This window comes from Budorcas taxicolor, chromosome 18 (assembly GCF_023091745.1).
Source record: "Budorcas taxicolor isolate Tak-1 chromosome 18, Takin1.1, whole genome shotgun sequence".
Taxonomy (NCBI): domain Eukaryota; kingdom Metazoa; phylum Chordata; class Mammalia; order Artiodactyla; family Bovidae; genus Budorcas; species Budorcas taxicolor.
The window spans coordinates 57,499,862-57,621,794 of NC_068927.1; the positions used below are offsets into that span (position 1 = coordinate 57,499,862).

Here is a 121,933-nt window from a genome sequence, read left to right on the forward strand (position 1 = left end):
AGAGGGGAGACCAGGCACATGCTTCCGGTGGCCTCTTACTCTGTGGACAGTGCTGCCATGGACTGAGTTGTGTCCCCTCCAGTTCATATGTTGGAGCCCTAACCCCCACACATGACTGTAGTTGGAGAGGAAGACAAGGGAGCAAGGTTAGTGAAGTCATAAGGGTGGGATCCTTATACAATAGGATTAGTGTTCTCATAGGAGGAGGCACAGACAGGAGCATTCTCTCTGTCTCTCACTCTCTCTGTCTCTGCCACGTGAGGGGACAGTGAGGAGGCCGTCATCTCCCGGCCAGGAAGGAGGCCCTCACCAGGCGGACACCTTGATCTTGATCTTGGACTTCTGGCCTCCAGAACTGTGAGAAAGTACATTTCTGTGTTTTTTTTTTTTCCCCCACATTTATGTTGTATAAGCTGCCCAGAGTGTGGTATGCTGTGCACATACATATACAACATAAATGTGTGTGGGGGGGGGAAACACACAGAAATGTACTTTCTCGCAGTTCTGGAGGCCAGAAGTCCAAGATCAAGATCAAGGTGTCCGCCTGGCGAGGGCCTCCTTCCTGGCCGGGAGATGACGGCCTCCTCACTGTCCCCTCACGTGGCAGAGACAGAGAGAGTGAGAGACAGAGAGAATGCTCCTGTCTGTGTCTCCTCCTATGAGGACACTAATCCTATTGTATAAGGATCCCACCCTTATGTGTCTGACTCTTTGCGACCCCATGGACTGCAGCCCACCAGACTCCTCTGTCCATGGGGATTCTCCAGGCAAGATTACTGGAGTGGGCTGCCATGCCCTCCTCCAGGGCATCTTTCCAATCCAGGGATCAAACCCAGGTCTCCTGTATTGCAGGCAGATTCTTTACTGTCTGAGCCACCAGAGAAGCCCAAGAATACTGGCGTGGGTAGCTTATCCCTTCCCCAGGGGATCTTCCCGACCCAGAAATTGAACCAGGGTCTCCTGCATTGCAGGTGGATTCTTTACCAGCTGAGTGGTATGTTAGGGCAACTCAAAGCTGACCAACACACCCAGCGGCGACGTGTAACAACACAGATGGAGCACAGACCTTGGAGTCCAGTGTTTTTACTGGGGGCCTGTTATAGGTTTGTGTCCCCCCACCCCCAACAAAAGATGTTCAAGTCCCAACCCCCAGTCCCTGTGAATGGGACCTTATTTGGAAACAAGGTCTTTGCATGTGATCAAGTTAGGTGAAGTCATTGGGGGGGGGGGGGGGTCCTAATCCAATACGAGGGCTTCCCGGGTGGCAGTCCAGTGGTTAAGACATAGTGCTTCCACTGCAGGGGGCACAGGGTCAATGCCTGGTCAGGGGACTAAGATCCCACAAGCCATGCAGTGCGGCCAAATTAAAAAAAAAAAAAAACACCCCAAAATAGTTGTAAAATACCCATCACGTAAAATTTGCCATTTTCACCATTTTAAAGTATACAATTCCAGGACACAAAGTACATTCACGATGGTGTGCCACCCTCTCCACCATCCGGTCCCAGAACTTTTACATCTCTCCCAAAAGGAGACCTCACACCCATGAGCAGTCACACCCACAGCCCCAGGCAACCAGCAGTCTACTTTAAAACATAGGCCCCTTCCGAGTATGTGGCCCTGTGCATATATATATATGTTATAATAAATACTAATAATAAATTATAATGTATATATATTCATGTATTTATCTGGCTGAGCCAGCTCTTAGTGCTTTGATCTTCATTGCGGCATGTCAACTCTTAATTGCAGCATGTGGGATCTAGTTCCCCAAGCAGACTATGGATTGAAGCCCCTGCATTGGGAGCCCAGAGTCTTAGCCATTGGACCACCTCGGAAGTCCCTCTTCACAGTGTTTTTAATTTACTAGCTAATGTCCAATTCCTCAGGTTTGACTGGGAGTTGGGCGGGCGGGTGAGCAGTGTAGACTCTCACAGGCACTCAACACAGCATGTTCCAGACTCTCTCTAAGCCTGAGTAGGGGGATGGAGGCGGGAAGGGGGCTGAGAACCTGTCTCTTGATCTAGGCTGTCCCTGGATCAACCTGGTGTGATCCAAGCTTCTAGTTCCCCAGGTGCGTGCTCCTTATCTCAGGAGATTTCACTTACAGAACAAAAAGTCCAAGATCAAAACTATTAGCAATTTCAAGATGACCCCCTTAGAGCATCAAACCTCAGTTGGGAAGCCCTTCGGAGCATGGGGCCCTGTATAAATAGTTCACTTCCTACTGTGGAGCTGGAGGCCTTCTGTGGACACAGACATGTTCCCAGGACAGGCAGGGAGGTTGTGTCCTTTGGGGATCCTGGGTTTGGGGTCGCGCAAACAGTGAGGCAAGATTTGTGAGGTCTCGCCTTCCTCTGCCCTTAGCTCCTTCATGGAGTCAACATTTGCCTAGCAAATGAATGAATGACTGCATCCCTGCCTCTGGAGCCCCTCCCCACCCATTTCCCGTGAGAGCCCCAATGGCCTGAGGCTCACCCAGGGTGGCTGCATCCTGAATTAGAGCTGCCCAGCAACATCCAAGCATGAAAGGAGAAGTCAGAAGAGACGTTTATCAGACATTGGCAGCTCTGAGCTTCTTCTTTTGCTCATCTGTGGATGGTCACTCTCCCCTTCCTGTTGGAGCTTCCTTCACGGACAGACAGGCAGGTCCAGAAACTGGACTGCCCTGGGAACTCCTGGCCCCTTGGACATGGAGAGGCTGCTGCTGCTGCCCCTGCTGTGGGCGGGTGAGTGGGCCGTGGGGAGGGCGGGTCCTGGGCTGGGGGTGGGGCTGCAGCTGAGCCTCTGTGTTCCCCCAGGGTCCCTGGAGAAGGAATCACTATACCAGCTGCAAGTGCAGGGACCAGTGACAGTGCAGGAGGGTCTGTGCGTCTCCGTGCCCTGCAACGTCTCCTACCCCCCACTTGGCCGGGCCGAGTCCACACGCGTTTACGGGGCATGGTTCCGGAAAGGGGATAGACTCCAAGAGGATGTCCTTGTGGCCACAGACAACTCAGCCCGGGGTGGAAAGAAGAAGAGAAATATCCCATTCCACCTCCTTGGGGACCCCAGGGCCAACAACTGCTCCCTGGGCATCGCAGAGGCCCGCAAGAGGGACAGTGGAAACTATTATTTTCAGCTGACACGAGAAGCTGCGGAACACAATTACAAGAATAACCAGCTCACTGTGAACGTGATCGGTACGGAAGGGTCCCCGGGAGCCGAGGTCAGGGAGGGTGGGAAGGATGGACCCTGCCCCTCCATCTCTGAGGGTGGTGGGGGACAGTGGCCCACAGTCAGGTCAGGGTGGGCACACACAGGGGTCCCCCTCGGGGTCTGGCCTCTCCGTCTCTCCTCTCCAGCGCTAACATGGACCCCCGATGTCCACATCGAGGAGCCCCTGGAGTCTGGCTCCAGCAGCCACCTCAAATGCTCCCTGCCTGAGGCCTGTGACTGGGCCACGCCCCCCACCATCTCCTGGACCGGGGCTGCCCTCAGACCCCCGGGACTGGACTCCAAGGAGGCCTATAACTCCTCGGAGATCCTGCTCACCCCCCGCCCGCAGGATCACGGCTCAAGCCTCACCTGCCGGGTGACCTTCCGCAGGGCTTCTGTGAGCGCGGAGAGGACTGTCACGCTCAATGTGTCCTGTGAGCACTGGGCCAGGCCCGCAGGGTGACTGCAGGGCTGGGAACGGGCACTGGTGACCCCAGGCCAGGGGCTTGGGGGGCCCTGTTCTGCTTTGCTTCTGGTTCTGTGCCTCCCGGAAGTGTGGGGGGCCCTGGGAAGGGGGCTGGGGCAGGGGCAGCTCTGAATCCCTCCTCACCATGGCGTCTCTGTCCCCTAGATCCTCCCCAGAAGCTGACCATCAGCATCTCCAGAGGAATTGGCACAGGTAGGAAGGGAGGGCCATGGAGCATGGCAGGGATCACAGAGAAGGGAGAGCCGCCCCCTGCCCCCACCCCCCCGTTCATTCCGGATACACGTAGATGAACCTCAGAAACATCACCTTGAGGGGAAAAAGCTGGATGTTTACACACCACGTCCAGAAGACGCAAATCTATAGAGACAGTCGTGGTCGCATAGGGCTGGGGTAATGGAAGGACTGGGGGAGATGGCTGAGGGGTGCGGAGTGTTTTGGAGGGGGTCATGAAAATGTTCTAAAATTGACTGTGGTGATGGTTATCTGAGTGACTTTCAAGTGGTATGTAAATGGAGTTGTATGGTTTGTAAATTATATCTCTATAAAGCTGCTTAAAAAGCTACTAGTGGGATCTCTTGGCAACTTGAAAAAAATAAACAGGATAGAGAAATAGAGACAGGCTTCAGAGTCTGGGCTCAGCTCTCTGTGCCCCTCTGTCTCTCTGTGTCTCTGTCTCTCTCTGTCTCTGTGTGTGTGTCTCTCTCCAGAGCTGAAACACCTGGGGAACGGCTCATCTCTTCCTGTTCTGGAAGGAGACTCTCTGCGCCTGGCCTGCGACACCGACAGCAACCCCCCGGCCACACTGAGCTGGTCCCAGGGGAGCCGGACCCTGAGCCCCTCACATCCTTCAAGCCCTGGGGTCCTGTACCTGCCCCGAGTGGAGTCGGGCCACGAAGGCGAACTCACCTGCCGAGCTCAGCACCCTCGGGGCTCCCTGTGGATCTCTGTGCATCTCTCTGTGCAGAGTGAGGGGGGGTGGCGGGGGCGGGGCGGCGGGAGGAAAACCCCCCGGGGAGAGGACACTTGGGTGCAGGGAGGGGACAGACACCACTGACTCTCCTCCCTCCCTGCAGCACCCCCGCAGCTGCTGGGCCCCTCCTGCTCCCAGGAGGATGAGGGTCTGCGCTGCAGCTGCTCCTCTCGAGCCCGGCCAGCCCCCTCCCTGCGCTGGTGGCTGGGCGAGGGGCTGCTGGCTGGGGAGCTCAGCAACGCCTCCTTCGAGGTCGCCTCCAGCTCCAACGGGCCCTGGGCCAACAGTTCCCTGAGCCTCCGCGAGGGGCTCAGCTCCGGCCTCAGCCTCAGCTGTGAGGCTCTGAATGTCCACGGGGCCCGGAGCGGGTCTGTCCTGCTGCTGCCAGGTCAGGAGTCTGTTGCGGGGGGTGGGGGGGGGAGAGGCTTAGAAGGGACAGGAGTCATCCTGGAGAAGATGACGCTTGGTGGGGAGAGGGGCCTGAGCGGGAGGGTTGAGAGGCAGGGGTGGGGGCAGAGAACTGTTCTTTGGCTGGCTGGGGACTGAGGACAGGAGAGCTCAAACTCTACTGGAGGAGGGGGCACGTGGGTCCTGGGGCTTGGAGGGGAGTCACCCTAAATCTTTCTCGTCTGCAGGGAAGCCCAGGCTTGGAGGGGAATTTGTTCTGGGGGCCAACGGGGGAGCTGGCGCCGCTGGCCTGCTCAGCCTCTGCTCCTGCCTCATCTTCTTCAGGTGAGTGTCGTCTCTGGGGGCAGGGCGAGTGCAGGGTCGGGAAGGGGATGGCCTTGGAATCCCTGGAGGGCCCCCTCTGGAGGAATCTGGATGGTATGGCGCTTTGGAGAACTGGGTCATGGGTCAGGGAATCGGAGCAGGGTCTGTCCCCACCGTGCACCCCAGCCATCGGTGAAGGATGCCCGTTGTCGCTATGAAGATCATGAGACGAGGTGCGTGCCCTACCTCTTGGCCTTGGTCAGCCCTTCTAGCCCATCTCTCTCTTCAGTTTTCTTATCTCTTGGCTGCCCCACGCAGCATGTGGGATCTTAGTTCCCCGACCAGCAATCGAGCCTGCGGTGGGAAGTGCCAAGTCTTAACCATGGACACTGGCCTGCCAGGGGAAGTCCCAGCCCCTTCTAGCCTCAAGTGGGGATGGGGAGGGGGTTCGGAGGGGGGCAATAGCCGCCCTCCAAGCTCTGAGCCAGCTGGGCTGCTAAGAGGTCCTGGCTTCCCCTCTCAGAGTGAAGACCTGCAGGAAGGCAGCCCATGAGAAGGATGAACCCTGCACACTGGGTCCCACCTCCCAGGTGAGTGGTGAGCCCTCGGTCCCTCAGGATCCCAGCTGCCTGACTCCCCACCTGGCTGACTGCCATGGCCGCAGTCCTCGTGATGACTCAGGTGCGCATCACGACCCACACAGACTTTTCCTCTTGGGTCCCATCAGCATGGGGCTTCCCAGGTGGCTCAGCTGGTAAAGAATCTGCCTGCCACAGGACACATGGGTTCTATCCCTGGGTTGGGAAGATCCCCTGGAGGAGGAAATGGCAACCCACTCCAGTATTCTTGCCTGGGAAGTACCATGGACAGAGGAGCCTGGTGGGATACAGTCCATGAGGTCGCCAAGAGTCAGACATGACTTAGCAACTAAAACAACAACCCATCAACACAGCCACTCAGTCCAATGACCTGGGAGCCCCTCCCTTTTGCCCTCTGTCTCCTCTCTCAAGAGCCAAGGACCACTAATCCACCTTACTGATTGCATTTATTTCCAACCGGGCCCTCCTCCTTTCTCTCTGGACCCCAGACCCACGTTGCCCCCACTTCCTACCTCACCTCCCCAAGACAGGATGCTGCGAGGATCTCCCCAAAATAACTATGTACTACCAACAAAATCAAGTTCAGGGGTCCCTAAGATACCACCAGGCTAGTTCTGAGACAAACTTATCAGGCATGATATTTCGAGGGCTTAGAGGTTCCCTCCCAGGTGCTGGAGCAAAAGGTCAAATTTTCTTCAGGCAAGGCTAACTCTTTCCGGCATAAGATCTTTCAACTATAACACTCATAATGGGGGGCCTCCCTGGTGGTCCAGTGGTTAGGGCTCCACGCTCCCAATGCAGGGGGCCCGGGTTCCATTTCTGGTCGGGGAACTAGATCCCACATGCTGCAGCTAAGAGTTGGCATGCTGTAACTAAGACCAAGTGTAGCCAAATAAATAGATAAATATTAACAAAAAACAAGTAAAGAAAAAAGCTTATAATGCAGTTTGGTGATTGTGTTTGCCTGACTCTGTAATGAAGAGTGGTTCCTGAGGTCAGTCCAGGCCTGAGCAAATCCCTGACCTCTTCTAACATCCATCCCATTCCAGTCGTATTAGATAGTAATATAACTGACTACAGCTTGAATGTCTGCTTCCCCCACTGCAACCGTGAGATAGGGGGTGGCATCTTCTTTGTTCCTCACTGAATATCCAGCACCTGGCACCAGGAGAGCAGGTCCTTAAGGCAGTACTGGAGTCAGAAGGACCTAGCATAAATCTTGGCCCTACCAATGATTAAATGTCGGGCTTGGGGACATTCACTTGGCTTCAATTTCTCCACCTGATATGTGTGTAAGCACATCAGTCGTTCAGTCGTGTCTGACTCTTTGAGACCACATGGACTGCAGCCCACCAGGCTCCACTGTCCATGGGGACTCTCCAGGCTAGAGTACTGGAGTGAGTTGCCATGCCCTCCTCCAGGGGATCTTCCCAACCGAGGGATCAAACCCAGGTCTCCCTCATTATAGGCGGATTCTTTACCGTCTGAGCCACCAGGGCAGCCTGATATTATCTCCACCTGATAAATGAGGATAAGAGTGTCTCCCAAGCAGATTGTTGTGAGGAATCTAGAAGACTGGCAACTGATTACCAAGTGCCAGGCATTAATACTCTCAAGCAGTGAATGAATGAATGAATGGGGGCCCAGCCAATGTTCGCAATGAATAGATGAAAAGACTGAGCGTTCAGTTTCCAGGTTCACTTGTGGACCCTTCTTGCTCTCTTCCAGCTCTTTATCCCTTAAAAAAATTTCAATTATTTATTTTTATGTGGCTGTGTTGGGTCTCAGTTTTGGTGTGTGGATCTTTGATCTTCCATGGGGCATGTGGGATGTTTAGTGGAGGCTCGTGGGATCTTAGTTCCCTGATCAGGACCCCCTGCACTGAGTGGGCGGAGTCTTAGCCACCGGCCCATCAGGGAAGTCCCCAGACCCTGTTATCCTAATATGATGTCCTTCTTTCCCCTCCACGCAGGGTTACCAGGATGAGAGTCCTCCAGGCAGCCCCCTGGCCCACCTGCCCCTAGCCGTGGCCACCCCCCTCTCTGGGGAGGATCAGGAGCTTCATTACGCCTCCCTCAGTTTCCTAGAGCTGAGGCCCTGGGAGCCTCGGGACCAGGCCGCCACCAGCACCACCGAATATGCAGAGGTCAAGATCCTTAAATGATGATCCCACCACCCACAACCCTCTGCAACCTGTGGTTGGGGGACCCAGGGCTTCTCAGGGAAGAGAGACATCAGGGACGATGCCTGAGAGAACAGTTTTCCATGTACATGGGCTACCAGCTAGCATACGTGAGTCCCGCTGGTGGGGTGATGGGCAGAACTGGGCTCATGTTTCAGACCCGTTACCAAACACGCATGTGAGTTTGAGTGAGTCACCTTCTCCCTTCTCAGTCTCCCGCTCTGTAAAATGGACACCACAAACCTAACTCACAGGGAGCATCAAGGCAGTAATTAACATATAGTGTCCCACGGAGGTGAATATGCAAAGGGCATCTCACCCAAGCTTAAACCTCTTCCCAGGACAACCTGCTAGGATAAAGGTCTGGCATGCTGGGCCAAATGGGGACCACTCTGCAGGGCTATCTAGCTCCAGAGGTGCCTCCCCCCACCGCCAAGCCTGAGCAGAGGTTGTCATTAGGCAGGATCACATCTCTAGGCCCCACGTAGCCCGCCCCTCCCTTCCCTTCCACCGGGACTCACCCCTGGGGCACTTCCTGCGAACACACTGCAAACTGGTCTTTCTCTGAGCCTGCTTCCTGGAAACCCAACTTTTCTATTTTCTCAGACACAAAAATCATTCACTGATTATATGAAATAAATGACAAGGGATCTTTTTAATTCTGTGTCCTTGATATTTTGGTTCTTAAAGAGTTTCTTTTTTTTTCTTTTGCAGAATCTGCTTATAAAATTCCTTGCAGTTCCATACTGTGTGCATTTACATTGTAATATAGTTTTTATAAGGGTCATAGCCAACTGCTTTAGTTCTTTTTCCCATTGAGAATCCATTTAACTTTTTCCATTGCTTCCATTCATGAGGGAACACGCCCAACAGTAGAGTTACGAGCCAATATAGGAATATGTTTTAGCACAAAGTTAATAACTTCAGGCTGTAACTGCTCTACAAACTAGATGTGTTGAAGGACGTAATTCCATCTTTCATGGCACATTTTGCCTTGCCATTTTTCAGGATTATGTTGCATCTCTTGATCAGTGACCTTTAGAAATGGTGTCCAGACTTCCCTGGTGGTCCAGTGGTTAAAAATCTGCCTGCCAACACAGAGGATACAGGTTTGATCACTGCTCCGAGAACTAAGATCATTAACGCTGAGAACACCACCCTCCTCTTTCAGAAGTTGGGATGCACTGTCAAAACCTGGGCTCTGGAGACAGATAAAGGCTGCTTGAGAGACGGGGAGGAGACTGTCCGCCATCCACACTCTTGCCGCTCTGCCTGGATGTGGGCTTCTCCCGTTGTTTGAACAGGGCTGGTCCTGCTGGCTTGGCTTGCTCAGAGAGGGGAGGGGAGGACCAGGGTGGGGAGAGTAGCCGGACCTTGGTCAAGCGCACCGAGGGCAGGAGGGTGGTGGGGTTAGGGGGCAGGCGTTGACTGTGACCATCCCTCCTGCCTGATCTGGGATCCCCAAGGGTGGCTGACGTCCCTCTTCCCTTGTGGACTCGCGAACACAGAGGGGCTGCCAGTGGGAGATTTTCTGATGGGTTTTCTCTCTCACTGAGGAATACATCCTTCTGCAAAGGGTTATACACCCTTCCTTTCAGCCAGAGATGGTCATCAGTCCGCTCATTCTTCTTTCCTCTCCAGAGAAGGGGGAGAATCGAGGCTTCTCTGAGCAGTTTATCCCTGCTTCTAGCCTCTGATTCTTTCCATCCCAAAGCAGGGTACATAATTTAAAATATCCAAAGCGAAATTCAAGGAGGCATGTTTATCTCCTCCATTTTTTTTCTTTTTATTTTTAATTGAAGCTCCTCCTCCTTCTCAATCCCTCCCAGCCTAATTATTTGCACATGCTGCTGGCCAGCCTGCCTTTGAAATCTCTCCCCAGGCTCTCTCTTTCTCTGTCCTGTGGCCTCTTCCCTGGTCTCTCTGTGTCCAGGCTCCCCTCAAAGGTGCCCTCCAGTCTGGAGGACCCTCATTCTCCATCACAACCCGTGCTTTGTCTTCAGAGTGCCGATCACAGCCCGAAGTCGTGTCCTTCTGCTTGACTGTAGACTCCATCAGCTCAAGGACCTTGGCACGTAGGTCTGGTTCATCGGGATCCTCTGGGCAGCACGATGGGTGTCGTATAGCATGAACTCAAGACATGTCTGCTGAATGTTTGTTGAATAAGAGGAAGGGTGAATGTGTGGAAGAGAAGAAGGGCAAGTGGATGAGAGAATGAGCGGTAAATGAGTGGACGGATGAGAGGGTGAATGGATGGACGAACAAGCATATGGACGGGTGCGTGGAGAGATAGATGGATGGATGATGATGGATGAATAAGTGAAAGAATGGATGAATGAGTGTCTGCTCGAAAATATGGATAGATATATGGAAGAGTGGAGGGAACTCCCTGGTGGTCCAGTGGTTAAGAATCTGCCTTCCAACGCAGAGGACGTGGGTTCAATCCCTGATCAGGGAACTAAGATCCCACATGCTCTGGGGCAACTAAGCCCTCTCACAGCAACTAAGATCTGACACAGCCAAATAAATAAATACTAAAAAAAAAAAAAAAGAGAGAGAAAGAAAGAGTGGATGGTTGGATGAACGGTTGAGGAGATGGACGGATGGATGGATGGGGAAGAAAAATGAGCTAAATTTTTCCAAAAGGAACTTCTTTTGCAGATAGTCGACTCTCCAAGTTTTAATGAAACAATTTATTGCCAAAGCGTAGTGGTGCCAATGGCAGTGTCCCCACTGAGGGGACCAGCCCAACCCCCGTCTGTGAACTGGGGGTCTTCTCCGCCCAAAACCCCAGGGGCTGGCGGAAGACAACAGCTGAAGAGAGGGACAGTCGAAAGGCGGGAGTTCACAGTATCTGGGGCCTAACTTCTGGGTTCCCTGAGGCTGATCTAGACCGACGATGAGCAGTTTCACCTGAAGAAGTGGCAGGAATGCACATTCGAGGGATCTTTTGAGAAGCTTATCTGTGATCCTACAGCAGGCCTTGAGTCACATAGCTCCTTTTTTTTTTTTTCTCCTATTTCAAACTCCAGGTTGAAAGTTCTAGAAGACAATAGAAACGGCTGTCAGTGTCATTCATTCAAAGGGTACCCTTTAAGCCCCTACTGTGTGACAGCAGCTTTCCATCAGTACTTTCTAGGGATGGGCACCACCACCACAAACAAGAGGACCAAGGAGGCTTTGCTGGGCTTATAACCTGGAGGAGAGTTGTGGAGACAGGACAGATTAAACATGCGCTTCCCCCCAGGAGGGGACAAGTGGTGTGCAGAAAACAGGAGACGTGATAAGGGAGGTGGTCGGGAGGCATCTCACTGGGGCGATCTGGGGAGGCTTCAGGCTCTGATGGGCGGTGATGAGGAGGAGCCAGTCGTGGCAAAAACAAAGGGGACAATGGTCACAGGCCGTGGGGATGGCGCATGCCGAGGTCCTGAGGTGGGACTGACCTCTGCCTGGGCTGGAATCTGAGGGGAGGATGGGCAGTCAGGCCAAGGCAGAGGCAAGAGGATCCCCAAGTTACTCCAAGGTCCCCGGGCTTCTTAAGGAGCACCTCCTAAGTTCCTAACCGAGGACAAACGGGCTGCTGAGTGAGTGGTCCTCGGGGAGCGAGCAGACCGGAAACTATGGTCCTGAAAGGGGCCATTAGGTTTGCTTTTAAATTTCCACCATATATGGTGGGGAGGTATGTAAGGCAGGCCAGCATCGACGGGAAGGCCGGACGGCCCACTCGGTAAATATGGGTGGGGCATCTGCGAGCCAGGCCAGCGACGCGAGCGGGGAACACAGAGATAGAGAGACAGACTCGACCTGGTCCTCACGGAGCTCATCGCCAGCAGGTGACTATGACAAGTGCCCATGCTCCAGGGGATCCCGGACAGAGGATGGCGGCAGAGCCCTGGAGGAGGTGGACTAGAAGGGACTTAGCAACTGAGCGGAGGCGGAGAGAGGGGTGTGGGAGGAGCCAGAGGTCTCTCAGACAGCTGTGGGGGTGGGGACAGAGACTGGGATGGGGCGGGGGCGGGGCAAGCTGGGTGGAGGTCGTGCTTTCATATTTGGAGAGTGTCTGTGGTTAAGGTGGAGAGTGTGCTAGGTTTCTGAACAAACAAACAACCTGGCATTTCTGGAGCGCTCTGCACCTAGGAAGGGCGCAGAAACATCAAACGGCATCAGTGGAGACGGCAGTGGGAGCCAGGGACAGGGTCGAGACCCCCCGGTTCCTCCTGCTGGAACCCACCTAGGGTACCACCTGGAGGTCCAAGGGGTCATAGGCGGACGCCCGCAGGTCCTGCAGCAGGGCTTCCAGCTCGTTCCTCAGTGTGGAGTAGGGCGGCTTCTCCTCGTACTGGAGGGCCATCACCACCTTCAGATACTCCTGTAGGGTCTCTGCGGCCAAGACACGGGGGAGGCCTGAGGGGAGCAGCCCCGCAACCCAGAGCCTGGGGGGCTGTGCCCAGAGGGTCTCAGCCATGGTGCTCCTTTGCTCAGTGCTTCCTCTGTGCCCGGCACTGCTCCAGCCACTTAAGATTTTAGTTTTTTTAAAACATTAAACATAAGCACGGGAAAGTGGTACCAAGAGCAGCAGTGTGCCTGTCGCCTAGCATCACAGATAGGGATGGAATAGGACAGTGTAGGGAAACAAGAGCCAGCCGAGACAGCGGTGGTCAGGCTCTCTAGCCCAGCTCCCTCTCACTGCCGTCCCACGGTCCACTTGCTCTGGTCTACATTTTGTAAACAGAGACTCTGAGTGGTTATGGAACAGCTGAGATCGTTTATAGCACTGCGCAGGAGAATCATGCCTACAGAAGCACCGCCTGAAAAGCCCTTGCCACACAGTGGAGTGATGTCAACCACTAGAGAAGAATAAAGCCTGTCTGCCTTGCTGCTGTGAACAAAGCGTGTCTGCAGTTCCTCACATCTTCTTCCACCTTCTTCCTATCTGCTGCCTGGCTTGCAGGTGGCCTACTCTGGGCTCAACTATAGCAAGACAGATAGTTACTCAGGATGTTGTAGAAGCCCCAGTAGGGGACTATAGAGAGAGGAAACCTAGGCAACTTTTGGAGACCACTTTAAGTTGATGCTGCCTCAAGAAAGCTATTGGGGCTTCTCAGTGGCCAGGTGGTAAAAGAATCCCCCTGGCAATGCAGGAGGCATAGGAGATGTGAGTTCGATCCCTGGGTTAGGAAGATCCCCTGGAGGAGGAAATGGCAACCCACTCCAGTACTCTCGCCTGAGAAATCCCATGGACAGAGAAGCCTGGCGGGCTACAGTCCGTGGGGTCGCAAAGAGTCGGACACAACTGAACAGGCATACACACACACACACAGCCTGCTTAATTCTGGGGCAGAGTGCACTTGCCTGCTGGCTTGCACCTCTCACGAGCATCCTGTATTAATAAATCTACATCGTGCCTATCATTTTGCCTTTTGCTGAATTCCTTCTGAGCTGAGACAAAAAGAATCTGAGCCTCAGTAAGTCAAGGCATCAGGTGAGTGATTCCAATTAAAAGACAGTGGGGTCGAGTCTTAATCTGAGGTGCACGGATTTATCATCAGCTATCCACTCACACCAACCTTGTTTCATCAAAACCCCTACCGCTTCCCCCTCCTGTATTGTTTTAAAGCAAATCCCAGCTGATTATATGATTTTATCTCTAACTATTTGGTGTGTATCTCTGAAATGGGGGCCAACAAGCTTTTACTGTGAAGTGCCGGAGAGTAAATATTTTTGGCTCAGAACGCGGGGAACCTGTGAGGGGAGGACCAAACTTGGCTGTTCTCCCACCAAAGGCCCAAGGAGGGAGGCCGGGAGGCCAATGCACCAAGACTGCTTTACTGATGGACGCTGCAGCTTGAATCTCACAGGTTTCATGTGTCACGAAACGATGTTCTTTTGATGTTTTTTCAAAAGATACAAATGAAATCATAAACAAAACAGAAACAGATGTATAATTAGAAAGGCAGTTTGTCATATGAAATATGTATTCCTAATTATAACCCATTACTGACATACATATATATGACTATAAATATGTATCACCGAAGCTAGTATCTCATTAAGCATTTCCTTCTGCAAGGCATTCATACTTTTCCTGTCTTTTAAGTTTTGCTTATCTGTTTAATTTTGGCTGCCTTGGGTCTCCTTTGCTGTACCCTGGGTCTCCTTTGCTGTACCCAGGCCTTCTCTATTGCGGCAAGTGGGAGCCTGCTCTCTAGTTGTGGTGCCTGGCCGTCTCACTGCGGTTGGCTCCTCTTGTTGCGGAGCACAAGCTCTAGGGTGAGCTCAGCAGCTAGGGCTCCCAGGCTCTAGAACGCAGGCTCAGCAGTTGTGGCACATGGGCTTAGTTGCCCCTTGGCATCTGGAATCTTCTCAGCTCAGGGATTGAACCCATGTCTCCTGCACTGGCAGGTGGATTCTTAACTACTGGACCACCAGGGGAAGTCCTTTAATTGTTTTAAAAAAACCACCTGACCCTCCATCCCTGAGAGAATTGCTGTTGACATTGGCTGCACACCCTCTGCAATGCTTTCTTCTCAGATTTTCTTCTCTGATGAGATCTTTTAATAATGAAAATGGGATCTGACCATGTGTGGTTTACATACACGTATGTATGTAAGTATTCAGCTGCAAGGGGTCCTACAGTTGTGGCATGTGGGATCTTTGATCTTCGCTGCGGCATGCAGAATCTTTAGTTGCAGCATGTGAGATCCAGTTCCCTGACCAGGGATTGGACCCGGATCCTCTGCATTGGGAGCCCAGAGTCTTAACCACTGGACCACCAGGGAAGTCCCTGTCTTTTTCACTTTTAAAATCCCCATTAAATGGATTTCATGACTGACTAATCAGTCACAACTGCAGTTTCAGCTGACGTTAAGTGTATTTTACCACAATTTAAAAAATATCCATAAAATTCTATAAGTATTGACACAGAAAATCTCCAAGGAATCTTAGATGAAAAAGTAAGTCAGAGACAAATATAGGTGATATGACTCTATTAAAAAAAACCCACACATGATGTGTATGTGGTTACATGTGTGTGTGTGCACGCTGCTGTTGTTATTGTCCAGACACACTTCTGAATCTGGCGGCGGGGGGGATGATTTTTGTTTCTACGAGGGGCACAGATACACATGTGATTTGGAAAACTCGAGGGAAATAGAGGGGTGTGAGGACAGGCATCCCCCGGATGGGCCCGAGTCCTGGTCCCTCCGTGGCCCCCGCCTGCTCCCTCCCTTGGGACATACCTGAGGGGGTGATCCAGCGACTGCACTGTCCCACGAGGCCCTCCGGGTTGTCAAGAAACCTGATGGGACAGAGGCACGCGTGAAAGGCCTTTCAGGGAAGGACAGTCACCTTTTGAAACAGGATGTCTGGTAGATGTGCCCTAGTTTTCCTTCTTCTCATTAGCTGTGATCTAGAACAGGGGTCCCCAAACTTTGGGACCTAATGCCTGATGATCCAAGGTGGAGGTGATGTAGTAATCATAGAAATAAAATGCACAGTAAATGTAAGGTGCTTGAGTCATCCTGAAACCATCTTCCCACCCTCCACCAGTCTGTGAAGAACTGTCTTCCACGAAACCAGTCCCTGGTGCCTGAAAGGTTGGGGACCGCGACTCGAGAGAGTCATCGTGGACGCTGGATGAGTGAATTCTGAACGAGGTGTTTAGGGGAAGCACAGTGTTAAGTACTTGCAGGCTTCCAACTGCAATATTTTTACCAACTTATCAATACATCACTTGGTTTCACCTGTGTGTGCCTGTGTGCACGCTCAGTTGCTTCAGTCGTGTCCGGCTCTTTGTGACCCGATGGCCCATAGCCCACCAGGCTCCTCTGTCCATGAGATTCTCCAGGCAAGAATACTGGAGTGGGTTGCTATGCCCTCCTCCAGGGGATCTTCCCCACACAGTGATCAAACCCATGTCTCTTAAGTCTCCTGCATTGTCATGCGGGTTCTTTACCGCTAGAGTCACCTGGGATGCCCATTTGTATAAATATACATATATAAATACACATACCCCTCTTGGATCATGAAAGAAAAATGAAAAGTTGGGGGGGGATAAATTAGGAGGTTGGGATTAACATATATATACTGGTACATATAAAACAGATAACCAGTAAGGATCTACTGTATAACATAAGGAACTCAGTATTTTGTAATATACTACATGCAAAAAGAATCTTAAAAAGTACATACATGCATATATATATAAACATACCTGAATCACTGGCCTAGATCACCGGGTTGGCTCCCCACTGTCCACCGAGTCATGGGGTGCTGTCATCCCCTTTCCCTCCTCCACAGCCCAGAAGTCCCGAAAAGCCCCAGCCTCTTGCTTCCCAGCCCGTTCTGTTCTGCCCCCTCCCACGGCTCTGGGCCCAGCTCAGGCCTCACTTTCTCCCTGGCACCCAGCCTCCTCCCCAGCTTTCCATTCACCACCCCCCCACAGAGCCCCAGAGAGTCTCTCTATGCCCAGAGTGGACCCTGCCCCTCCCTGCTCACAGCAGTCCCAGGGTTTCCCAGTGCCCTGGTTCAGGGGGAACCTCTGGCACCAAAGCTACCAGCCCCTGTGGCCTTGTCTCCCTTTCTCCCGCCCGTCATGCTCCAGTCACACCAGACTCCTGCTAATCCCCTAACCAGCTCAGGCGTCCACGAACAGCTCCAGGCCTCTGCACCTGCCACTCCTCTGCCCTTGGCTACCTTTCTCTACCCTGATACCTGGTAAGTGGCCACTGTCCCTTCTGGACATGGCTCGAGGGCCTGTCACCTGGAAGCTTCCCCTGGACGCCCCCAGGCAGAGGAAATGGGTCCCTCCTGAGTGCCTGCACACAGGTCCATGGATGCCTTACAGCAACTGTCATACGGGTACAAGAAGGACCGGGTCTGACGCGTGTCTCTCGGGATATATGAGGTAAATGACTGAGCAACAGAGTGATGGCATAAAAGGGCTGTGCCAGCCTCAGGACCACGTAAATTGTGAGAGCACTTCCTCCACACAGGCTCTCACCATCGGAATCCGTGGGACCTCTCTGCCCAGCTGCAGGCTTAAGAGCAGAGACCAGTTCCAAGTGGAGTCTGTGCTTTCCTAGCTGGGGGCCTCGCATGCCAGAAAGCCTGGGGAATCAGACTGCCTCTCATCTCTCTCTGTTATTCATTCATTCTGTCATGAACTACAATTTACCAAAAAAAAAAGAATACATATTTGCTGAGTGAATGGAGAAAAAGCCACATACACCAGTAACATCTGAGAGGACAGTTGAAAAGTGAAAGTGTTAGTTGCTCAATCGTGTCTGACTCTTTGAGACCCCATGGACAGTAGCCCGACAGGCTCCTCTGTCCATGGGATTCACCAGGCAAGAGTACTGGAGTGGGTTGCCATGCCCTCCTCCAGGGGATCTTCCTGACCCAGGGATCGAACTCAAGTCTCCTGAGTTCCAGGTGGATTCTTTACCATCTGAGCCACCAGGGAAGAAAATGTACATATAGCAACATGCCCCCGTGTGGGCCCTTAGGTCAGCTGACAGGCTGGGCTGGGGGGGTCTAGAACGAGTCCCGCATCACCGCTGATATTTCCCTGAGGGGCATCTTCACGCTCCCGGCCCTCCCTCTGTGGCTGTGGTTGGGATCTGGGGCTCTGGAAGCAACTGTTACCTATTCTCTCAGGGTCTCCTCGTAAAAGCAGCTCATTCTCATCGCTAACACAGCAGAGTGCGTCAAGCAGCAGTTCACAGATTTCAGCCACACTAAACATGTTAGTGATTGGGCTGTGTCCTCCGACGACCTGTGTCACTAATCCTGAGACCCGTTGTTTGCACCTGGCTTCACTGCAGAAAACACGAAATTACTGGGAAACTAGAAAATAAGTGCAAAAAGAAAAGAAAACAGGGCAACGGGCTTGTGTTACGGCAGGTACTGAGGCTGCCTTCCAATGCAGAGGTTGCCTGCAGAAGCCTGGTTGCTGAGGGCTGCTCTCTCTTTTTCCCCCTTCTGCAGAGATGTTAGGGCGTATTAGCACCCAGGTGGGACCTCCTCACTCACCTTCTAGAGTCGCTTCACCTGTCACCATTGCCACGAGACCTGCCCTGGCCTTTAAATCTAAAAGAGCAGGCATGCCCACACCCTGCCAGTGCCACTGGTGGATGCCCAGGGCTCTGAGCTGACTGCCCCGCCCTCTGACCTCTGACATGCTTTGTGTTTCACTATCTGTTCATAGCCTCTCCCATTAGAATGTGAGTTCCCTGAGGGCAGGGGTGTCTGTCTTAGCTATTCTGTATCCCCAGGCCCTAGAAGAGCCTAGTGCAGGGAAGTGCTCAGTGAGTATCTGGTGAGTGGAGGGTGGCTGCATCCAAATGCCACTGATACGCTGCGATGAGCCTCTCAAACTTGGGAGGTACCAGCTTCCAGGTGAAAGGGCCTCCTCTGGAGTCAAAGGGCCTGGGAGCGCCTCTCATCAGCTGTGTGACCCAGGCCGATCACCTAAGATCTCCGTGCTTCAGATCAGGAGAGCACTTGCCTCAGAGTTGACACAGGGAAGCGGTGGGTGCTCTGCCCGGGGCAGGAAAGCATACAGCAATGTTAGCCGTGAACAGGTCGTTACGGGCAGGCCAATGTGACAGGTGTCCCTTCCTCGGAAGTGAACAAGCAGGAGACCCGATGCAGTGGGGGTGAGGGAAGGGCTCCCTGGGGAGTGACAACTAAGCTGAAACATGACGGAGGATGAGATCTGGGGTGGGGTACCACTGATACCAACGGAACACACACATACGGGTGAGTGTTCGATTGGCATAAATCAAACACAACGTAGTTTTCAAGGACACAGCTACATCTAAAATTACTTGAGGAGAAGCACTGAGCTTCTTTAGCCATGTAAAAAGTTAAAGAAATAAAGCATTAAGTGAAAGAAGGAGAATGAGATTTAGAATACAAGACCATTTATGCAAGTCAAACGCATTCATCACATGTTTAAGAAAAAAAATAAACTGTTGTTTAAGGACACAGATGTGCCTATACCTTATTTAAAAGCAATAGTCAGAAGCAGTAAACTCGACGCACATGTAACTGGGGTTAAACTGGAAGTGTTGAGTGAAGAAAGCCAGAAACGGGTGAGATTCGAGGCAGAGTAACATTTATGCAAGTCAGATACAGTGCCACAACCGTCATGCAATTTTAAGGATACAAGTACATTTAAGCAAGCATATCAGTAGGACACGTATATAGTCAGTATGTATGAGTGGGTACCCATGGTTGAGTAAAGGAAGATGGGATAATAAAGGGGGCAAAATGAGAGGCTCAACACGAACCATCAACACAGCATGCTCGGAACTGAGAAGACACACAGACTCGATGCTGTTCACTGGAGAGTTTTCTCTCTTTCCACTCTCCCAGGGCTTCTGCAGACAGCTCCTGAGACACTGCTGAAGTCTGAGTCTCTGTTTGAACTTCAAGTTTGCACATCAGATGTGATACCCCACCATCTCCTGAATGGCTCCTCTTGGGGTAGCTCTCCTGCCCCAAGCCTACACCACAGCTTGAATCCCGAGCTCTGGACCTGCAGAGCTGCCCTGAGTCTAGTTGTCCACTGTCCACATACTCAGCAGCACCTCCCTTTACAGCCAACAGCCCCTCTGTCCTTGGTGCTGAACCGCGCACCCACCCGCACCCTCCGTATCCCCACTGCCCTCTGTCCTTGGTGCTGAACCACACCACCCAAACACTTCCGGTTTTATCCCACTGTCCTTGGTGCTGAACATCTAAAACAGAACTAGCAAGATCTTCTTCACACGCAGAAGAGAGGGAAGTGTGGACACCAGAGGCCAGTGTTGCCAGATACCGAGGCAAAGCCCAGGCCTAACTGCTCAGGTTAACCATGTATCCCTGTGGGAGTGAATGAATCATGGCGTCCTGCACACCTTGAGCATTTTCTACAGGCCAGGCTCTGTGCTGAGTGCTGTGCACCCAACTCCCTCGAATCCTTCCACCTTGGGGTGGGCGCTAATAGGATCCCTGACACTGGAGGACACTGACACTTGTGGAAGTTAGGCTGCCCACCCAACAGCCTGCAGTGGTGGGGCCGGAGTCTAACCCCAGGCAGTGTGGCTCCAGAGCCCACGCTCTGGCCGGCTGGAATGGATGTAGAGCACATGCCTGAGAACTGCAGAGGCCAGAGGCTGCCTCCCCCTTTTCCGTCCCCTCTTGGGTTCTGAGCTTCTGCCCCACCTGCAGGGATGCTGGACCAGCACTGGGCTCTGCTGACCCCTAGACTCACTTCTGTTTCAGCTTCATGATCTCCTCGGTGTTGGGAAGGCAGTTTGTCCATGGCAGGGTCCCATAGAGCCACTTCAGCAAACAGTACCCCAGGGTCTGGAGATCACTGCGGCGGGAGGGCCCTGGGGAGGGAGGAAGGAACGTGGCCACTCAGGCAGACGTTCTGACACGCCCACCCTCATCATTTCTCTCACCAACTCAAGCATGTGCTCACACACGCAACCATCCAAACATACTGCCTCTCAACTGTTCACCCACTTTTCACTTGTCTATTCTCACTCTTTCACAAGGCAATTACTCATTCACTCCCTTGGTCATCTCTTCATCCCTGGTTTCACTAGCTCACTCCCTCACCTACTTGTCCTTCATTCATGAACCTATTTGTTCCGTGAATCCTCAGAGCCTTGGGTGACAAGCCCCTTCCCACATTTTTTTTTAGTATTTATTTAGCCGCACTGGGTTTTAACTGTGGCACGTGGGATCTTTGATCTTCATTGCTGCATGTGAACTCTTTAGTTGCAGCATCTGGGATCTAGTTCCCTGACCAGGGATGGAACCTGGGACCCCTGCATTGGGAGCATAGAGTCTTTGCTGCTGGACAACCAGGGAAGGCCTCCTTCCCATAGTCTTAAATTCCAGACAAGAGTTTGGTTGGGTCCTAGCCCTTGACAGTCCAGTGGAGAAATGTAACAAGGCATGAAGGTGCCTAGAAGGATGGCCACTGAAGTCAGCCTCACTTGGTAGACAAAGCAGACAGCGGGGTTTGGTTTTCTTTCACTTCCTGAATCACATGATTTAAACACTTCACATAAGCATTCAACAAACACTGCGAGCTGACTGTGTCGGACCCTCTACCACCGGGTGCTGGGGGCACAAGCACCATCCCGTCCCTGGGGGACTTAGCGTAATGGGAGGATGCAGGCAGGGACTTGGATGGCCATGGTTTCAGGGGGTTTTGGTGAGAGAGGCCAAGACCTCCTCAAGGCATCTCCTCAAAGTGTGCTCTTCTCTTCCCATGCACTTGCCCGGGATAATCTCACTCCTGTCCCTGGGCTTCAACTGACAACTTCTGAAATACCGCTGACATCTGGGTCTCCGTCTAGACCTCACTGGTGTGCTGCAGAGATGGATAGTCAATAGTTTACTACTGTGTATCAGCAGCCCCTCCTGGATGACATCGGGGCCCCTCTCGCCTTCTAAGTCCACACAGGTCCTGAACGTGACCCTGGGGACCTGCAGGGCTTCCTGGCAGTCCACTGCTTGCTGGCCTCAGTGCTGCCCCACAGCGCCTGAAGCGCGGGGACGCTGTCCATGGTTCTGACCCCCACCACGGCTCCCCACCTTAGTGTGACTCCTGCGTTTGGCCACCTGCTGTCCATGGCTGTGACAACTGGGAGCTGTCCTTGTCTGAGAAGCATGTCTCCAAGCTCCTGAACCCCTCCTCTGGCCTCTTACCACATCCCTTGTGCAGGTCCATGCTAATGAACTCCAGGTTCCCCTCATGTGGGCTCCTGCTGCCTTCGGTGTAGGCCACGTGTCTGCCACCTGGCGAATAGCGGAAGGTGAAGCCATAGCCTGCCAGAGTCACCTGTGTGCACGTGGGGAGAAGCCATACAGTTTGAAGATTAGGAATCTGTATTCTGGAGTCAGAGATTTCAATTGTGGGTGCAATTTGAAACAACCCAATGCCAAACAGTACAGGAGGATGTGGAAAGAACCCAAACCAGTCATTCCCATCACTGCTCAGTCCCAGTTCCCAGAAGTAACCACTAGTAGCTTCTCATATGCTCATTTTCTTTAAATAATCAGCAAACGCACGTGGATAAGGAGGACGCTCTAATTTTCCACAGAGGGATTGCACCGTACCTCCTGTTGGGCACACAGCTTTCTGTACTTTAACAGTGTATTAACTGCAGAGCCAGACAGACCAGACTCCAGTGCCAGCTTGGCCCATTAGTGCCCATACAGCTCTGGGGAAATTATGAAACTCTCTGTGCTTTGATTTCTCTATTGGTTAAATGAAGATAATCATAGTCCTTACCTTGCAGGGCTGTGAGGAGGCTTAACTGAGTTTAAAACACAAAGTGCTTAGCCACCAGACACACAGTTAGCCACACTGGCTTTCTAACGGCTACCTCTTATTCTGCTGAATGGAGAGGGGACACCTGTTGACTTTGTCCATGTGAGACCTAGATTTTTCTGGTCACAGTTTGTGATGGTTACTTTTATACATCAACCCGACTGGGCCACACGGTGCCTAGACATGTCACCAAAGGTTAATCTGGGTGTGTCTGTGAGGGTGTGACTGGAATGGATGGTAGACTGCCCTCTCTAGTGTGTGGGCCTCATCTCATCAGTTGAAGAACAGAACACAAAGGCTTAAGTGAAAGGGAATGCCCCTTGCCTGTCCACTTGAGCTGAACATCAGCATTTTCCTGCCTTTGGGTTTGAACAGAGATACCAACTCTTCTCAGGTCTCGAGTCTGCCAGCTTTCAGACTGGAACTCACACAGGTTTCTTCAGGCCTTTGGACTCTGACTAGAAGCACACCATTAGCTTTCCTGTTCTCCAGCTGCCAACTGCAGATCTAGGGACTCTGAGCTTTTTGAATTTGAGTCAAATTCTTATAGTGTGTCTCTCTCTCTGTATATATATATACACATACATATATATATGTATGTATAGACACACACACACACACACATTCTGTTGGTTCTTTCTTTTCTTTTTGGCCTCCTGCTATGTGGGATCTTAGTTGTCTGACCAGGGATCAAACCCATGACCCCTGTATTGGAAGCTCAGGGTCTTAACCACTGGACTAACAGAGAAGTTCTGGTTTTGCCTAATATGGTTCTAGGATTTTTCTCTCAGACCACCCCTCTCCAACTCTCAGTTTAAGTGACTGAGGTGAGGCTCACCCAATCCATCTCCACTGGGGTTGCTAAATGGAGGGGATTTAAGCCTCATTTGCTGGTGGTTATTTTGTCCCCATAGCAAAGAGGGACTGCCTGATAATGAGCAATGCAAACACAAGAAGAGCCCAGAGACGGAAGATCCAGTTTCCTAATGACAGGGTCTGAATTTTTAGAATCAGCCATGCCTGAAGCCAGTGAAGTCCTGGATTTTTTCACTCCAAGGAGCAATAAATTGTACCTTCCTTTTTTTAAACTAACCCTTTTTTTTTTTTGCTTAAGGCATGTTAAATTTGGTGTCTATCATTAGCAAGAGTAATTATGATTCACTTTAAATACTAATCAATGCGCCATCAGGAGTATATATTGAGGTTTTCCCATTTTACTGTCAGAATCAGTGCTGTCAGGAACACTTTGTATGTGTATCTTTTTCTTCCTTATTTTTGGCTGCATCAGGTCTTAGCTGCGGCACTCGGGATCCTCTTCGCAGTATGAGGGATCTTTCGTTTGGGGCTTCTCTCTTGTTGTGGTGCATGGGCTGAGTTGCCCTGAGGCATGTGTGATCTCTGCTCCCTGACCAGGGACTGAACCTGTGTCCCCTGCATTGGAAGGCGGATTCTTAACCACTGGACTACCAGGGAAGTCCCTGTAATATATCTTTGAAAACATGGAATGGATAAATTCCTCACAGAGGAACCAGCAGATCCAAAAACTTATGCAGTTAGCTCCATCAATCTTGCACAACCAAATGACCGTTGGCGGGCTCTGCTACCCAGGTCCGCTGCTACCTCCCACCCTGACAACTGGCAAGGGAGGGGCCCTCTTCTGTGCACTGACTACCTGTGGAAATGGTGACCAGTTAGTGTGAAATGGATGCTTAGCAAATGTTAGGTACTGTATTTGAACCAATAAACGTGAATCCTGCAAAACACAGAACAAAAATCCATATACATTTAAAATTTTGACTGCTATAAGAAATTACCTTCCAAAAAGTTCGCCCAAGTACACTTCCAATAAGTAAAGAATTGCTGTTTCCTCACACCCTTATCAGCAAGAGATTTTTTTTTTAAATTTTGTCTACCCGAAAGGTAAAAGTAGTAGTGTATTTTAATTTCCATAATTACTAGAATCTAATAATAATTGCGGGAGATTGAACATTTTTTCATACATTTAACTGACCTGTGGATTCCTTTCTCTATGAACTGCTTTTCCTACCCTTTGTCCATTTTTCTACTAAGTGGCTTATCTCTCCTCATTTACTCGAAGAAGCACTTTATACACGATGGATAGCAATTCTTTGTCTGCAATAAGCATTGTGAAATAAACACAGGTTTTAAGATAGGCGAGCCCGGGAGCCCAGAGAGCCCCCAGGGAGGGCAAGGATCTGGCAGTTACCTGGCACAGGTTCTCTGGATTCACAAAGATATTCTCAGCTGTCACGTTGCCATGAACGTATTCATTCTCGTGGAGGAACTCCAGGGCATCCAGCTAGGGGAGGAAAGCAAGCCTTTCTGTGAGAAGTGCTGATAACACAGAGGCTCTGATGCGAAGCCCTGGAAGGAAACCCCACTGTTGGGCCTGGGGTCACGAGGTCCTGCTTGTCATGGGGGTGGTAACATTGGTCGATTGCCTGTGTGTGTGCTCAGCTGCTTCGTCATTTCCAAGTCTTTCCACCCCATGGACCGTAGCCTCCTCTGTCCATGGGATTCTCCAGGCAAGAATACTGGAGTGGGTTGCCATGCCCTCCTCCAGGGCATCTTCCCAACTAGAGATCGAACCTGTGTCTCCTGAGTCTCCTGCATTGGCAGGCGGACTCTATGCCCACTGAGCCACCCGGGAAGCCCCAGTGATAGATTGGGCCTGACTAATTCTGAGTGAAGCATTTGGCTGCCTGCCGTGACAGCGCACCTAAGAATGTCTTAGAAGACATTAGGGTTCTGAAAAATTCAGTATTAAAGCTGATATCTCATTTTCCATCGATCTCTTGTATATACTGGGTTGGCCAAAAGTTTGTTTGTCCTCAAGCCGGTACAGGAAAACCTGTATTAACTTTTGGACCAACTCATTATTTCTTAGTTGACTGAAATCTCTGGAGGGGAAAAAGTTGGTTACTTACTGACCCTTGCAAACAACAAAAAAAAAAACCAACACTCATATATACCAAAGAGGTTTTCTCATTTGTCCAAAGAAGCAGAAATACATTTAGTTGAGCACTTCGTATTTTTATTTCTAGCCCTGACTTTTCCACTGAGCTCCAATTGCATATATTGAACCCCCAGGTGCTTGCCGCATCTTGACTGCAACCCCCTTGACTCCAAGGCTTAACTGCCTGCCCCATTCTGCTGCTTCCACAGACACTCCGTCCCCACAGCCCAGCTCCTCCTCAGGCCTGGTCCCCTCTCGTGCCCGCCTCACTCAGCCTCCACCGCACCCTCCCCAGCCGTCCCCACGTGGCCCACGGGGTCCTTCTATACCCAGAGCTGACGCTGCTCCTCCCCTGTCCTCAGTCCTCACGTGGGTTCCTGGTGCCCTTGGGACAGGAGTCCCGCCCCTCAGCTTGGTGTTCAAGGCCCTGGGTCCTCTGGTCACTGCTGAGCCTCCATACCAACCGCAGCTCCTGCCTTCCACCCTCGACACATCACATGGCCAACACTGCGTGTCGTACCTTGGGGACCCATCCCGCCAGCTGTTTGTTTATAGTTCTCATTTATTTTTATTTATCTTTGGCTGCCCTGGGTCTTCACTGCTGTGTGAGGGCTTTCACTGCTTGTGGCAGGCGAGGGATCCTGCTCGCTGCAGTGCCCAGGCTTCTCACTGCGGCGGCTTCTCTTGTTGCGGAGCACAGGCTCTAAGGCGCGGGCTCAGTAGCTGCGGTGCGCGGGCTTAGCTGCCCCGCACGGCATCTGGGATCTTCCCGGACCAGGATCAAAATGTCCCCTGCACCGGCAGATGGATTCTTCGCCACTGTGCTACCAGGGAAGTCACTATGTGTGCATTCGGCTCTTCCAGGTCTCACGTGTGGTAAACAGGATCTTCATTGTCGCATGCGGGGTCTTTAGTTGCGGCATGCGAACTCTTAGTTGCAATATGTGGGATCTAGTTCCTGGAGCAGGGATTGAACCCGGGGGTGGGCCCCCAGCATTGGGAGGGAGGAGCCTTAGCCACTTGACCACCAGGGAAGTCCCTCCTCCAGCAGTTTAAGTTAGGTCCTCTTCTCCGTCACAGCATGAGGACACTTCTATCCAGAGCACTTTTCAGTATTGGTGCAACCGTGGCTTAAACTCACCCTGTCCCAGCAGACATAGAAACCATGTCTGTGCTGGCCCGCACTGCACTCCCAGGCCCTGGGACGGTGTCTGACACTCAGCAGGGACAGGATAAATATTTCATGGAAGGATAGATGAGGAAGGAACGAATGACAGATGTCCTGTGCGCTCTCCCCCACACGAGCCTTTGCCTAAGCTACCTCCTTGGGCTGGAACGCTCTCCCCATGCATTTCCACTCCCACTCTACCCAGCCCCTTGCTATTCCCTGCTCTTGGCTCAGAAATAAACTCCACCAGGAAGCACAGCCAAACCCCTCAATTTAGGCTGGGACCCTTCCTCCAACTCCCACAGCCTCCTGAACATCCCTCATAGCAATACTTATCGCTCTGGTTCTACTGGTCTGGGGTTCAGCGGTGCCAGTCACCCTGCTTGCCCCAGTGCCCAGCAGAGGGAGATGCGGGCTGAATGTGTCAAACAGCAAACCGACTGATAAACTAGGACCCAGGGCACCATGCCCTGGATGGGAGCCTGAGATCCTCTAGTACCTACCAGCCGGCAGGCCATCTGGAACACACACCTCACCGACATCACGTGCTTCGGGAAGTCATCCAGGATTGACTGAAGGCTCCTCCCCAGGATGGGAAACACCAAGAACCTAGAAGACACGGGTGTCCCAGGAGGTGGGAGAGAGGACTGGGGTGGGGACAGAGTATAGTTTACCAAGGAGAGACTGTGGCTGGGGACTACCAGGTCCCAGTCTAGGGTAAGATGAAGGGTTGGATGGGTGGGGGATCGGTCTGGCTCAAAGCTGGGGGAGGAAGGCAGTGACTAACTGGCCAGTGGCTCCAGGGTCCCAGCCATGCCTGGGCATGAGACAGAGAGACAGGAAGCAGCCCGAAGCGAGTGCCAAGTGAAGTGACTCACCTGTACTTGTCCTGGTGAATGCCGAAACCAATGCAGGTGGGGATGGCCAGCTGGGGGATTGAGTACAGCTTCTTCCACTTGTTTACTGCGGGAGACAGGGGCCTGAGAGGTCAGGGCCCATCTGGCCCCACACCCACAGTGGACCACAGCCCATTCTGAGACTTGAAGCAGAATGCACCTGAGTCCCGGCCAGACCCTGGGTCTCCCTCCTGGTTGGAGACATTGCTTCTGTGGGTGGGTGAGGGCTAGGGGGGCAACGATGGGGGGGGGTGTGAACGTGGTTTTGAGAAAGCACTGACAAATCTGGAGTGAGTGGAAGGGGTAGAGTGACCATGTAACCCATGAAATCTCACTCAGAGAGCTAATGAGATCGGGAGAAGTCTATTAACTGGTCACTGAGTCACTAGATTTCTGACCACCTTTCAGGATCTCAGTTGGATGGCAGAGATGGAGCAGTGTGCTGATGAAAGTTTAATAACTGGTTGTTCAGGAAAACAATAGCCCTGATTTGTGTTTGTGGATTTCCGTGGTGTAAACGCTTCCCAGTACAGCCAATTACAAGCTACCAACGTGGTATCACCGAAGATGAAGAGCTGGGCAGAGAGGCAGTAGCGTGCCCTTATATGGTATTTCCACCACACGGATACAGTGAATGGAAGCAACCTCGAGAGTACAGATAATAGGGACTTCCCTGGTGGTCCAGTGGTTAGGGCTCCGAGCATTCACTGCCAGGGTCCGGTTCAATTCCCGGTCAGGGAACTAAGATCCCACATGCCACACAGTCTGGCCAAAAAAAAGCACAGATTATAGATGACAGGTAATGGAAAATGTAGACAAATAATAAGGAAGTGATAAACTTTGAGTGTGTATTACCCTTGCTCCTCTCTTTTTTACATGTTATTTATCTCTGGCTGGGCGGGATCGTGGTTGCTGTGAGGCCTTTCCTCTGGTTGTGGCGAGCTGGGGCTACTGTTTTATGTGGAGCACAGGCTCTACAGTGCGGACTTCAGTAGTTGCGGTTCCCGGGCTCCAGAGCGCAGGCTCAGCAGTGGCGGTGCATGGGCTTAGATGCTCTATAGCATGTGGGATCCTCCTGGGTCAGGGATCAAACCTGCATCTCCTGCATTGGCAGGCGGATTCTTTACCACTGAGTCACCAGGGAAGCCCACTCTTGTTCTCAATCTGACTGTAAATTGATATGATTGATTATTATTTATTTGGCTGCGCCAGGTCTTAGTTGCGGCCTGGGGATTCCGAGTTGAAGTGCAGCATTCAAACTCTTAGATGCGGCCTGCAGGATCTAGCTTCCTGACTAGGGACTGAACCTGGGTCCCGTCCACTGGGAGTGCAGTCTTAACCACTGGACCACCAGGGAAGTCTCTGGTACATTAGTTTATGACGGCTGTGTTTTAATAACTGGCTTACAGTATTTCTGAAAATGTAATACTCGGCTCTCAAGAGCTGGGACGATGAGCCAGCCTCAGGCCACGTCTGTTGTCTGTCCTCTGAGGCCCGAGGGGTGATGCGAGCAAACCTGGGCCTTGAATTTCATCCCCACCCTTCCCACACCTTCAGGGAGAAGCCAGTTGTTCTGACCAAGCTGGTACCTCCAAACTCACCCCACTTGCCCACTTCCCTGAGGAATACCTTGCAAAGGCTTGGCAGCCCGCTGGAAGAAGTTCTGTTCGTTGAACAAGCGCCCATCCTTGGCATCCTAGTGGGGGAGGGGAGGGGAAAAGGCTGTCATACTGGAATCTCATAGGCAAGGGCTCCCAGATCATCACTGGCCGTGGATCGTCTCAGGGGAATGCCAGCAACACCCTAGGTTGCTTCATGTGACCACGTATCAGAGACTTTGAGTTACTGCCTAGGTTCCTTTTCTTTTATGACAGGATCCACAAGTTTTCCCTAGATACAGGCCCTTCAGCTAAACACTACATTTTTCCAGTCTCCCTTGCAGTGAGGAATGGCCACATGACCAAGTTCTGGCCATTGGGGATGTGAGCAGAAGAGAGACGGGCAACTTTCAGGTTATGCTCTTAAAGGGCTAGGGCAGGTTCTCCCCTTTCTCTTCTCCTGTTCCAATTGGCTGGAATGCAGATGAGATGGTAGGAGCTGGAGCAGCCATTTCAGCCCATGAGATGATTATAGGTTGAAGGTCTTGCAGCAACAGGAGAGAAGGAAACTAACCCCTTGTTTATGGAACCACCATATCAGCCCTGGGCCACTGCCCCAGACTTTTAAGTGAAAGAGCAATAAAATATTATTTTTGTGTAAGCCATTATTAACATGGGGTCACTTTTCCCAAGCAGTCAACCCAAATACTTTGATTAAATACAACTAGTAAAGCTGGGTTCTTAAGAGCACAGGATCAAAGAGAGCTGGATTCAAACCCCAGCTCTGATATTCATTCATTCTTTCTATAAAGTACCTATTATGTGCCTAGTATTCTTTTGGGTATTGGTGATACAGCAGTGAACAAAGCAACCTGCCCACTGGTGCCCCTGGGCAAGTGACCAAGATTTTATTTTCTCACCTGTTAAATGGGGGAACACGGCGACTATCCTAAAGGTCTGATTATGAACCAGGGTCGGGCACAGAACAAGCTCTCAGCAAGCAGGTGCTATTACTCATCTGCAAGTCTGGCTCCGGAGCCCTCACTCGAAATCACTCACAGGGCCTCCATCTAGATCCTAGGGAGGGCATCTGAACTAGCTGTCCCAGTTTTTGGGTGCTTGTGCAGATCACACGGCCAGAAAACATCCGAGTCAGGTCTCGGGAACGGACCTGACTGCAGCCATGTCGGAGAGCCCAAGGCCAGAGGAAGATGTGCCCCGCCCAAGGCCCCTGAGCCCCTGCTGGCCCAGGCTGTGCTCTTTGGCCCGTCCAGCCCAGCCCAGCCCTCCCCTCCCCTCTCCTCCCCTCGGGGCTGCCCACCCGACCCGGGCCCACTCACTAGTTTAAGTGAGAATCTTTGTTTCTGGGGACTTGACTCGCTGCCAGTGGTGGAGTCAGACTCAGCTGTGGACGGACAAAATGAGGGAGGTTATCATCTGCAGGGAAGATGAGGGTCACTGTCCTCCGAGTAACGAGCAGCAGTTGTGGTTAACGAGTTCCCATGGGGTCAAGTGCATTCTCAACTTTCAAGACCTGAACCTTCTCATTTTCAAACAGCTTCTTTCTTTCTACCTCCTTCTGTCTCTAATACACAGCTGTGCACACTTGTGGGTTCCCCTAGCGAATCCCTGAGCCTGGGGGGTGATCCTGAAGCCCCTGACTCAGCCGCTGTATGCATGTGTCTGCATATACGGGTGTGGCTGAACCACACTGACTCCATCAGGGCCATCTTAGGCCCACTCTTCTGCCCGCTCCCCTTTCTTAGCCACTGAGCTTTTGCTTATGAGGAGTGTACCCAAACCAGCTGCATTACTCATTAACTTTAACTCTTTGCTTCCTCTGAAAACTGGAAGAAGGCCTTCTGCTGACACAGATGGTTCATGAGGAGTAATGGTCATGAGATCCCTGGGGGAGGAAGCCCCTGGTTCCTGTTGGCCTAGACGTACTTCTCCCTCAGTAGTCAGACTCTACCTTTAGCTTCGTCCCCTTTAATTCCCTCTGCACCCCTCTGGCAAAACAGAGTGCACTTGCAAATGCTTCCAGATTGCTGACCACCGAATCCTATCCATATGTAAGTTACTCGCGATGATCTTCATAACTGAACTTTATGTTCCTTGCGTTTTTTTGGCTGCATTCGGTCTCAGTTGCCACACTCTGACTCTCTAGTTGTGGTGTGTGGGCTCGGAAGTTGCGGGCTTAGCTGCCCCGTGGCACGTGGGTTCGTAGTTCCCAGACCAGGGATCGAACCCGCATCCTCGGCATTGGAAGGTGGCTATCTTAACCACTGGACCAATAGGGAAGTCCCTCCACTTTGTTTTTTGTCTTTTTTAAATCTCAAGGTTCCTTCTCAGGTCAGGGGATACTATTCATTATTCCTGTCTTTGACCACTATATAAGCTCCCTCCCCTTGGGGGAGGGCCCCTGCAGCAGCCTTCAGCCCCTCAGGGATCCCCTGAGCTCCAAGTCCCGGGGCGGCCCATATGCAAAGGCTGATGGCAGGGGATAGGAAGGCCCAGCGGTGGTGGCCTAGCACAGAACCATGCTGAAGGACCACTTCTGCTCCAAAGCCCAGAGCTCCAGCTGAGCCCCACCCGCCCCCCACCCCTTTCTCCGGCTGCCTCACCCACTTCCTTCCCTTAGCATCTTTAGGTGTCGATCTCCCCCTGGGGCACTTCCTCTAAACATTCTTCAAGCTCGGCCCTTTCCACTTAATGACAGACCCTGCAGTCTCCTGTCCTGGCACACATTGTTTGCTTTAAGGCTCCTGACAGCCCAGGGAAGGTCTGTGTGCTCAGTCGCCTCAGACTCTTCTGCGACCCCTTGGCAGACTGTGGCTGCCAGGCTCCTCTGTCCATGGGGTTTTTTAGGCAAGGATACTGGAGTGAGTTGCCATTTCCTCCTCCAGGGGATCTTTCTGACCCAGGGATCAAACCAGAGTCTTTCTACTACCATAAAATTATGCTGGTTGTTGTTAGCTATATTAAACATATATATAGGCTGCATTGGGTCTTAGTTTCAGTATGCAGGCTCAGCTGCTCTGCGGCATGTGTGATCTTAGTTCCAGGGGTAGAACCCACGTCCCATGCACCGGAACCGGTTTTAACCAGTGGACCACCAGGGAAGTTCTCACTCTTGTTTTTAAAAAAAGAAAGAAAAGGAAAATTTTGTCTGAGCCAAATCTGAGGATTACAAGCGGGGAAGAGCATCTCAGAAAGCTCTGAGAACTGTTCCGTGTTCCCACTTCACGGATGAGACCAGAGAGCTGAAGCTTAGAGAGGCCACGTGACACGGGAGGCTCTGTGCCAGGCAGATCTGGGTTCAAGCCCGGGCCCCCCGTCAACTCTGTGTGACTAGGTGTCACACAGGCTAACCCCCTCTGGGCCTCTCTGCTCCACGTCAGTAAAGCAGGAATACTGCAGCTCATCCCAGAGAGTGGATGGAATGGTTCAGAGGGCAGGAACAACAGTGGTACAAATGAGCAGGAATCACAGCCAACTTCATTTTTTTTTTTTCCTGGCTGTGCTGCATGGCTTGTGAGATTAGTTCTATGACCAGGGACTGAACCTGGGCCCTCAGCAGTGAGAATGCAGAGTCCTAACCACTGGACCGCCAGGGAATCCCTCAGTGGCACCTTCTTTTTTTTAACGTTTATTTTTTTTATTTGGCTGTGCCAGCTCTCAGCTGCAGCACGTGGGATCTAGTTCTCCGACCAGGGATTGAACCTGGGCACCCTGCATTGGGAGTCTTAGCCACTAGACCACCAAGAAAGTCCCAGCTTCACCCTTCATATGAGCCACTCAGTGACCCTCTTCCCAGCCTCAGAGCCTGGCACCTCTCTGGGCACACTGGGAGCACTCAATACGTGGCAGCTTTTAAAATATAATCAGCTGAGGGCCCACAGCTGGTAAGGGGCAGAGCGGCCTTGGCTGAGACACAGCTCATTCTGGAGTTTGTGAACTGAACGATCACCCAGGGTCCCAGCCAGCCCTCTGCGTCATCCTTTCTTTTTTCTCTTCTTCCCCACCTTCCTAGCCACCCAGCTGGTGTCATCTAAGACACTGAGATGAAGGGCAGGGAGGTGGTAAAGTGTCTGAGAAGCCACGCTTGCCCACAAGAAGCTCCGGCTGGAGCAGGGCAGGAACCAGGGCTTACTGAGCTCGGCCTTTAGGAGGGAAACTTAGGAAGGTGCTGGTTCTTGGGGGAAAGGGGGTCCTCCCCACCTGTGAGGAGGGGGCTGGGGGGAATCTTCGAGGGAAAACCAGAAAATGGCCAGGGCACCTCGTAGGCATAATAGCAGGATCTGTCTCACAGAGTCACCTCGAGGTCTGAGGGTAAGCACCACTCAGTCACCACTCGATGAAAGCGTTTATCCCACGTGCCCGACACTCAGAAGCAGGTCGGGCAGCTGGCAATTTAAATACAATTTCCTTGCATTTCTGTGCAGATTATAAAGGGCTTTTCTCCTCCACTCTTCTAACTCTCCCTCCTGCTGACAGCTGGAGAGCCAGCTGGGAAACTCTCATTACAGACAGGAGCCAGCAGAGACCCAGGAAGGGCAGTGGACGTGGCCGAGGCCCCTGGAGAGCCTGGATGTAAACCCCTGGTGCTCCAGATGCTGTGACCTGGGAGACCCCTGGTGCATGCAAACCCCATGGATGTATGGAAGGTCCCCACATGTGCCAAAGGCAGACAAGAGTGTGGCAGGCCGGCAGGTGGCAGCCTCTGACCGCCAAGAGACAGGTGACCTTGAACTTGGAGCAAGAATGCCATGCTGGCATCCATCATAACCACAGTAACTGAGAATTCCCTGGTGGTCCAGTGGCTAGGACTCAGTACTTCCACTGTGAGGGCCTGGATTAATCCCTGGTTGCAGAACTAAGATCTTGCAAGCCTCTCAGCGTGACCAAAAACCCCAATCCCCACCCCCCCAAAACAAAAACAAATAAACCAGAATGACAACAGGAAGCATTCATATGCTGTTTGCTGTTTGCGCATTGTTCTACTCATTTAACTCTCCAACGACAACCCTGTGAGGTCAGTATTAAAGCTCTCCATTTTGCAGGTGAGCCGGGTTGGGAATCCGCCTTCCAATGCAGGGGACGTGGGTTCGATACCTGGGTGGGGAACTGGGATTCCACATGCCGTGGGGCAACTATGCCCATGTGCCAGGACTAAGACCCCGATGCAGCCAAGTAAGTGAGTAAGTGAAAGTCGCTCAGTCGTGTCTTGACTCTTTGCGACCCCATGGACTGTAGCCCGCCAGGCTCCTTTGTCCGTGGAGTTCACCAGGCAAGAATACCAGAGTGGGCAGCCATTCCCTTCTCCAGGGGATCTGCCCGACCCAGGGATTAAACCCACGTCTCCTGCATCGCAGGCAGGCTCTTTACTGACTGAGCCACCAGGGAAGCCCAAGTAAATAAACAAATGTGTGTGTGCGTTTTTTTTAAAGAACAGTGATTCCACCTGAGGATTACTAGCTGACGGTCTCTCCGTCTTTGGAGGGTACTCTGGGACAGCCTGACTCAGTGGTTCTCAACAGTGGGCGATTCTGCCCCCTAGTGGGCATCTGGCAATGTCTGGGGACAGTTCCGGTTGTCATGATGGGGACAGGGGACTGGTGCTCCTGGTAGCTGATGGGTAAAGGCCGAGGATGCTGCTAAACACCCTATTGTGCACAGGACAATCCCCACAATGAATGCCAAGGGTGCCAAGGCTGAGAAACCCTGGCCTAATTTATAAGAGGGTAAAGTGAAGTCACTCAGTCGTGTCCGACTCTTTACGACCGCGTGGACTGTAGCCCGCTCAGGCTCCTCTGTCCATTGGGATTCTCCAGGCAAGAATACTGGAGTGGGTTGCCATTTCCTTCTCTAGGGGATCTTCCTAACCCAGGGATCGAACCTGGGTCTCCTGCATTCCAGGCAGACGCTTTATCCTCTGAGCCACCAGGGAAGCCTGCATACTTAAAACGAGCTCTAAGGGACCCCGGGGGGGAACCCATGGAAAAGAGAGGCAACCATTCCCCCCAGAGCAGCTGAAACTGAGGACCAGGGAGAGGCTCAGGCATGCTGCTGGGAGAAACACACGGGTGCGTTAAGGGGCGGCAAGTGGAGTTTCTAGAACCACACACTTTGTAGGTATGAGTAAATTAAGGGCCTTGTGCTGTGGGGCTGTCCCAGAGGATCCAGGGGGCCCAGTGTAATCAAGGGCTTTCCAGGTGACACTAGTGGGTGAAGACCCTGCTGGCCAATGCAGGAGATGTGGGTCCACTCCCTGGGTCGGGAAGGTCCCCTGCAGGAGGGCACGGCAACCCACTCCAGTGTCCTTGCCTGGAGAATCCCATGGACAGAGGAGCCTGGCGGGCTAGAGTCCATGGGGTCTCAGAGTTGGACACGACTGAAGCGACTTAGCACGCGCACACACAGTGTAATCACAAGGGCCCTTAGGAAGAGGGAGGCCGGGGGAGATCTGACCACAGAAGAGAAGAGGGCATGTGATGGCAGAAACAGAGGCTGGGGTGATGTGCTTTGAGGATGAAGGGGCCACAAGCCGAGGAACGCAGGCAGCCTCCAGGAGCTGAGCCCGCAAGGAAACAGATTCCCCCAGGAGCCTCTGGCAGGACCAGCCCTGCCCACATCTTTTTATTTTTTTGGCCACGCTGTGAGGCATGCAGGATCTTAGTTCCCCAACCAGAGACTGAACCTATGCCCCCTACAATGGAAGCATGGAGTCTTAACCCCAGGACCACCAGGGAAGTCCCTCTCCCCATGTTTCAACTTTAGCCCCATGAGACGGATTTCAGACTTGGGACCTCCACAACCAGAAGAGAATAAACGTGTGCTGTCTTCAGCCATTAAGATTGTGGTGATTTGTGATGGCGGCCACAGGAAGGGACTACAAGGCGTGTACCTCCATCCACAGGGGCACAGACCCGGAGGGCGGGCCTGAACTTGAATCCTAGCTGCTTCTAGGGAGCAGCTCTCCACACACGCCGCAGTGAGCAGCTGCAGAAATGGATGTAGAAGCCTCTATACTGGTCCTCCCAAATTGTGCCAGGGAGACCAGGGAGGGTGATGTTACAATTCAGTGTTTGACAGAGGAAGAGACAGTGCCATCTCATAGGACTGTTACGGGAGTAAGACGAGTTGATGAGTTGATGAGTTAACAGACATAAAGGACTTAGCAGGGGGCACCCAGAGTCGACTGGGAGTGTCAGCTACTGTAATAAAAATCACCATTCTGGTTGCTGCTGTTGTTTTACTGCCAGTTTTCAGCTACGTCCTCCTGACTGGTGCAGACTGGCTGGAGCTAAGGGCAATCTGTCCCGGGGTAACGCCGCCCTGAAGCACATCCACATGCAGCTCCCCGCCCCACGGTGCCCACGCCAGCACCTGGGCCTGGCACCAGGTGGGTATCTGCAGGAGAATGAATGACGCTGGCGGGCTGGGAAGGGGTTTGCTCTTTTCATCAAACAACCCGAGCCACAGAAGGTGAAGACACACGGCCCAGGGCCTGACCTTCCACTGCAGGGTGCTGGTGTGAGGGCATGGGTGGCTTCAGCCTTCAGATGCCTCCTGCCTTGTTTGCCTTTCTCCCTCTCCCCTCCCCGCCCCTGGGGCTCTCCCCATCCTGCTCCCTCCAGCCGAACAGGCCCGCAAGAGTCTACCAATCTTGGTTACTGTTGAGCCAGCACCACTAACAAACACCTGTGGCTGGGCTTGTCCTTCACGGGGTTCATTACTCTCTGACCCCACACAGATCACGCTCTGCACCCGGCGTCCCTCTCCTCCTACACTCTTGTAGCAGTCTGCATTTCAGAAAGCAGGTCATGGGCTGCTAACTTCAGGGACACCGCACCTGGCTGCTGAGCTGCCTGATGTCAGCTGCGGTCATTTTGAAACTTTGCAAAGAAAGAAAACCAAAAAAGCAAGATCTTCACTGGAATATAAAACTTCTCCCTATTCACCAGAGAGGGGAGCACAGTTCTTGAGGTGCTCTCCTGCTGTGACAAAGCTAATTCTTCTATTTCCTTCAAACCCTGTCTCTGTAGTTTTTTTTATTCAGCATCGATAGACAGAGCGGGGGTCAAGCTTTTGGCAACACTCCCTCTATCCTCTTCTCATTCCGATTCCCTCCTCTTCCCTCCCTCCCTCCCCCTCTTGTGGTGTAATGGTTACAAAGCCAGAACACCTAGGTTCAAGTCCCAGTTCTGCCTCTTTGAGGCCGTGTGACCTTGGGTGAGTGGCTTTCCCTCTCTGTGCTCCAGCGGTAGGATGAGGTAACATGAGTATCTCCCCCTAGCATGGCTGGGAGCAATAGTAAGTGGCCCCAGAAGGGTGTCCAGCAGGCAGTGCAAGCTCCCGAGCGTCCCTTCATGCTCCCCTCTCTCTCGCCCTTGCCTTCTGTCCCTCCACGACTAACGCTGCCTCTGCCTGACAAGATCCTTTTACAGTCTTCCAAGCTCATTGCCTCTGTCCCTTCTCGTGCTTTGGGGTCAACAGCCCCAGGAGGCGGGCAGGACACTCTCTCTCACATTTCCAATGGGGACGCTGAGGGACAGCTGCTTGCCCAGGCTCACTGGGTGCACGAGAGCCAAGTCACGGCCCTACCCGGGTCTGTCTCCAACACCCAGGCTCTACGGCAGGACAACCAACCTGAGGCTCAGAACTGCCTGCACGAGTGTCTGCCTGGCACTTCCAAGGCCAAGGTCTCCTCTCTCAGAATCCACATTTCTGGCTCTTCCTGAAAACTTGGAAGCTCTCTGGAGCCAGGGCTAGCCATTAACACCTCTGGGTTTCACTTTCCTCATCAAGAAAATAGGGACGATGACCATACTGACATCGTGAAGCGGTTGTGAGAATTAAACTGATTAACGTGAAGCAAACAGATGTCCATGGGAAAACCTATACACGCACATGTTCACAGCAGCATTATTCATCACGGCCCAAAGCGGACACAGGTAAAGCCAGCCAACGAAGAGAACCGGACGTGACAGAGACATCCTATTCAGCCGTAAACAGAGGGCAGTTCTGACAAAGGCAGCCGTGCGGGATGGGCCTTGGAAACATCGTGCTGAGGGGAAGAAGCCAGACGCGAAAGGCCACACAGTGTACCGCTTCATTTGCCGGAACTGTCCGGAACAGGCAAGTCCATAGGGACGTAAAGTAGATTAGTCGCTGCCAGGAGATGAGAGTGACTGTTAGAGGTACAGGGTTTCCTTTTGGGGTGACAGAAATATTCTGGAACTAGATGGTGGTGATGGTTGCACACCATCGTGAATCTGCTGAAACCCACTAAATTGTAGACTTTAAAGTGGTGAATTTTATGTTATGTGAATTTTATCTCAATTTTTAAAAAGGCAACAAAAAATCTCACAAAACCACATAAAGTGCTTACTTAGACAGGGTCTGGGTCTGGAGTATGAACGCAGTAAATGTCAGGTTGATTAAGACTAATATTTCCAGCACGGTTATTTTTTTCTTCACTGAAACAAGGTGTCTGACTGCATTTTTTTGCTGCCACTGCTGCTGCTGCTAAGTCACTTGAGTTGTGTCCGACTCTGTGCGACCCCATAGATGGCAGCCCACCAGGCTCCCGTCCCTGGGATTCTCCAGGCAGGAACACTGGAGTGGGTTGCCATTTCCTTCTCCAATGGACTGCAGCGCACCAGGCTCCTCCGTCCATGGGGGTTTGTTTACCTACTGACAGTTTTTAAGCTTGGCCCTGCTTCTTCCCCTCCTGCTGCTAAGAAAGCCTGGAGCTCCCTCTTTTGCTAATGGTGGAGATTCAAACCACACGAAGCTCTGGCTCATGTACAAACTCTTCACCCCCGCCTTACCTCTTAACCACAATAAAAACCTGCGCTGGGTGCTTTTCCTTGTTCTTGTAGAGCTGTTCCCTGCCCCTCACCTCATTTCTCATAATGCAAGCACCAACGTTCGGGGGCAGGGTCCATCCTATCTCTGGTGGCAGAGATGGGCTTCTCAGGTGGCGCTAGTGGTAGAGAATCCGCCTGCCAGTGCAGGAGACATAAGAGACGCAGGTTCAATCCCTGGGTCAGGAAGACTCCCTGGAGGAGGGCATGGCAACCCACTCCAATATTTTTGCCTGGAGAATCCCAAGGACAGAGGAGGGCTACATTCCATAGGGTCGCAAAGAGTCAGACACAACTGAAGCGACTTAGCATGCATGCATCCATCCTATCTCTGCAGGGCAGATAGAACAGTCATCAGTGCCCTTATCTCCCAGCCACACTGGGCTTGCACCCCTGTGTGAGGTCAGTAGCGGCCTCTACACAGGGCACAAGCTCTCTGGTTGGCCACAGTTCCCACCACTCCCAGTCGCCTGACTCCCAGCCTCCTGCTCGTACTTACTCTACCTGCCCGGTAGCTGCAGGCGCCTATGCTGTAGGCAACTATGGCTGCAGTCCCAAATCTACGAGAAAGCTGCCTTGAGGCAGGTCTGCTGCTGGGATACACTTTCATTTCTGTTCTCAGAAAGAGGTTCTCTCCCCTCTGCCTGGGCTCCAAGACGGCCCACTCAGCCCAGCACCTGCCCACCTGTGCAGAGTGTACCTTCATAGAGAATGCCTTGGTCACCCCTGGTCTGCAGGCATCTCAGCTTCCAGTGCCGCCCACTCTTGTCTGTCAGCACCGTCCCCACTGGCAAAGCCTCCAGCGAGGTGGTCATCCGGCTTCGCTTCAGGGTCTGAGGGCTTTGTCTGGTCGTCTGAGGGCTGCTACGGGGAGTTGGGGATCTGCTCAGGTGCCCTGCAGGAGGATGGTCAGAATAAAGGAAAGGCAGCCATGGGGATGGTAGGGAGCTGTGAGGAGAGAGGGAAGAGGTCAGCTCCGGCCATGGAGAGATGGACTGCAAGGGCAGCCTGTAGGCAGGGTGGCGGGGGAGGATGCTGGGAGGAGGGTCCAGCAAGCGGGAGGCAGGCCTGAGCAGAGGCATGATGCCCCACTGGCAGATGACCCTCCTCTCCCCCCACTGAGAGGCAGGCCAGGTTGAGTAAAACTCTCACCTTTGGGTTTCCCACTGGTACTCAAGGTGTCTTCAGATCCAGAACTCTTGCCTTCTGAGGGGAGGGATAAGGAGGGGGAGGCAACAGAGCTGGACCATTTCACTTTCTTGGAAGATGTTTCAGAACTGGTGTTCGTCTTCCTCCTTGAGGCTAGAGAGGCAGATGGAATGCAGACCGCAGTTACAAAGGCCCTTTCCAGGAACCATCAGACCAGAAACCCTGAGATCATATTCAACCACTCTCTTCCCTTTGACCCTCACAGCCAAGTTCTACTTCTTTCAGCTGGATAATCTAAGCACACTCTTCCTTTCAGTTATTCTTTTCTTCATGGGTCTGAACCCCTTTCATACCCTCGAGCACTGTGTGGTCTCCTTTATATAATCTCTTCAGATGTATCTTCCAATTCACTGTTCTCCCTTAAGCTGTGTCTAGGCCACAGCTTAGAGCATACTACGAGTTTCCGATTGCCATGATGTTATTTATTTGGTTGTGCTGGGTCTTAGTTGCAAGATGTGGGATCTAGTTCCCTGAGCAGGGATCGAACCTAGGCTCCCTGCGTTGGGAACACAGAGTCTTAGCTACTGGACCACCAGGAAGTCCCAATATTTATTTTTATTATCACAGATTTTATTTGGTTCTTTAAAATTCTGCCTAATCAATTCTAACTAGTTTTTGTTCCTTCATTATCAATAAGATTTCTCTGCACCCAAATCTGTGCCAGGCATGGTCCTGGGTGCTATGCAAACAATAGGTTACAATCAACAGAGCTTACAAACCAGGATAAAACTCCTATCCTTACAGAGCTCAAAACTGAACAGTAATATAAATGAGTAAAAGAATATATTTAGGGCTTCCCTGGTGGCCCAGTCAGTAAAGAATCTGCCTGTGATGCAGGAGACTGTCTCAAGTGCAGGAGACGCAGGTTCGGTCCCTGGGTCGGGAATAGCCTCTGGAGAAAGAAATGGAGCAGCAGGAAAAGCCCCCTGACTTTGTTTCAGTAGGATCCTTTGGACTGCCACTTGAAGAGAACCACAGGTGATGGAGAAGCAGGGACAGCAGGGGTAAGAAAGCTTCTACGACAATACTGGTGTGGGTGACAGGGACCAGGGTGGTGGGAGGAAGTGGTCCGATTCGGCAGCGATTTTTAAAGGGAGAGCTGACGAGACCGGCTGGAGGGCTGCAGTTGTGGGGTGGGAAAGCAAGAGAACTTGAGGATGACTCTAAGGTCTGAGAAACTGGACAAACTGAGTTGCTGTTACCTTGATGTGGAAGGCTCTGGAAGGGGCAGACGGGGCAGCAGGCCTATCAAAAGGTTGGTTCTGGGCACGTGGAGACGTGTGTGGGACACCCGATAGATGTCAAGCAGGCAGTCTGACTTATATGGATATAGATTTCAGGGGAGGAGTCCAAGCCGAAGACAGAAATGAGTCAATGTCAAGCTTAGAGCTGAGTCTGCTAAAGATACCTGAGTAGAGAGAGACTGAGTAGATAGAGTGAGCCTGAGCTCTGGGCTTTAGTATCCACGCGGGGACAGGCAGGCTGCAAAGGCATCTGTGGTCTCTTCCTAGATGCACGCACATACACACATCACCCCTCTTCCAGGGAGAAGCACAAAGGCCCGGTTCTTACCTTGGGAGGATGATGTAAACGGTTTGACAAAGGACTGGGACCCCGCATGCTTCTCTGTAGGCAAAGGTTTTCCACAGTAGGGGCAGAACTTGAACGTCGCTTCAATAACTCTGCCACAGTCTGGACAGATCATGCTGGAAAACAGAATGGCGGGGGGGACAGGAAGCTGAAAAACTTAATCTATTGCTGTCGAGTAGTCACCTGAGTTCCTCATGGTGACAAGAATGCAGAAGGAAGAAAAGTTATCATACCTGGAATACCCTCTCAGAAAGCAGCCTTTTTTCCTTTCTGGCCGCACCCTGTGGCATGCTGGATCTTAGTTCCCTGACTGGGGCTCCCTGCAGTGGAAGCACAGCATCGTAACAACTGGACCACCGGGGCATTCCCACAAAATGGCCACTTCTAAAATGAGTTCCTGCCCCCTGTGTCCAGTCTCTCCCTAAGGGCTCAGGGCAGGTACAAAGCAGAACAAACGCAGAATGAAACTACAGAGCTCACAAAAGGTACAGGAATGCCTTGAGGTCAATAAAAGTTGGGCAGGAGAACTGCTCCAATCATGGAAGCATTGAGGGTCTTCAACTGTAATTGTGATGCTCATCTCTTGAACCACGTGATGGGGATGGGAGAGACGGTTAGTGCTCACCAGACAGCCACATACTCCCCCTGCAATTCCCGGGGTTCCTTACAGTGAGATTGGGGCCACATGACTAGTTCTAGCCAATGGGGTGTGAGCAGAAGTCATTTTCTGGCCAAGGTAGTTAGGGGCCCCAGTAGCTCCTCTGCCAGCCGTCCTCTGCAGGGATGGCCCTCAGGAGGCAGGGGCACGAGATGAAGGCAGCTGCCTGGTCCACACTGCAAGCCCGTGACTGGCAAATAAACTCTCCTTATGCAAACCACCAGGATTTCAGGGTTTATTCATTACTGCAGCACAGCCCACCACATCCTGACTCTTAGTCAGATAATGGATGTTCACTATGATACCCTCTAAGCCTTGTGTATTTCTGGAGTATTTCCTAATACTTTAAACAAAAATCAAAGCCAAAATCACACACAAAGCTTGTGACAAATGAGGACACAGCAGGTATATTCACTAGCGTGGGCAGCCACAGCTCACTCCCACAGACTAGATGGTTTAGACGACAGGAATGTATTTTCTCACAGCTTTGGAGGCCAGAAGCCTGACATCAAGGTGTCAGCGTTTGCTTTCTTTGGAGGCCTCTCTCCTTGGCATGCTGATGGCCACCTTCTCACTTTGTCCTCACGTGCTTGTCCCTCTGTCTGCGTTCTAATCTCCTCCTCTTATAAGGATACCAATCATATTGGCTTAGGGCCTATCTTAGTCTGTTTAAATGGCTATAATCAATATTATAATGATATAATAGTAGTAATAAATATAATAAATATGGCAGACATGGGACTTCCCTGGTGGTTCAGTGGTTAAGAATCTGCCTTGCAATGAAGGAGACGTGGGTTTGATCCCTGGTTGGGGAACTAAGATCCCACAGGCCATGGAGCAACTAAGCTTGAGCACTGCAACTAGTGAGCCTGTGAGTCACAACTAGAGAATCTGCACGCCTCAGCTAAGACCCAACACTGCCAACAAAACTAAACAAAACAAAAAAGCCCACAGCCTGGGTGCCTTACAGACAATAGAAACTTACTTCTCACAGTTCTAGAGACTGGGAAGCCCAACATCAAGGCATCACTGTGGTTGGGTCCTGATAAAGGCCCTCTCCTGGGCTAGACTGACAACTTCACCCTGTGTCCTTATATGGTGGAAGGGGCTGGGCAGCTCTCTGGGTCTCTTATAAGGGCATTAATTCCATTTATGAGAGCTCCACCTTCACCAGGACTTCCCTGGTGGCTCAGACGGTAAAGCGTCTGCCTACAATGCGGGAGACCCAGGTTCGATCCCTGGGGTGCAAAGATCCTCTGGAGAAGGAAATGGCAACCCACTCCAGTACTCTTGCCTGGAAAATCCCATGGACAGAGGAGCGTGGTAGGCTACAGTCCATGGGGTCCCAAAGAGTCGGACATGACTGAGCGACTTCACTTTCACTTTCCACCTTCATGACCTAACTACCTCCCAAAGGCCCCACTTCCTAAAACCATCACATTGGGCATTTCAACATATGAACTTTGGGAGAGCACAGACATTTAGCCCATAGCAGGCCCACCCTAAAGACCTCATTTTAATTCCACTTTAAAGGCCCTATTTACAAATATGGACACATTCTGAAATACTCAGGTTGAGGGTTTCCATGAACGAATTTTTGTGGGACACAACTCAGGTCATGAGAGCAGGATGAAACTAGTTCATAACAGAAGTAGAGAAACTCAACAGGGATAACAGTACAACAGGCATTTTCAACGAATATATTTTAAACAGCAAAAGGAAAAAAAGCAAAATTATTTCATTTGTTCTTAGTGTACAGTCCTGGTTATTAGCTGGGATATCAAAATCAAAGTCAAAATAAACTTTTGCTCATGACTTCATTTAACCTTGCAAGACAAAGGTTGTTTTTCATTACTTTTATTTATCTTTGACAAACAACAACTGTCTATATTTAAAGTATAAAACTTGTGTGTATAAGTATATGCCTGTGTGTGCTCAGTTGTGTCCAACTCTTTGTGAGTCCATAGACTGCAGCCCGCCAGGCTCCTCTCCCCATGGGATTTCCCAGGCAAGAATACTGGAGTGGGTTGCCATCTCCTCCTCCAGCGGATCTTCCCCACCCAGGGACTGAACCCACCCACCCCAGGGACTGAATCTGTGTCTCTTGGGTCTCCTGCACTGACAGGCAAATTTTGACCCGCTGAGCTATCAGAGAAGCCTATATATATATATATATATATATGTATGTATATATGACACGGAAAAGGCAATGGCAACCCACTCCAGTACTCTTGCCTGGAAAATCCCATGGACGGAGGAGCCTAGTAGGCTGCAGTCCATGGGGTCTCGAAGAGTCGGACACGATTGAGTGACTTCACTTTCTCTTCTCACTTTCATGCATTGGAGAAGGAACTGGCAACCCACTCCAGTGTTCTTGCCTGGAGAATCCCAAGGATGGGGGAGCCTGGTGGGCTGCCGTCCATGGGGTCGCACAGTCGGACACGACTGAAGTGACTTAGCAGCAGCAGCAGGAGCAGCATATATGACAAACTGAGATGAAAACAGTGATCATAGTTCAGGCATAAAAAACCCAAACTGGGTGGTCACTGAGGATCTGTGAGAACTTGAACTTTCTGTGACTGCTGCCTAACCCAAGGACACAAACAGTGTTTTGAAACATCTGCTACCTGGCATCTTGTGTGTCAGGGTTGTTTCCCCTGTAACCAAACACCCATTTTGGATCCCAACTAATTCTTGCTTAACAAGCACCCTTACTTCTTGCCAGCTCCAATTGTAATTCTTGATAAACAACTCATGTAACTAATTGTGGCCTTGCAGTTTTTGCCTTTAGAAGCCTCCTCCACTTGTAGTCCAACAGAACACAATTCAAGTTGCTTCTTTTTATTATTTTATCAAAACACAAATATATGTATACCTTTTAAAAATAAAAGTGTTTATTGAATTTTTCACAACATTGTTTCTGTTTTACATTTTGTGTTTTTTGGCAGCCAGGCACATGGGATCTTAGTTCCCCAATAAGGAACTGAACCTGCACCCCCTGCACTGGAAGGTGAACTCTTAACCACTTGACCACCAGGGAAGTCCTGATGCATTTATTAGGACGTTCTCAAGTGCTTCTTGAATCTGGGTCTCCTGGGCTGCAGTCCTAACAAACCTCAAATAAATGCCTATTTTAATCAGGTCCCCATTTCTGAAATTTTGGTTAACAGTATACATTATGAAACAATTACCATAATAAAACTAATTCACATATCCACCACCTCTCATAATTCCAACTTGTGTGTATGTGTGTGTGTGGTGAGGAAACTTGCGATCTACTCTCTTGGCAAATTTCAAGTATACACCCACATTATTAGTACCATAATTTCCATGTTATACATTAGGTCTCCAGAACTTAATCATCTTACAACAGGAAGTCTGCACTCTCTGATCAATATCCCTTTTCCCCCACAGCTTCTGGTAAGCACTGTTCCACTCTGTTATCATGAGTTTGCACTTCTTTTTAAATTCCACATATATGTGGGATCATGTGCCTGGCTCAATCCAATTAAAACATTTTCCTTTATTCACTTTAAAGGCTGGTCTCTGTTGCAATTGCAAAGAGGGGAGTCCTTACAGTCCCAGGCTTTAGGCCCAGGCTGCCTGGATTTGAATTCCAGATGTGCTCTTTGCTGGACATGTTACTTACCCTCTCTGTGCCTCAGTCTTCTCAATGGTGAAATGGGGCTTTTAACAGTTCCTATTTGACAGAGTGGCTTCCTGGGTGGCTCAGTGGTAAAGAATTTGCCTGCCAATGCAGGAGATGCATGAGATGTGGGTTTGTTCCCAGAGTCGGGAGTATCCCTGGAGGAAATGGTAACCCGCTCCAGCATTCTTGCCTGGAAAATTCCATGGACAGAGGAGCGTGGCAGGTTGAAATCCATGGGATTGCAAAGAGTTAGTCACAACTGAGCCTGCTCATATTTGAAAATGGTTGGAGGCATAAGTGGAATACATTTTTATCAACTGCAAAGAACAGGAAAGTCCTTTATGTTACTGGTTATCATCTTCCATTTGTTTATATTTCTATTCCTCCCTTTTTTTTTTTTTTCTATATCTTAAGCTCTGAGCCTCTCAGATCTCTCTAGTTCCTCTTGGGGCAGACTCATGAAACTCCAGTGTCTGCCCTTGAAACCACTGCCATGCCCATGATAACTTTCCTCCTGGGAACGAAGTCTGAGAGAAGCAATACACAAGAGATGGAGCAGGAACAGGCTGCTGGTGGGGAATAGGCTTTCAGAGGCATGTGCCCGAGGGGATGGTACCTTTACGGGGTCACGATCTGGCCCTCAGATTCACTGGGCTGGAAACTCCATCTTAATTGTGTCCTGTAAATGAATAAACGTGGAGAGGCTGACTCAGGCTTGCTGCACATGGGAGTAAAAAATAATGACTGATGTTTATTGAAAATTGGCTATGCAACCAACACATGCTATGTTCATTCATTTATTCAATGATTATTCACTGAACTCCTACAGCAGCAAAGGAAATCAACAGCTCCTGACCTGACAAAGCTCATTCTAGTGGGGGAATACAAGCTTAATAAACAAATAAGCAAGTAACTTTAAAAAGTCACACGAGGAAAGAGCTATAGTAAACTCTCAATAAATATGTATAGAAGAAAAGAATCCGAGGGCTGGAAGTCACCATTTTAATGTCATCTGGCTAGCTCAGGACTCAAAACCAAGGCTCCAACACTCAAGTCAGTCTTTATCATTCATTAATACATTTTCTTTATTGACTTGTTCAATATTTACTGAACATATGGAGTGTGTTAAGTATTGTATTCCTCCTGGCAGGTCCTGAAACGCAGCACAGCGAAAGAGCTAATGGCTAGACTCCACCTTAGGGCAGGAGGAATAACAGTGAAATGATTTGCCTCGGCCCCGCCCTCCGGAGGGACCACAGATGACGTAGTACCAAGGCGGGGCTTCCGTCACACTATCCATTAGCTTTGCCCCTCTCCGTTGTATCCACGCCCACCACCAAGACCGGACAGCTGCAGCTGACAGGTTATCTCGGAGGCCAGAAGATTCTCTCATCCTGACCCGCGATCCCCGCTCCCGAGGGCTCAGTCTCCCACAAAGGGTCGCGCTGACGTCACAGGCACCACGACCGAACTGTGGCTACGCCCCTACTCCGCCTCGTCTTCCCCTCACCTCTGGATTTGGCGAGCTGACTGGGCAGACAGATATTTGCAGCCAGACTCTCTTGACCCTCCAGGGGAACTGGGACTCACCTTCTCAGTTGCCCTGCGGAAACTTCCGCTAGGGCGGGAGGCGCTGCGCGCGCATCCTCTCGCCAGGAGGACTGCGCCCGCGCAGCCTATGCCGACTTCCCGACTGCCTGTGGGCTGTGCCTGTCTGGGAACTCCATTTCCCAGGCACCTTTGCGGCAGGCCAGTCCGGTGACTCAAGGCTGGGGGATGGATTATTCCCTCATCGCCCAACCCTATTCCACCTTAAGTAGAACGCTTTCTGTTTCTACTGCGCATGTGCCAACATAGGGCCAATCGTAAGGCGGGATGAACTCCTATGCATTTTCCCGCCAATCAGAGGTCACAGTCTGATTTCTCCAGCCTCAACTCCGCCCCTTACCACCGCGCGTCTTCTCAGGAATTGTTTCCTCCTCATGTGTTTCCATGGCGACACTCTGTCTCCTTCAGAAATGGAAAACCCTCTCAGTCTTCTCGAAAAGGCAGAAGAGTGATTTGGTTGCCCATCAAAAACTTGTCTACAATACCCAAATACCATCTGGGGCCGATTGTTTTTCTAGTCTATTTCCCAGCGTGCTCAGCGGGCCCGCTAAAGACAAGGAAGCTGGTGGAAATGGGAAGACAAGAGAAGGCCTCCGCACAGCCCTCTGGGAAACAGTCCTGGCTCTGCCTCGGAGGCTCCTGGGTGAAGTAGTCGTGAAGATATCCGCCCGGCACCGGAAGTGTATACGAGTAGGCGCTTGTGAGAGTAGTCGCGTCTCCGCCTCTCGCCTGGCTGTCGTCGTGTCTGTTAATCCGGTGGACTGCAGTCTCGAGGTGAGGATATACCGGGGCTGGGCTCACTGAGAACTCTGGAGCCTTGTGGGCAAGGTCCTTCCCGAGGGGTGACGGAATGCTTTTGGGGCGATTTCGGCTCTGGGCGCGTCGCCTTGGGCTCTGGTTATCTAGGTGGAGCCTCGAACGCTGGTTCGGAGTAAAGGATCAGGATCTTGCTAACGTGCTTCCCTGGTAGCACAGTTGGTAAAGAATACGCTTACAATGCAGGAGACCCAGGTTCGATCCCTGAGTGGGGAAGATTGCTTGGAGAAGGTAATGGCAACCCGCTCCAGTATTCTTGCCTGGAAAATCACATGGACAGAGAAGCCTAGCAGGCTTCAGTCCTTGGGGTCGCCAAGAGTGGGACGCGACTAAACCACCACCACATCTTGCTAAAGTGCTTTCTTTCCAACGCTAACTGGCCGCCCTGAGAGGAACGATTCTATTTCATTTTATTCGGATGATGAAACTGAGACAGAAGGAGGAGGTGAGTTGCCTGAAGTCGTTGGCAGAGCTGGGCAGGATCTTGGGGGAATGAATGAATGGGAATTCGTTAGGAATTAAAGATATTTACCATTCGTTTGAGCGCTGTCTGTGTGCCAGGTACTATTCTCACATTTTCTCTTGTAATCTCCGCAGCAGCTACCCCGTCATCAGAATTTTCTAGATTTTAGAAAGTTAATAGTGTGCGTATTTCATAATTGGGGCTTCCCAGGCGGCTCAAGGCTTCCCAGTGAAGTGGTTCAGCGGTAAAGAATCCGCCTGAATAAAGAATCCGCCTGCCAATTCAGGAGACGTAGGAGACGCGAGTTCTATCCCTGGGTAGGGAAGATCCCCTGGAGGAGGGCATGGCAACCCACTGCGGTATTCTTGCTTGGGGAATCTCATGGACAGAGGAGCCTGGCAGGCTACAGTCCCTAGGGTTGCAGAGTCAGACTCGACTGAGCACGGGGGCATGCAGGTGGATCGGTGGTGAAGAACCCGCCTGCCGATGCAGGAGATGGGAGTTTAATCCCTGGGTGGGGAAGGAGGAAGAAATGACAACCCGCTCCAGTGTTCTTTCCTGGGAAACCCCATGGACAGAGAAGCCTGGTGGGCTACAGTCCATCGAGTCGCAAACCAAACAACAGTATTTCATAATTAGGCCACACCCCCAGTGATATCTGGGGCAATTCTTGGAAATTGAATATTTCTGCTGGAAAAGGCGTTAATCACACTGAAGGAAAATAAAGACTATGCATAGCCTGTGGCTATTTGGGTTCAGTTTGACTACCAATTTATGAATGAAGTTCTGGTTCTAAGCCTTTTGTTTTTATTGTAGATAATAGATTGTGGGTTGGCTTTTTTCTGCTTCATTTTGTACATGTAGAAAGTGACACACGAAAAGGGTGAATGATGTGGCCGTGGTCCCACACCAGGAAGAGGCAGGACTCTGTGGCTCCAGGGCCTAAGACTTTTCAGTCTGGTAATGATTTGCCTTAAGTTACTATGACAGAGTGGGTGACCTTGAGCTTCACCTCAGGGCTTCAGTTTCTTCCCTCCCAGGTCTAAGTTTATGAGATGTGGACAGAATGGGATTTGGAAACTGTCCATAGAGTTATCAAATTCAGATATCTGAGGGCCAGGCAGATAAGGAAATGAAGAGAAAAGTGTGGATGAGGACTGTCTGGCCTCTCAGAGGGATCATCCCATCTAAGGGGTGGAGAGCTCTGAATGGCTTCCAACAAACTATCTCTGTGGGAATGCAGACCCCATATGGCCAAATCCTAGGATTTTTCAGAAACTGGAAATTGAATTTTTAGGTGAAATCTCCCAGCTTTTGAGTTTGGGATTACATAGAAGAATTTTCTGTCAAAGCATTCTGTGCCAGGGCTTTCCTTGTGTCTCACTGGTAAAGAATTTGCCTGCTAATGTAGGCGACCCGGGTTCGATCCCTGGTCTGGGAAGAGCTCACATGCCATGAAGTGGCTGAGTCTGTGTGCCACAACGACTACTGAGCCTGCCCTCTAGAGTCTGAGCCAAAACTGCTGAGGCCTGCATGCCCTAGAGCCTGTTCTCCATAACAAGCGAAGCCAGCGCAATGAGAAGCCCGCACACCACAGCACAGAGTAGACCCTGCTTGTCATAACTAGAAAAAAGCCTGCACAGCGATGAAGACCCAGTGCAACCAAAAATAAAAATTTTTAAAGAAAAACAAACCAAACATTCTATGCCAACTCAGGCCAGATAAAACATCTGTGGATCAGACATAGAACAGACCTGTGATTGCCAGTTGGGAGGGGGGCTGAGGGAGGGATGGATTGGGAGTTTGGGATTAGCAGATGCAAACTACTATATATAAGATGGATAAGAAGATCCTACTGTATAGCACAGGGAACTATACTCAGTATCCTATAATAATGGAAAAATATGAAAAAGAATATACATATATACATATAACTGAATCACCGCTGTATACCAGAAACTAACACAACATTGTAAATTAATTATACTTAAAAATTTTTTTTAAATCTGTGGATTGACTTATACTCACAAGTCAAGTCTTAACCTCTTTGTGAGGAAAATCCTTGTTGCGTGAAACATTAGCTCTTATTATAGGCCTGAGGTTTCTGTGGTGGCTCAGCGGTAAAGAATCTGCCTGAGATGCAGGAGACCCAGGTTTGATCCCTGGGTCAGGAAGATCTGCTGGAGAAGGGCACGGCAACCCACTCCAGTATTCTTGCCTGGAGAATACCCATGGACAGAGGAGCACTGCACGTCACTTCTTAGGCCTATCACATTCGATTATCTGCAGTCACAAAATCTAGAAAGCTCTGAAAACCAAATATTTTTTCCATGAATTTGATGCCTGAACCTGACTAGAAATGCTATAATTTGTTACTTTTAATTATCCTGGCTAGAGTGGATATTTTTACCTCCGCTCTGGGAATATTGAAGTGTTCAGTTATGAAATGCTCCCGTTATTCCTCTCCCCTCCCCCTGGTACTGGGATTTTAATGAACTACACCATATTTGGTGGATTACCTTTTTATAATCTGAAAATTGCGGAATTTTAAGCATACTTGGCCCAGAAGCTTAAGAATTATGGACCCATGGTGTTGCTTCATGGCGTGGAATGCTTTCAACACCCTTAGACATATGCCACTTAGGAAGCACAGAGAGGCCATGCCAGTGTACCGTGTTTTGCCTGTTATGAGTTGAGAGTGACCCAGTGGGCAGTGACCATATATTTTTTTTTAAGTGAAGTAAATAGAATGGTAAACATCCTAGTCCACCCTACTCTGTAAGATGAAGTATTGTTTCACGAAGCTTTTGTTCAGTTATGTATGCAAATGAGAAGTTATAGTCTATATTATCTGTGTTACTGTGGGTCATGGTTAAAAACAAAAGTTGAAGAAATCATGCTGTTGTAGAAATAACAGTCTTGGAGCCTTGCCTGAACTCTAGTCTTAGAGATGATATAAGTCCCTACTGTGTGCCAGGCACTGTGCCCACAGTGGTGAGCAAGACAGAAGGTTCCAGCAAGGTGAGAGATCTGAATGTCCACATTCTCCCACATGGGTATTTACGGACTGTACTTAACCCTGACAAGTGCTAAGGAGGGCTGTGTAGGCTCTGAAGCACTGGGGCTGGGTGCTTTTAGTAAATAGAATTGTTGTGATTCCTGCAGGGAGACGCACGTCCTCACTCCTCCTGCTTCTGGACGTTTTGGGAGCTCCTCCAGCATGGCCACAGAGTCAGCCCTAGGAGGAAGGCACACTTTCTTCCAGTTTCCTAGTCCTTTCTGCTGCCCTGCCAGCCAGGATTGTGGAGGGGAAGGAGGGGGAACTTAAATGAGGAACTGCTTGTTGGGTCTCCATCAGCTACGACTGAGGTGAGTCAAGTGTCCCTCTCATCCCAACCTGTCATCCCCAGAAGCTGCACATCTGGCCTGCCGTGTTCCAGCTCTCTATCTTATGCCCCCCTCACCCATCCCCAATTAGTCTCAAAGGAGAGCTCTCACACTGTCACTGTCCTGCCCAGTATCCTTCCAGGAATCCTTATTGCCCCCGGGATAAAATCTAGGTTTCTCAGCCCATCCCTACGTGGCTTGAGTCCTGCTCTCCTCTTTCCTCTTCTTCTGTTTCCCTCACACAAGCTGTACTACTCTCTTCTTGGCCTTGTGTGAAAATGTTACTCCATACTTTCCAGCTTCCTGCCTTTGATCAGGCTCCTCCCTCTGCTAGAATATACTGCAGCCACTATCTCCAGCTGGTAAATCTTCCACAGCCTTCAAGACTCAGTTTATTCTCCCCACCTTTCCTGGGCAGCATTAGCTCCTCCCTGTTCTGGTCTCCCAGGTCACCCCTGCCTCCTCCACTGTAACACAGATTCACCAGCTTGGGGTGTCTCTGCCCGTATCTGTCAGTCCCATCAGGCTCTGCACTCCACAGGGACAGGTACTAATTGGGACTCATCTCTGGGTCCCTAGGAACATTACTGGTCTGGCATACAGAAAGCCTTGAGGTGTTTGTTGAATGAATGAATGAAAATGGAAATGAAACAGAAACAGACTCACAGACATAGAGAACCAACTTGTGGTTGCAGAGAGGGGAGGGAGTTGGGGAGGGATGGACTGGGAGTTTGGGATGAGCAGAGGCAAGCTGTAGAATGGGTAAACAAGGTCCTACTGTATAACTTGGGGAACTATTCAATATCTTGTGATAATCTGTAATGGAAAAGAATATGAAAAAGGATGTATATACAACTGAATCACTTTTCTGTACAGCAGAAAATAACACATTGTAAATGAACTATGCTTGAATTTTTAAAATAAAATTTTTTTAAACTTAAAATCTTGAACACTGAAAAAAGCAGAAGTCAAGGTAGGTGGATGTTAGGCTGAGGCAGACCTGCCTCTGTGACCTTGAGGGGATAGCACGTCTCCTTTTCTAGACTCCTTGTCCTTGCCTAGAAAATATGGGGTCTCACATCTGAAGCTTCTCACAAGATGATTTTTGCCAGAGGCCTGGCATGTGGCGGATGAGGGTGCTGAGGTGACCCCAGTCCCGCTGCATTCCAGGAAATTGCCACCCTCAACGACATAGCCATGGACTTCACCTTGGAGAACTGGGAACAGCTGGGGCAGGGGCAGGGAGACCTGTTCTGGGACACGGCGCTGGACAACTACCAGAACCTCTTCCTGCTGAGTGAGTGCCACCCCTGCCCTGGGAGTCATCGCCCTGCTCAGGGATCACCCATGGCTCTCTGTCACCTATGGGGTGATCTCCTGGCTCCTGAGCGCCTCAGATCACTGTGCTTAGTTGCCTGATTCTGCAACATCAGTAGTGCCTGGTGACCTTTTTGATTGTCACCACTGGGGAGGAGTGGAGGGTGTACTCCTAGAATCCAGTGGGTGGAGCCCGGGGTGCTGCCACACACTCCAGCATTTCAGGGATTATCCAACCCCAAATGTCAGTACTGCCTGGGAAGAGAAACCTGTGCTTGCCCTCTAGCTCCATCAGCACTTTCCTTTTCCTCAAAGTAGATGAATTCCTCCAGCTGACACTTCAGGGGCTTTGCTGCTTTAAGAAAAACTGCAACCCCTTGGCCACTCCCTACCTCTCCCCTGCCTGGCTTGCTCACTGCTCATTTTATGAGTGGGAGCCTCCTGCGGGCAGGAACTCGTGCTGCTCGCTGGTGGAGCCCCTGTGTCTGGAACAGACAGTACTGGCTTTGGGGGCTCAATGAATAGAAGAGGGAGCAGCAGGAGTCAGTGTGTTAGGAACTAGGTCTTGTGCCAGGCCAGCACTTAGAATCCTCTCCTCTAGTCCTCCAGACACTCACCTGTGTGTATTTATTAGATGTGTATTCCTTTCCTGTAGCTGCTTTTACAGATGCCACAAGTGTGGCTGAAAACAACATACCCTGACTCTGACTGTTCTGGAGATGGGTCTGACTGGGCTAAAATCTGGGCATGGGCATAGTTGGTTCCTTCTGAGGGCCGTTGGGGAGAATCTCTTTCCTTGTCCTCTTTCAGCTAAAAGCCAAATGAAACCTACTGGTTGTGCTCATGGCTTCTCATCTTTGAAGTCAGCAATGGCTGTCTCCCTGCTGTAGCATGCATCCCCTGGGATTACAACTCTGTTCCCGCCCTTGAGGAAGTTTGCAGAGGGTAGGAAGCAGGACTGGTCTTTGGGACCCCCAACACACTCTCATCAGGGGGCCTATCTTATGGAGGCCTCTGGTATGTCCAGTCTATGGGAGAATGAGTGAATCATGGATGACTGAGGAGGTACATGACTCTCCCTGGCAACTCTCTTTTATCTCTCAAGAGCTGTTACAGATGCTTTGTGTCCCCAGCCCTGGTGGTCACATCTCTGATCACCCTGGATTGTGACTGGGTCCCTCTCCTCCACTGGGCCAGGAGCCCTGCAGAGCTGGATCAGGTGCTGAATAATCATCAGGACAGCCAGGAAGTTCCTGCTCAGCAGCCCGATGGCCCCCCATGTTGATGTCATCTGGTTGGTGACAATGCCTTTCTCTCCCTACAGACCCCCCCAGACCCAACTTGACCTTCCATCTGGATGGTGGGGAAAAGCTGGAGGCCCTGGCGAAAGAAAGCCCAGAGTCAACAGACGCTGGTGAGTGGGCAGCCAGGGCCCCCCCAGGGGAGGGTGGAGGGAGCTCATGGGGTGTGGTCCTTTGTGGGCCCTCTGTCTTTAAGACCTCCATCCTGCCCAGTAGGTCTGCTGGAACATCTCCACCCCCTGCCTCTCGGCTTCACTCTGCCACGCACTGGTGTCAGGTTAGGGAGCCTCGCCCTGCATACCGTATCTCCGTGTATCTCTGTTCAGCATGTGGCTATTCTGGTGCCCTTCCTCTGTCCCCTCTGCATCCTTCCAGACTCAGCAAGGCTCAGCATTCCATTCTCTGAATCAGTCTCTCCTCCTTTCTGTCTTGTGCCCCCTGAGCACTGTGGATCTCCTGGTCTACCTATTTCACCTGCCTTCAGGCAGGCCCATCCTTCCTTCCTGGCCCAGCAGATGGCCTGTCTGTTAGTGACTCAAGCCTGGGCCTAAACACTGCTAAGAGCATTCACTCTGCCCTCTCCCAGGCCACAGTTTCTCTGGGGGATCGGTCAGGCAGTCAGGATTCCCGGGTGTGCTGGTTGAGACATCCCTGAAGGGAGAGTCAGGGGCCCTCCCTGGGGTACCAGCAGCTTTTCTCATTGTTAGACTGTTCACATGAGGAGAAGGGCCCCTGAACCAGAGGCCATGGTGTGGGGGCCGCATGGCTCAGTCTCAGCCTGCACCCTAGCTGTCAGCAGGCAACTGTTTTTGGTTCACCTCTCGTGAGCGTGGACCTTCTGTAGCCTCCTGTTGAGCACACAGGTGTTTTACTTGGACACAGGCACCATGGGTTTCCTTTTCTGCCACCTTAACATCCAGGCTGACTCCAAGCTTGTATAGCCACATCCAGATAAGTCCTCCTGTGGTGACAGTGGTATTGCGTTGTCATCATTTATACTTCTTTTCCACTGAGTACACTTCTCTAGGAAGTATGCCTTAGCTGATGGGGCTGATGATGGCAAGTACCCCTCTGGAACCTCCATGGCTGCCCAGCACCACCCACACCCCGCCTTTTTCTAAATATCTATTTGACTGTGCTGGGTCTTAGTTGTGTCAAGGTCTCCATTGTAGCACATGGAATCTAGTTCCTTGGTCAGGGATTGAACTGGGGTCCCCTGCCTTGGGAGCATGAGTCTTAGCCACTGGGTCACTAAGCAAGTCCCCCAGCTCCCCTTCCTAACACCTCTTAAAGTGGGCTCTTTTTCCTGTGATGTCAGTACCCACTGGATCACCATGCTGGCCCTGTCTCCTTCATTCCCTTCCCAGTCAGGACTGACTCAGGATGCATCACCTGTTCTTTTTGTTTGCTCTTAGCCTGCAGCTCCTGTCTTTAACTCCCAAGAAACAGGAGACATTTGCACTTGCCCTCTCTTTCAGGCATAGCTGAGACTTCTCCTCTGCCTCAGGACTTCATGGAAGAAGGACTCTTCCAGGAGATTACTGAGACTTTTTCCAAGGATGATCTCTGGAACTCCCATTTGGGAGAAGCCTCTATAGGCCAAAGCTGGTTAGATAGTTTTCTAGGAGATTCAGAAGGTCTTCTAAGGTCTGATATTACCAGTCTGGAGAAATGCAAAAGCTACCAACTCAAGAGCCATGAACTCAAGATAGACCTCAGTCCCGAGTCCCACCTTTCCCCAGGAGTGGGTTCCATGACACCTGATCTCCCTGAAAAGAGCCTGGCACCAGCTGAGTCTCAGGAATGTGGGAATGACTTCGGGTGCTACTCAGACCACAGCCAGCAGGATACCATCCAGGGAGGGGAGAAACCATGTAAGTGCAGTGAGTGTGGGAAGAGCTTCAGCCAGAGTCACCATATGATCCAGCACTGGATTCTTCACAACAGGGAGCATCCCACTGTGCTTCAAGAGTATGAGAAAGATATCAGCCAGAATTCCTGCCTTTTCATGCAACCAGTGACTCACACAGGCTACAAATCCTATGTGTGTAACAAGTGCGGGGAAACTTTTAGTCAGAATACACACCTTCTGTGTCATCAGAAAGTTCACACTGAAGAAGAACCATGGGAGAGTCAAGATGGTGACTGTCCCGCAGATCACAACTCACAGCCTTTTGAGTGTCGTAAACCACACCCAGGTAAAACCTACAATTGTAACGAATGTGGCCAGAGTTTTAGCCAAACCTTTCATCTCTCTGTGCATCAGAAGACCCATACTCAGAAATGCTACGAATGTGCCAAATGCAAGGCAACCTTCAACTCCAACAGATACCTCCTCCAACATCAGAAAATTCATGCTGCAAAAATGACCATTGAGGATCAGAAGTGTGGCAAGGCCTGCAGGCAGAGCTCCTTTCTTGTCCAACAGCAGTCTGTTCACACTGCAGAGAAGTCTTATAAGTGTGATGAGTGTGGGAAAACCTTTAGCCATAGCCTGTCCCTAAAGATCCACCAGAGGGCTCACAGTGGAGACAAGCCTTACAAATGCAACGAATGTGGGAAAGCCTTTTACCGGAACAGTCACCTTAGTGAACACCAGAGGGTTCACACGGGTTACAGGCCCCACAAATGTCACAAATGTGTCAGGAGTTTCAGCCGGCCCTCTCACCTGATTCGACACCTGTCCATGCACACTACAGAAAAGCTCTACAGCTGTGCCAAATGCAAGAAGACCTTCAGCTGCAATGAACACCTTGTTCAGCACCAGAAAATCCATGCTGTGGAAACCCTCTATGGATGTCAGGAGTGTGGTGAGCGATTTGTTTGCCGCTCAACCCTAACTTGCCACCAGAGCATTCACGCTAGAGAAAAAGGACTCAGTGAGAGCCGGGAGATCTTTTATGAGAAACCCAAGCACAAAGAGCATCCAAGGGTCTGTGGGAAGTGCTTTAAGTGTAACAAATGCGAGAAAACCTTCAGCTGCAGAAAATACCTGACTCAGCACGAGTTGATTCACGCCAGGGTGAAGCCCTTTGAGTGTAACCAGTGTGGGAAAGCCTTTGGGCAAAGTTCACAGCTCATCCGGCACCAGAGGATCCACTCTAGATTGAGATCATACAGATGTGGGGACTGTGGGAAGGCCTTTATCTACAGTACCTCCCTCATCAAACATCAATCCCTCCATGGGATTGAGCACCCCTTTAAATGTAACGAATGTGGAAGGATCTTCAGTCAAAGTGCACGTCTCTTAGAACATCAGTTAATCCACACTACGAAGAAGCCCTTGAAACCTAACAAGTGTGACAAAGTCTTGGCCCACAGTAACCACCTTATTCAGCATCAGGGAACTTGGGCCGGAAAGAAGCCCTTTGAGCAGAATGAATGTGGGGAAATTATCCAGGAGAGCTTGTGCCTTTCTGAGCACCAGGGAGTTTACACAGATGAGAAGCCCTATACGTGTGGTGACTGTGGGAGAACCTTCAGCCTGGGTGCTCAGCTCGTTTACCACCAGAGAGTTCACACCGGGGAAAAGCCTTACATTTGTCAGGAATCCGGGAAAGCCTTCCGGCAGGGCTCATGCCTTTCTAAGCATCAGAGAGTTCATACCAGGGAGAAGCTTTATGTGTGCACTAAATGAGGGAAAGCCTTTGCCCAGAAAACAAATCTGATACAGCATGAGACAACTCACACAGGGGAGAAGCCTTATGCTTGTGGTGTGTGTGAGAGAGCCTTTCGCCTTAGGGCCCATCTCAGTCAGCACCAGAGAATTCATACCCAGGAAAAACCGTATCAGTGTCAACATTGTCAGAAAGCCTTGTGCTGCTGCTCAGGTCTCAGCCGACAGCAGTGAGTTCACACTCCAAAGTAGCAGGTAGCAATCCTCCCCATGACCCCTGGGTAGCAGCTGGCTCCCAGACATCTGAGAATGTTCCTCTGAGGCCCAAAGTTGAAACCATCCCAGTGTAAGCCCCTCCCTGCCATGGGTAATTAATCTCTCTGGTAATAAAGATTGATTAGAAAATTTGCACACGTTTCATTAAAACAATGAAAACTGGAGCTTTGGAAGTCAGGTAGACTGGACCCTGTTTACTGAGTTCAGTCCGAGTTCTGCCATCTGCCAGGTGACCTACAGAGAGTCATGGAACCTCTCAGGGATTCAGTATCCTCATCTGTAAGATGGGCACAATCCTGGTTACTACCTCAAAAGACTGCTGTGAACATAAATAGATGCAAAGCACTTAGAACCAAGTACCTGTCAGATAGTACTCACCAGGTGTGAGCTACAAATATGCATCAGATATAACAAATACACTCTTTTACCTTAAAACAAAGAGATGATTCAGTAACCCTCTATTTGTATTCAACTGCAGTTACTGTTGTTACTAATATTACTCATGGCTTTAATTTTCAAAGTTTTCCTTCAGTATACCCTTGGCTTAATTGTTTCCAAAATGTCAGCACTTTGTTCTTTATTGAAACAAAAAAAAAAGTGTAGCCTTTTCCTTCCCTTCATCTCAGGTCTGTCCTAGTACTTTCTTAACTAACCCACAAAAAGCCAAGAAGAATCTGTAACATCTAACATCTCACAGAAAGAACTTTCCACTCCTAGCTTCCCAAACCTCTCAAAAGGATCCCTGCACATCCACATGCTACCTCTTCCCATAGTCTCCCATTTCAAATGGTTGGTTAAATGATGAGACCAAATTTGTCATGAAAGTTAAAGCTGTAAATAGCTGGATTCAGTTATGAAAGCTGCAGTGGATATCATTGTCTCCACATGGTTCACATGATCTATGCAGAAGATGTGCTCGGTGCAAAAATAATGATGCACAGAAATGACTTCTGGAATGTTCCTCCTCCATCATTTGTCCAACCTGGTCACTCACAGGCACTTTACTATAGGCTCCAAGTTGGGGAGCACCAATACTTTAAAGTGCTGCCCTTGCCTTGAAGCTTCTGGAATCAAAGGGAAATGAATGGCCTCATTTCATAGAGGAGCGCTCTTTGTTGCCAGGTGATTCCTTGGAGTTGGAGCCCTCGCATTCACTGCTCACCGTGTCCAGGCCTGTTCTACAACTGAGTCTCACTTCAGGGAACCACGTGACCAGCTCTTTTGATAGCACCTCCTCGGCTCTGAGCTTTTGTGTCCCACTTGCTATATGATCCAGTCACCTGTTTGCTGAAGCACAAACAATCTTATGAAGATACTGGACTCTGGCACTTTTAATATTCTTTCATATTTTTGTTTTTTTAATATAAATTTATTTACTTATGGTGCTAAAAAATGTTCAGGAGTCTATGCTCTGGGCCCCTGGGATATTTAAAACCTTGCACCTTGAGTTGCACTGGTTGGTTTATTGAAAATGAGAACTTAGCAGCTGACCACACCAGTGGGGAGTGTACTGGTTTTCAAGTGGCTGAAAACGTCCAACTTCTCCCTGCCTTTTGTATCTGAGCAAGGGGCCTGATATATACCCAAGGGGTGGGGTAGGGGCAGGGACTCAAATTGCTAAGTGTATTCAAGCAAGAGTTTTGACACCAAAGATAGAAGTCAGAGGCCCTGTGGAAAGTTGGCAGCCATTTGTGTGTGTGTGTGTGTGGTATCTATGTAACTAATAATCTGTGTTCTGTGGACCAGGGTAGAAACACCTACCCTCACGTTTGAGTGTGTGTTCTCTGATAAAAAGTTTTTGAGTTTCTAAGGGTTAATTGGTTTTCTCAGCTCAATGCCACACATCCAGCCAGGGGCGGGGCATGCACAATCACTAACTGTCGAGTGCTCACAGTCCTGGGAGGAGAGGGCTCCTGATGGTGAAAACCATCCCATGATGAGATGGTTAATTCTGTTTTTCCAAAGCCCGGGAGGGTCAAGGACAACTAGGGAGCCACTCATTTTCAGTTGTTCGTCAGCACATCATCAACCAGCAATTTTCCATCCTCATTAGTTCTACCTAATCAAGGAGGAAGTATGGACTGCATGTTGTTTATTCTTTTCTAGTTACAAAGATACAGTTGGGCTCAGGCAAGAGTTGTTGCTAGAATTTAACATTATTTTGCTCTCCTGGTACTTATTTTACTTTCCCTCTCCCCCTTTATCCTCTACTGATGAGAGATACCAGTTTCCCACTCCTGGAAATGTAGTAAGTCCTCTTTAAAAATAAATCAATTTAAGGTTTTTTTTTTTTTTTTTTTTTTTTTTTTTTTTTTTTTTTAAAGCTGATCTGAAGGAAAATGTATGGCACACATCTACAGCTAAAAAATTGGATGGCAATATATCACTGAGGTTGGGGAACATTCAGCTAAAGCCTTGCATCCTGCCCATGGATAAACCAGATTATGCTATGGCAACCCGGTTGCCAGATCTGATATCTGTGGGTCAGATCACAGTAACTGTTCATTCCCCTCGCTAGTGCTTCATGTTCACTGTGGGTTGGCAGGGGTGGGGCTGTATCTCCTCTATCCACCTGAGAGACCAGTGGCCCCTTTTGAGTCTTGATCCCTCTTGGTCACCCCAGTGAGAGAGTAGCTTTAACACTGCCTCACTCCAGGACTCCAAACTCCCCACTTTGGGTGGGCATTGCTGTCCATTGAAAATGTGCAAATTTCCATTCATGGCAAGTGATGCTGATTGTTCAATCATAGTTGTGGTTGAAAGTTTTTAAGGACATAGACTGAAATTAGTAGACTCTTCAGACAGGCAGTGGCATCTTAGGAGGATGGAAGTTAGCCATTCTGCATAAACCAAGGAGGTGACATGTGGACACCTAACATTGAGAAGTTACTGGTCTGGGAAAAGCATACCTATTAAAAGAAACGGTGGTTTCAAGGAGCTGGGGGAAAAGGCAGTTTTACAAAATGCCCACTTAGTAATGGGCAAAGGATCTGAATATAGATTTCTTCAAAGAAGATGCACAAATGGCCAACAAGCACATGAAAGATGTTGAACATAATTAATAAGATGCAAATCCAAACCACAATGAGATGCTACCCACTAGGATGGCTATAATCCCCCCCCCCCCCCCCCCCACCAAAAAAGTCATTTCCCTGGTGGTCAGTGGTTAGGACATGGCACTAACACTGCCCTGGTCTCAGGGTTCAATCCAGGTTGGGGAACTAAGATCTCAAATGCCGCATGGTGCAGTAAAAAAAAAAGATTATTACATGAAGATTTCCTTTTGTGGGGGGCGGGGGGCTTACAGCATTTAATTGCTTGGTTTTGAAACTTATGGGTAGACTTACCTCTCTGTTGGTAAAGAAAGTCCCAACAAGATAGAAACGAATTGTTCTCTTTGTATCGGAAGCTGTATAAAAGCAAATCCCTGCTGAGTCAGAAAACGTCCTTGTTCAGTAAATATCAGCTGTTACAGAGAAACAGAAAAGAACTGATAAACTCACCAGGAAAATAGCATCACAAGGCTTGGGCCATTCCATTCCGGAGAGATTATTTACACCTGGTATGACAAAAAAGTGAAAGTATTAGTCACTCGGTTCAGTTCAGTCGTTCACTCGGGTACAACTCCTTGCGACCCCATGGACTGCAGCACACCAGGCTTCTCTGTCCATCACCAACTCCTGGAGTTTACTCAAACTCATGTCCACTGAGTCAGTGATGCCATCCAACCATCTCATTCTCTGTCGTCCCCTTCTGCCTTCAATCTTTCCCAGCATCAGGATCTTTTCCAATGAGTCAGCTCTTGGCATCAGGTGGCCTAAGTATTGGAGTTTCAGCTTCAACATCAGTCCTTCCAGTGAATATTCAGGACTGATTTCCTTTAGGATGGACTGGTTTGATCTCTTTGCAGTCCAAGGGACTCTCAAGAGTCTTCTCCAACACCACAGTTCAAAACCATCAATTCTTCGGCGCTCAGCTTCCTTTGAAGTCTAACTCTCACCTCCATACATGACTACTGGAAAAACCATAGCCTTGACTAGAAGGACCTTTGTTGGCAAAGTAATGTCTCTGCTTTTGAATATGCTATCTAGGTTGGTCATAACTTTTCTCCCAAGGAGTAAGCATCTTTTAATTTCATGGCTGCAATCACTGCAAAATCTACAGTGATTTTGGAGCCCCCCCAAAATAAAGTCTGACACTGTTTCCACTGTTTCCCCATCTATTTCCCATGAAGTGATGGGACCGGATGCCATGATCTTTGTTTTCTGAATGTTGAGCTTTAAGCCAACGTTTTCACTCTCCTCTTTCACTTTTATCAAGAGGCTTTTTAGTTCTTATTCACTTTCTGCCATAAGGGTGGTGTCATCAGCATATCTGAAATTATTGATGTTTCTCCTGGCAATCTTGATTCCAGCTTGGGCTCCTTCTAGCCCAGTGTTTCTTGCTGGCAACGGAATGGAACACCAACACTGCAGAGTGGTTTGAATCTTTATATTTTAACACTTGCTTCTTACAGCTGCTTTATTTTATATCCCTTGCACAACAACCTACAGGGCAAGCTGCCAAGCACTATGATTCAGAGACTATACAGTGCGCAGGCGCAGGGCGAGATAACCTTTACCTTGACTTATTTACTGCAGCTAAGACTTTGTTTTGGGGAACTTCCTTATCAACTTAGAATCCGTTTTGTCCCAGGGTCTGTTCCTTTTGAGGAATCAGAGAAACATCCTTGTGTGCAAGAAATGTTCTTTTCCCACGGGAACAAACAGGATTCTTAGCTGAACATCTTGTTTGCAAGAATGTTCAGCTCTGGTTAAGAGTCTTGTTTGCAAGCACTTCTCAACCTTCCTTAAACCTAGTTCCCTACACTGGGCAGAACATCTCGTTTGCAAGAATGTTCAGCCCTGGTTGAGAGTCTCGTTTGCAAGCACTTCTCAACCTTCTTTATACCTTGTTCCCTACAGTTTCTCATGATGTACTCTGCATATATATAAGTTAAATAAGCAGGGTGACACTATACAGGCTTGATGTCCTCCTTTTCCTATTTGGAACCAGTCTGTTGTTCCATGTCCAGTTCTAACTGTTGCTTCCTGACCTGCATACAGATTTCTCAAGAGGCAGGTCAGGTGGTCTGGTATTCCCATCTCTTTCAGAATTTTCCACAGTTTATTGTGATCCACACAGTCAAAGGCTTTGGCGTAGTCAATAAAGGAGAAACGGATGTTTTTCTGGGACTCCCTTGCTTTTTCTATGATCCAGTGGATGTTGGCAATTTGATCTCTGGTTCCTCCGCCTTTTCTAAATCCATCTTGAACATCTGGAACTCCACAGTTCACGTACTGTTGAAGCCTGGCTTGGAGAATTTTGAGCATTACTTTGCTAATGTATGAGATGAGTGCAATTGTACTGTAGTTTGAGCACCCTTTGACATTGCCTTTCTTTAGCATTGGAATGAAAACTGACCCTTTCCAGTCCTGTGGCCACTGCTGAGTTTTCAAAGTTTGCTGGCATATTGAGTGCAGCACTTTCACAGCATCATCTTTCAGGATTTGAAATAGCTCAGCTGGAATTCCATTTCTACCACTAGCTTTGTTCGTAGTGGTGCTTCCTAAGGCCCATTTGACTTTGTATTCCAGGATGTCTGGCACTAGGTGAGTGATCACACCATCATGATTATCTGGGTCATGAAGATCTTTTTTATACAATTCTTCTCTGTATTCTTGCTACCTCTTCTTAATATCTTCTGCTTTTGTTAGGCCTATACCATTTCTGCCCTTTATTGAGCCCATCTTCGCATGAAATGTTCCCTTGGTATTTCTGATTTTCTTGAAGAGACCTCTAGTCTTTCCCATCCTATTGTTTTCCTCTATTTCTTTGCACTGATCACTGAGGAAGGCTTTCTTATCTCTCCTTGCTATTCTTTGGAACTCTGCATTCAGATGGGTATATCTTTCCTTTTCTTTTTCTTTGCTTCTTTTCACAGCTATTTGTAAGGCCTCCTCAGACAGCCATTTTCCTTTTTTGCATTTCTTTTTCTTGGGGATGGTCTTGCTCCCTGCCTCCTGTACAATGTCACAAACATCCATAGTTCATCAGGCACTCTATCAGATCTAGTCCCTTAAATCTATTTCTCACTTCCACTATGTAATCATTCAGTTCAGTCGCTCAGTCGTGTCCAACTCTTTGGAACCCCATGAATCACAGCACGCCAGGCCTCCCCGTCCATCACCAACTCCCGGAGTTCACTCAGACTCACGTCCATCGAGTCAGTGATGCCATCCAGCCATCTCATCCTCTGTCGTCCTCTTCTCCTCCTGCCCCCAATCCCTCCCAGCATCAGAGGCTTTTCCAAAGAGTACTGGTACTCCAGTACTGAAGTTTCAGCTTCATCATCATTCCTTCCAAAGACATCCTAGGGCTGATCTTCAGAATGGACTGGTTGGATCTCCTTGCAGTCCAAGGGACTCTCAAGAGTCTTCTCCAACACCACAGTTCAAAAGCATCAATTCTTCGGCACTCAGCCTTCTTTACAGTCCAACTCACATCCATACATGACCACTGGAAAAATCATAGCCTTGACTAGATGGACCTTAGTCGGCAAAGTAATGTCTCTGCTTTTGAATATGCTATCTAGGTTGGTCATAACTTTTCTCCCAAGGAGTAAGCGTCTTTTAATTTCATGGCTGCAGTCACCATCTGCAATGATTTTGGAGCACCCCAAAATAAAGTCTGACACTATTTCCACTGTTTCCCCATCTATTCGCCATGAAGTGATGGGACCGGATGCCATGATCTTCGTTTTCTGAATGTTGAGCTTTAAGCCAACGTTTTCACTCTCCTCTTTCACTTTCATCAAGAGGCTTTTTAGTTCCTCTTCACTTTCTGCCCTAAGGGTGGTATCATCTGCGTATCTGAGGTTATTGATATTTCTCCTGGCAATCTTGATTCCAGCTTGTGCTTCTTCCAGCCCAGCGTTTCTCATGATGTACTCTGCATATATATAAGTTAAATAAGCAAGGTGACAATATACAGGCTTGATGTCCTCCTTTTCCTATTTAGAACCAGTCTGTTGTTCCATGTACAGTTCTAACTGTTGCTTCCTGACTTGCATATAGGTTTCTAAAGAGGCAGGTCAGGTGGTCTGCTATTCCCATCTCTCTCAGAAATTTCCACAGTTTATTGTAATCCACACAGTCAAAGGCTTTGGCATAGTCAATAAAGCAGAAATAGACATTTTTCTGGAACTCTCTTGCTTTTTTGATGATGCAGCGGATGTTGGCAATTTGATCTCTGGTTCCTCTGCCTTTTCTAAAACCAGCTTGAACATCAGGAAGTTCATGGTTCACATATTGCTGAAGCCTGGCTTGGAGAATTTTGAGCATTACTTTACTAGCATGTGAGATGACTGCAATTGTGCGGTAGTTTGAGCATTCTTTGGCATTGCCTTTCTTTGGGATGGGAATGAAAACTGACCTTTTCCAGTCCTGTGGCCACTGCTGAGTTTTCCAATTTTGTTGGCATATTGAGCACAGCACTTTCACAGCATCATCTTTCAGGATTTGAAACAGCTCAACTGGAATTCCATCACCTCCACTAGCTTTGTTCACAGTGATGCTTTCTAAGGCCCACTTGACTTCACATTCCAGGATGTCTGGCTCTAGATGAGTGATCACACCATCGTGATTATCTGGGTCATGAAGATCTTTTTTGTACAGTTCTGTGTATTCTTGCCACCTCTTAATATCTTCTGCTTCTGTTAGGTTCATACCATTTCTGTCCTTTATCGAGCCCATCTTTGCATGAAATGTTCCCTTGGTATAAGGAACTCCCCAGGTCAGTAGGTGCCCAATATGCTACTGGAGATCAGTGGAGAAATAACTCCAGAGAGAATGAAGGGATGGAGCCAAAGCAAAAACAATACCCAGATGTGGATGTGACTGGTGATATAAGCAAGGTCTGATGCTGTAAGAACAATACTGCATATAATCATTAGGGATTTGACTTAGGTCATACTTGAATGGTCTAGTGGTTTTCCCTACTTTCTTCAATTTAAGTCTGAATTTGGCAATAAGGAGTTCATGATCTGAGCCATAGTGCATTCTGTTGGCAAAACTCTATTAGCCTTTGCCCTGCTTCATTCTGTACTCCAAGGCCAAATTTGCCTGTTACTCCAGGTGTTTCTTGACTTCCTACTTTTGCATTCCAGTCCCCTATAAAGAAAAGGACATCTTTTGGGGGTGTTAGTTCTAGAAGGTCTTGTAGGTCTTAATAGAACTGCTCAACTTCAGCTTCTTCAGCATGACTTGTTGGGGCATAGACTTGGATTACCATTATATTGAATGGTTTGCCTTGGAAACGAACAGAGATCATTCTGTTGTTTTTGAGATTGCATCCAAGTACTGCATTTCAGACTCTTTTGTTAGTTGCTCAGCGGTGCCCAACTCTGCAACCCCATGGACTGTAGCCCACCAGGTTCCCCTGTCCATAGAATTCTCCAGGCAAGAATACTGAAGAGGGTACTCCCTTCTCCAGAGGATCTTCCCCACTTATGGGTCAAATCCAGGTCTCCTGAATTGCAGCAGGATTCTTTACTGTCTGAGCCTCCAGGGAAGTCCCCTTATGACGAAGAGTGAGACAAAAAGTAACACAAGCTTCAGTTTTGTATTATTGACTGTGTGGATCACAATAAACTGTGGAAAATCCTGAGAGAGATGGGAATAGCAGACCACCTGACCTGCCTCTTTAGAAACCTATATGCAGGTCAGGAAGCAACAGTTAGAACTGTACATGGAACAACAGACTGGTTCCAAATAGGAAAAGGAGTACATCAAGGCTGTATATTGTCACCCTGCTTATTTAACTTATATATATGCAGAGTACATCATGAGAAACGCTGGGCTGGAAGGAGCACAAGCTGGAATCAAGATTGCCAGGAGAAATATCAATAATCTCAGATATGCAGATGATACCACCCTTATGGCAGAAAGTGAAGAGGAACTAAAAAGCCTCTTGATGAAAGTGAAAGAGGAGAGTGAAAACGTTGGCTTAAAGCTCAACATTCAGAAAACAAAGATCATGGCATCCGGTCCCATCACTTCATGGCAAACAGATGGAGAAACAGTGGAAACAGTGTCAGACTTTATTTTTTGGGGCTCCAAAATCACTGCAGATGGTGACTGCAGCCATGAAATTAAAAGACGCTTACTCCTTGGGAGAAAAGTTATGACCAACCTAGATAGCATATTCAAAAGCAGAGACATTACTTTGCCAACAAAGGTCCTTCTAGTCAAGGCTATGGTTTTTCCAGTGGTCATGTATGGATGTAAGATTTGGACTGTGAAGAAAGCTGAGCGCCGAAGAATTGATGCTTTTGAACTGTGGTGTTGGAGAAGACTCTTGAGAATCCCTTGGACTGCAAAGAGATCCAACCAGTCCATCCTAAAGGAGACCAGTCCTGGGTGTTCATTGGAAGGACTGATGCTGAAGCTGAAACCCCAATACTTTGGCCACCTCATGCAGAGTTGACTCACTGGAAAAGACCCTGATGTTGGGAGGGTTTGGGGGCAGAAGAGGAAGACAGAGAGTGAGATGGCTGGATGGCGTCACCAACTCGATGGGCATGAGTTTGAGTAAACTCCAGGAGTTGGTGATGGACAGGGAGGCCTGGCGTGCTGTGATTCATGGGGTCGCAAAGAGTCGGACACGACTGAGTGAACTGAACTGAATAGAGACAGATTTATTACTAAACATTTACTAATTACTTTCCTTAGAAAATAAGCTTAGAAACTAAACCTGAGCTGGTTCAACACCATTTAATTCAGCCAATGAGTCCCTAAACCAAGAATGAATAAACAGCCCTGGATTACCCTCCCCTCCTCTCTTGAGCCTGTTTCCCCACTGGAGTCAGGAAGAATACTGGATAGGAGTCCCAGAACTGCCAGCGCGTCCCGCCTACTCCAGCTTCATTGGCTCCCACCGGAGGTCTTGCCCCACTTTCCTGCATTCCAGTCAATCCCCGCTCTATAACCACGCCTCAAAACCCCGCCCCGCCTCTCATCCCGCCCCTCGTCCTGCGTAAGGACCGGGTCCAAGCCCGCCACAGTTGCCACCGGCTTCTCACGCCTCTTTATCCTTCTAGATAGCCTAAGACCCCGAGATTGCCCGGGGCCGCTCTTCTGGCCAAAGACCGAGAGGACACAATGAATGTTATTAACACTCGTATTCCGAAATACCAGGCAGCTGGGTCTTGGACTTCGAGCCCGCCCCGACACCGACCATCCCCTCGAAGGCTCCGCGGCTGACTGCGCAGCCGTAGCGCCGGGCAAGCTTCTGCGCCTGCGCAGACTCTTCAGTACTTCCCAGATCCCCGCGGGATTCCGGCTGTTCGAGGCGACGGTCCTCGGATGGTAAAGGCGGACAGAACCTTGGAGTCAGAGGCGGCCTCCGGTTGGAGTACACCGATGTCAAAGGCTTCTTCTAGCCTCTGCAGGCGGAGTGGAGAAGGCGGTCACGCAGTTCGTTTTCTCTTGACCAGTCACAAGCTGCGTTCTGAAAGCTAATCCCACGCTGCATCCGTTGCCAGGGCAACCGTCAACTCGCAAAGACGAACAGTCTGTCTCCAGGGCAATGAGTAAGCACTGACGATAGGCTAGGCCACCTCTTTAGAGGCGTTTTTAAGTAGTAGGGATGGGCAAGAAAACAGGTGCTCATAAAACTTTTTTTTCCTACACATAGAACTTCATGGAGGGCTTCCTTGGTGGCGCAGTGAATAAGAATCTGCCTGCCAGTGCAGGGTACCCGGCTTCCATCCCTGGCCTGGGACAATCCCACATGCCGGAGCAACTAAGCCGGTGCACCGCAACTACTGAGCCCGTGCTGTAAACCCCACAAGCTGCAACTATTGAAGCCCACATGCCATAGACCCCGTGCTCCGCAAGAAAAGACAAAACCCTCAGCAACAAGGACACAGCACATTAAAATAAATATATAAAAAAGAATGTAATTGAAAACTTAACGCTAGAACATAAGTGTTACTGAAACCCAGGTCCGTGTGCCTGACGCACAGTGAGGCCAAACAAGACCAAAAACGTCAGAGTTGGGAACAGGGAAAGGTTTACAGCAGGGCCCTGCAAGGAGACAGGTGGCTCATGCCTTCAAACCCCCAAACTTCCTGAAAGCTTTCAGCAAAGCCCTTTTCTAGGAAAGTTGAGGGAGGGGCAGTTAGTTGTCAACTTCTTGGTGTCAGACCCTTTGTTCTTGAGGTTAGGTCATGGTTAGGTAATGAGGTTCCTGCAATCCTCCCCCAAGGAAGTGTTATTCCCTGTTCTGACAAGAAATGGCATGGTCCCAGGGCACAACAGTTCACCCTCTGAGGGCCAAGAGGAGGCAAATCTCACTCAGCAGGCAGCTCCCTCAGGGCCAGGTCCCCAAGACCCTGCCCGGCTGTTGTCCCCGAAGGAGCCAGGTGCCCGGGACTTACTGGCCCTCAGGCTCTTCAGGCTACCCAAACAGCGGGGACCAGGAGGTGCAGACCTCCGCTGCCATTAGGTGGCAAAGGTGGGGATGGGGGAAAGGTTCACCACCAGCCACCTCAAGGCCTGGGTGGGTCCAGTGGGTGGCCTTGGTGAGGGCTCTGGAGCCCTGCAGGACACAGACCCCAGGTGGTTTCCCTGAGTCCCCATGCTCCTCTGCTGACCTGAGGCCAGTGAACTGGAGGGGCCCGGGGAGAAGGCTGACCCTCTTCTTACCTCAAACACCGCCTGAGGACCACCACTCCCTCTGACCTCACTGACAGTTGCTTGCTTGTGGGTGGGACCCACTGAGGCACTGACCAATGGCTGAGCAGGACCACTAACGGTCACTCATTGGCAGTTGCTCGCTTGGGGGAAGGGCCCACTGAGGCACTGTCCAGTGGCTGAGCAGGACCGCTAATTGTCTCAAGGTAACTAGTTGCCTGGGACACAAAGGAACAGAGGGAAACTGGATAGTTCAGTTTATTTCGGTCACTCAGTCGTGTCCGACTCTTTGTGACCCCATGAAGGGCAGCATACCAGGCTTCCCTGTCCATCACCAACTCCCGGCGTTTACTCAAACTCATGTCCATCCAGTCAGTGATGCCATCCAACCATCTCATCCTCTGTCGTTCTCTTCTCCCACCTTCATTCAATCTTTCCCAGCATCAGGGTCTTTCCCAATGAGTCAGCCCTTTGTATCAGATGGCCAAAGTATTGGAGTTTCAGCTTCAGCATCAGTCCTTCTAATGAATATTCAGGACTGATCTCCTTTAGGATGGACTGGTTGGATCACCTTGCAGTCCAAGGGACTCTCAAGAGTCTTCTCCAACGCCACAGTTCAAAAGCATCAGTTCTTCGGCACTCAGCTTTCTTTATAGTCCAACTCTCGCATTCATACATGACTACTGGAAAAACCATAGCTTTGACTAGATGGACCTTTGTGGGCAAAGTAATGTCTCTGCTTTTTAATATGCTGTGTAGGTTGGTCATAACTTTTCTTCCAAGGAGCAAGCGTCTTTTAATTTCATGGCTGCAGTCCTCATCTGCAGTGATTTTGGAGCCCCCCCAAAATAAAGTCTGTCACTGTTTTCACTGTTTCATTGTTTCCCCATCTATTGTTTCCCATCCATGAAGTGATGGGACCAGATGCCATGATCTTCGTTTTCTGAATGTTGAGTTTTAAGCCAACATTTCCACTTTCACTTTCATCAAGAGACTTTAGTTCCTCTTCGCTTTCTGCCATAAGGGTGGTATCATCTGCATATCTGAGATTATTGATATTTCTCCTGACAATCTTGATTCCAGCTTGTGCTTCATCCAGCCCAGAGTTTCTCATGATGTACTCTCAGTTCAGTTCAGTCGCTCAGTCGTGTCCAACTCTTTGCGACCCCGTGAATTGCAGCACGCCAGGCCTCCTTGTCCATCACCAACTCCCGGAGTTCACTCAGACTCACATCCATCGAGTCAGTGATGCCATCCAGCCATCTCATCCTCTGTCGTCCCCTTCTCCTCCTGCCCCCAATCCCTCCCACCATCAGAGTCTTTTCCAATGAGTCAACTCTTTGCATGAGGTGGCCAAAGTACTGGAATTTCAGGTTTAGCTTCCTTCCAAAGAAATCCCAGGGCTGATCTCCTTTAGAATGGACTGGTTGGATCTCCTTGCAGTCCAAGGGACTCTCAAGAGTCTTCTCCAACACCACAGTTCAAAAGCATCAATTCTTTGGCGCTCAACCTTCTTCACAGTCCAACTCTCACATCCATACATGACCACTGGAAAAACCATAGCCTTGACTAGACGGACTTTAGTCAGCAAAGTAATGTCTCTGCATATAAGTTAAATAAGCAGGGTGACAATATCCAGCCTTGACGTACTCCTTTCCCGATTTGGAACCAGTCTGTTGTTCCTTGTCAGTTCTAACTGTTGCTTCCTGACCTGCATACAGAATTCTCAGGAGGCAGCTCAGGTGGTCCCATCTCTTGAAGAATTTTCCACAGTTTGTTGTGATCCACACAGTCAAAGGCTTTGGTGTAGTCAGTAAAGATGTAGATGTTTTGCTGGAACTCTCTTGCTCTTTTGATGATCCAGTGGACATTGGCAATTTGATCTCTGGTTTCTCTGCCTTTTCTAAATCCAGCTTGAACATCTGGAAGTTCATGGTTCACGTATTGTTGAAGCCTGGCTTGGAGAATTTTGAGCATTACTTTGCTAGCATGAGATGAGTGAAATTGTGCAGTAGTTTGAGCATTCTTTGGCATTGCCTTTCTTTGGGATTGGAATGAAAACTGAACTTTTCCAGTCCTGTGGCCACTGCTGAGTTTTCAAAGTTTGCTGGCATATTGAATGCAGCACTTTCACAGCATCATCTTTTAGGATTTGAAATGGCTCAACTGGAATTCCATTACCTCCACTAGCTTTGTTCCTAGTGATGCTTCCTAAGGCCCACTTGACTTCGCATTACAGGATGTCTGGCTCTAGGGGAGTGATCACACCATCGTGATTATCTGGGTCGTGAAGATATTGTCTAGTTCTTCTGTGTATTCTTGCCACCTCTTCTTAATATCTTCTGTTTCTGTTAGGTCTATACCATTTCTGTCCTTTATTGAGCCCATCTTTGCATGAAATATTCCCTTGGTATCTCTGATTTTCTTGAAGAGATCTCTAGTCCTTCCCACTCTATTGTTTTCCTCTATTTCTTTGCACTGATTGCTGAGGAAGGCTTTCTTATCTCTCCTTGCTATTCTTTGGAACTCTGCATTCAAATGCTTATATCTTTCCTTTTCTCCTTTGCCTTTTGGTTCTCCTCTTTACACAGCTATTTGCAAGGCCTCCTCAGACAGCCATTTTCCTTTTTTGCATTTCTTTTTCTTGAGGATGGTCTTGATCACTCCTTCCTGTATAATGTCACGAAGTAAACAGGTAAAGGGGTGAAGGAGGAATGAAAGGGTGATCAGGAAATAAAATTATTTGAGAAGATAATTATGAAACAAAACTATGTAGATCTCAAATGAATTGTAGTGAAATATTAAATGTATAGCAGCTTTACCTATAGATTTCTTCTTCCTAGTGTTTGTCACAATTTGAGCTAAGGTTTTCTCTTACCACAGAAGGCATCCCAAAATATTAGGGTAAACAAGATGAATGCCTTGTTTGGGTCCTTTAGGCTACTTGAGGTAGTAGACTGTCTTTTCGCCCACAACTTTATTTTTGGTTGTGCGGGGTCTCCGTTGTTGCGTGCACTACTCTCTGTTTGCAGTGAGCAGGTTCACTGTAGTGGCTTCTCTGGTTGGAGAGCACAGGATCTAGGGCACACGGGCTTCAGCAGTTGCAACGCCCAGGCCCTAGAGCACAGGCTCCATAGTTGCTGCACATGGACTGTTGCTCCGTGGCATGTAGAATCTCCCCAGACTAGGGATCAAACTCGTTTCTCCTGCACTGAGGGGCAGATTTCTTTTTTTAAACCACTGAATCACCAGGGAAGCCCTAAACTGTCTTTCTTGTTTGGGTAGTTTTGAGTTTTCTGTTACCTGAAACCCAGACATATTTGTAATATAGCTTATTATCTCATTTTAAGTACAAAGAAACTGGATCAGTCAGCAAGACAATGGCAAAGGCAAGATTCAAAAGTAGGTTCTCTTAGACTAAAAATCCATTTATTCTACACCAGTATGTTAGTAAAGGAGGGGTGAGTCTTTGAGAAGGGAGTGGACCAAAAGTGCTGAGAAAGTTACATATGTTGTGGAGTATATTCTGATGAGTTATTTAAAGATGCCACGCTACTGACTTTAAGGATGAAGGGGCCACCAGCCAAGGAATCAGTGCAAGTGATTTCTAGAAATTGAAATTTTATACCATAAGACATAATAAATGCAGAAGGAATAAAAATTTAATTGTTAAAAATCATAAGTACTAGAATAAAATATAGGAGAATTTTTTTCCTAATCTTGGGCATGAGGAAGGTCTTTCTTAGCATGACAGTTTAGCCAAGAAATAGGAAAGAAAATAGAGTTGAATACATAGAAATTTTAAAATTCTATATAGCCAAATATACTATAAGCAAAACTAAGAGAAATAACAAACTAACAAAATACCAAAGAGTTAATATGTATAATATGTAGACTTGTTCCTGTAAATCGAAAATTTTAAATGCAGCCTAATTAAAAATGGGCAAAATACACAAGTAAGCAATTTGAAGAAGACAAAGTGTCAATAAATGTGTAAAAAGATCATTAATTTCCCTATCAATAGGATATTTTACTTATTAGATTAGAAATGTTAAAAATAATGAGACTAATACTGAGTATTTATGAACAACATGGAGGAACAAAGAAATAGGCACTCACATACACTTTCAGGAGTCATGTAAATTGGTTCATCCTTTTCTGAGGATTATTTAGCAATAACTATCAAAATTTTAAATATGGACATTCTGTGATCCCATAAGCTTACTTCTAGGAATTCATCTTATGGGGATAATTTGCACAAGTGTTAAATAATGTATGTCCAATGATGAAAAAGTAAATAAAACAAATATCCATTAACAGAGGTTGGTTAAGTAAATTCAAGAAACTAGCATGAGATATTATGCAGCTGTTAAAAACGGCAAATGATGACACAGATATATACACATGTATATATATATTATTTTTGTACAATATGTACTATATATTTTTTTGCATTGTCATGGGAAAATATTCACATTATATCAAGTTAAAAAGTTGTTTCTAAAATCACATATCTGTGATTATACCAATAAATATTTTAGACGTGCCATACCATGCTCAGTCACTTCAGCTGTGTCTCTTTGCCACTCCATAGACTGAAGCCCACCGGGCTCCTCTGTCCATGGAATTTTCCCAGCAAGAATACTGGAGTGGGTTGCTATGCCCTCCTCCAAAGGATCTTCCCAACTCAGGAACCCACTCCAGTATTGCCTGGAAAATTCCATCAGAAGAGCCTGGTGGCCTATAGTCCAAGAGGTTGCAAAGAGTTGGACATGACTCTTGACTCTTGACATGACTCATGACTTGGACATGAATGACTAACATTTTCAGTTTTCATAGATTTCATAAGAACAGAAAGGGAGAAACAGCAGAAAACTGAGAGACCTTATTAAAGATCCCAGATGAAGATGCATCTCATTTAGACCACCCCATACCTACCACCTCCTGGAGACACTGAAAGGCTGAGAAATAGGGGGGAAGCCAGGGGTTTAGGGTGAAGCCCTTTAAATGATCAGAAGCTGTCCTAGCTGGTGATAAATGGTGCCATCCTCCTTCTAGGAAAATAAAGGAACCAACTCTCTCAATACATAGTGTTAGGGCTCCTCTCTGGGAGGAAGTTACAACTGCTGATGAAGGCTGAATGGACTCCAACAGCAGAATCACCAGTCTGTTTCACTCACAGGCTCTCTAGTCAGCATGAGTTCTCTGATCAGCGAGCTGCATGCTCCAAGAAATGGCTTTTTCAAAATCACCGCAGACATAGCCACCATGCATAGTATGAAGTCTCTGGTGTTCTGCCAGGTGTAATCCCCAGCTGAAATCCTCTCCACACTTGTTACATGCAGAGTGCTTGCCACCCCTGTGAACTTTCTGGTGTTGAATGAGGTGTGAGATCTGGGTATACATTTTCCCACAGTTCTTACACTTGTAGGGCTTCTCCCCAGTGTGAATCCTCTGGTGTTGAATAAGGTGGATGCTCTGGTTGAAGGCTTTCCCACATTCCTTACAGGCATAGGGCTTCTCACCAGTGTGAATCCTCTGGTGTTGAGTGAGGGAAGAGCTGTGACTGAACGTTTTCCCACACTCCTTACACTTATAGGGTTTCTCACCTGTATGGCTCTTCTGATGCTCGATAAGATGGGTGCTTCGGCTAAAGGCTTTCCCACACTCACAGCACTCATAAGGTGTCTCTCCAGTGTGAGTCCTCTGGTGCTGAATGAGATGGGAGATCTGGGTGTATGCCTTCCTGCAAACTTTACACTCATAGGACTTCTCCCCGGTGTGAATTCGCTGGTGGCGTGTAAGCGAGGAGTTCTGGCTGAAGGTTTTCCCGCATTTGTTACACTTGTAGGGCTTTTCACCAGTGTGAATTGTCTGGTGTTGAGTAAAGGAGGAGGTGTGACCAAAAGCCTTTCCACACTCATTACATATATAGGGTTTCTCCCCCATGTGAATACTCTGGTGCCTCATGAGGTGGGAGATCTGGGTGTAAGCCTTCCCGCAATCGTGACACTCATAGGGCTTCTCACCAGTATGAATTCTCTGATGCTGAATCAGCAATGAACTGTGGCTGAAGGCTTTGCCACACTCAGGGCACTCATAAGGTTTCTCTCCAGTGTGAACTCGCTGGTGCTGCGTCAGAGATGAGTTGTGGCTGAAAGTCTTCCCGCACTCGTTACACTTGTAGGGTTTCTCTCCGGTGTGGATTGTCTGGTGCTGAGTCAGGGAGGAGGTGTGACAGAAAGCCTTGCCACACTCGTTGCACTTGTAGGGCTTCTCTCCTGTGTGGATTTTCTGGTGGCGGGTGAGGTGGGACACCTGGGAGTAGAACTTCCCACACTGGTGGCATTTATAGGGTTTCTCCCCTGTGTGGCATCGCTGGTGCTTGATGAGGGAGGAACTCTGGGTGAAGGCTTTCCCACACTCCTTGCATTTGTAGGGTTTTTCTCCAGTGTGGATCCTCTGGTGCTCAGTGAGTGATGAGCTCTGGGTAAAGGTCTTGCTGCACTTGTTGCAGGCGTAGGGCTTCTCTCCCGTGTGGAGGATGCAGTGTTGGATGAAATACGAGCTGTTGCTGAATGCCTTCCCGCAATCATTACACTTGTAGGGCTTCTCTCCAGTGTGAATTCTCTGGTGTAGAATGTAGTCAGAATGGTAGACGAAGGCTTTCCCACATTCCGTGAGTTAAATGGCTTCTTCTCTACAAAGGTCCTTTGGCATTTGAGGCTCTTTCTTGACCCGGTCCACTTCTGAGGCCTCTCTCCCCCAGGCACTCTTTGCTTCCTGATGAAGGCTGAGGTCCTCTTGAAGCTTCTCCTAAGCTTACTGCAGCCAAGGCCCCTCTCCCCATGGGTATCTTCCTTGGGAGGAGCGAACAACCATCCCAAACAGCTCTCCTGCTTGTCCTGGTCTTCCAGCTGACAGCCACACATCCAGGACTCCCCCAGTTTGGCATCTCCAAGCATTGCCCTCAAAACTCCCTCCATCTTTGCCACTGGGGAAGCCACCTCTTCAGAAATATTCTTTTTTGGAAGCATCTCCTGATTAGTTGCAGAGCTTGTCTCCAAGTCTGAAAGAAATGGAAAATATCAACTTCATCTGTCCCAGGACAAAAGAAGCTGATTATTTAGATATGGCATTGTAATCTCAAAAAGATTTCCAAGTTCATATTGCTAGTTCAAAAGGCATGAGGTAGACTCATGTTGTGACACAGAAGGATGGACTCAGTATACTCTAAACACACAAAAAATTGAGTGGCAAAGCAGTTTATGTGCATAGTGGTTTCTTAGCCATAATATTTAACACATTTTCCCAAATCAATAAGAAAAAGAGAAATAGTCTAAGGAAATAGTGAAGCAGGAATGTGAACAGACATTCTACAGAAAAACAAGTAGCTGATATATTGTAAAAAGATGCTCAATATTAGTGGTAGTCTAAAAAGTCAAGTTGCTGCTGCTGCTGCTAAGTTGCTTCAGTCATGTCTGACTCTGTGCAACCCCATAGATGGTAGCCCAGCAGGCTCCCCTGTCCCTGGGATTCTCCAGGCAAGGACACTGGCGTGGGTTGCCATTCCCTTCTCCAATGCATGAAAGTAAAAAATGAAAGTGAAGCTGCTCAGTCGTGTCCGACTCAGCGACCTCATGGACTGCAGCCTACCAGACTCGTCCGTCCATGGGATTTTCCAGGCAAGAGTACTGGAGTGGGTTGCCATTGCCTTCTCCAAAAAAGTCAAGTTACTCAGATGCCATTTGATACGTTTTAGATTGGAAAATATTAAAAAAAAAATTCAGTGTTGGCAAATAAGGATGGTAGGAGCATTCTCATACCATTGCTGTAAGGAGTTAACACAGAAGGTCCACTTTATTCAGTTTTGTTTATCTCTGTAACCATGGCAATGACACTTGGCTAAGCTCTGAGCACTGAACTCCTGGGAAGTTTACATAGCTACAGGTTAATTATCTTTTTCTGTGTGCTCGAAACCATGGGTCAAGATATACTAGGCTGTCAGCACTGTTTACTGTAAGTGGAGGATTCATGACGTCCACCTGGTGCCTGGTTTGTGGTCCTCACCATGGCTGGTTATGTAGCAGGTATATGCTAATGTTGGGCTTCCCAGGTGGTGCTAGCGGTAAAGAACACACCTGCCAATGTGAGATGTAAGAGACACAGGTTTGATCCCTGGGTTGGGAAGATTCCCTGGAGGAGGGCACAGCAACCCACTCCAGTATCCTTGCCTGGAGAATCCCATGGACAGAGGAGACTGCTGGGCTACAGTCCATAGGGTTGCAAAGAGTCAGAAGTGGACTGAAGCAACTTAGCATGCACACATATAGGCTAATGTTAGAGCATCTTTTCACGTGTTTGTTGAACATTTGTGTGTCTTTGAAGAAAATGGCTATTGAGATCCTTGGCCCACTTTTTTTCTTGTATTTATTTATTTGGCTGTACCAGGTCTTAGCTGCAGCACTCAGGAGCTTTAACTGCAGCATGCCACAAACTTAGTTGTGGCCCGTGAGATCTAGTTTCCTAATAAAGGAGGGAAACTAGCCCACGCACTGGGAGTGTGGTGTCTTAGCCACTGGACCACCAGGGAAGCCACCCTATTTTTAATGAGATTGTCTTTTTATTATTGAGTTGTATGAATTATCAGCCGCTCACCAGACTATAATTTACAAAATTTGTCTTGTGTTCTGTGGGTTGCCTTTTCTTTGCAGTGTCTTTGAAGCAAAAAAGTTTTTTTTTTTTTTGCAAAAAAGTTTTAAATTCTGATGGTGTCTGATTTATTTTTTCTTTCACTGCTTGTTCCCTTGATGTCATATCTAAGAAACCATTGCCTAATCCAATGACATCATGATTATTTTCAAAATCCCACATTACATTTAGTTGTCATATCTTTGGGGGTGATCCCACCACCATCCACTCATTTGGTGATTTTTCTGGAAGGATTTACATGACTCAACAAGTTGAATGCCCAGTTAAAGTTTCTACAGCAAAGTATATAACAAATGTGTGTGTGGGTAAAGGGCTTCCCAGGTGGCGCTAGTGGTAAAGAACCTGCCTGCTAATGCAGGAGACCTGAGAGACATGGGTTTGACCCCTGGGCCAGGAAGATCCCCTGGAGGCGGGCATGGCAAGCCATGCCAGTATTCTTGCCTGGAGAATCCCATGGGTTCTCCTACAGGAGCCAGGTAGGCTACAGTCCATGGGGTTGCAAAGAGTCAGACATAACTGAAGTGACTTAGCATGCAAAGGCTAGAGAGATCACATGCGGGCTTCTGAGTCATCCTCTCTGCAAGAGTCACGTGGATGTGCTTTTCTCTACTGATGTGAACTTCAAAGACATACGGGAGATGATCTCATCCATGGAAACCCACTTGAGTCTCAAGAGTCCAGAGTTCTCTTAGTCCTCATAAGAAACTCAGTGAAGTGGGTACTATTAGTGTAGTGGAGCTTGGATTCAAATCCAGGGCCCGCAGTGACGGCCTGTATATTACATTCCCTCACTCTTGAATAACCATCACTGATCACAACAGATGGAGTAGGAAGATGTCTCACACCTGCTAGACACACCTACCCACCTGGACAGGTAACTTGCTGGGTTTCTCTCCTCTCCATCCTGGGCTCTTCCCCTCGCTCCAGATGGGAGATCACATCGGGTTTGGCCCCAGGAAACCCTGCCCCTGGAAAAGACACAAGACTTGGCCATGGAGGCCATGGTTACAGGGAGGCCTCAGGGCTGGGCTCCAGGCCCTGGGTCTACAGAGGAGATGCATACGTTGGATACCTAATGATTGGAAGATCTAAGGGCCAACACAAAACTTGATTACTGAGTGCCTACTCCATTCCAGAGAGAGCGTGAGCCCCGACGTCACTGTTTAACCTTCCAGCTCTGTGTTCAAGTTGAATGCAAAATACACACCACATTTTGAAGACTTGACATGGAGAAAAAAGAGAATGATCTCATTAATAATTAATAGGGTATTATGATGTCAACGTGTGCCCGCACGATCATACTTTGGCTAGATTGGGTGCCACAAAACAGATGACTAAAATTCATCTCATCTGATTTTTTTTTTCAGACCTGCTCTCTTTGGGTTTCCCAGGTGGCTCAGTTGTAAAGAATCTTCCTGCCAATGCAGGAGATGCTGGTTTGATTCCTGAGTGGGGCCACTCCTGGAGAAGGAAATGGCACACCACTCCAGTATTCTTGCCTGGATAATCCCATGGACAGAGAAGCCTGGTGAACTATGGTTCATGGAGTCACAAAGAGTCGAACATGACTTAGCAACTAAGCAAACAATTCCTCTCTTCCTGCAGTGAGGGAAAGCAGTCCCCTCACCAAATTATGCCCCCAGGGACCTCAGCACGTGACCTGATTTGGAACGAGGGGCTTTGCAGATGTAACTAATTAAGATGAGTTCCATTATTAGGATTATTAGGATTAGGGTGGACCCTAATTCTAGTGACTGGGGTCCTTATAAGAATACAGAGACACATAGACACATTGGGAGGGAAAAAGGCCAGGTGAAGATAGAGGCAGAGATTGGGGTAATGAGGGTACAGGGCAAATGAAACAGATGTTTCATTATATGAAACAAACAGACTCATAGACATAGAGAACAGATTTGTGGTTGCCAAGGGTTGGGGGGGGGGTGGCGTGGGAGGGAAGGACTGGGAGTTTGGGATTAGCAGATGCAAACTATTATATATAGAATGGATAAACAACAAGGTCCTATTGTATAGCACAGGGAACTATATTCAACATTCTGTGACAAACCAAAATGCAAAAGAATATGAAAAAGGATATATATATGTATAATTGAGTCACTTTGGTGCATAGCAGAAATTAACATTGTAAATCAACTATATTACAATAAAATTTTTTAAAAAAGAAGCAGAAGGCAGGGGCACTGGCTGAAGGGTCAGTGGGACAGGCAGAAGACTCGGGGCCTGGGTATGCTTGGATTCTGGGAGAAGCCACTGGAGAGAGAGATGAATGGGTCACCCAGCAGGGGCCCGGGAGAGCAGCAGAGAGGACCCCAGTGAAGGAATGCCCACAGTTAAGCAGTGGGTGGGCACAGAGGACATGAGAGGAGGGCAGGGGGCAGAGCCTCACCCAAAGAGAGAAGGTTCTGGTAGTTCTCCAGCATCACGTCGCGATACAGCTCCCTCTGGCCAGGCCCCAGGTGGCCCCACTCCTCTAGGGTGAAGTCCACGGCCACATCTTTGAAGGTCACTGATTCCTGCAAGGGCCAATATTACATCAAAGAGGGGCATGTCTTTCTAGAATCCTGCAGTGGGACAAGTCACGGGTCAAGAGCCTACCACTTGCTCTCTGGCCTGAAACATTCTGACTTGGCACATTAGGGTGGCAAAACCCGAACGAACTTTTTGGCCAACCGTATAGAACACGGTCCCCCCGCCCCCGTCTTTACCGCCATCTGGTGGACAGTTGTTATACTACACCAATCTGCGTGTAAATTGCTATAATAAATATACCGATGTACGAGGGAGGATATACAAATCATGCCATTGAGATGAGGTGCCCTTGTGCAGTTTGTAATCTGCACACCTGTACATGACAACCCTGAGAAACACTTAAAAAACTACCAAGTCATTGTGTGCCAGAGTTATTCCTAAGTCACACTCCATCCTAGACTCCTACTCGGATCCCAAACCCCACTCCTGACTCCAAGAATAAGGCTCAGGGGTGAAGCAAAGCCATCACTACCCACTTTACCTGGTAACCAAAAGGCTGCTGAGCGTTAGATGACTGATTTTTAGACCTCATCTAACACCCCACCCAGTTCAGAGCATCCTGTGCCCCACCCCGCACCTCCCAGTTTCAGAGAAATCCCATCATTATATCTCTCCCAGTACTGAGAGAGGCATAAGGTCCTGAGGGCACACACAGAGGTGGGGAGGCCCTCTAGGGCCCACAAAGTTATCTCCGGGAAGAGGGAGCTCAGACTCACCTGGCCCTTGCTCATCAGGGTCCTGATGGCCATTGCAGGGTCCCATGAATGGATCTCCAAAAGGACGGACCAGGCCTGAGTCGGCAAAGCTACCAGAAGAAGACAGAGCAGATAGGGCGTCAGTTCTGGCTTGGACAGACCCTTTGCCAAAGACGCCTCGTGACAGAGGGGCCCCTGGTCTCCTGAGAGCCAAGGCAGAGGCTCAGGGCAGGCTGCCTGAGGCCTCCATTCTGTAACCATCACCATTCACAATCAAGGGGTTCAGCCCACTGCGCCCAAACAACAGCTCTCAGAGAAGTAGCTACAGTTACCCCCAGGTGAGGAAATCCGAGCCCAAGAGGCCAAGGTCATTGCTCAGGGTCACCGAAAGATCAAGTGTTGGAGGGAGAATCAAATCCAGGAGTCTGCTCGCAGAGCTAATTCTTTTTTACAGATTTGCTGTGTTGGGTCTTAGTTGCATCTTGTGAGATCTTTTGGCACACGGACTCTTTAGTTGTGACCCAACAGCTCAGTAGTTGCGGCACGCAGGCTTAGTTGCTCCATGGCATGTGAGATCTTAGTTCCCAGACCAGGGATCAAACCCGTGTCCCCTCCACTGCAAGGCGGATTCTTAACCTCTGCACCACCAGGAAAATCCCAACAACCTCTCCTTTTTGTCTTACAATTTTTATTTATCTTTTTAAAAAATGTTAATATTGGAGTTGATTTGCAGTGCTGTGTCAGTTTCAAGTGTACAGCAAAGTGATTCAGTTATACACACATATATATGCTCATTTTTTTTAGGTTATTTTCTCTTACAGGTTATCCCAGAATATTGAGTAGACTTCCTCGTGCTCTGCTGTAGGTCCTTGTTGGTTATCTATCTTATACATAGAAGAGTCTTATAATTTTTCAATTGTAGTAAAACACATAGAAAATATACCATTTTAACCATTTGAATATATACAACTCGGTGGCATTTAATGCAGCCACAATGGTGTGCAACTGTCAGAGCTATCTAGGTCCAGGACACTTTCATCATCGCCCTTTAGGGAAACCTTGTGCTCTTAACCAGTCACCCTTGAATCTCTCTTCTCCCGTGCCAGCCTCCCCCACCGCCCATAATCGCTCATCTTTCTGTCTCAATGCATTTGCCTGTTCTGGACATGTCACATAAATGGAGCCATCCACATATGACCTTTGTGTCTGGCTTCTTTCACTCAGCACAATGTGTTCAAGGCTCATCCATGTTACAGCACGCAATCAGTGCCTCATTCCTATTTCATTTTTAATTGGAGGATACTTACAATATTGTGATGGTTTCCCTTTAAAAATTTTTTTTCATCTGGACCACTTTTAAAGTCTTTATTGAATTTATTACAGTATTGCTTGTTTCATACTTGGTTTTTGGCCCTGAGGCATGTGGGATCTCAGCTCCCAGACCCCTGGATTGAACCCGCACCTCCTGCATCGGAAGGTGAAGTCCTAACCACTAGACTGCCTGGGAAGTCCCTCCTCATCCCTTTTAATGGCTGAGTAATATTCCATTGTATGGATGGACCACATTTTGCAGAGCAAAATCCTGCTTCAGGATCCTGGACTCCTGCTTAAGATGTCATTTAAAGAAAGATTGCAGCTACTGAAATCAAGTTCAAGAATCCTCTACATAGAGAAGCTGGTGTTCAGGGACTTTCTTGGTGGTTCAGTGGTTAAGACTCGACACCTCCACGGCATGGGGTATGAATCTGATCCCTGATCAGGGGACTAGGATCCCATATGTTGCGTGGCACGGCCAAAAGGAAAAAAAAGAGAGAGAGAAGCTGGTGCTCAGACTGTGGTCTCCTGCATTCATCCATCAAACGTGTTCTGTGCTCCATGTGAGTAACAGGATCCACTTAAGGGCAGAGAGATGAGTGAGATGTGATTCTGCCCTGGAGGGACTTTCTGCCTGTGGGGAAAATAGGTGTGGGCAATACACCAGGTGGTGGGCTGAATAATGGTCCCCAAACATATCTCCAGGATGAACTTTTTAAAAATATAATAAATATATAACATAAAAATATAATAAATATATAATAACAGAAAAATATAATAAATATTTTGGCTGCACCGGGTCTCAGTTGCGGCATGTGGACCCTTAGTTGCAGTATGTGGGATCTAGTTCCCCAACCAGGGATCAAACTCGGGCCCCCTGCCCTGGGAGATCAGAGTCTTAGCCACTAGACCACCAGAGAAGACCAAGGATGAACTTTTTTTTTTTTTAATAAGATTTTAAAGATTTTTTTTATGTGGACCATTTTTTAAAGTCTTTATGGAATTTGCCACAATACTGTTTCTGTTTCATGTTTTGGTCTTTTGGCTATGAGACATGTGGGATCTTAGCTGCCTGACCAGGTTGATCAAACCTACATCTCCCACGTTAGAAGATGAAGTCTCAATCACTGGACCATCAGGAAAGTCCCCCAGGATGAACTTTTGATGTGATTAAGTCAAGCATCTTGAGTAGGAAAGGCCATCCTGGATTATCTGGTTGGACCTTAAGCATGATCACAAGGGTCCCTATAGGAGGGAGGCAGAGGTCGATCTGACACAGAGGAGAAGGCAGCGGGACAGATGTAAAGAGGAGTGGAGTCAGAGAGACAAGGCACCATGCTTTGAAGCTGGAGGAAGGCACTAGCCGAGAAATGTAGGCAGCCCCCAGAAGCTAGAAAAGGCAAGGAGATGGATTCTCCCCTGGAGACTCTGCTGGGGGGAGGCGGGGGCGGGCATGGCTCTGCTGACATCTTGATAGCAGCCCAGTGAAACCCAGTTCAGACTTCTGGCCTCCAGAACTGTAGGAGAACACTACAGCTCTGTCGTTTTAAGCCAGTAAGTTTCTGGTAATTTGTTACAGCAGAAATGGGAAACTAACACAGTCCAGAAATAGACTCAGAGCCTCACAGGTGGCAAACAGCCACACGTACACACTTAGCTACACAGGAACGCATGCACCTGAGGGCTGAAACCAGTGGAATTTTCATGAAGGTCTTACACAGTCTTAACTCTCTCCTCACAAGTCACTCATTACTGCAGAGTTTCCCCTTATCCACAATTTCGCTTTCTGTGATTTCAGTTACCTGAGGTCAAGTGTGGTCCAAAAACAGACTGGAATATTCCATAAAGAAAAAATTCATCAGTCTTAAATCAAACACCATTCTGAGTATTGTGTAATCCTGCTTTGTCCCACCTGGTGTGTGAGTCATCTCCTTGTCCAGTGCATCCTGTCAGATGTTGTTCAGTCACTCAGTCATGTCTTAACTCTTTTGCGGCCGCATGGACTGTAGCCCACCAGGCTCCTCTGTCCATGGGATTCTCCAGGCAAGAATACTGGAATGGGTTGCTACTTCCTACTCCAGGAGATCTTCCTGACCCAGGGATCGAACCCATGTCTCCTTTACCACTGAGCCACCTGGGCAGCCCCATCCTGTGAGATAGCCACTTAGTTGTCTTGATTGCCTCTTGAAGTATCACACTGCCTGTGTTCAAGTAGCCCTTATTTTACTTAATAATGGCCCCAAAGCTACAGAGTAGTCATGCTGATGCTGGCCACTTGAATATGCCAAAAAGCAGCTTGAAGTGAAAAGGTGAAAGTTTTCAACTTAATAAAGAAAGAAGAAAAAATAATGCTGAGGTTGCTAAAGACCTACAGTAAGAATTAATCTTCTAACCGTGAAATTGTGGAGAAAGAAAAAGAAATTCAGGACTTCTTTGGCATCCAGTAGTTAGGACACTTTCACTGCCATGGCCCTGGGTTCAGTCCCTAGCCAGGGATTATCTTGCAAGCTGCATGGCACAGCCAAAAAAAAAAAGAAAAAAAAAAATTCAACCTGCAAAGTTAGTCACAGTGCCTAAGTGCTTAGTTAAGATGCAAGAGGCATTAAATTTACATTGGTATTTTTTGAGAGATGACATTCATAAAATTTTTATTACAGTATTGTTATATTATTTTATTATTTTTAATCTCTTACTGTGCCTAATTTATCAATAAAACTTTATCATAGGTACAAATGCTTAGAAGAAAACATGGTGTGAAAATTAATAAAGGGCAACCTCATTTAAAGTGGGGCTTCCCTGGAGGTTCAGATGGTAAAGAATCTGCCGGTAATACAGGAGACGCAGGTTCAATCTCTGGGTCAGGAAGATCCCCTGGAGAAGGGGATGGCTATCCACTCCAGTATTCTTGCCTGGAGAATTCCAAGGACGGAGGAGACTGACAGGCTACAGTTGCAAAGAATTGGACATGACTTGGTGACTGACACGCATAAAACTGGAAAAGATGTACACTGCATCTCCTCCTTCAAGAAATTACTGCAGCAACTAGGCCAATGAGAAACCATAATCACCTGGAACTCTCAATTTCCTCCAATGGACTTTTGTTAGAAACAACTCTTCCCGAATTCCTTGTTTTGTTTTTTCTTTATAAAATAAAGTTCCTCTCTCATTTGTTGGACTTCCCATGGCTTTTGCTATAACCTTCTTTGAATTACAATTCTCTGTTATTCCTGAATAAGCCCATTTTGCTGGTAAAATAACTGGTTGTTTTATTCTTTAGTTAACAATGGTATATAGAGGGTTCAGTACTTTCCGAGATTTCAGCCATCCACTGGGGTTCTTGGAATGTATCCTCCAAGGGGAAGGGGATCTACTGTAATTATAAAATGAAGATAATTTTTAAGTGGAGAAACTTGGCAGACACCACATTAGCCAAGTGATCAAGACCAATGTGACTGGTGATGGCCAAGCTGACATCACAGGCTGCTGGTCTGTTAAGGACACAGCCTCATTCCTAAGGTATTCCTGCCAAAAGCATGTGACCTAAATCTAATCACGAGGGAACTTCCAACTTGTCTAAACGGAAGGACCATAGTAGAAGCACACAGTATATTTTCAGGATTGCCGAGATGAATGAAGGTCAAAAAAGGACTGAACTGTTCCAGGTTAACGGAGACTAAACAGGAGCACGAATGCAGTGCATGATATGGGATTTTTCTTTTGCCATTTAGGACATCATTAGGGCAATTATCAAAGCCTAAGGAAAGCCTGCAGAGTAGCTAATCAATAGTATTGGATGGATGTTCACTTCCTCGTGTGATCGTGATGCAATGGTTTTGGAGGAAACTGAAACTTTGTTTTTAGAAAAAACACAGAGACTTATGGGGGCCGGGGGCACACAGAGACTCAGAGAGAAGGGGATAGACTCAGAGATAAAGAAGCAGAGACCTAGGGAAGGGGACAGACTCAGAGATAAAGAAGCAGAGACCTAGGGAGAGAGAGGGAGACAGAATGGGGATTAGGGTGATGGGGGCAGATTAGAGAGGGAAGATGAGACCCAAAGAGAGGGGAACAGACATTCAGGATCAGGACAGGCACCGAGGGCGTGACCGTGCAGAGTAGGCTAGGGCTTTGGGGTTGGACATCCTTGGGCGTGAGCCCAGGTTGACCACTCGTCAGCACTGGGTTCTGGGAGAAGCCACGGAATCTCCCTGGTCTTTTTCTTCACCTGCCAAGTGAAGAACTGGTACACTGTCCTTTCTAAGAAATCGCAACATTTCCGCACTCAGATAGACTCCTCGAAAACAGTAGGCGCCCAATTGCTGTGCGCTGAGTGGAAGGCAGTCGGCTCTGGGGCCGCCTCGCGAGCGGCAGGAGGGGGCGGGGCGCTGCCCACAGCCTCCTTCCCCTCCCACCCAGGCGGACTCTGGCCCGCCCGCTACGTGCCTGCCTGCCGGCTTGGGCCAGCCCACACCCAGCTGCTACTTCTCCGGTCCGCCAGGTCGGAACTCACCTGTGCGGCCCCGCGCGTGGTGCGCGACCAGGCCTTCCCGCCCTCCATCGAGCCCCGGAGAGCGCCTGCGCGGTACCACAAGTCCCGGTCCTTTAAACTCTGTTTCGCAAACTGGACCACATTTCCCGGAAACCATTGCGGCTCACGCTCCTCCAGGCCTCGGGTCTCTGAGAGCGCGGGAATGCTGGGAAATGGAGTCCAGAAGTAGAACATCGGGAGAGAGAACCGGTGTAAATAGCTGCTTTGCAGCTCGTGAAAACATGGTATTTGGGAAATGAATGGCTCTACTGGCACAGTGAGTGTTCCTATTATAGCCAGAGTCTTTCCCTGTCCTCCACAGAAGGCAACGTCATAGGCAAGTTAACCCATCTAACTGAAATATCTCCTACTAAAGCAGAAGTCTTCAAGACACCGAGTAACACTGATGGTGAATGAATCGAGCCTGTTACTTAATTGTTCAATTTTCCTGGGCAACAGCCTTCCTGTTTGATTCAGTTTCACTGTAGATGGGGAGATTTTAAAAATATATATCCTCTGCATTGGGTTGTGAGGTTTGAATAGGTGGCTATAAGTAACGCCAGTAGCATATGTGCTGTAGATGGAAAACACCATCTATGTCAAGTTATTAAGAGTTCCCATCTCGTAATCTTTGTATATTCGGTTCCCTCTGCCCACAATATCCTTTCTCTTCTACTTTTGGAAAATTCCTACTTTTCTTGCAGGAAAAGCTCTTACAGCCTCCTGTAGGAAACTTTCCTCTATTTCTGTAAGTGAAAGTGGGATCACACTGCTTGCTTCTCAAAAGCCAATAAACAGACAAGGCTGGTGGAGAAGAAAATGTGCTTTATTTTGGATGCTGGCAACTTGAGGGGGAACTCAAAGGGGTATATCATTCCTTTCCTCCTTTGCTTTTCACTTCTCTTCTTTTCACAGCTATTTGTAAGGCCTCCTCAGATAGCCATTTTGCTCTTGTCGCATTTCCTTTTCTAGGGGATGGTCTTGATCCCTGTCTCCTGTACAATGTCACGAACCTCCATCCATAGTTCATCAGGCACTCTATCAGATCTAGTCCCTTAAATCTATTTCTCACTTCCACTGTATAATCATAAGGGATTTGATTTAGGTCATACATGAATGGTCTAGTGGTTTCCCCCACTTTCTTCAATTTAAGTCTGAATTTGACAATAAGGAGTTTATGATCTGAGCCACAGTCAGCTCCTGGTCTTGTTTTTGCTGACTGTATATAGCTTCCCCATCTTTGGCTGCAAAGAATATAATCAATCTGATTTTGGTGTTGCCCATCTGGTGATGTCCACGTGTAGAATCTTCTCTTGTGTTGTTGGAAGAGGGTGTTTGCTATGACCAGTGAGTTCTCTTGGCAAAACTCTATTAGCCTTTGCCCTGCTTCATTCTGTACTCCAAGGTCAAATTTGCCTGTTACTCCAGGTGTTTCTTGACTTCCTACTTTTGCATTCCAGTTCCTTCTAATGAAAAGGACATCTTTTTTGAGTGTTAGTTCTAAAAGGTCTTGTAGGTCTTCATAGAAATGTTCAACTTCAGCTTCTTCAGCGTTACTGGTCAGGGCATAGACTTGGATTACTGTGATATTGAATGGTTTGCCTTGGAAATAAACAGAGATCATTCTGTTGTTGAGACTGCATCCAAGCACCGCATTTTGGATTCTTTCGTTGACTAAGCTGGCTACTCCATTTCTTCTAAGGGATTCCTGCCCACAGTAGTAGATATAATGGCTATCTGAGTTAAATTCACCCATTCCAGTCCATCTTAGTTCACTGATTCCTAGAATGTCGACGTTCACTCTTGCGATCTCCTGTTTGACCACTTCCAGTTTGCCTTAATTCATGGACCTAACATTCCAGATTCCTATGCAATATTGCTCTTGATGGCAAATAGATGGGGAAACAGTGGCTGACTTTATCTTTTTTGGCTCCAAAATCACTGCAGATGGTGATTGCAGCCATCAAATTAAAAGATGCTTACTTCTTGAAAGGAAATTTATGACCAACCTAGACAGCATATTAAAAAGCAGAGACATTACTTTGTCAACAAAGGTCTGTCTAGTCAAGGCTCTGGTTTTTCCAGTAGTCATGTATGGATGTGAGAGTTGGACTATAAAGAAAGCTGAGCACCGAAGAATTGATGCTTTTGAACTGTGGTGTTGGAGAAGACTCTTGAGAATCCCTTGGACTGCAAAGAGATCCAACCAGTCCATTCTAAAGGAGATCAGTCCTGGGTGTTCATTGGAAGGAATGATGCTAAAGCTGAAACTCCGGTACTTTGGCCACCTGATGCCAAGAGCTGACTCACTGGAAACGACCCTGATGCTGGGAAAGATTGAGGGCAGGAGGAGAAGGGGACGACAGAGGATGAGATGGTTGGATGGCATCACCAACTCAATGGGCATGAGTTTGGGTAAACTCCGGGAGCTGGTGATGGCCAGGGAGGCCTGGCATGCTGCGGTTCATGGGGTTGCAAAGAGTCGGACGCGACTGAGAGACTGAACTGGGGGATGGCAGTCACCCCCCCACACAACCAGTGGACAAAGCTTTTATAGGCTGAGAGAGGGGGCTATATGCACAAACAGAACAGTCAGCTCTGACAGTCATCTTGAAGTTGGTCATCGGTGGTCTGACTAGCATCGTCTTGATTATTTTAAGTACAGTTAACTTTCGGTTCCAAGATTGATTTGTTCCTATTTCCTTGAGGCCAGTTCTCAGAATTGTGGCAGTTTATGTCACAGCTACAGTCTGGGCATCATGGAGATAACTTCTGCCATGTGATGCGGGTGGTATTTAAATATCTACAAGACAGCTCATGGGATGTGGCTCAGAATATTAGCTATAACCCCTGAGAAGGAACTGAAGTTCCTTAACCATGCTTAAATACTAAACTCTTATTTAGTCTTGCTGGGTTGTTTTTTTTTTTCTGCTGCATATTCTCATTTTTCTGATGATGCTTATTCTTTGGTTGAAGTTTTTCCACAGGCGAAAAAAGGCTGGCTGAGGACATAGGGGGAAGGACCATGGAGTCCTCCTCCATTTCATTACCATTTGGCCTAGCCAGAATTGGCAACTCCCACCCTTGGGTTCCGACCAACTTGATAGTATAATAATTGCTGTATTGTAATTATTAGGTAACTGTCTCTCCCACCCCAGGCTGAGCTCTCCTGGAGCTCTCATCACACTATATATTTTTTTATCACACTATAATTTATGAACAATTTAAGTACCTATCTATTGTGCATTGCTCCATGAAATCCCCAGGAACTTAGGCAGTGGCTGGACCTGTAGTGTGAAGATATTTCTAAAAACCAAAACAACACTACTACCCAAGCAAAAAGCATTTTGAAGCCACCAGCTTAGGCTCTCCTCATCCCCCCAGGATAAAACCTTTCCTGGGGTAGGCACTGGTCTGCCCACCAGTTTAAGAAGTGAGCATCTCCGAAGGGGCTGCAGTACCCCCAAGCGCAGGCCAGCGGTGCAGGTGAAGGGGATGGCGAGCGCGTCAGGAGCAACCTGGCCAAGGGAACCAGCGTCTGCGGCCTCCTGAGAAGTACGCCTGCCTTTGGAGAGGCTGGAAACAACTCTAAAAGCCTCTCAGTTGGAGATGGTTCTGTTTCAGAGGTCACCTCCTCTGTTACCTCTCTTCAAAACCACCCCAGTCAAAGTGAGCTCTACTGTGCAGGTATTAAAACTAGTATCTTGGCAACAGATGGCAAGCTTTCGACCTTTATGGTCACACCAAAGTGCTTCTCCTTTCAGATGCATTTCCCCCCCACCCCGCCAGGTAGGAATGGTTGCCCCCTTCAAGTCCTCATCGTAGGTTATTGATCACTCTTGAAAGTCTAAATAACTTTTACTTTGAATTAGGGTAATTGGAATCGACAGATGAGTGAGACATGGTCCCAACCCTTGAGAAGCACTCAGTCAGGTGTGCAGAGCTACACCAGCTGAGGCAGAGTCCTCCAGATACTGATGGAGACACTGAGGAATTTGTCACAGACTTTAATAAACTTCTTTTCCTTTCCCCTTACAAACCTCAAAACCAGTGCCCTACTGAAGCAGGAGTTTTCGGTTTCGCCTGTATGTAATAGCCCTGGTCGGAGAGAAAAAGCCCACCAGTTAGAAAAAGAACTTCAGACCCCACCAGGTCTACCGACCACCCAAAACTTTCCCTCCAATCATTGGCTTTATTTGGCTCAGCCAGTGACATCATGAGTTTCTGGGCAGATTTCCAGGGTTCTCAGCCAATCAGTTACATGAGGAGGGAGGAGAGAAAAGTTGGGACTGGGAGAGAGGGTGTGAAATGTGGAAACAGAAAGAAGGGGAAAAGACAGGAGGCTCTGGATTGAGGACTCAGGAAAGACATAATGGGGCCCAAGGGTGGGGGAGAGCATGGGGCCACACCCACCTGCTCTCTCTTGGGCCCAGAGAGGAGAGAGAGAGATGGACAGAGATATGAAAGAAAGAAAAAAGAGATAGTGAGAGGTGCGGACAGACAGAGGGAAACAGAGACAGAGGCATAAAGTGACTGCGGAGGAGATTCCCAAATGACACAGTGACTGATCCAGGGCAGTGCCATTCCCTGAGGGGCCCAGTGGGGGCATTTGGCGACCTCAGGAGAGGGCAGGGATGACTCACGAAGCCACAATGACACCGAAGGCCAAGACAGCCAGACACACGGAAATGATGCTGCCAGTCAGGCCAGGATTCCAATGGAATTCATTTTTCTTATGATACTGCAGGTCCATGCGGGGCTGCCCGTCGACTGGGGTAGAGGGGCGGGTGGTGGGGAGGGAGGGGAAACAGCCCGACCTCCAAGTCATCACCCTTCCTTGGGCATGCACCCACACCCACCTCCTCGCTCCACAACCTGGCCAGGGTCAGGCCTCTCTCTCCCTTCTCCCTGCTTGGTCCCTGCCCTTTCCTGGGTCTGACTTTTTCATTCATCCGTTCCTCACAGAATATGAGGCTTTTGGGATACTGCTGGGAATTCCTTTGGCAAACATCCTTGCTCTCATGGAGCAGTCAACATAGCACACAGCACATTGACAGTGAAGAGCCCAGTGCCAAATGCATCTCATTGGATGGGGAGTGGGGGTGGCGGAGAGGACTTGGTGAGAATGTTAGTGCCTCAGTTCTGACTCTTTGCAACCCCATGGACTGTAGCCCGCCAGTTTCCTCTGTCCATGGAATTCTCCAGGCAAGAATACTGGAGTGGATTGCCATTCCCTTCTTCAGGGGATCTTCTTGACCCAGGGATCAAACCAGGTCTCCTGCATTGCAGGCAGATTCTTTACCATCTGAGCCACCAGGGAGGCCCGCATCTCACAGGGAAGTGATCCTTTAGTGTGTGATCGGGGAGTTCTCTCTGAGGAGGGGAATTCTAAGACTTTATTGAAGTAAGAGAGAGAGAGGAACAGTGAGAGAGAGTGGGAACAGCATGTGAAAAGGTTAAACAGGACTATTCAATCTTGATGGATTTATAGCAGTTCACTGTATTATGCTTTGTACTATAAAGATACATATTTTTAAAGCCTCTGAATGAGTGAATTCAGCACATCCTGCCACACTCCCTAAGCATGGCACTGGCTATAAATATAATGCTTTTCTAGTACCTGCCATTTTGGCCTTAGAAGCATTGTAAAGTTATAGAGGGGTCTTCGAATTAGTAGGAGGAAAGTGAATTTCAGAATTTGGAAGCAACTTCTGGGCCATACAGTAATCAAATGGCAAGGGAAAGGTTCAAGGTTGTATGCGGGAGACCTCAAAAGCCATATTCAGGAGTTCTCTCATGGTTGGGTTGCTAAGACTCTGCCCACACTCCCAATACAGGGGGCCATGTGTTCCATCCCTGGTCAGAGAATTAGATCCCACATGCTGCAACTAAGACCTGGTACAGCCAAGTAAATAAATAAACATCTTTTTAAAAAGCCATATTCACTGGGATGTGGCTGACTTCAGCTCTCATGCACCTGTCCCATGCCTTCCCCTACTCCAGGAGCTTACTGAAACAGTACTTTTCTTTGATGCATTTGGGACTGATCATCTGACAATGTAAACAATCCAGGACTTCTTCTTTCAGCAAGCCTGAGCAAGAGGAAAGGGAGAAGTGGGATGAGGGGAGATACCAGAGGACTGGCAAAGGGCAGGAAGGCAGAAGGGGAAAGAAGAGAGGGAGTCCTTTGGCCTTCCTGAATTTGGAGGTCCCATTTTGCTCAATGCACTGATGAGTCACATTAAAAATAATTTGTACATAATTACTCCAGTACTCTTGCCTGGAAAATCCCATGGACAGAGGAACCTGGTGGGCTGCAGTCCATGGGGTCGCTAAGAGTCGGACACGACTGAGCGACTTCACTTTCACCTTTCACTTTCATGTACTGGAGAAGGAAATGGCAACCCACTCCAGTGTTCTTGCCTGGAGACTCCCAGGGATAGGGGAGCCTGGTGGGCTGCCGTCTATGGGGTTGCACAGAGTCGGACATGACTGAAGTGACTTAGCAGCAGCACTGAAGGGTGGAACTTAGTTGTGTAGTTAACTTAACATTCAGTTGGTAGACACGTGATTATGTTAAATTAATTTTAAATTAAATGTCTACCAAAAGAATGTGTTTTCTTCTCTATTCCCATTCTGCTGTCCTCAGAGGCATAGACTGGCTGCCTACTCACTCATCTGTCTTCCCTGCTTCCTGACACACAAGAAGACTACATTTCCCAAGCTCCTTTGCAGTAGGTTGCACCCATGTGACTGAGTTCTGGCCAATGGAAGTGGGCAGAGGGATGTATGTCACTCCCAGACCTAGTTATAAAAGGCCCTGCGGGATTCTCTATTCACTCTCCGTCCTGGAGCTAGCTTAGCAGCCATGACATAGGTGCAGCCTCCATCCTTGAGCTACTTGGAATATCTGTTCAACTCTCAATGGAATTTTGGCAGAAGAGAAATAAACCCTTTTTCCGTTAAACCACTGAGATGTGGGGGTTTATTTTTCACTACAACATAGCCTAACCTAGCCTAAAATCTCCCCCACAAATCCTTTTTTGCAGGTTGCAATGACTTTCATAAGCCCTCAAAAGTTAGATATCCCTTGGTGCCATAGCTTTGGGGTGGAGGAAACACCAGATGGAGTAGGTATGATAGCAGGGCTTGATTTGGGGGGGGACAAGGTCAAAAGGGGGTAAAGTGAAGTGAAAGTTGCTCAGTCGTGTCCGACTCTTTGTGACCCAATGGACTATACAGTCCACGGAATTCTCCAGGCCAGAATACTAGAGTGGGTAGCCTTTCCCTTCTCCAGGGGATCTTCCCAACCTAGGGATTGAACCCAGGTCTCCCACATTGCAGGTGGATTCTTTACCAGCTGAGCCACAAGGGAAGCCCAAAAGGGTAGGAAGGTAGCAAAGGGAAGAACAGACAATAAACCCAGGACTTACGGCAAATTTTGGGATCGCAGGCTGCAAGAGAAAAGAACAGAGGTGACTTAGACTGGGCCAGCAATTTAAGAATTTAATGGGAAAGGACCAGGAGAGGGAGGAAGGAGCGAGATTGGAAAAGGAGAGAAGGGAATTTGGGGGAGAGGCAGAGAAGGCTGAGTCATAGGGGAGGTAAGAGAGGAGTCTGGAAGACAAGGTGGGAGAAGGGAACCAAGTGATGATGAGGAAGGGGAGAAGGGGGCTTAGTGGAGAGAGATGCCACACCTTTTAATTCATATGATCTTAACACTTTCTTGAGTTCCTTGATTACCCTCTCCCTAAGAGTCACCAGCTCATCCAGCAGAGGCTCATCTGAGGAAAGAAAGATCCTTATTTGGTGGGAGGCACTCAGCAAGACACCCCACCTGCAGCTTCAAAGAGAACAGGTGATGGCAATTCCCTGCCAGTCCATTAGTTAGGACTCTGAAGTTTCACTGCCAAGGGCAGGGTTATCCTCAGTTGAGATGCAGCCGAAACAAACATTTGAAAGAAGAGAGTAGGGATGAGGAAACTCCTTTTCTAAGCAAGACTGTCTATTCCTCTGGATCCACTGGGCAAATCTATGGCCTGGAGAATCTACATCTACCTTCTGACCCACTGCAGGGACCCAGGCTAAACCATCCTCCCTTGGCCTCAGTTTCCTCATCTGGTAAGTAATAGAAGGGTGGACTCGAGCACCTCACCGCTCCTTTTCCCTGACCTGCTCTTCTCTTTTCTTCTGTCTACACTCACACCTTTACGATTTCATCCAGCTGAATAGTTTCGTATATTACCTGGACATGTACTGTCCAATATGGCAGTCACTAGACACACATGAGGGCTGAGCACTTGAAATGGGCTTGTCTGAATTGAGAGATGATGTTAGTATAAAATGTACGCTGGATTTCAAGGACACGGTATGAAAAAAATAACTGTACGATGTCTCAATAGTTTTTGTGTTGCTCTCAGGTTCAAACGGTAAAATTTTAGGTATTAGGTGAAATAAAATCTATTAAAGTTTATTTTACCTGCTTCTGTTTACCTTTTTAAAAGATGTGACAACCAGAAATTTTTAAATTATCTGTGTGACTATTTGTGCCTCACATATCTCCATTGGACAGCATCGTTCTATATACACTGAGGCCTCCTGAGCTGGTGTCACTAACCTAGACCACTCACTGATATCCAGGGGCATATATCTAACTACCCATTCAGGATCTCCACCTCCAATGTCTAACAGGCATCTTAAACTCAATGAGTCTAAGACTGAACCTTGATATCCTCCTGCAAACCCACTTCCAACTCCATCTATGAAGACGAAGTCTTTTCCACCTTCATCTTCACTGAGGGAGCCGTCATGTTTCTAGTTACCCAAGCCAAAATCCTTGATGCTTTGACTCTTTTTTTTTTCACATTTCACATGCAATTTGTCAACATGCATGTGAGCAAACCCTGTCTGTGAATATTCAAGAGAGGTCCAGAAATCCAACATTTCTTACCCCCTCCACTGCTGCCATCCTGGTGCCAGCCATCATCATCTCTTGCCTGGGCCATTGATTGCTACAGCCTTCCCACTGGTCCCCCAGCCTTCCCCATTGCCCTGCTAAATCTATTCTCTGCAGACAGAGGGACCCCATTAAAAGCTCAGGCAGTTCACTAGCATCACACTTCTGCTCAGAATCCTTCTATGTGACCCACAGTAGAAGTCAAAAGTTCTTACCATTATAAGTCCCTACCAATTAATGGGTACCAATCTATGCATGCCCACCCCGTTACCTCTAGAATCTCATTTTCTACAGTTCTCCCTTGCTCTCTCTACTCTCTACTCCAGCCTCCCTGGCCTCCTCGAGGTTCTGTGAATATGCCAATCATTGACCCATCTCAGGTATTACAGTGGTTATCCTTTCTGCCTTCAGCCTTCTACCCTAGACTTCTGCCCCTTCATAGTTGCTTCCCCCTCTCCTCCATATCTTTTCTCACATGCTAATCTTCCAGTGACATCCTTCTTGGCTGCCTTATTTTTTTAAAAAACACCCTTTTATGTATTTGTTTATTTATTTTTGGCTGCACCATGCTGCATGTGAGATCTTAGTTCCCAGACCAGGGATTGAACCTATGCCCTCTGCAGTGGAAGGGCGGTGTCTTAACCACTGGACCACCAGGGAAGTCCCCTGGCTGCCCTGTTTTTACCTGCAAGCCCTGCCCCTATTCCCAGCACTCCCTATCCCCTGGTCCCTGCTTTATTCTTTTTTCCATGGCATTTGTCCCCATTTGACATATTGTGTAGTAAAGGGTTAACTCAGAAGAACTGAGTTGTCCAAATGTGCACATTCCACAAAAGCTTTGGCTCTCATCTGACTTCCTACCTCCTGGGAGGTAACCTCTAAGTCCTTTGGAATATCCTGCCTGTCAAGTGTGTCTTTCTTTACTTGGGAGCCTTGGGCCACACCATGTAGTCTATGCTAATGGTGGCTGTGGGCCACAAGGTAGCAGGTCGATCTCTGCGGGAGCCGGAGACAGAATAACTAAGATCAGCCTCTTGGGTGCTCCATGCCTATGCAGCCAACCTCCAATAATATGAGTTGGTAGAATCATTGACCCAGGCTCTTCAAAAATGCCATTGTCATAAAAGACAGCTGAATCAGAACAGATCCAGGATTGAAAGAAAACTAGTGATGAATGGCATGATTGAGACAATTGGGAACATTTGAATGAAGATTAATTATTAGATGATAGTATGGAATTGTAATATGTGAGAGAATGTCTTTCTTTGTTTTTAGGAGATTGCCTGCTGAAGAATTTAGATGTGAAGTGTCACTAACTCTGAAATGGTTATACACACACAACACACACACCCAGACCAAATGTGGCAATAGGTTAGCATGTAGTGAAATGTTAAGAATGGTGACTTCCCTGATGGCTCAGACAGTAAAGTGTCTGCCTACAATGTGGGAGACCCAGGTTTGATCCCTGGGTCAGGAAGATCCTCTGGAGAAGGAAATGGCAACACACTCCAGTAATCTTGCCTGGAAAATCCCATGGACGGAGGAGCCTGATAGGCTCCAGTCCATGGGGTCACAGAGTGGACACGAATGAGTGACTTTACTTTCACTTTCCAGTGGCTAAGACTTCGTGCTCCCAAAGCAGGGGGCCCTGTTTTGACCCCTGGTTGGGGAACTAGATGCTACATGCTGCAACTAAGACCTGACACAGCCAAATAAAAATATTAAAAAAGAATGGTGTTTAGGTGCTTATTGTATTATTCATGCAACTTTTCTAATTAGAATTTTTTTTAAACATAAAAATCATTTTTTAAAAAGGTGAGAGCTTTAAAAATGACTGATATTTAGGCCCCGGCCCCTATATTCTGATTTAATTGGCAGGGCTTCTGCCTGGGCTCCTAGACTGTTTTAAAAGTTTCCCAGGGGATTCCAGCCTACAGCCTGAGTTAAGACCTGCAGCTATAAGCTTTTTTGTGAAGGTCCGTCCAGACAGTCAATATTTTCAGCGTTAAGGGTCATATGGTCATTGTCCCTACTCAACTCTGCCTTGGTGAGCAGGAGTAACATAAACAATACATACATAAATGGGTGTGGCAGTGTTCCAATAAAACTTTATTTGCAAAACAAACAAACAAACAATGGGGCTGGCATGTCGCCTAACCGCTCTAAGCCTGTCTTCCCCTCCGTAAAGGGCAGGTCACAACAACGCCCACCTTGATGAACTGTCCCCTAGGCTTCTAGAACTCTGTCAGACACACAGTAAAGGCTATAGTGAGATTGCTTTTATTTTTATATGAAAAGAAGGCCTAGTGGACCGGTGGAAAGGGAGGAGGGGCAAGGGAGCTGGGAAAAGGTTTTCCCTCTTAGTTCCTACCTCTCAGAGAACTAGCCATTAAGCTGCTTGTTTGATTCTTGACAAAGGACGCCACTAGGTCCAGATGGTCTATCCCTAGGGACGAGAGGAGAGGAAATCCCCGTGGGTCCCTGGGAAAGCCAAGGGATGATGACTCCATTTCCCTTCGGGACTGGCCCCGCCCCTCCAGGGGGCGTGGCCTCCCCGCCCAGCCTCGGGCTAGCCCACTGGTCCCTTTCTCCAAGGTCCAGGGCCCTCTCCACGCCCCAGCACGCACCCACTCTGCCCACAAAGGCGTTTAGCGCGTAGTCCCGGAAGAAAGGCCCTTCCATGCCCCGCAGCACGACCTGAGCGCGGGCCTGCAGCTGCCCCTGTTGGAACCGGCTGGGGATGAGGGCGAGGCGCAGCTGCTTCAGGGCCTCCTGCACCGAGTGGTCACACTGCAGGCAGCCCCAGTCTCGGCGGGCGCTCAGGCCCAAGAGCAGCAGAAGCGCCCAGGCCAGAGGCATGGCGGGGCCTTTGTGACGTCACAGAGGGCACCCCGGTCCGCCCCGCCCCTCAGGCAGAGGCGGGGTCAGGGAGGCCCAGGGGAGTGCGCGCTGGGGCGGGTTGGCTGAGCACCTACTGTGTGCCAGGCGTGGAGCTGGGAGCTAAGGAGACATTCTTCAAAACCCAGAAGTCTGCCCTGCGCTCTTGGATCTAACATTCATTCTTTCAACTTATGTGTACTGAGCACCTACTAATGTGCCAGGTGCTCCTCCAGAAACTAGGGCTGAGAAAAGCAGGAGATCCTTGCTCTCTTCAGCACTTACATTCTTTCATTCAACAGATATTTATTGAACACCTACTATGTGCCCGGCCCAGTTCTAGGCTCCTGATGGAGCTCGGAGACCGAGATAGTCTCTACTCACATAGTTTACAGTTAAAGAAATGTCAGTGGAAAGCCCCCTATGTACTGGGCCCTGGAGACAGACTGAAGGAGATGGACACCGTTCCTGTTCACGGTGTTCCTTCTAGCAGAGGTGGAAAGAGGTGCGGCCGGAAAAAGCAATGTAAAACCTCGTAAACAGATTAGTAAATAAGATCCTGACACAGCATTAAGTGCTGAGAAGCAAATAAACCTTGTGATATATGATGAGCTCCTGGTATGCTAGTGCCCCGAGGTCAGGGTTGTGTTCACTGCTCTTGTCTAATGTCTGACACGCCCTAGGTGCTTGATAAATATTTAACAAATTCAGTGACTCCACAGAAGAGGAAAATGTACTTTGTTTTTGTCCTGGTTTTTTTTTTTTTTAATCTTCAAACCTAGAGAAAATTTGCAGGAGCAGTACAATAAATACTTGAATATACCTTATTAACACTCACATCCACTGTATGTCTCTCTCTTCAAAATGAAGTAGGGCAAAGGCTAACAGTTTTGTAAACTTTAAGAGGGTCATAGCAAACACCCTCTTCCAACAACACAAGAGACAGCTCCACACATGGACATTACCAGATGGTCAATACTGAAATCAGAGGGCTTCTATTCTTTGCAGCCAAAGATGGAGAAGCTTTATACAGTCAGCAAAAACAAGACTGGGAGCTGACTGTGGCTCAGATCACCAACTCCTTATTGCAAAATTCTGACTTAAATTGAAGAAAGTAGGGAAAACCACTAGACCATTCAGGTATGACCTAAATCAAACCCCTTATGATTATACAGTGGAAGTGACAAATAGATTCAAGGGATTACATATGATAGACAGAGGGCCTGAAGAACTATGAACAGAGGTTCGTGACATTGTACAGGAGGCAGTGACCAAGATCATCCCCAAGAAAAAGAAATGCAAAAAGGCAAAATGGTTGTCTGAGGAGGCCTTAAAATAGCTGAGAAAAGAAGAGGTGCTAAAGGCAAAGGAGAAAAGGAAAGATATACCCATCTGAATGCGGAGTCCCAAAGAACAGCAAGGAGAGATAAAGCCTTCCTCAGTGATCAATGCAAAGAAATAGAGGAAAACAAAAGAATAGGAAAGACTAGAGATCTCTTCAAGAAAATATAACATGTAGAGATTAATTAAATGTTAGTTTCAATTAAAAATGGACAAAGGATTTGAATAGATAGTTCTCCAAAGAAGATATAAGAATGGCAAATAAGCACTTGAAGAGATGCTCAACATCACTGAGCATTAGGAGAATGTAAATCAAAACCACAGCGAGAGGACCTTCCTGGTGGTGCAGTGGATAAGAATCCTCCTGCCCATGCAGGGGACACGGGTTCGATCCCTGGTCCGGGAAGATCCCACGTGCCAAGGAGCAGCTAAGCTTGTGCACCATAACGTCTGAGCCTGTGCTCTAGAGCCTGTGAGCTGCAACTGCTGAGCCCATGTGTTGCAACTACTGAAGCCCATGTACCCTATGCTCTGCATAAGCCTATGCTCTGCAACGAGAGAAGCCACCACAATGAGAAGGCCAGGTACCACAACTACAGAGCAGTCCCCACTCTCCAGAACTAAAGACAGCCCGAGTACAGCAGCAAAGACCTAGCACAGCCAAACAGAAATCAATAAAAGAAATAATTAAAAAATAAAAAAACACAATGAGTACCACCTCACACCAATTAAGATGGCTACCATCTAAAAAACAGAAAATGACAAGTGTTGGTAAAGACGTGGAGAAATGGAACCCTTGTACACTGTCATTGGGAATGTAAAATGGCACCACTGCAATGGAAAACGATATGGATGTTTCTCAAATAATTAAAAATAAAATTACTCTATGACCCAGAAATTCGACTTCTGGGTATTTATCCAAAAGAATTGAAAGCAGAGACTGAAAAAGATCTTTGTATATCCATCTTCATAGCACCCTTATTCACAAAAACTGAAATGTGGAAGCAACCCATCGACTAACAAATGGGTAAATAAAATGTGGTATACACATGCAACGGGATATTATTCAGTCAAAAAGGAAGGAAATTCTGATATATGTAACAGCACGGATAAACCTTGGTGGTCACTATGCTAAGTGGAATAAAGCTGGTCGCAAAAGATACATACTGCATAATTCTGCTTATACAAGGTATCTAGAAAACCTAAAGTAAAATCACACTCAGGATATTTAACATTGGTTTGATTGGTTTAACCATATTTGGACTTTCCTAAATGCCTCGTGATGCTTTGCTGCTTCACCTCCTCTGAGAAGGCCTCCCACATTACTCCTGCCTGTAAAGCACGTCTCTGTTATCCTCTATTTTCGGGATCAGCCTATACCCTGAAAGGGCCAGGTTGTAAATATTTTCGGATTTGTGATCCATAGTTCTCTTGCTACTGTAATAGGAAAGCAGCCACAGACAATATGGAAATGAAAAGATGTGTCTGTGTCCCAATAAAACTTTATTTATAGACACTGAAATTTGAATTGCATGGTTTTCACATGTCACCAAATATTATTCCGACTTTTTAAACCTTTCAGTTCAGTTCAGTTCAGTCCAGTTCAGTTGCTCAGTCGTGTCTGGCCCTTTGTGACTCCATGGACCGCAGCATGCCAGGCCTCCCTGTCCATCATCAACTCCCAGAGTTTACTCAGACTCATGTCCATTGAGACGGTGATGCCATCCAACCATCTCATCCTCTGTCATCCCCTTCTCTTCCTGTCCTCAATCTTTCTTAGCATCAGGGGCTTTTCCAATGAGTCAGCTCTTTGCATCAGGTGGCCAAAGTACTGGAGTTTCAGCTTCAACATCAACCCTTCCAATTAATATTCAGGACTGATTCCTTTAGGATGGACTGGTTGGATCTCCTTGCAGTCCAAGGGACTCTCAAGAGTCTTCTCCAATACCACAGTTCAAAAGCATCAATTCTTTGGCGCTCAGTTTTCTTCACACAGCATATTCAAAAGCAGAGACATTACTTTGCCAACAAAGGTCCGTCTAGTCAAGGCTATGGATTTTCCAGTAGTCATGTATGGATGTGAGAGTTGGACTATAAAGAAAGCTGAGTGCCTAAGAATTGATGCGACTGAACTGAACTGAATGGGAAGAAAAATAATGACTCAAGGTGTAATGGGGAGATTGGACCACAAGAGGGTGCTCTCACCCCAGTGAAATTCTCTTTTCCACCTGAGAACTCTCACTCTTGGCTTCCTGCCGCCCTCACCTACCTTTCCCAGAATTAGCCACTCAAAATTACAGCTAATGCGGTGCAGATCAAACTTTGAGACATGAATCGAGATATGATCTTCCCCGTCCTTTCCTTTTTCCCTATTACCATGCCTCAGGCAGGCAGGGAGGCAAGGGGCTATTTGCCCTAAGAAAAGGAGTTGTCAGAAGGGGACGGAAAACAAAGGTGGGGAAGCAACTGCAAATTCGTCCGCTTCTAAGCCCCAAAGCCTCAGGTCCAGGCAGGAGGCAGGAAGAATCAGGGAGCAGAACAGGTTTGGTTTCTCTGATGATGTAGCCACGCTAAAGCGCCATTTGGTAGAACTTGGTTAACTTGATTATCTGCAGGTGTCAGTCTGGCAATCCCACTGGTTTTAACAAAGAGGCTGAAGTCATTCTCACACTCACCCATCAGGGAAACAGATATTCAACCCAGTGGAGTTTCTATTGCTGGGAGGGGGGGTGTGTCAAAGGCCAGTTGGTGTTCATCGCTGGGGAGGAGGAGGTGTCTGTGGGTGTCCAGAACGGAGGGTTCTGTGGGTGGGAAGCAACCGACTAGGCTGTGCTCACACACCAGGAATGCATCTGAGTGAAAAATAGTTAACAACCCAGTGCTGTTTATATAAATGTAAAATGCATGTGTCCTAAACAAAAATACACAACGTGTAAGAGCACCTGCAAAGAAATGAACCACAATAAACATGATAAAATAGTGACTCTGGCTGGGAAGGAAAAGAGAGCAGGTGCTGAGGGCAAGCTGCAGTAAATGAATAAGAAATAAATAAAACTGGCTTTTGTGTGAACCAGGCAGTTAAGTGTCCTTCTGGGGTCAGACTGCCCATTTTAATTAATTAGTTAAAATTAAGCTCTGCCACTTAGTAATTGGGAGCCCTCAGTGAAATTAGGCAATTCTCTCTGTGCCTCAACTGCCTCATCCATAAAATGGGATAACAAGAGTCCTGAAGTTATAGGGTTCTCCCAAGAATGAAAAACATAAAATATGAGAAAGCTGAATGTCGAAGAATTGATGCCTTTGAATTGTGGTGCTGGAGAAGACTCTTGAGAGTCCCTTGGACTGCAAGGAGATCAAACCAGTCAATCCTAAAAGAAATCAACCCTGAATATTCATTGGCAGGACTGATGAGGAAACTGAAGCTCCAATACTCTGAGCACCTGATGTGAAGAGCAGACTCATTGAAAAAGACCCTGATGTTGGGAAAGATTGAAGGCAAAAGGAGAAGGAGGCGACAGAGGAGGAGATGGTTAGAGAGCTTCACTGACTCAATGGACGTGAATTTGAGCAAACTCGGGGAGATAGTGGAGAACAGAGGAGCCTGGCAGGCTACAATTCATGGGGTCCAAAGAATCGGACACAACTTAGCAACTGAGCTACAACAATATAAAGAGTTTACAATAGTACATAGCAAGTGCTATCTAACAGCTGGTTGTTTTTATACGTTTTACCAACTGAAGATTATTTACTTAATCTTCTGCATCTGAAGTTATTAGAAATGGAAAGGAAAAGGGAGGCCTTTTGAGCTGGGGGAGGGGAGAGAGTTGTGAGAGAGAGAAAACAAGATTTGTATGTGAGCATGGGGACTTCTGAGTATGGCAGGGGTGAGGGGGCATGTAAGATGCTTGTATTAGTCAGAGTGGGCTGGATTATGCTTCTGTAACAAATAGCCTGAATATCTCAGTGGCTTAAAACCACAAACTTATTTTTTTGTGATGTCATTTTGGTTGGTTGGTCAGAACTCTGGCGGAGGGGAAAAAAGAAGAGAACCCACAGTTCTTAAATGCTTCCACTCTCAAATGATACCTTCTTGTTGGCCAAATGAGTCACAAGGCCACATCACACTTTACCAGAGTGAGGAAGAATGATCTTTTAGGGGTCCAGAAGGACTGAGGGTTGGGATATTTGTGAGGAGCTTGAACGATCAGCTTGAAGCCTTCTTTAAACTTAGGGACCTGACAGCTGAGAAAACTTATCCTGAAAGTCGAGGGCTGGCTCAGAGAGAAGACAAGCCCGTCAGAAAAGTTCTCTCATGCCATTATGGTGGTATAGTGTAATAGTCACCTACAGCTGTGTAACAAAATACCCCCCAGAAGGAGAGGATGGGACGAATTGAGAGAGTAGCACTGAAACATACATTACTCTATGTAAAATAGCTGATGGGAAGTTGTTACATATCACAGGGAGCTCAACCTAGTGCCCTGTGACAACCTGGAGGGCTGGGATGGGGGGAGGGGTGGGAGGGAGGTTCAAGAGGGAAGGGACCCTTGTATACTTATAGAACCAACACGACACTGTAAAACAATTATCTTCCAGTTAAAAAAAAAGTACCCCCCAAACACACTGCCTGAAAACAACAATAAACGTTTGTTATCTCACAGTTTCTATGGGTCAGGTATTAGGAGGTGGATAGTTCTGTCACTGGGTCTTGTGACGTTCAGCCTGGGCTGCAGTCATCCGAAGGCCAGGCTGGGGCTGGAGAGTCTGCTTCCGGAATGGCTCACTGGCAAGCTGGGACTGGCTCTTGGCAGAAAGTGTTGTGTCCTTGCTGTGTGGGTCTCTCCACAGGCTTGTCAAGGGTCCACAACCTATAGCAGCTGGCTTTCCCTAGAGTGAACATTCCAGAAGAAAGCCAGGAGGAAGCAGCCATGTCTTTCGTGACCTTGTCTCTGAAGGCACACACCATGGCTTCTATCATATCTGTTAGAAGCAAGCCAGTGAGTCTGGCTCACATTCAAAGGAAGGGGAATTCGTCTCCACCTTTTGAAGGGAGGAGGGTCAAAGAATGTGTGAGTATATTTTAAAACCACCCCTGGCAGCCATATGGTAAAATGAATGTGTGTGTGGACATCAGAAGTTGCCATAAACTTCTATAGGCTCAGGGGCACAAGGGAAATGGGGGTTGAAACTGCTAGTTGTTTAGCCGCTAAGTTGTGTCCGACTCTTTTGCAACCCCATGGACTGTAGCCCTCCAGGCTCCTCTGTCCATGGGATTTTTCCAGGCAAGAATACTGGAGTGGGTTGCCACGTCCTTCTCCAGGGGATTTTCCTGAGCCAGGGGATCAAACCAATGTCTCCTGCATTGGCAGGTGGATTCTTTACTACTGAGCCACTAGGGAAGCCTGCTAGTTGCCACCAAAATCTGATTGCCCCTTGAGCATGTGTTTAATTCTAGTCATTCTCATGACAATCACTCGGTCACAGAACAACACCTTACAGTTACTGGGTCCTTGCTAAGCATCAGGCACCGTCCTAAGTGCTTTACATTTCATCTCAACACCAACTCAATCAGGCAGGTACAGTTTGACCTCCATTGACAAACAGGGAAACTTTGGAGTGGAGAGGCTAAGTAAATTCTTCTAAGGAGGCACAGCTAATAATAAAAAGAGTGGGAGGACTGGGATTTGAACCCAGGCAGTCGGGTTCCAGCATCCAGGCTCTGGAACACAGCACTGTATGATGAAGAAAAGACGTTATGCTCCACGCACCCATTGTGATGTAAAAAGTGGTGCCCGCTGCTCCATTATTTTCAGAGGATTTACTGTGCTCTCTGAACCTTGTAAAGTCATCGACATGAAACGGTGTATTGCCTGAATGAAGGCATGATTTAGCACATTTAACGGTCGTGACACTTTTTAAAAAAATCTCCATGTGATAGCGGTGGAAACTCAGGGTTAGCAGGGTCAGGCCACTTGCGCTGGGTCGAGTAAATAGAGACAGAAGCAGGAGTGGGAGCCGGCAGCCAAGGACGGGGTCCTGGCCATGAGCCGCTCCCCTGGGCAACACCAGTGGCCTGGTTTGGCGTTGGCGCGAGGCAGGCGGGAAAGAATGCCAGGGAAAGGATCTGGGAGGGATTTGGCTTTGAGCCGGCGGGGAGGAGGAGGAGGAATGAGAGATGGCGGTGCCAGCGCCCGGGGTGGGGGTGGGGCAGGGGGGCTGTTTTCCCACCGTCTGCAGCCCGTGCCCCGCCCCCACTCCCCAGTCCACACCGCGAGGTGGCCGAAACAGTGGCCTGTTCTCAAGCACTGCCCTGGGAGGAGAAATTGGGACAAGCCCTTTGGAAGACAGTTTGGCAGGATCCGAGAGGGCTGGCCGTCTGCACGTCCCCTCCTCGGCGTGTGAAATGGGTGCACGCGGCTGCCAAGGAGACAGGGATGCCCCCAGCCCCCATTCTCTGTAAGGATCCCCAAACCAGCCCAATGTCCGTGAACAAGAGACTCACTGAGTAAACCCGCTGTGTTCTTTTGTAGATTAATGAAAATGCATTCCTTTTTCCATTTCAAACCAATCAGGGTTTTCCTTCCCTTCCCAGTAACTAGGTGTTAAAAGGGGCTTCCCAGGTGGAGCTCCTGGTAGAGAACCCACCTGCCAATGCAGGAGAAGCGGTTCGATCCCTGGGTGGGGAAGATCCCTGGTGGCAGGCATAGCAACAAGCTCCAGTATTCCTGTCTGGAGAATCCCATGGACAGAGGAGCCTGGTGGGCTATAGTCCACATGGGTGGCAAAGAATCTGACACGACTGAAGCGACTTAGCAGGCACCCAGGTATAATAAACAAGTGTTGCAGCTTTATGGTTTTTAAAAATATTTTTTGGTTTTTAATTAAAATTTTTAATTTTTATAAGTTTTTTTATCGACATTGTCTTTTACATATTTAAAATATTCTTAAACTATGAACCTTGCTAACACCTATGTGTTGCCCCATTGCCAACTCTGTACTTGGACTGTTCCTAACCTTCCTCTTCACAAGCCTGACGTGGACATACACCTTGCCTAATGATGTTCATTTGGGCCTCTGTTGTCAACCCCCTGCTGCTGCTGCTAGCGAAGCTCCCTACCACTTATTCATTAGCAAGAATACAAGGTTGGATCTTTCAACCATTAGAACATAAATTTTTAAATTGGCAGGCACAGAAATGTGGGGCCTTTTTACATTGAGCTTTTGCTAATGCTCAGAGGGTGGCTCAGATGGTAAAGAATCCGCCTGCAATGAAGGAGACCTGGGTTCGATCCCTGGGTGGGGAAGATCCCCTGTAGGAGGGCATGGCAACCCACTCTAGTATTCTTGTCTGGAGAATTCCTTGGACGGAGGAGCCTGGAGAGCTACAGTCCATGGGGTCGAAGAGTCAGACACCCCTGAGCGACTAACACTAACTAATGAACTTCGCTGATGCAGTAAGCCATAGGAGCGGTCGGTGTTGCATGTGTGACTTAATAAATGTATGAATCGTTCAACAACAACACAACCACTGTGGTGCATTCATCCGATGGAATGCTGCAAGACACTGAGATGCTTTCCAGACACGCACACTAGCTCCAAGGTGTGTATCATGCTTGACAGGCAAGGGAAGCCACACGCAAAAGAAGATACCACCTACCATTCCATAGACAGAAAGCTCAAAAGAGGCCAAAGCAAATATCAGGGTTGGACTGATTGCTGGGCCAATAAATGGAGGAGAAAATCATCAAGTGATGATGGGGAAATGAGGAGGGCAGGCCTATGACAGAGGGGCTGGCGGGACTCTTTTTCTTGACCCCCTGGACAAGGGTTTCATTTCATAGCCATCAACGAAGCTGCAAATGACAATTTTCAAATTCATGTATATACTTCATTCCAGTAAGTAAATAACAAAGATGGGTTGTATGGCACAGGGAATTATCTTCAGTTTCTTGTAATAACCTACAATGGAAAAGAACCTGAAAAAGGATATATGTTTATGTATAATTGAATCACTTCGCGGTTAGTTTCAATCACTTGAAACTAACACAATATTGTAAACTCTACTTCAATTAAAAGTGGTTAAAACATGGTAGTGAGAGACATACAACACAACCCACTGTTTTCACCGCCTTCAAGTGTACAATGCGGTGGCCTCTAGTGCATCCGCGTTCCTGTGCAACCATCGCCATCATCTGTCCCCAGGACATCTGTCATCTGGCAAAACTGAAACTCGGTACCCGTTAAGCTCTAACTCCATTCTTCTCTGCAGCCCCCAGCATCCAATATTCTAACTTGTCTCTGTGAATTTAACTACTCTGTGCGTGCGTGCAAGCTACAGTTGTGTCTGACTCTTTGTGACCCCGTGGACTGTAGGCTGCCAGGCTCCTCTATCCAGGGGATTTCCAAAGCAAGAATCCTGGAGTGGGTTGCCATTTCCTCCTCCAGGGGATCTCGCCAACCAGGGATGGAACCTGAGTCTTCGGTATCTCCTACATTGGCAGGTGGATTCTTTACCACTGAGCCACCTGGCAAGCCCTTAACTACTTTCAGTTCAGTTCAGTCGCTCAGTCGTGTCCGACTCTGCAACCCCATGAATCACAGCACGCCAGGCCTCCCTGTCCATCACCAATTCCCAGAGTTCACTCAGATTCACGTCCATCGAGTCGGTGAGGCCATCCAGCCATCTCATCCTCTGTCGTCCCCTTCTCCTCCTGCCCCCAATCCCTCCCAGCATCAGAGTCTTTTCCAATGAGTCAACTCTTCACATGAGGTGGCCAAAGTACTGGAGCTTCAGCTTCAGCATCAGTCCTTCCAATGAACACCCAGGGCTGATCTCCTTCAGAATGTACTGGTTGGATCTCCTTGCAGTCCAAAGGACTCTCAAGAGTCTTCTCCAACACCACAGTTCAAAAGCGTCAATTCTTTGGCACCCAGCTTTCTTTACAGTCCAACTCTCACATCCATACATGACTACTGGAAAAACCATAGCCTTGACTAGATGGACCTTTGTTGGCAAAGTAATGTCTCTGCTTTTTAATATGCTATCTAGGTTGGTCATAACTTTTCTTCCAAGGAGTAAGCATCTTTTAATTTCATGGCTGCAATCACCATCTGCAGTGATTTTGGAGCCCACAACAGACTGGTTCCAAATAGGAAAAGGAGTATGTCAAGGCTGTATATTGTCACCCTGCTTATTTAACTTATATGCAGAGTACATCATGAGAAACGTTGGGCAATGCGGGAGATCTGGGTTCAATTCCTGGGTTGGGAAGATGGCCTGGAGAAGGGAACAGCTGCCCACTCTAGTATTCTGGCCTGGAGAATTCCCTGGACTATATAGTCCAAAACTGAATTACTTTGCAGTACAGTAGAAAATGGGCTTCCCTCGCGGCTCATATGGTAAAGAATCCTCCTGTAATGCAGGAAAGCCAGGTTCGACTCCTGGGTCGGAAAGATTCCCTGGAGAAGGGAATGGCTACCCATTCTAGCATTCTTGCCTGGAAAATTCCATGGACAGAGGAGCTTTATTTATTATTTGTAAATCAACTATGCTTCAGTTAAAAAATAAAAGTGAATAATGCGCAATGCCATTTGCTGAATTCATAGTACACACGCACACACACCCTGACCTGTGCCTGGGTGTCACCCGAGGCAGAGCTAGCGCGCGTCACTGGGGCATCTCCTGGGGCACTTCTCCCCTGGTTCAGTGACTCTCACACCCACGGGGTGGGGCACCCTCACACCCACAAACTCCAGGCTCCAAATACTGTCACACCCTCCAGCCAGCTTCCTGTCAGCTCTGTCACCCGCCCTGCGCTGCAGGGCGGCTACCCATTTCTGTTCAGACTTTGGCTCCAAGGCTGCTCCTGGGGCCAGGGCAGCCCACACCCTGCAGGTCCCTCCTCTTCTTCCAGCTTGGTCCCTCACTCTGCTTTTTTCTCTGTTTTTGTCTTTCCCTCTCTCTGGGTCTCTGTCCTTCATCTCTGGATCTCCATCTTCCCATGGGTCTCCTTTCTCTCCGTTTACTTTTTCTTTTCCTTCCTTCCTTCCTGCCCCGCCCTTTCATCTCTGTTTGGGGAGCTGCATACTTGCTGTGTGATCTTGGGCAGGAGCCTTTGCCTCTCTCTGCCTTAATTTCTCATCTGTTCTGTGGCACTCACAGGGTTGATTTGAAGCTGAAGGGAGTTACCACATATTCTCAGGGCACCTGGTATACAGCTGGGGCTCAATCAAGACCACAACCAACAATGGTGACTCTGCCCCAAGCTCTGGGCTAAGATTTCAGACATGATGACTCATTTACCCTTCACAGCATCCTGGTAAAGGAGGTAAGCCATTGCCCCCAGTTTTCAGATAGAGACTTAGGTTTACAGGTTAGACTTGCCCAAAAATCAAACGAGTAAGTAATGGGATCGGAAACTGAACTCAGATCACCTGGCCCTGGCCCCACCTCTCACCCTGGGCTATGAGGCTTCTGTAGTATTAACTTATGTTTATTAATAAATATCAGATTATCTGAGGTCCTACTGACTTTTGAGTCCGGATGATTCTTCCTGTGGGAGCCGTCCCATGCACTGTAAGATATTTAGCCGCATTTCTGGCCTCTGCCATTGAGATGCAATTTGATGTTTTCCAGTCACTAAATTGTGTCTGATTCTCTGCGATCCCATGAATGGCAGCACGTCAGGCTTCCCTAGCCTTCACTATCTCCCAGAGTTTGCTCAAACTCATGTCCATTGAGTCAGTGATGCCATTCAACCATCTCCTCCTTTGTCGTCCCCTTCTCCTCCTGCCCTCAATCTTTCTCAGCATCAGTCTTTTCCAATGTGTCAGCTCTTCAACTTAGGTGGCCAAAGTATCGGAACTTCAGCTTCAGCACCAGTCCTTCCAATGAACGTTCAGGGTTGATTTCCTTTAGGATTGATTGGTTTGATCTCCTTGCTGCTCAAGGGACTCTCAAGAGTCTCCTCCAGCACCACAGTTTGAAAGCATCATTTCTTTGGCACTCAGCCTTCTTTATGGTCCAGCTCTCACATCTGTACGTGACTACTGGATGCAAGCACCACCCCCATAAACTTGAGCTGGAAGCAGCAGGAGAGGTGTCCCATTGATCCATTCAGAAATTCTGATTGGGAAGACTCAGCCTCTGTCCTCTCCCCTAGCCCCCTCCCTGCCCTCCCTGCCCCAGTCTCACCATCTAGCCCGTTCCAGGGCCCCAGAGTTAATCCAGTCCCTCCTTTGCTCTCTGCCCTCTCATGGCTCCCCAGGGCCCCCAGGACGGAGCCCAGCCCTTCACTGGAGACACCTGGCATCTCCTGCCCTTTACTGTGTAGACTCTAGCGCTCAAGAATAGCTTGACTCACACCTCCAGACCCCTGTCCAGGCAGATTCCTCTGCGCAGAATGTCTGCCCCATTCTTTCCTTCCCCACTTTGCCCAGTGGACTCAACTCCTCGCCCAAGACACAACCTGGCATGTGTCCTTTGACCAGGGACTCCAATCTATGAATTCAGCCTTCAGATAACACTCACTCATGAGCTTGAGGAACTAAGCATGTGAATATTCACCATAGCCCTATGCGTCCTAGCAGATTAGAGGGGAAATGACCTAAATATTCATCAGGAGGGGACTGTCAGGAAAACCTCAGGAGGAGACTGTAAAATAAACAAAGTGTATAGATGCCCACAATTGCGGATGGAAGCGTCTTCAAGATATGTTATTAAGGGGAAAAACAAGGCGCAAAAGCAAGTGAACTCTGTGCTCTGCCCTTTCCTCATTTGCTGTGTGAGCTTGGGAAAATCACCTCACCTCTCTGAACCCCCATTTCCTTGTCTATAAAATGGGATATTCATCATAAAGACTGAGGTGAAGATTACTACAAATCATGAGAAGGGAACCATGCATATAAATATTAAATGTGAGTTTTTAGGGCAGAGGTTGGCAAACTTTTTCTGTAAAGGGTCAGTCAGTACATAGTTTTTGCTTTGCCAGCTATATGGTCTTCGTTGCAATGACTCAATACTGTTGTCACTGTGCGGAAGCACAGATAACGCATCAAAGAATAGACAAGGCTGTCTTCCAGACAGCTGGCCCATGGTTGAGATCTGTTTTAGCATTGAAGAAGAGGTAACTGTTTATTTTAAAAGGTTTTCTATGCCCCTCCAACCACCAAACTCATTTCCCTCAGTTTTTATCAGACTGTATTGTGATATCAATTTCTCTTTCCCTTTAGGGGTCCAGCCCTCCCCATGCCCAGACCTTGAACTCTCTGATCAGGAGCCTTATCTGAGCTCTGTGGGTCTCCAGAATCCAGCCTACACCCCTGTCCTAGGAGCAGAGCAGAAATATTGGTTGAATTCATTCATTCATACATTCATTCACAGAGACAACACACACAGGCACTGTTCTAGACACTGAGGCTATAACAGTGACCAACACGGACACAAACCCTAGAGGTTATGTTCTGAAGGGAGAGACAGACCAGAAATCAGATGAACACTTCAAACGTATAACTTTAAGAATCTGCCTTCCAGATTCAGGAATAAAGAGAGAAATTTTGAACAACTAGAATATTCTGAATTTTGTGATAGTTTGAACATTGGAAACGAGAAAACATTAGGACTTGGGATTGTCAGGTTTCTGACTTGAGTGACAGACAGCATGATGATGTCATCAAGAGAATTAGAAGGGAAGTGGACTTGCTGGTGGGGAGGAGAGGACTTTGAGGTATATTTGGGACATGTAGACTGAAGTGTCTACCAGCTAGTTGGACATAAGTGTGGTGGTTAGGGGAGGGTTGAGGACTAGCAACGTTGATTTGGGAGTTACAGGCAGTCGTTAAAAATCTTTTTTAAAATATAAATTTGATATTGTATTTAAGCCTTCACTATCATTTATTTGTACACTTAAATCACAATTCACCACATTCTCAATTTCCATTTTATTTTTGCCATTACCTGTCATTTCATTTGTATCTATTCTTGTTGGTCTTATTTTCTTGGCATAATAAATTGGGATTTTACCTCTTGAAAATAAAAAAAAATCTGCCTTCCAATGCAAGGGATGCAAGTTCTTTCCCTGGTTGGGGAATTAAGATCCCACATACATACTGTGGGGCCACTGAGCCAGTGGGGTACAGCTAGAGAAGCCGTGTGCTGCAGTGAATACCTAGCACAGTCAGATAAAACCAAACAGGCAAACAAAAACACATGAACTGTTAGATGGCCTCATGCACCAAGGAGAAGCAAATAAAATGGAAAAGAGAATGAGGCTGAAGGGGGCTGCTGATAATTTCCATCATTTTGCCAGGGGAGGCCTCAGTGATGAAGGAGACATCTGGATGGAAATGAGGAAGTGAGGCAGGAGGGTATGCCAGGGGAAGGCTTTCTGGGCAGTGGGCACAGCACATGCAAAGGCCCTGGGGTGGGAACATGCTTGGCATTTTCAATGAACAGCTGAGAAATCAGTGTGACAGCAGCTGAGTGTGTGCAGGAAAGAGTGGAAGATCTGAAACAGGGTGAGAGGGGAGATGGGGTGGGTCACGCGTGCCTTATAGACCTTATGGTGAGCACTTTGCCTTTCCTCTGAGTGAGGTAGGAGCCAGGGGCGGTGTCTTGGCTGGCTCAGGCTGCCATAAAAAAAATACCACAGACTCGGTGGCTCAGACAACAGGAATTTATTTCTCACAGTCTGGAGGCTGGAAAGTCCAAGATCAAGGTGTCAGCAGATACTTGCCCCAGTAGGAGCTGTTTTCCTGGCATGCAGATGACAGTTTCTCCCTCTGTCCTAGAGCAGAGAGAACTTGAGCTCTGGTTTCTCTTCCTGTTCTTATGGGGATAACAATCCCTTCCTGGGGGCTTCAGCCTCATGACCTCAGCTAAACCCAATTACCTCCAAAGACCCCACCTCCTAATATCATCTCACTGTGGGTTAAGGCTTCAACAGAAGCTTTAAAAATATGTATTTATTTTTATTGATTTATTTAGCTGTGTCAGGCCTGAGTTGCAGCAGCTTGTATCTAGTTTCCTCATCAGGGATTGAACCTGGGCCCCCTGCCTCGGGAGCAGGGAGTCTAAGTCACTGGACCACCAGGGAAGTCCCAACAGATGCATTTGGGAGGGACACAAACAGTCAGTCCATATTGGGAGAATTTTGAGCAGGGTGGGGGATGAGATCTGTTTGAAGCTTTAACAGGATCCTTCTGGCTGCTAGGGAGGGAATAGGCTGTGGATGGAAGCAGGGAGCCCATTGAGGAGGCGATAGATGAGTCTGGAGGGATATATAGGGTGAGCAATGAATGAATGTAAAAGATTGAGTAAATATAGGAATGGAGTAAGCAGGAAGTGTGCTTGTCTTTTGAAGATAAGAATAGAGGGTTAGAATCCTGCCGGTATGGTCTTAATCAAGGAACATCAGCCTCTTGGGTACTGGCAGCCAAGGGGAAGAGAACAGGGTAAATGGAAAAACTGTTTATAATGACCTGAGCCTGGGACATAAACTTGAATTACCTCTCTCTCAGTTTGGGTTTATACCAACTGTTCCAGGGGTGTGGCTGGTATGTACACTGAGAGATTTTGCACTGTCCTGGGAATATTAGCAGGAGTTGACCGTCCTTTGGGGAAAAAAAAATCCCAGGTCTGATAGTAAAGCAACTCCTGGTTTTTGACTTCATACTTGTCCCCTTGTCAGGCTGGGTTGGTAACTGTTGCTTTCATGTTGATTGTTATCCATACAAGCCCTGGCAGCTTCTTTATGTAGCCTGGCAATGAATGTGTAACTCTTCTGAGGGTGGAGGTGTTCAAGTGCAGATTCTAAATTACTTTTTTTTCCCCCCGAATGCAGATTTTGATCAAGGTTTGGGGTGGAGCCTCAAATTCTACATTTCTAAAAGGCTCCTTAAAAAAAAATCTTTACTTTTTAAATTTAAAATTTGTTTTTGGTTGTGCCGGGTCTTAGTTGTGGCACCCAGGATCTTCCATCTTTTTTTGTAGAATGTGGGATCTAGTTCCGGGACCCGGGATTGAATCTGAGCCCCTTGCATTGGGAATGCGGAATCCTAGCCACTGGAACCCCAGGGAAGTCCCTGATTCTACATTTCTAACAAGCTTCTCAGATTAGCTATACTGCTGACCTGCTGCTCTGCGAATTGCCCTTCCAGAGTCAGGCTCTGGAGTGGGGGTTTCTCAACCCCAGCACTCCGGACATTTGGGGCTGACTTCCTATGCACTGTAGGATGTTGAGTTCCATCCCTGGGCTCCACCCACCCCTCCTCCCCAGTCATGACAACTGTCTTAGTCTGTCTTTAACAAAATGCCACAGACAGGTAGCTTATAAGCAATAGACATTTATTTCTCACAATTCTGGAGGCTGAAAGTTGAAGACCAGGGTACCAACCTGGTTGAGTGAGGGTCACAGGCTTCTCATTGTATCCAAACGTGCTTGTAGACGTGGCCATCCCCTTTTTTAAAGTTTTACTTTAAAAAATATTTATTTTTATTTATTCGGCTGCACCAGGTCTTTGTTGCGGCAGCAGGATGTTCGATCTTTGTTGTGGCATGCCCCCTGCATATGGAGTTCAGAGTCTTAGCCGCTGGACCACCAGAGAAGTCCCTTGGGGCCCCTTTTATAAGGAGACTAATCCCAATAGCGAGGGCTCCATCTTCGTGACTCCATCACTGCTCTAAGGTCCCACCTCCTGATACCATCACCTTGGTATGAGGATTTCAACAGATGAGTATCTAAGCGACATAAACATTCAGACCTTAGCAACAATCAAATGCTCTCCAGACATTGTCAAGCATCCCCTGAGTGACACAATTGCTCCCTTCGGAGAATCACTGATCTAATTAGAAAAAGATTAGAAAAAAGTTTGACAACCCCTGCACTAGAATGTTTCTTAGGAGCCCGATTGTAATACCCCCAACTGGAAACTACACAAATACCCATTCACAGTTGGATGAATAAATAGTGTTGTCTTCCTACAGTGGAATGTCATCCAGTGGGGGCTGACAAGCTTTTTCTGTTAAGGACCAGATAGTAAATATTTTCAGCTTTCTGTCTCTGCCTCAGCCACTGTGCCATGTGAGTGGCTATGGACGATAGTAGATGAATGGGTGTGGCTGTATTCCAATAAAACTTTATTTAAACAAACAGGCAACAGACTGGATCTGGCCTCCAGGCTGTAGTTTGCCAACACAACAACGAGAATAAGCAATCGACAACAGCGACTTCCCTGGTGGTCCCATGGTTAAGATCAGCCCTGCAGTGCAGGGGACACGAATTTGATCTCTGGTCGGCTAACTAGGATGCCACATGGCACAGAGCAACTAAATGGGAGAGACTGCTCTCCCTGTGTTCCCATTCCACAGCTAGAGATCCAGGCACCACAGTGAAAGATCCCGCCTGATGCAAGGAAGATTGCCAGTGCCAATGCTGCCAAATAAATAAATACAAATGTACAAAAAAATCCGCAACATAGAACCTGGATTATTGTCACTGTTGTTCCGTCACTCAGCCGTGTCCTACTCTTTTCGACCCCATGGAGTACAGCACGAAGGCTTCCCTGTCCTTCACTATCTCCCAGAGCTTGCTCAGACTCATGTCCATTGAGTCTATGATACCATCCAACCATCTCATCCCCTTCTCCTGCCTTCAATCTTTCCCAGCAGCAGGATCTTTTCCAATGAATCAGCTCTTTGCAGCAGGTGGACAAAGTATTGGAGCTTCAGCATCAGTCCTTCCAATGAATATTCAGGGTTGATTTCCTTTAGGATTTACTAGTTTGATCTCATTTCTGTCCAGGGGACTTTCAAGAGTCTTCTCCAGCACCACAATTCGAAAGCATCAATTCTTTGGCACTCAACCTGCTTTATGGTCCAACTCTCAGAACTTGGATACATTGTGTTAAGCGAAAGAACAGCCTATCCTATTCCATTTATATGAAATAAAATCTGGCTTCCTGGATGCACTGGCTTTGTGATAATTCATTAGGCTGTGCACCTATGGTGTGAGCCCCTTTTTTGTGTGCCTGTTAGTCTAAATAAAACTGGTAGGGGCGTTGGCTGGACTACAGCAGCTGGGACTCCACAGAGGCCCCCTGACCTCTCGCTGGAATCGGGATCTGAGGGTTTTGCAGCCTCACAGCTGTTGGGGCTTCTCAGAACTGATGGGAGTGAATTCGACATGGTGGAAACTTTCTCAGATTCTTACGGGAACCACACCCCCATGAGACTACTGCCTCTTAATCTCACTGGTTTCAAACCAGGAAATGAGCAGGAGAAAAACCCCCAACAAATGAAACACATCCAAGATACCAAGGGGAATGTCATAAACACCAGATGATGAAATTTACATGTTTCTCATAGGAGAACGCTGTCAACTCCTGTCTTTCAGGCTGTGACTTGAGTGGCAGAGAGACCTTCCCAGGCTGCTCTATCTAAGGGAGCATCCCCTCACCCCACCACTTCCTGTCCCCCTTCTCTGTTTGTGTTTTATCTTAGTGTGTGTGAGGGGCTGACTTCGACATATCCCCAAAGGATATGTTGACATCCTAGCCTCCAATAGCTCAGAACGTGACCTTATTTGGAAATAGAGTCATTGCCCGAATAATTAGTTAAAATGAGCCCATACTGGAGCAGGGTGGACCCCTAGTCCAGTGTGATTGGTGTCCTTATAAAAAGAGCACCTTGTGAAGACACAGCCCCGGGAGAATGCCATGTAACAACAGAAGTGGAGATTGGAGGGCGGCAGCTCCAAGCTGAGGAATGCTAACGATTGGTGACAGCCACCAGCAGCTAGGAAGAGGCAAGGAAGAATTCTTTCCCACAGGTTTTAGAGGGAAAACATCCCTGAGGACACTTTGATCTCAGGCTTCTAGCCTTTAGAACCTTGAGACAGCAAATTTCTATTGTTTTTAGCCATCCAGTTGGTGGTACTTCTTCCCCTCCCCCACTCCTGCTTCCCCACTCAGCGTGGGGCATCTTAGTTCCCTGGCCAGGGATCGAACCCATGTGCCCTGCATTGGGAGTGCAGAGGCTTAACCGCTGGACCGCCAGGGAAGTCCCCTGTGGTACTTTCTCAACGGCCACTCTAGGAAACAGATATAGTGTGTATGACCCTCTGGCTTATTTACCTTGTTTATTCTTGTCCCGCTGGGATGCAAAACCCGTGAAGTGAAGGATCGTATGTCTTTCTTGTCCGCTGCTGCACCACCAGGGAGTAACACAGAGCTTGTCATTAGTAGGTCCTCAATATATGTGTGTTGAATTAATTTATTATTCATGAAAATGTAGAGCAAGCAGTTTCTTTGTATTAATACATCAGTGCCCTGTGTGGACAGAGAGGCTGGCTAAGGCATTGAAACTGCCCTCCGTGATCTCCCATCCTAAGGGGACAGTTACAGAATACAGACAAACATAACTGGACAAATCTGTACAAAATGGGTCAGAGGACTTCCCTGGTGGTCCAGGGGCTAAGACTCTGGGCTCCCGATGCAGGGGACCCAGGTTCCATTCCCAGTCAGGGAACTAGATCCCACATGCTGTAGCTAAGACCTTACTTACCAAAACTAAGACCCAGAAGAGCCAAATAAATAAATATTTCAAAAGAAAAAAAAGAAGTGGATTTGGAGGACAAGGCTCTGGAGACTTAGGAAATAGATTAGTGTGGGTTGGGCAATGAGGGAACACTTTAAGGAGGAATCTGGGTTTGAGCTGAGCTTTGACAAGTTGAATTATGTCCCCAACCCTCCAAAGATGTTGGAGTCCTGATCTCCAAGCATCCTGGGACAGATTCTTACAGCCCTCACAAGGAACCAACCGAAGCTACACCTTGATTCTGAACTTCTACATTCCAAAACTGTGGGATGATACATCTGTTGTTTAAGGCACCCGTTTCTTTAGAACTTGGTTATGGCAGTCCTAGTAAACTACCAAGATGGGCAAAATTCAGAAAAGTGGAAGAGAGAGGCTGGGCATTCAAGTTGAAGGAACAGACTCGGTAAAGGTAAGGAGGCAGGAACCCCTTGGGAAACACAGAGGAGAAAGAACAGGTTAGTTTGGTGAGACTGTTCCAGGCTGTGTTACAGGGTGCTTTATCTCTAGGACACTTAACCAGGCATCTTAACCCTGCATCCCTAGGACACTTAACCTCCTTCTCAGTCCCAGGCAGAGAGGATATTTGAGTTGGGTGTTGAAGGATGAATAGGAGTTCACCAAAGAGAGAGGGGGAGGGAATTCTGGGAAAGGGGGCAGTGCTTGTGCAGAGATGAAAGTTGAAGGGCTGGCATATTGTCCTAGAAGCACTGGGAGCTCCGGGAGGACTGAGCAAGGGATGAATTCTGGGTGTAGAAAGACCTGGAGCCATATGAGGGACAGGCCGCAGGGGAAACCTGGAGGCCTAGAAAGAGAATGAGGTAAGGGTCTGAATTGAGGCTGTGGCCCTGGGGATGGAGAGATGGGCTTGTGCAGAGACAGGGACAAGATGGTCCAGTTGTGGGGGGCAGGCAATGAGAGGTGGTGATGACGGTGTCCCTGTCAGCCAACCTCGATGACTGGATGTATGGAGAGGCTGTTTATCAGAAGAGAAGGTAGAGGTATTAGAGCAGGTTTGGCAGGGAAGATAATGAGCCCTGTTTTAGGGTAAGTGCAAGGCACACCCATGAGAGACTTTCTTCCAGGATGACTGGCCCCAAGTAATGTGGAATTTAAAGAGTTCATTCCTCTGCTATTTGGAAAAGAAAGGGCTTGTTTAAAGGCCGGTATAGCCAAAGCCATGGTTTTTCCATATGGAAGCTGTGGTTTGTCCATATGAAGCTATGGTTTCCCTAGTAGCTGTGGGCTTCCCTAGTAGCTCAGCTGGTAAAGAATCTGCCTGCGATGCAGGAGACCTGGGTTTGATTCCTGGGATGGGAAGATCCCCTGGAGAAGGAATAGGCTACCCACTCTCGTATTCTTGGGCTTCCCTGGTGGCTCAGCTGGTAAAGAATCCACCTGCAAAGTGGGAGATCTGGGTTCCCTGCAATGTGGGAAACCTGGGTTTGATCCCTGGGTTGGGAAGATCCCCTGGAGAAGGGAATGGCTACCCACTCCAGGATTCTGGCCTGGAGAATTCATGGGGTCGAGCTCTACAGTCCATGGGGCTGCAAATAGTTGGATAAGACTGAGCGGCTTTCACTTTTCACTTTCATGATGTTTCCAGTAGTCATGTACAGATGTGAAAGCTAGATCATAAAGAGGGCTGAGCATTGAAGAACTGATGCTTTTTGAAGAGAAGACTCTTGAGAATCCCTTGGACAGCAAGGAGATGAAACCAGTCCATCCTAAAGGAAATCAACCCTGAAGATTC

At 48.3% G+C, this 121,933-nt stretch overlaps 5 protein-coding genes and 1 non-coding gene across 6 annotated transcripts; 2 read left to right on the top strand and 4 right to left on the bottom strand.

Annotated features, from left to right (window-relative positions):
* Positions 1–2,692: 2,692 nt before the first annotated feature.
* SIGLEC11 (sialic acid binding Ig like lectin 11) lies at positions 2,693–8,129 on the top strand. The gene is made up of 9 exons (XM_052656389.1): positions 2,693–2,729; positions 2,802–3,182; positions 3,345–3,632; positions 3,830–3,877; positions 4,393–4,650; positions 4,759–5,043; positions 5,291–5,387; positions 5,890–5,956; positions 7,938–8,129. The coding sequence occupies exons 1-9, from the start codon at positions 2,693–2,695 to the stop codon at positions 8,127–8,129; spliced, it is 1,653 nt and encodes a 550-aa protein (XP_052512349.1).
* A 2,681-nt stretch (positions 8,130–10,810) lies between these two features.
* VRK3 (VRK serine/threonine kinase 3) lies at positions 10,811–47,719 on the bottom strand. Its single transcript, XM_052655707.1, has 16 exons — positions 47,613–47,719; positions 46,719–46,781; positions 42,029–42,115; positions 41,778–41,911; positions 40,149–40,298; positions 39,697–39,891; positions 30,465–30,529; positions 29,156–29,222; positions 27,509–27,593; positions 27,134–27,239; positions 24,713–24,805; positions 21,861–21,993; positions 20,407–20,527; positions 15,386–15,444; positions 12,379–12,527; positions 10,811–11,189 (listed from the first exon to the last, which is right to left on the bottom strand). The coding sequence occupies exons 4-15, from the start codon at positions 41,908–41,910 to the stop codon at positions 12,379–12,381; spliced, it is 1,356 nt and encodes a 451-aa protein (XP_052511667.1). The 5' UTR covers position 41,911; positions 42,029–42,115; positions 46,719–46,781; positions 47,613–47,719; the 3' UTR covers positions 10,811–11,189.
* On the bottom strand, positions 35,002–35,074 carry TRNAS-GGA (transfer RNA serine (anticodon GGA)). The gene has a single exon. It is a non-coding gene; the product is annotated as a tRNA-Ser (tRNA).
* Positions 47,720–48,947: 1,228 nt separating the features above from the next.
* ZNF473 (zinc finger protein 473) lies at positions 48,948–58,862 on the top strand. The gene is given in 4 exon segments (XM_052656825.1): positions 48,948–48,971; positions 53,547–53,673; positions 55,018–55,107; positions 56,473–58,862. Coding segments are annotated over 4 exon segments (2,631 nt in total).
* A 15,865-nt stretch (positions 58,863–74,727) lies between these two features.
* LOC128063357 (zinc finger protein 260-like) lies at positions 74,728–88,446 on the bottom strand. The gene is given in 6 exon segments (XM_052656090.1): positions 74,728–77,304; positions 77,307–77,690; positions 80,200–80,301; positions 81,738–81,864; positions 82,597–82,685; positions 88,400–88,446. Coding segments are annotated over 5 exon segments (2,142 nt in total). The 5' UTR covers positions 82,630–82,685; positions 88,400–88,446; the 3' UTR covers positions 74,728–75,808.
* Positions 88,447–92,472: 4,026 nt separating this feature from the next.
* IZUMO2 (IZUMO family member 2) lies at positions 92,473–100,232 on the bottom strand. The gene is made up of 7 exons (XM_052656131.1): positions 100,001–100,232; positions 99,745–99,819; positions 96,115–96,201; positions 95,851–95,871; positions 94,429–94,509; positions 93,061–93,187; positions 92,473–92,515 (listed from the first exon to the last, which is right to left on the bottom strand). Exons 1-7 carry the CDS (start codon positions 100,230–100,232, stop codon positions 92,473–92,475), a joined length of 666 nt encoding a protein of 221 aa, XP_052512091.1.
* Positions 100,233–121,933: the final 21,701 nt, after the last annotated feature.

Coding starts and splice junctions, on each gene's coding strand:
- SIGLEC11 (XM_052656389.1), top strand. CDS start 2,693: ATGGAGAGGCTGCTGCTGCTGCCCCTGCTGTGGGCGG. Junction 2,730..2,801: donor GCTGCCCCTGCTGTGGGCGG/GTGAGTGGGCCG, acceptor GTGTTCCCCCAG/GGTCCCTGGAGAAGGAATCA. Junction 5,388..5,889: donor TCCTGCCTCATCTTCTTCAG/GTGAGTGTCGTC, acceptor TTCCCCTCTCAG/AGTGAAGACCTGCAGGAAGG.
- VRK3 (XM_052655707.1), bottom strand. CDS start 41,910: ATGATCTGTCCAGACTGTGGCAGAGTTATTGAAGCGACGTTCAAGTTC. Junction 20,528..21,860: donor GGACCTGCACAAGGGATGTG/GTAAGAGGCCAG, acceptor CTCCCTCCCCAG/GGCCCTCCCGCCGCAGTGAT. Junction 15,445..20,406: donor ATCATGAAGCTGAAACAGAA/GTGAGTCTAGGG, acceptor CTGTCCCATCAG/GTTTCTTGACAACCCGGAGG.
- IZUMO2 (XM_052656131.1), bottom strand. CDS start 100,232: ATGCCTCTGGCCTGGGCGCTTCTGCTGCTCTTGGGCCTGAGCGCCCGC. Junction 96,202..99,744: donor AATGGCTAGTTCTCTGAGAG/GTAGGAACTAAG, acceptor TTCTTTCCTCAG/ATGAGCCTCTGCTGGATGAG. Junction 92,516..93,060: donor TTCGGTGTCATTGTGGCTTC/GTGAGTCATCCC, acceptor CTCTCCGACCAG/GGCTATTACATACAGGCGAA.